Source organism: Gadus morhua, chromosome 17 (genome assembly GCF_902167405.1).
Source record: "Gadus morhua chromosome 17, gadMor3.0, whole genome shotgun sequence".
In the NCBI taxonomy this organism is placed as follows: Eukaryota; Metazoa; Chordata; class Actinopteri; order Gadiformes; family Gadidae; genus Gadus; species Gadus morhua.
The window spans coordinates 13,371,144-13,515,322 of record NC_044064.1 but is presented as its reverse complement, the minus strand read 5'-3'; the positions used below and the strand labels follow the sequence as shown (position 1 = coordinate 13,515,322).

Sequence of the window (144,179 nt, the reverse complement as noted above, 5' to 3'; positions counted from 1 at the left end):
GACAGCATAACAGAGAACAGAAGCAAGGTGGAGTGTGATATTAGATAGGGATAAGGGTGGTCATGGGTAGAAGAGGTCATAGGCTTGGGAAAAGAGGTAGGTTTTTAAACGGGATTTGGGGCCAGGTGATGGAGGGCTTTGAAAGTCAGGAGGAGGATTTTGAAATTGATACGTTGTTTGATTGGGAGCCAGTGGAGAGTGTAGAGAACGGGAATGATGTGTTCACGAGACCGGGTGTGAGTGAGGAGGCGCGCAGCAGAGTTTTGGACCACTGGAGTCTATGGAGGGAATGAGAGGTGATGCCAGTGAGGAGGGAGTTGCAATAGTCTAGACGGGACGAGATGAAGGAGTGAATAAGGGATTACGCAGCAGCTTACTGAGGGCGCCAGTCGGGGAGCTGTTTATTTGGGAGATTTTATTGTTAAAGGGGACATATTATGAAAACAGCACTTTCCCTGGGATTTGGGGTGTTATTGTGGGTAGATGGTGCTCCCACACGCATACAAACTTTGAAATAAGTCTGTTCATGATGTTTTGAGTGAGATACGCATTTCTGGAAGCAGCCCGCCTCCAGCTACCAAACGAGCGAGTCAGTTTCGGCGCCCCCTCCTACGTAGGAAGGTGGCATATTTGAATATTACCTCCCACTTCCACACTCCCCTCCAATCAGAGCATCGCTAAGATTGTGTGGACCAGCGGACGAGCAGCTCCGGCGGGGGGAACTCGGCGCTAGCCCTGCAGCTAAGCTCCGGGAGTGCAATCCCTTTCTCTGGCGCCGAGCCCACCCCGCCGGAGCTGCTGCCGAAGGGAAGTCGGGAGGAGGAGTCATGGAGTAGAAAGGGATTGTACTCCCGGAGCTGAGCTGACTGCCGCCGGACTGCAGCCGATCTACCCCAGCCGGAGCTGCTCGTCCGCCGGAGCTGCTAGTCCGCTGGAGCTGCCACCTAGCTTCGGCGCCAGTTCAGATCCTGGAGTACACCGCCCGAGCTGCCGGACTGCGGCTGGACGGCTTCGACGGCGGCCGGCAGCTCCGGCAGAAGCATGAAGATGGAGTAAAAACAGGTTTGAGAAAGAAAGAGTGAGTGAGTGAGTGAGTGAGTGAGTGAGTGAGTGAGTGAGTGAGTGAGTGAGTGAGTGAGTGACTGAGTGAGTGAGTGAGTGAGTGAGTGAGTGAGCGAGAGAGAGAGAGAGAGAGAGAGAGAGAGGAGAGGGTCCACTTACAGAAGTAGTCGTCCTCCTTAGGTGCTTCCGGTTTTTGGTAGATAACTGTGAGAACATTTCACATACACATACACAGTTACATACTATGCGTGCACAACAACGTTGTTATTGCAGGGAAGCAGTGGTGGGATCAAAGCTAACCTAATGAGACCTCCTCCTGGACTGCAGAGCCCCTCTCTGCTCCTCCTCTGGTGGGGTCGGTCTCTGGATGAGCAGGAATGGTCCTTCCAGAGACCTCCTGGTCACTCCTGCCCTGCCCTGAGAGACTCTGACAAACAGAACCTCTAGTTATGAGTACTCCCTGCTTTATGTTTCTGGGTAGGACAAACCTTACCTCCTAGCAGCAATCTGTCTAAGGTTATACATCGTGCTACTGTCATTAATACACTTAATCCATGAGTCTGCTGTCGCACGGACATGAAGCAGGTACCATAAAGAGGACAAGACATGGTAAGGCTGCTGCAGTGTTTCCCATACATAGACCATTGTGTGGCGCGGCACCACAGAATCAACATCGAGCGCTGCGAATTGATTCTGTATTTTTTTTTTTACGCGATTTGGAAATCTAAAAATCGGGCTGTTCATTCATCTCCGCATAGCACTCGTTCTCCCTGTCATTCTCGTTCACAAACACACACACACACACAGGCGGAGACGGAGACGGAGAGAGAGCGACGATACGCGAACACATGAACCCACCGATGTCACCCGTCGCTTAGCAACCGGACACGCTGGGGTTGATAAGTTAACGGACTACTGTAACTACTACGGAGTGATAATAACAAAGACGTGAATCAGGCAATAAATCCACTTTCCTTGACAGCGGTAAAGTTCGGTGTGCATTAAAGTACAGACGGAGTGGACCAATTGCGAACTACTGCAGCTGCTCTAAGTTAAACCCCAAACTAATCGGAATAAGTGTTTATAGCGGACTACACCACCTCTTCTATTCCACATAGAATTCAATTCCGAACAGATAATTGTATTCCGATTGAGGCGTATATATATGATACTTTTCTATTCCGATTGAGCTGTTCTTCCACATCTATGCGGATCAGATGTGTCCGCATGTTAACGCGGAGTTACATGCACACTCACTGACGGCTGATTCGCCCGCTCCTCCTGTCCACGCGCAATGCTTGAGGTCAATGGAAAAATATATTTGGCACAGAGAAGACGGTCAGCGACATTTGCAGTTTACCAAAGGTTTACTGTGGTCTAACACACTTCCCCACATTTTTTGTTAACTCAGAAAAGGTAATATTAGCTTTATGAACTCAACGTTATTGATATTGAACATCCCGCACCCGTCATCATAGACAACATCGTTGGTAACGCAGTGAACACTGCGATTAAGATGAAATACGGTTATAGTTTAGATAGGCCTATACGGTGCCCATATCAAAAAGATTAGAAAACATTTATTACATTCTATTCTTAATATTATTTTATTCTGACTCTTTAATCTTTAATCCAGATGAGTATTGAAAAGTTTTTTCTGCGCCAAAAAAGGCCTCTTCCAGACGAGACGGAGCAGCTTGAGGAGGTAGATAGCTTAGTCTGAAATTAAGTTGAACAGTCAAATGGCTGTGGCTAGTAAATGTTTATTAAATATATAATACATTTATTTTGAATTTTCCTAGGCATCAAACAACCCAGTGCTTCCCAGGGGCCGGGCTGTTCAGGAGAGATACTGATTAATATAGGCCAGGAGGACAGCAGACAAAATGTTGCTGAAACAACAGGTGGGGTGGAAACAGATGAGTGTAGATTTTAACTTTAAAAAAATAAGAGTAGGGAAAGTAATTTCGATCCTTCTGTTCCTGGTAGAGAAAATGTGCTGATCTGTTCATTGTAGGTCATCTAACCCTAGATTACTGGCCTGGAGACAGAACTGAAAAGGAGGTTCAAGGAGCTGGACATCCTAGGAGCCTTCCATGTCCTTAGACCTCAGTCGGCTGCCCTCCCTGACAATATGTCCATTGCACAGCTGCAGACTCTGGCAAAAAAATTCTGTCCAGACCAAGAGAAGGTGCTCCTCCAAGAGTGGTTTTCTTTCAAAAACCATATCATTACAGGGTAATTACAGGTATGTGAAAATCTCTCTCTCTTTCTCTTATGTGCTATATCTTTCATTCAAGAACAAGAGCCAGGAGGAGCTCCTGACTCTGCTGGCGAGTGAGTATGATGAGTGGTTAGACCTCTACCCCTGCCTCAGTCTCCTTGCCGCATTGCCCTGATTGTCCCAGTTTCAGCTGTGAATTGCGAGCGGGATTTCTCAGCTATGAATAGGGTAAGCACATAGAATATTCCTTAGTATATTTCTTGAAGTAATGGGCATTTTAATACTTTATTGATAATACATTTTATTTGTTTTTATCCCCAGATAAAAACAGACCTCAGGAACAGTCTTCAAGGGGAACACCTGGCAGCCTGATTATGGGTCGGGTTAGCTCAGGAGGTAGAGCAGTTGTCTTGTAACCGAAAGGTTGCTAGTTCGATACCCAGCTTCTCCTAGCTGAGTGTTGATGTGTCCCTGAGCATGACACTTAACCCTAACTGCTCCTGACGAGCTGGCTGTCCGCTTGCATGGTTGACTGCTGTCGGTGTGTCCATGTGTGTATTAACTGATGTAAGTCGCTTTGGATAAAAGCGTCTGCTAAAGGCTGAATGAGGACCCATATGATCGGGCACTTGAGTTATTTTTCAGGAACCCACGTAGAATTAAGTATTCTGATGGGGCATGCAAGCACATTAGGCTAATGCAGTTTCATTATTTTAGTTAGTTGCCTTGTTATACCTAGTAGTATATTGTAGTTCAGATATATTTATATAGACATAAATATTGGTTCAGGTAGGTCTTGAGTTTATTTGTAACTTAAATAAAAACCTCCAGCTTTAGTTGTCTGATGCAATTCATTCCTTGAATGTCATAGAATCACAAGTTCAGGTAAAAACTAAAAACTAACCCCCCCCCCCCCCCGCGCACCACACATTGGTCCTTGGTCTGTGGGTAACAGTGGAAGGTGATGTGTGCTGTTTTATACCTGCACAGAAACGGCATCTGACGTACTGGGCTGTTGTAGAGACCCCTGTCTGACTGTTGGTGGCTCCCACACTCCAGCACCTGCTGATATAACTGACTTTAGGTTAGGATGTAAGCTGTTTACTATTACCAACTGACTATATGAGTTAGGATGCGACAATTAATGATGACAAACAGAGTACACCATATGTAAGGGTGTACTCTATTAACTATGATCAACTGACTCAACGGTAGTTTAGAAGCTAATAACAACTGAGGAAGTATAAAAAAATATATATTACTGACTTACTGTAGAATTCACATGACGTGTAACCTATTAACTACAAATTGTCTATGAGTAAGGATGTATCCTACTAACTACTACTAACATTACTAAAAGGTAGTAGGCCTATAAGCTTCCAACAACCAACAAAGTATAAAACCTAGCTTACTATAAGGTTGCTTTTTACTTTTTTACTATTTCTGACTAACTGCGGGTAAGGATTGAGTCAGGGCTTTGAAAGTCTAGTAAATGTCTTTGTACCGGTCAATCCAGAGGTCCACAGCTCCTCCTCCTCAGAGTCTGTCTCTTCAGGTGAGCATACTCTCACCTGGCCTGGCTTCTTTCTCCTCTTGAAGGCTGGAGTCAAGGACAGGCCTGACACACACACACACACACGCACACGCACACACACACACACACACACCCAACCCCCCCCCCCCCCCGCCCCCCGCATAGACACACACACACACACACAAAAGAAGAAGTGATGTGTACAGCTACCACCTGTATAGCAATGTACTAAGTCAAATATGTCAAAGTATTTAATTATGTAAACAGTGGTTTACCAAGAGACTCCATAAACAAAGTTTTTTCCTCGATCTGCGTGAATCGCTTTTTCTCTGCCATACAGAGGCGGTTCCACTTTGTTGTGGACGGTTGGTCCTGATATCGGCAAAGTCCTCCTTCACCACAAACAGACAACATTATGTCCAATACTGTTTACACACAACCTTAACACATTGCAGATAAACAACCTTAACTACAACCGTAACACATTCTAGGTAATCCTGACGACGCTGAAGTTGGCACCCGATTCGCAGCATCCAATTCGGCAGTTAAGGAAAGGTTAAGGAATTCTTAACGAGCGGCATGGAGCGACTGATTCTTCATTGTTTAACCTCTTCAGTCGCGGTAAAGCCGCTTAAATTGTTCTAGATTATCTAAGAGAGTCTAAACACAGTTTACAATTTATGTAACCCTTATTTGATTAGTTAGGGGAGTTAGGGAAGATTTCACTGCTTTTTTTGCATCTGGACCATTTCTTTGAAATCTGGACTAGATTATCACAGTGAGGCTATTCATTATATAATCGGAAACTATGTTTTATATAATGTATAGCCTCACTGTGATAATCTAGTCCCGATGTAGTGGGCATAATAATGTGGAGGTCCCGGAGGTAGTGGGCATGTAGGGTTACACTACATGCCCACTGCACCGTCAGTCAACGGACGTGGGAAGGCGTGGCTGACTGATGGGGGAGTAGTCTTTGCAGAGGCATCCGTCAGCCAATCAAATCGCTTCGCTGGGTTCTTCCCGCTTCTTCCTGCTTGTTGCGATGCAAGATGACCCGCTTTCCCGCTTCCAGTATTTTTCCGCACAACCTTTTCAGCGTCCTTACATTAATTACCACACTGTGGCCCTGCGCTAAAACAGCGAGTATCTCTTTATTGTTAAACCCGATTCTGAAATACAATTTTACCAAATTATCCACACAAGCCATTGGATTCAGGGCAGGCCCTGTGGAGCGGTTGCTATCTCTCCCAACTAATTTCAACTGAATCCTCGAGTTAATGTCGACTTTAAACTTTAAAGTCGACAAATCGAGATTAAAGTCGACATCATATTTCAACTTTATTGTCGACATTTCGAGTTTAATGTCGACATGGTGATTTTAAAGTCGACGTGTCGACCTTGATCTCGTCACGGCAAAAATATTTTGTGTGGCCCTAATACTCCGTCGTAGGGATCTAACTGGTAGACCTACAGCCTGAGTCCTGGTCAATCGTCCAAAAATGCAACATAATTAGAATTCGACGGCTAACATCCCTTTGCTAAGTTAATAAGAGTTAGCCTACTTAACGTTGGTTAGTTATTTGGCGCACAAGATGATTGGAGGGATTCTGACTATAAACCACTAAGTTTACGTCCACTTGTGCTTAGTTATGTTAGCCATTAAATAACATAATAACCAGAAAAGTTGAAAACATAATACATTTCAGAGTATAATTTCGCTTACCAGGTTCACTTGAACGGCACAAAGATGGAAACACGGTGTCTGCCAATTCCTGCTACCCCATCAAATTCTGCTACCTACCTAGTGGTTCTGCGCATGCGCGTGGCGAAAGTGAGAGGATCCTGCGTGCGCACACATCAGTTTCTGCTATCTTTTAGGCTGATGATGAGTATTTTCTGTAGAAACGTGTTTTTAACTGCGCAACTATCTTACAAATATGTTCTGATGAATGTAGAAATAAGATGATATATGTGTTATCTTTACGGGTCTGGGAGCGGAGAAAGTTATCGTCGGTGTTGGAGGGGGAGGGGGGGGGCATCTTTTCTTGTTATAACAAGATATTTATCGTGTTGCATAAATTCTAAATACTTGTGTTTGTGAAGCTATGGAGGAAAGATGGAAACAATCGTTTGACCTCCTGTCTCTGGGAAAATTCCCGGATGGCTTTGATAAGTTCCAGAAAATAAACCAGGAGGTACGCTTCAAAATTCAAGTTAAAAGGTGAGTATCTGAAATACTTGCTTGTTTATAACGTCTTTATTTAAAATAGCAGGGGTAAAGTAGCCTATGTGGATAGACCAATTGCCTCTTTAAAATAATGCTCCCACTGCAGAGTCACATTATTTTAAACCAATACTAACCCTATGTACACTGTAAGAATATGGGGAGCATATTTTGATGCTTGTTTATAACGTCTTTATTTAAGATAGCAGGGGTAAAGTATGTGGATAGACCAATTGCCTCCATCAAATAATGCTCCCACTGCAGAGTCACATTATTTTAAACCAATACTAACCCTATGTACACTGTAAGAATATGGGGAGCATATTTTGATGCTTGTTTATAACGTCTTTATTTAAGATAGCAGGGGTAAAGTATGTCGATAGACCAATTGCCTCCATCAAATAATGCTCCCACTGCAGAATCACATTCTTTTAAACCACAACTCACCCTACGTACACTGTAAGAATATGGGGAGAATCTTTTGATGCTTGTTTATAACATCACCATTGAAGATTTCAGGGGTACAGTATGTAGATAGACCAATACATACAATAAAATGTGTGGATAGTGTCTTGGTAAGATAGCTCTTTAATGATGAAAGTTCTTTGATGAATGTTCACTGCAGAAGGAGAGCTCTACGTTGGGAGCAGAAGAGCCATTAAATCCAAAGAGAAGGCAAGACAACTCTTTAAAATGGACCACTGGTTATAAAACCCTCCAGCAAATGCAGATTCACTGCCTAACATCTGCACGCTGCAAAGGAGGATGCACCATGTAAAGCTGGACCCAGTGTTTCAGATGCGTGTTTCGAAAAAAATCCTCCCCACATATATCAGGCTGAGGTTTGTGGAACCAAAAACAAGTGGGAACAAGTATGACTAAGAACAACGAAAGAAAGATAAAGTAAGTGTGAACAAGAACAGCAAAGTAGAGCCAGGGGGTATCAATAAATAAAACATTTAATCATGTGCGGAACCAGAACAACAAATGTGTAAACATGTGTGCATGTATATCTCACTTGTAAAACAAGAACAAAGTGAAGGAACAGGGAGGAACATTATAAGTTATTAATAAATAAAGAAAATACTCCACATACATCAGGCTGAGGTTAAGGATAGCAAAGTGCATCAGGTCGAAAGGAAGGACAACAATCGCAGCCGTCGCCGCCGCCGCCACCAGCCACCGGCAGTCGCCACCACCAACAGCCGTCGCCAGCACAAGCCGCCCCCACTAGCAGCAGAAGGCGACACCACCATCCTTCGCCACCACCAGCCAGCTCAAGCAGCCATCGCCTCAAGCAGCAGCGACCAGCAGCAGCAGTGTTTGCCGGCACCAGCCAGGCAGCTCAAGCCACCAGCAGCAGCAGCCACCGCCATCAGCATCCACCATCAGCCGCATCCACCATCAGCCGCATCCACCATCAGCAGCACCAGCCACCGGCAACCACCACCTGCAGGAGAGTGAAAATAATCAGACAAGACCTTGAATAGCCTGTAGGTCAATGAGTTTCCCCACACATGGCCAAATTGCTGCCAAGTTGGGGAAGGGGTGGACAGAAGCTTTACATTATGAAAAAAAAGAATGACACCACTGTCTGTAATAACATTTGAAAGCTCGTCATACATGAAATAGAACCTAACTTGATTCTTCGATAATGTAGAGCCGACGCAACAGTTTGCGGCGACTGCAGTTCTGTCAGTAGACACTAGATGGTGTGCTTAGACATGCCTGATTTGTGGCAAACAAAGTTGAGGTATAAAAAGACTGAAAGTGTCTTGTTTCGATACCCAATGTCGGCAGTCTACCTGTAGGTATACCAGAGCAAGATGCCCTAACCTCATGAATCAGAATTCACAAAGGAATAAAGTAACTGCTAAACACTACGTTGTAAATGTTTACTAATACCTCGTCATAGAAAGTAGATAGTTCATTCGTAAGAAAAAATAAATACATGAAAATTAAAATAGAAATTTAAATGAAATATGTGATTCTGTGCAGTTGACACGAAGGATCAGGATTCAACCTTAGGCCTACAAGGTGTCTTCTTTTTCTCTGCTGTCATCTACTGCAAGTGATGGTAACTTGGTGTTTCATAACCTAGAAATAAACTTGGAATTGAACCGTGTACTTGAAACCAATTTGACCAATACAATAGAGACGGTGTATTTACAATCAATCTATTCTGAGCTTTTCATGTACTGAGCTGAGCTTGCTCAGCCCGTGTTCCTCGTCGGACTATTATTGACGGCGGACGGGCAACTTGAACCCCAACCCTTTGCCTTTAGCCTGCATTCACCTGCAGCTTTGCACCGTCCGTAGCCACAACTACTAACCTCAATGACAAATTGCCCGCATCTAGTCCACATTGCCCGGCGCTTGGCGATGTCCAAAACGCGTAGGATGTTGCGTTGCAGCCAGCGCCTAATGTACCATTACAGTAGTAATACTGCTCACAGTTCTACTATTCCATGCAGTACTACCCACTACTCTACCTCCAGCAAGTCCGTCCGGATAGGATGCGCCTCCGGGTTTTGGGGAGACACCTCCACATCAGGTATTGTGACAAACTAAAACACAGAGAGACACTATTTAAGTCTTAAGGTTTGCACTGTGTAGGTGATGTTTTGGGCTGTAACGGCAGGAACTGCCTGTAAAGTAAAGGAAAGTAGTCAGCTCTAGGTTTTAAGGTTTTTGTCAGCTGTCACTAAGCCCCTGGACGCGGGGTAACCTGTCATGTAGCCTTGTAGTCAAGCAGTCTAGGGATACACATGTTAGTACTGTACCGGTAGTATATGACGCTTAATCTCACATTACCTATTTCTGAGTGAATGTGTGTGTATGCACGCATGTGTGCCCCTGTGTCTGTGTGTGTAGTGCCTCAGCTCATCTATGGCGGGAAGCTGGACTTCCTGGTGTTCGACTACCTTAGTGAGATTACCATGTCCCTCCTGACCGCCGCCAAGGCAAAGACGCCTGTGAGTTCTGCGTGTGTGTGTGTGTGTGTGTGTGTGTGTGTGTGTGTGTGTGTGTGTGTGTGTGTGTGTGTGCATTATGCTTGTGCATTTGTGTTTGCAGAATGAATAAGATCATGGTATGCCTTGTTGTGATGTCTTCCTGTTCTATATTTCTACAGACCATGGGTTTATTGTCTATGTTCTGTATTTTTACAGACCATGGGTTTATTGTCTATGTTCTATATTTTTACAGACTTTGGGTTTATTGTCTATGTTCTATATTTCTACAGACCATGGGTTTATTGTCTATGTTCTATATTTCTACAGACCATGGGTTATGCTCCAGACTTTGTGCAAGCAGCCATCGCTCCATTCATCACTGACATCCACAAGAGAGGTGAGGTCATAAAACTACTGATAATACTAGTACTCTTATAGTCGCAACTCCAGCTATACTGTGTGTTTGTGTGTGTGTGTGTGTGTAGGTATCCGGGTGGTGAGCAACGCTGGGGGTGTGAACCCCTTGGCATGTGCTGGAGCTATACAGGAAGTGATTAAGAAGGCGGGGCTTGACCTGAAGGTTGCCGTGGTGACGGGCGATGACCTCATGACTCAGGTTAGAAGCAGACATCGTCTCTAGTGGTGAAGCGATGGGTACCAATACTGGTTTTAATCTCCTCTCCTCTCCTCTCCTTTCCTCTCCTCTCTTATCCTCTCCTCTCCTTTCTCCTCATCCTCCCTTCTCCTCTCCTCTATATCTTTTCCCCTTTTTACTCTCACTTCTCTCTCGTTCTTCATTCTCTTTTCTCATCCTTACTCTCTCCTCTCTTATTCCTCTCCTCCTCTCTCAGAAAGGCAGTCTGTCTGAGGTGAAGATAGCGGATGGTAGTGGTAATCAAAGGTTACCACGGACCCTTCACAGTATGAATGCATACCTGGGGTAACAACACTCACCTGTTGCAAGAACACACACTTGTTGCCGTTTATACAATGCACTGCTTGTCAATGCCTTAACATGATCAACCTACCCTCTCCTGTCCCTCATGTGTCTCCTCCTCTCCCCCCCTCTCTCCTCCCCTCTTTCCTCTCCCCCTGCCTCCTCTCTCCTCTTCCCTCTCCTCTTCCGCCACCTCTCCCTGGCCCACGCCCCTCCTTCCCTCTTCTCCTCCCCCCTCTCCCCTACCCAACAGGGCGGTGTCTATCCAGAGGAGTCTGGACCGGGGGGCTGACATCGTGGTGACGGGCCGCTGTGTGGACTCAGCGGTGGCCCTGGGACCCCTGATGCACTCGGTACCCTCCCTGGAAGAGGGGGGGGGGGGGGGGGGGGGGGAGTGAGGGAGTTGGGGGAGAGGAGAGAGGGAGTTAGGGGGAAGAGGGAGTTTGGGGAGGGGGGAGAGGAGAGAGGGAGCTGGGTGGAGAGGAGAGAGGGAGGAAGGGGAGGGGGAGAGGAGAGAGGGGGGAGGGGGAGAGGAGAGAGGGAGGAAGGGGAGGGGGAGAGGAGAGAGGGAGGAAGGGGAGGGGGAGAGGAGAGAGGGAGGAAGGGGAGGGGGAGAGGAGAGAGGGAGCTTGGGGGGAGAGGAGAGAGGGAGTTGGGGGGGGGAGGAGAGATGGATAAAGGAGAAGAGAGAAAAGGGGAAGGATAGATAGGAAGAGGAGTGGACGTAGTGGATGGACAGAGATATGGGGAGAGAGAAATGTAGAAGAGGGAGGGTAAGGGAGGTCGGGAGAAGGAGAGGGAAGGAGAGGAGTTATGTGTGTATATGTAGGAGGAGGAAGGAGTAACCCAGAGTTGCAGGTGTGTTTGTGTGTGTTGAATAAAGTGTTTTTCATTGCAGTTCGGCTGGAAGACAGAGAGCTATGACCTGCTGGCTGCCGGAAGGTGCACATGTATCCTAAACTATTAATAATCATAGTCTAGGTCTATTACTCTTTCAATGTTACGACTGTGTGTGTGTGTGTGTGTGTGTGTGTGTGTGTAGTCTTGCAGGACATCTGATAGAGTGTGGAGCCCAGAGCACTGGAGGAATATTCACCGACTGGCACACGGTCCCTGACTGGTGAGAGGCTCTCTCTCTCAATTTTTCAATTCAAAAAAGCTTTATCGGCATGAGAAATATACATTTGCATTGCTAAAGCAGGTGAACAATAAAATAAACAGCGTTATAAAATAAAAAGGTGAGGTACATATTATAATAATAATAACTGAACCATTAAATACAAAATATCTATGCATATCAAATGTTATACTATAAAAGTACTTTAAGAAGTAAAAAGTGTGATTTTATAAAAAATACAAAAATTACAGTATCTCTTATAAACAGATAAGTTAAAGATACACTCTAAATACACAGTATTTACATTACGGAGGATGAGTATTCTCTCTCTCTCTCTCTCTCTCTCTCTCTCTCTCTCTCTCTCTCTCTCTCTCTCTCTCTCTCTCTCTCTCTCTCTCTCTCTCTCTCTCTCTCTCTCTCTCTCTCTCTCTCTCTCTCTCTCTCTCTCTCTCTCTCTCTCTCTCTCTCTCTCTCTGTGTGTGTTAACTCTATGTCTCTCGTCCCAGGGACCGGATGGGTTTCCCGATAGTGGAGTGCTCCGTGGACGGCTCCTTCGTCCTCTCCAAGCCCCCCGGCACCGGGGGGCTGGTCTCCTTCGGTACGGTGGCTGAGCAGCTGGTGTACGAGATCGCAGACCCCCGCCGCTACCTCCTGCCCGACGTCACCTGTGACTTCAGCCAGGTGGTCGTCACGGAGATACCAGGTAACACACACACACACACACACACACACACACACAATCACACACACGCACACACACACACACACATCACGCACATATGCACTGTGAGGAGAATGTGACCGGGAATCGAACTGCTCACTGTTTTAATAACCTTTTAACATCCATCCATCACCCCTCCCACACGTCTGGACCTCACACAGCACAACAAATGCCTTATCTCTCTTACACACACACACACGCGCGCGTGCGGACACATACACACACACACACCTCATGTTCTCTGTCTGTTTCTGGTCTGTACATTTTTGAAGATAACTTTATCAAACTTCACTATTTCAAACACACAATCACACTTTTTTTTTTATGTATGCATTATTTTTGTAATTATCATTATGAACATATATTGTTAATTAGTATAAATGGTTGAGTAATATCTGAGTTCATGCTAAAGCTGTTAATATCATTATGGATAAAATCAGTAATAAATACTAAATAAACATTCAGCTCAGTCAGTCTGTCTAAGTCCTTAAATGGCCGTAAAATAACCCCTAAAAAACCCACTCAAAACCACTCCAAACGAACCCTCAGATGGCCCTGAAACAAGCCAAACTAACCCTTACATGAACCCTGGTCCATCAACCCTGTTCAAGAATCCTCACTGAACTCCTGACCCACGGGCGCTGTGTGTGTGTGTGTGTGTGTGTGTGTGTGTGTGTGTGTGTGTGTGTGTGTGTGTGTGTGTGTGTGTGTGTGTGTGTGTGTGTGTGTGTGTGTGTGTGTGTGTGTGTGTGTGTGTGTGTGTGTGTGTGTGGGGGTTAGTAGTTCCATTCCCTGCCTGGCTCACCAGCTCAAAGTAGCCGTGCATGTGCCTGAACCCCAGGCATGCATTCAGCTGCTCAGCGGCGGCGTGTCGGACCACGTAGATCCCCCTGCCAGCTGTAGGGTTCCATCTGCCACTCAGAGGGTTGTTGATAAGGCGGGGAGGGGACTGGGATGTCTCATTGGTCAGCAATTTGCATTCCCCAAAAGACAAACACAAAAACAGATCCACACAACGACACAAAGAACCAAAAAAAAGCAGGGAACCAGAAACCCCCCTGCGGGGACGATGAAGAGGAAGAGCACAGGTGGGCAGAAGGGGCCCTCATCGCAGGTGAACGGGCCCTAGGGGGTTCCACAGTGGGGACCCCCGATAGTGAGTGGTTGTTAGCGGGGTCCTTGAATGACTGAGGTCAGTGGTGTTGGAATGTTCCAATAAAAAAAACTTGAACTTAAGATGAACCCATTGGTACATTCCAGATCTCTTCAGCAACACACACACACACACACACACACACACACACACACACACACACACACACACACACACACACACACACACACACACACACACACACACACACACACACACACACACACACACACACACACAAAAATGCTTGGTTTGTGTGTGTTAACTGGGAACAACTGTTCCCAGGGAACGGTTTCGTCTTGGATGTCCAGATTGTCCTGAAAGCATATTAATGTCTAATTATAGATATCACATACTATACATATCCGTGTGTGTGTGTGTGGTCAGGTGTGGAGGGAGGAGCAGTCAGTGTGTCTGGTGCCAAAGGTTACGCCCCGTCATGTGACTACAAGGTAGGAAGAACAGCCATCTAGCTGTCTCTCTTAACTCTATGTCTCTCGCCCAGGGGTGTGCTACCTATATGGATGGTTTCAGCTCTCTCTCTCTCTGTGTTAACTCTATGTCTCTCGCCCCAGGTGTGTGCTACCTATATGGATTCTCTCTCTCTCTCTCTCTCTCTCTCTCTCTCTCTCTCTCTCTCTCTCTCTCTCTCTCTCTCTTTCTCTTTCTCTTTCTCTTTCTCTCTCTCTCTCTCTCTCTCTCTCTCTCTCTCTCTCTGTGTATATATCGTTAGACTTTTTCCTTGGAGGCAATTATGCTCAATTGCCTCTCAATTATGCTCAATTATTAGGACAGAAATATATGTAATAATATATGTTGGTTTGAAATGCACATTGCTGATGAAGGTTTTGTGGTAAGCTTTTGAAGAAGCTTAATGATACTGACTCTCTCTCTCTCTCTCTCTCTCTCTCTCTCTCTCTCTCTCTCTCTCTCTCTCTCTCTCTCTCTCTCTCTCTCTCTCTCTCTCTCTCTCTCTCTCTCTCTCTCTCTCTCTCTCTCTCTGTGTCTCTCTCTCTCTGTGTCTCTGTGTGTGTGTGTGTTAACTCTAAGTCTCTCGCCCCAGGTGTGTGCTACCTATATGGATGGTTTCAGGGCGACCGCCGTGTGTCCGGTGGGAGGACCTCGGTCTGTGGAGAAGGCCAGAAGAACGGCCCAGAGCCTCATTACCCGGTGTGTGTGTGTGTGTGTGTGTGTGTGTGTGTGTGCGTGGGCGTGTGTGTATGTTTGTAGATTATTCTGTGTCATAGCATTAAATTAAATCAACAATAACGTTTTGTGTGTGTGTGTGTGTGTGTGTGTGTGTGTGTGTGTGTGTGTGTGTGTGTGTGTGTGTGTGTGTTCAGGGCGAAGAGGCTGTTCACACAGTTGGGGTTCGAAGATTTCAGCTCCGTGAACATTCAGGTCCTGGGAGCTGAGGACACGTACGGAGCCAACGCTGCTGGCCCGGTAACACACACACCAAACACACACACACACACACACACACACACACACACACACACACACACACACACACACACACACACACACACACACACACACACAGGTGGACAACACACACACACACACAGGTGGACAACACACACACACACAGGTGGACAACACACACACACACACACACAGGTGGACAACACACACACACACACACACACACACACACACACACACACACACACACACACACACACACACACACACACACACACACACACACACACACACACACACACACACACAGTTATATTTATACAGACACGCATAATCTAAATGACCCGTGTGTGTGTGTCTAGGGATCCAGGGAGTCTGTGTTGTGGATGTCTGTACACCACAAACAGAAAAAGGCTCTGGAGTTCTTTGCCAGAGAGATCGCATCTGCGGGTACTGGCATGGGTAAGACTCACACTCACACCCTAGTGGAGCAGTGTGTGTGGTCAAATAGAGGGTCATAGTCAGTGGGAGAAGGATGGTTTGGAATGATGGTGATGAAGTAGATGGAGCTCAGGAAGTAAAAACTACTGAGCAGTATCAGCCGTCATCAGACAAACGGGACCCTTCATGACCTCGACATACCGAACTCCGATACCGATCTCTTTTTCTAATATGTCTTTCCCTCTCCCTCTCGCTCCCCCTCTATAAGGCTAACTCTCCCCCTCTACCTCTCCCTCCTTATCTTCATCCTCCCCTCTCTCTCTTTCTCTCCCATGCAGCCCCCGGACTGATGGGAATCGTTGGCGGACGTCCGAGAGTGTACGTATGTTTCTGATTCGCTGGCGGATAGTGTGGCTTGCATTTATGGTTCTCTGCATTGAAAAAGAGCAGATTCTAGCAAAAGTAAACAAAGAAGGTCTGTTATTTACTGACATCTGAATTCTCTCTCTCTCTCTCTCTCTCTCTCTCTCTCTCTCGGTCACTCACTCACTCACAGGTCCCCTGTTCTGAAGCCGTTCTTCTTCATGCTTCCCAAGTCCCTGCTCCAGGTGAGCTTACCTGGTCACCTCAGTAATGACCTAGCCTAGTGGTTAGGGTAACTCCGGACTCCAGGTTCAGGGTTCGATCCACACTCTCCACGCTCTACCTGTATGCATTCTAGACGCTCCCTCGACCCTACCTGCTCCGTAATGACCTTTAGCTGAATTATGTCAGGAAAAAACAAAGAATCCACTTCCCTTGACAGCGGACATTATAATTAGCAACGGTCAATTTTCGAAAAATAATTCACCGCCGGAGGTCAGTGAGCGGAGCGTTCCACGGCATTGAGGAGAGCCGTGTAATAAATTGAGATAAGTGTCTACTATATAGAGCAGCGGCCCGTAGATAAGTAGGCTACGACATGAATAAAAAAATATATATATCATGCAAAATGCATGCACACTTAATAAACTAAATTTACATTACTGTCACTCTTTGACATGCCATAAGTCTATATGCAGTTGTTAGATTGCATATAAGATGTATGCATTTTTGGCAAGGTCTTGACTTCTTTTCTTAGGCGTAACTGTCTGTCTGTCCCGTCCTCAACACGTATTGGCTTCAGCGGCTGCGCGCGCAGCCTAAGCTCACTTCACAGTAGTATCACACTATGAGCTCAGCTCAACCTGACACTCCAGGGGAGAATGACGACTGTCTTTAAACTGGCAGATAAAGTTGCTGCATTTAAAGCCAAGCTTGATTTGTGGGGACGACGAGTGGACAGGGGAGTATTCGATATGTTCCAAACATTAGTGGGGATTTTGGGAGAGACTGAGGCAGGGCCCATTCTCTCGCAGCTGGTGCGCGATCACCTTGTTGCGCTTTCAAATGAATTCAAACGTTACTTCCCATCCTCCAAAGATCCACATCGAACGAATGAGTGGATCCGCAACCCATTTGTCAATGTCCCGGATCACTTGTCAGTGCAGGAGGAAGATCAATTGATCGAAATAGCAAATGATGGTGGTCTTAAAAGTGTGTTTGAGCAAACCTCTCTGGCGGGTTTTTGGATCAAAACCAAAGCAGAATATCCCGAGATATCCGTAAAAGCGCGGAAAACGATGCTTCCATTTCCCACCACGTACCTATGCGAGGCCGGGTTTTCGGCAATGACTGCAAGTGAAACAAAATTTCGCAATTGATTGGACATGCGTGTCACTGTCTTCCATCACCCCCAGATGGAACCTTCTTGTTGCAGGGAAACAAGCACAGGGCTCCCACTGATTAAATTGAATTGTAGCCTATTCTGTGGCCTCACAAACGCGCGTTAAGTTCCCTTACTGACATATTGTGTTGTGCATGTTTACACTTGATAGATGTTACTTCAAGTTAAGTTCAATATATTATTATATTATTATATATTATTTGTTCATTTTTCACTTGTTCCAGTTCACGTTCTTTTTTAAGAGTTTGTTCCCTTCACTGTTCATTGTTCACTGTTCAACACTATATGAAAGTATCAACAAATGACATTTTTTGGAGAATCAAACCTTGGTGCTGAAAAAGTTGGGGACCCCTGATATAGGGTACTCGCAAACCATGTTTTTCTGACATGACAACAGGTGGAGTTGCACATTGGTGGAGAGCTAGTTGAGACACTGTCTCAGGGGGCGGAGCCAGAGTCAGTGCAGCAGGAAGCCCGGCCCACTCAGGAAGAGGAAACTACTGATGCTGGTATGTCATTTGAAACAAAACTACACACACGAGGGAGGGAGGGAGAGAGAGAGAGAGAGAGAGAGAGAGAGAGAGAGAGAGAGAGAGAGAGAGAGAGAGAGAGAGAGAGAGAGAGAGAGAGAGAGAGAGAGAGAGAGAGAGAGAGAGAGAGAGAGAGAGAGAGAGAGAGAGAGAGAGAGAGAGAGAGAGAGAGAGAGTTAGTTTCCACTTTAATTCTGCTGCCACATGACCTTGAATTTCCCACAAACACACACTCATGTACACGCACGCACACATGTGATTCCTGGATATATTGGGACTTTATCTTTGTCTGATTGGTTTGTGGTGAGCAGGCATAACTAATGGATTAGCAACACGCTGATGAAGATAATCATGAGTTAGTCACTATAATCCATCCCTGATGTGGGACCTCAGAACCACAGAGGCAGGGGAACGGTCAGAGGTGTATTCGTGGTACACACACACACACACACACACACACACACACACACACACACACACACACACACACACACACACACACACACAGAGATACACACTCATAAACATAAATGCTTGGTTTGTGTGTGTTTACCGCTAACAACTGTTCCCAGGAAACTGTTGGTTCAATTAGAACTAACAGTTCCCTGGGAACAACTGTTCCCAGGGAACTGTTAGTTCTTATTGTATCAATGAGATGTTATGTTATGGCTATCATTGTGGGAAGCGTGTTTTAATGCTATCTGTGTGTGTGTGTGTGTGTGTGTGTGTGTGTGTGTGTGTGTGTGTGTGTGTGTGTGTGTGTGTGTGTGTGTGTGTGTGTGTGTGTGTGTGTGTGTGTGTGTGTGTGTGTGTGTGTGTGTGTGTGTGTAGAGCTGCCCAGCGGGACCCACAGCTACAGGATAGAGGAGCTGGCATACACCCGCAGTGGAGACAAGGGAGACTCGGCCAATATAGGTCAGAACCACACACACACACACACACACACACACACACACACACACACACACACACACACACACACACACACACAGGTTGCACAGTAGGACCTCTGTTTCCTGGCCTTGGTGGTGGTGTCCACGCATGGGTGGCCCTCACACACGAACCATCTAAACTGGAAGACGCACTCGTGCACATTTTAGTCCTCGCCAAGATGTGGGAATAACACGGACACACCTCTACACACAAGTTAGGGCCTTCAATCTCTCTCTCGCTCTCGCTCTCGCTCTCGCTCTCTGTGTCTGTGTCCATGTCTCTCTCTCTCTCCCTAGGAGTGATTGCGCGTCACCCGGCCTTCTACCCCTACCTGAAGGAACACCTGACTGCTTCTGTGGTGGAGGACTACTTCTCTCACCTCATACAGCCCGGCACACCCAACGCTGTCTCCCGGTGAGTGAGTGAGTGAGTGAGTGAGCGAGCGAGCGAGCGAGAGAGAGAGAGACCTAGGACCATCCCATGATAACTATGAGCACTCTTTGGGGTCCATTTATTTGTTTGATTCAATATGACTGAATAGGATTCAACATGCCTTCGGTGGGAAGACGAGGCCACGAGTAATGTCTGCTTCCGTTTGTGCATAATGTAGTGTTAGAAGAGGTCATCTACCTGCTGAAAGGTTCTCGGTTTGATCCCCAATGCCCGCCGTCTAACCTGTAGGCATCCTTCACCATGATGGCCCCCTAACCCCCAACCTGTCTCTGAAAGCACCGTAAGTGGCTTATATCCAAGTGTCTGACCGATGACTAAATAGTACATAGGAAGCTTGTGTGAACTCGTCATTGTTACCCCACCGGCCACCAGGACTTCTGCAAAACTAGAGTACCAGTACTCCTACGAGGCTCAAGTCAGCACTTCTATGGCGCTGTCGTCAGGACCTGCCTCGTGTTGCTAGGCAACCGCTGCCGTGCGTGTTTGGGTGACGTCAGTGCGCTACGTAGGGGATGTTTCTCAGGGTACCGGGCACTCTTTAATATGCTAATCACTCACTGACAAGCCACATTGATTAGCATAACCTTTCTCCAACCTCACGTTGTATGAAAACACTGTGTGTGTGTGTGTGTGTGTGTGTGTGTGTGTGTGTGTGTGTGTGTGTGTGTGTGTGTGTGTGTGTGTGTGTGTGTGTGTGTGTGTGTGTGTGTGTGTGTGTGTGTGTGATCTTCCCGTAACTCCTCTACCTTCAATCACACACAAATACATGGACACATCTATACAAAAATGCTTGCACACGCACCGCTAACTTTAACCCCACTAGCGATTGCTTAGCGAGCAATAAAAAGACAAACTGTCACACAGCTAGTTTGAACACAATTAGTATATTTATGATACAGCTCTACCACGTTCCGATCCCCACCTACTAAAGTGGCTGTTGGATGGTTAACTGGGGGGCTAAATGGCTAGCAGCCTGCTGGAAGCTGTCCAGCAATGCTAGAAACAGAACCAAAAGCGGCCCAATTCTGGCCCTGTTCTGGCCGTTAAGCTAATGGTTGGATGTCGGTGTGGTACTCATTAGATTAATGAGAAGGTTCCCATGGTAACGCAAGTGACCTGTATCTCCTTTCACTGTATACAGACACACACACACAGCATGCAGCATGCAACTGACTGTGGGCCTAACAACCCAATAAACACATGCACGTGTCCCATAAAACACGTCCAGAAACCACAGAATGCAATATGTCTGAGTTTGTCCTGATCGGACACCTCTTTTAACACACACACACACAAATACACACACACAAACACACACACACACACACACACACACACACACACACACACACACACACACACACACACACACACACACACACACACACACACACACACACACACACACATTCCAGCTCACCCACAAACCATGTGTTATAGTTCCAGTTAAACTCAACTTTATTGGATGTGTGTGTGTGAGAGCGTGCGTGTGTGTGTGTGTGTGTGTGTGTGTGTGTGTCAGCTCACGCTATTATTGTTTGTCCATCTGAAGGCCATATGTTCTCATGTGTCAATAGTTCATGCACGTATTTTGAAAGAAACAAAACTGAGATTATCCCAAAACCAAAACTATTAGAGGACAAGAGGATTAAGTGTACGTCTATGTGTATGTAGGTACACTCTTCCCGGGATCCAGGGCCTGAACTTCGTTCTTCAGAACTGTCTGGGGGGGGGAGGGGTGGCCTCACTCCGCAGCGACCCCCAGGTAAGACACACCGATCACACACACACATACGCACTCTTAATACACAACCAAACACGTACTCCTCAGTCAACAGCCACTCTAGGTGAGTTCTACTTCCGGTTTCCTCTGTCCTGCTCAATTCCGTCACTCTCTCTTTGATAGAATACAATACATAGATATGATGTATTCAATTGAATGGTTTCATTGCATTGCATATGGCTCAGACCAGGGTTCCCGCTACATTCCTGCAGCCCTAGTTAACTAAACTTGACAGAAGTGACATCTGGATGGTTATTCTCTAATGATTATGAAACGTCAGTGTTGGAGCATTGCCTCGCGCAAAAGGGATTCAGTAATTATTATTGATCGCGTTTGCTTTGGGTCCCCATCTGGATGTAATTACCGAACCATCCACACACACTTAACACACTTGATGCACACACACACACACACACACACACACACAGACTGACCTCTGATTCTTGACCTTTGACCTGACTTGCTGTTGATGAGGTCACACACTCACTTCCTTTTTAAAATGTTGCTCTCTGTCATCTTCTTTCTTTCTCTTGCTCTCTCCCTTGGTCTCTCACTCTGTCACTCTCCATCTCTACCTCTGTCTTTTTCCCGCTCTCTTTCTGTCTCTCTCTCTATCCAAGAGGTCCATCTCCAAAATATCTCTTCTCTCCTCCTCTCACTATTAATCCCCCCCTTGGATTCAGACGGGAAGTGATGTCACCACTTTTAACAGCTTTTTTTATTACTTCTCTGGAATCTATGGGACATCAAAGAAAAACACAAACACATACACACTCCAGACACCTCTCTCTTACTTACACACACACACACACACACACACACACACACACACACACACACACACACACACACACACACACACACACACACACACACACACACACACACACACACACACACACAATACACACTCCAAAGACACAAACCTGTAAGAGTGTTCACTTGTGCCGAAATTGGACAGTTGGCCAGCCATTGACATCCATTCTATTCCAAACAAGTGTTTAGTGCTGTGTCTTTCATCTGTCCAATCCATGTAGGCGTGATTAGACCCTGGCTAGGAATCTTTTCAATAGTGCCCACAAATTAGCAAATCCAAAGCGCATGCTCAGTCTTGGAGACAGTGAGCCTTTTAAGTGCATTCATACAACTGGGCACTTCATTTTGATCAGAAGGGAATGCTTAGGCTGCGTTCAACAATCAGTACAAGTAAATAAACGATTACACTTACACTTGTAACATGTTACTTTTCATTCAGAGTTTCCGCACTGCCTAACATTTGTTCACATTGCACTAATGAACTTGTTATAAATCTGATGTTAACTCTCGCTCTCCCTCCCTCGCGCCAGGGGAAGGCCTATGGGCAGATGCTGCTGGACTTGAAGCTCACCGGACTCCCAGACCTCATGGGTCTGGTCGACTGAGAAAGAGACATAGAGACCCAGTGAGAGAGAAAGAGAGAGAACACTCATGAAATCGACAAAACAACATTTAATACAAATTCTTGCACAATTTAAATACAAGTTTGATCGCGTGAATTACCCCATAAACAAAACAAATGCTCTTTATTTATTTTTGTATGATTAGAGTTGATTAGAGACGGTTTGTTGCGTTCGTGTCACCAAGACCAAGTTAGCGTGTGTTTTGCATGCCAACCAATCAGAGCATTAGCTGGACCTTGTCTGCTGTTGTCAGAAAGCCAGTCAAGGCTTGACTCCTCGAATCCCGGCCCGGGGGCTCCACATAAGGCCCAAAAGCACACACGCTAGTTGTGCCTTTTTAAAATGTGAACATGGATACGTTGGGGGCCCCTGACGTCTACCCAGGGGCCCCGTGGAATGTGAGGGGCTCCCGTCTGGAAGTCTGTTTCCTTGTTTATCCATAATTGCGACCAGACCAAACCAAGACCGAGCCAGAATTCCTGCTCCTGGGTTTGGGTGGGTGGGGGCCACGGTCGCCCGTCGCCATGGAAACACATTAGTACAGCACTTGCCAACGCTTTATGACACACTGCATACAGCGTTTACTTGCTATTTCTCCGTAGATATATAGCATTAGTAGAAGTATTACTCATGAAATGAGGGGCTTAACTTGCTGTGTCCGGCTCGATGTAGAGCCTACGACGACTAAAAAGGTCTGGCTACCCAGTGCTAACCCTGTCTAGCTTTATTTAGAGCTAACTGGCTATGGATAACTAGCTGTAGTTCTAACTACCTCCAGCTAAATGGGTGCTTCCTATAGAGCAAACTGCCTACGGATAACTAGCTATAGCTATTTCCAGCTACATGTCAAGCTAACAGTTAGCAACCAAACGGAGACCATCCATCATGAGCTAGCATCTCCTGGTGTGTCTGCGGGGGGCGGGGGGGACATTACCTCATTGGGGTCAGTCTGGCTGATCCCTGGCCCCTATTCTGGGGGCCACAGGAAGGAAAAAATGAAATTGAGCGTCAAATTTTTAGCCGTTTAAATGTGTAGAAAAGTAAAAAAAAGTATTGGCAACGTATAATAAACGTTGTCTTTTGTAACATAACCGCATTATACGATAAGACCTTAGTAAGACAAAACTATGGTAGCAGGTTAGTAATTTAACCATTAAGCGATTGATTTAGAAACCATACTACCTGATAGTTGTATGGTATTGTGACGCCGCCAAATAACATTTTATAGTGATTTTGTAAATTCTGGATAATAAAGATATTTTCTTGGATCGAGAATTGTAGCAACCGTTTGTTGGTGGGTGTGTTGGTGTGTGTTTGTCTGCGTTATGTCCATGTAGGTCTGTGTGTGTATCTGAGAGAGAGAGAGAGAGAGAGAGAGAGAGTGTAAAAGATCATTAGGTGTCGACAGTGAAACTTCAGGCAGAATGACAGGTGTGTGTGTGTGTGCACAGGCAGAATTTAGAAACATTTGGTCGCCCTTCCCAAAATACGAAATTATGCAAAGCCAAATTCTCCAAAAGTTGGTTTGGCCCAGAGAAAACCAAATGTAGCTGACTTTTGGTTAAACATTTAACCTTCTCGAGTTCTTAAGTAGAATGTGTATTTGAACCATAGTCGGCTCAAACCTTATCATCTACAGTTGGCTGAAACCTATAATAGAATGTGAATTATCAACTTATGTCGGTTAAAACCTTCAGTACAATGTGTTTACAGTCGGTTTAAACCTTTTGTTAAATGTGTTTATGATATATAGTTGGCTAAAACCTTAAGTAAAATGTTTTTTATGAAATACAGGCCAAAAAGACGAATGGCAAGTCCTCTTAGTTTACAAATAACAAGAAAATGACCTAGAACACAAATAAACAAACATTGCCTTCACAAATAGTGGAAGGCTATTCATGGTGTGAAAAACATTAGTTACAATTAGCAATGATTAGCAAGATAAAGCGTCTGAGCAACAACACTCCCTGAACTGTGTTTGGAGGTTGGAAGCCGTGTGATTGGCTGAGGTTGTGACTAGAGTTTGGAAGATTCCAGAAAGGGGATCCGGACCCAGCTCACCCTCTCTCTGTCTTCATGGCTCCGGATTGATTAACATTCATCTCAATGTAGACAAGCCGTGCGTGAGTGTGTGTGTGTGTTTCATTAATCATTACGAAGCTCAAGTGAGGGTTTTGACCATGGCAGCTGAGTTTTTTGTCCTGTTCATAAACAGCGCATTCACAAAACACAACAAGTACACACACACCAAACACACCAAACAAAACCCACCACACACAAACACACATTACAACACGCACACACCAAACAACACACTACACATACACACACACCAAACAACACACACACCAAACCCCTGACTGAGACACACCAAACAACAAACGTTCAAGCACACATACACACCCCACGCACACACAAACTCTGCTGGAAGCGGCCAGGCAGGATAAAGGAGAGACAGATTACCCCTCAAATAACTCATCTTTCAACGCTGAGCCTGTTTCCCAGGCAGTCTCTCTCTCCCCCTCCTTCTCTATCTCCTCTATCTCAGCCCCCCGCCCGTCTTTCTCTGTCTCTCTGCCACTCTGTTTCAGTCTCACCCCCCCCCCCCTTTCACACGCTTGCAAACAACGATGAACAATCTCCCAGTTGGAGGGTGTGTGTGTGTGGGTGCGTGTGTGTGTGTGTGTGTGTGTGTGTGGGTGTGTGTGTGTGTGTCTGCCAGTGAGTGCTGGTAGTTAATCAATGTCAATGTAAAGTTTGCCGACAAAATTTCAATATTCTCACTGTTGTCACACGCACGTACACGCACACCCACTGCCTCAGCCTCTGACACACACAAACACACACACAAAAACACACACACTCCTAATATTCCACCTAATATATGCATGTGAATGTTAGCGCCATCATGCTGACAAACACACACACACACACACACACACACACACAGACAATCACACACACACACACACACACACACACACACACACACACACACACACACACACACACACATGCACACATACAAACACACTTTGAGGGGTGTAGTGGAGGATCATGGGTAATCCCCGGGCCCCCCTCCAGCTACTGGCGGCTGGGGGCCTTGGCCCCTATGCTAAGGTGTATTATCAGCCCCCCCCCCCCCCCAACACACACACACACACAGCACTATAGCTAGCTAAACCCCTTAAACAGTATTCATTCCTCACAGCAGGGCGCCAGCACAGTGTGTATGCTTTGTGTGTGTGTGTGTGTGTGTGTGTGTGTGTGTGTGTGTGTGTGTGTGTGAGAGAGAGAGAGAGCGTGTGTGTGTTCCAAATTAACTAATCCATCTTAATCCTCTCCTCTTCAATGAGGAAGGAGGAAATCTGAACCTGGAGGAGGTCGTGAGGTCAGGGGATGGCCGGTCTGATTGACAGGAATAAGGGATCAATAAACACCCTCTTCTGATCCAGAGTAATGGGACGGCTAACCCAAAAACACATTCATGCATCTACGCATTAAGGGCATTGTCTTGTATTGGTGTGCTTTTTCATTGTTTTCAGCACTTTTATCCACAGCAACAGTGAATTTGGATATCATTAAGGAGCAGGTAGGGGTTAAGGATCGTCTGTCTCTAGGAGGCAGTGGAAGACAGGGGGCATTGGGGATCAGACCCAGAGCCTTCCAGATTGGGGTCAAACCCCCTAACCACCACCACTAGCCTGACTTCATGGGGACATAGCTGTGAGGTCTGTGCACATAACCGTACGCTGTGTTTGTTAACACGTAGGTATCCTTATAATGGGGGTTTCTAAAATAGAGTTTGTGTGTGTATGTGCTGCTATATATATTAGTATTATGTAAGAGTTTGTAGATTGTGTGTGTGTGTGTGTGTATGTGTGTGCTTGTGTGTGTGTGTGTGTGTGTGTGTGTGTGTGTGTGTGTGTGTGTGTGTGTGTGTGTGTGTGTGTGTGTGTGTGTGTGTGTGTGTGTGTCTGTGTATTGAATCCATTTGGTGTCTCCTGTTGCTGAACCGCAGTGACCACAGGCGGTGTTAGCACTGGCTAGCTACAATTCTCATGGGGCAAAACTACGTGTGTGTGTGTGCGTTTTTGTGTGCTTCTGTGTATGCATGTGTGTGCATGGGGTGTGTGTGTGTGTGTGTGTGTGTGTGTGTGTGTGTGTGTGTGTGTGTGTGTGTGTGTGTGTGTGTGTGTGTGTGTGTGTGTGTGTGTGTGTGTGTGTGTGTCGTGTGACCAGCAGGATTTGTGGAAACTGTGAGCGTTCTGAATTTGCTGGTTTGGCAGCAAAGAGGGAGGCCAGACAGACATGCAGACAGACAGACAGACAGACAGACAGACAGACAGACAGACAGACAGACAGACAGACAAGACAGACAAGACAGACAGACAGACAGACAGACAGACAGACAGACAGACAGACAGACAGACAGACAGACAGACAGACAGGAAGCAGACAGACGGATAGATGGATAGATAGAAAGATAGATAGATAGATAAAACAGATATTTCAATAGATAAAAAAATACATTGATAGATTGGTAGATAGATGAAGGACAGAAATATATGTTGGTTTGAAATGCACATTGCTGATGAAGGTTTTGTGGTAAGCTTTTGAAGAAGCTTAATGGTACTGACATTCTCTCTCTCTCTCTCTCTCTCTCTCTCTCTCTCTCTCTCTCTCTCTCTCTCTCTCTCTCTCTCTCTCTCTCTCTCTCTCTCTCTCTCTCTCTCTCTCTCTCTCTCTCTCTCTCTCTCTCTCTCTCTCTCTCTCTCTCTCTCTCTCTCTCTCTCTCTCTCTCTCTCTCTCTCTCTCTCTCTCTCTCTCTCTCTCTCTCTCTCTCTCTCTCTCTCTCTGTGTATATATCGTTAGACTTTTTCCTTGGAGGCAATTATGCTCCTTGAATTCCCAGTGACGTAATTACACCCCGCCCCCAAATGTTGATCAAACCCTTCCACGGCGCGCGAGGATGCCCCACTCTCGAGGCGCCTTGGCTCGAGCTGCGGTCGTCATGCTGGACTCGCTCATGTTCCTCCTGGAGAAGCTCATACTGCTCGCGCACGTCACTATCTCCAGCCTGCTCTCCCCGCGCGGGACGGATAACGGGGACAAGCCGCACTCCAAGCACTTTGAGCGGGCTGGGATCCCGGCGGGCACCGGGGTGCCCCAGTACACCCACATCCACCACGACCAATTCAAGCCGGGCGATCTGCTGGAGGTCCCCCGAACTCTGTTCACCCACTTTGGCATCTATCTCGGAGACGAACGCGTCGCGCACCTCATCCCGGACATCCTCCCGGTGCTGAAGAGCGATGACCGCCAGATCCGCGAGATGGTGACCAACACGCGCCTGTTGCTAGGTGTGCTGTCCAAAAACGCGAGCGTGCGCGTGGACAACGTGGAGGACTTCGCGTATGGCGCCGCGATGCTGGTGAACGCGATGGACCGCGTCGCGCCTCGTCCTGCGCTCGACAACGCGGAGGTGGCGCGGCGCGCGGAGAAGCTGGTGGGTGCCGTGACGTACAGTCTGCTCTGGAACAACTGCGAACATTTTGTGACGTACTGCCGCTACGGCGCCGCCACCAGCAGCCAGACCGAGCAGGTGAGAGAAATTGGGGGACGGGCGGCGGTTTTAACGCGCCAAACGTTTTTACGCACGAACGGCTGCTTTCATCTCTCTTTCATCCTTCCTTGTGATCTCTTTCCCCTGTAGCTTGACCTCTCTCACATCTCTCTCTCTCTCCCTCTCATCTCTCTCTTTACACATCGTGATGCGCACATTATTATTGTTAGAAAGTTCCATCCTTCTTTTTGTGGTTGAAAGAGAGCAATGTGGACTTCAACAACAATACCGAAGTTGGGTCTCTTTCGTTGCACTCAAACAAGAACATTGATGTCTTTGTTTCATCCTTATAAGAGTCAGAACAAAACCCCAAAACAAGTTTGGTACACATCTGGGCCTCCGAATCTAAATAAACAAAACAAGCACAACACACTAACCCAAACAGCTTCAGACCACCAGACAAACACTCCAGAGCACTCAACACCTCACGCCAAGCTTGTTTTTTGTTTATTTCATCTCTTTCTCTCCACCAAAGTAAACCTGGAATCCGGATGGAAACACAAGTTTCCATCTCCTCATCCCTTGTGTCGTGGTCGTTTAACTAGCACTAGGTGAGGCCTGCTGCCAGGGGTTAAAACCAGGGGTAACTCCAGTTCGTTCTGTCCTGTCCAAGAACAAGGTCTCCATTCAAACTCCCCTCCAGTGTTTTGGGGGTTGGGGGAAGGAGGGATGGGGGGGGGGTTTGCAGACGACCGGCTAGGTTTAGGTTTCCAGCTCATGTGGGCTGAGCGCAAGCCAGACACTAATTGGCTGTCGGCTGCAGAGGGGGGAGCGGGTTGAGATGAGCTGTGGTCCGCATGACGAAGAACCAACCGCCATACCTGCACCGCAGGGGCGGGGGGGGAGGGGGGGGAGAGTGGGGGACAGAGGGGGGGGGTAGGGGGGGAGTGGAGGACTAAGGCAAGACAGGCAGAGGCTGGAGGGAGTGAGCTAGAGAGAGGGAGGGATACAGAGATGTAGGGGGGAGTGAGAGGGAATAGAGAGTGTGGATGGAGAGGGAGAGAGAGCACCAGACACACAGAGAGAGAGAGAGAGAGAGAGAGAGAGAGAGAGAGAGAGAGAGAGAGAGAGAGAGAGAGAGAGAGAGAGAGAGAGAGAGAGAGAGAGACAGAGAGAGAGAGAGAGAGAGAGAGAAAGAGAGAGAGAGAGAGAGAGAGAGAGAGAGAGAGAGAGAGAGAGAGAGAGAGAGAGAGAGGGGGGGAGACGGACAACCCACAGTGAATGAATCCCATCTGACCCAGAGAGGTTCCCAGATTGAACCCCGCCACACACTGTCCTCTCGGCTACCCTAAATATTGCAATTAAATCCACTTAGTCTGTAAGCGGTTGCCAGAGACGACTCACAACTGACCCCTCTTAAAGTTAGCTGTGGCGACATGCTGCTATACTTACCATGACAATTACATATTCTTATAACTTATTATAACAATTATTATAAAAATGATGATTCAACATTCAATGGGCTTTATTATATTGGCATGGAAAATGTGGAAAAATAAAATATGAAATAAATATGGAAAATGTTGCTCTCTCTCTCTCTCTCTCTCGGTCTCCCTCTACTAGTAACTGTGCTCAAGAGCTTTCTAAATAAATAGGGCTTCTCTGGCTGACCCGGTGTTTATTTACGGGACGCCGAAGAGAAGCACGTTCCAGATGTGCAGTGAGGAGCGTGCTCCACTGATGTTGCTAAGAGAGCGATGCTTGGGCCACTTCCCCTAATCCTTGAGTAACGCCCCATTGAGTTTAGCGTTGAGCTGATGGGTTAGATTCATGAACCAAGTTAAGATCTCGGTGAATTATTGTGTCGGTTTGAGTTATAAAATGTTGATGTATCTTAAGGGAAATTGTAATTAATGTTTTTCCCCCTCTCCTCTCCCCTCTCCTCCTCAGTTCTGTGAGTGGTGCAAGTCTCTGATCCGAGACCAGCGGTGTCTGCTTCTCTCCGTGCTCCTGGGAATGGCGTCCATGGTGTGTTTGGGCGTTTCCCTGGGTACCGCCCTGCCATCCCTTCTCGTCCCCTTCACCCTGTGGATGGTCAGTTAGGCCCGGTGACCGACGGTTACGAGGAAATTAGACTTGTGTGGTACAAAGATCGTCGCGTACGAATGCTGACCTGACTTTTCTGGACGGGGTCATCATCGGTAGGAGGGGAGGGAGGTGGAGATGGGGGGGGGGGGGTGTAAGGAACAAATTACATCATCCCGATTCTTGTTTTCCAACTTCACAAACGTACGTCTCTCGTATGTGTCCTCTGTTTGACTCTCCCAAAAAAAAACTCCAAAACACCCTTGTGCGATTGGCTGATTCCCAGGAAGTTGGAGTGGCCTCGGCCCAAGAGCAAGAGCCACGACTCCCGCGCCAGGACAGAGGGAGGGAAACACTCTCCTCCGTCTCCCTTTACAGTCCACCTTCTAACTGCGGAGCAGTCCATGAAATCTCTACGAGCCTCTAATGTCGACTTCACTCGCACATCTGATGTGGTATGAAGAAAAGTGACATCATTTCCATTCCTCTGTGTACATTGTTAATCCATAAATGATTTGCCTTGTCGGTCTTCGAACCTACTCACGATCAAATGCATGTAGATAGCATGTATATCATTTTTAATAAATGCTAACTGCGGCCCTCTGCCCAGGGACACGTATGGCTCCCGCACCAGAGGTTGGTTAGCCTTCCTCTAGAGGAGCGCTCTGCATCAACTCGTTCAGATCGGAACTTCTTCGAGACATAAATTTCACAAAGTGCTGTTTCTCCGGGATGGGACATTGTGTGAAAGCTTTGTATTGTGTGTAAATAGTGTTTCTGTGTTGTATACTGTTTACATGCAGTCCATATATCAGACGATATCCGACGCAGGGATGTACGAAATGCTTTTGTAAATATTTGTAACCACTCTTTGACTTTGATTGTTTTCTAACAGTCAAATTGAAGTTTGTAGATTTTTTATATATTTTTTGATATCCTAACACTTTATACTGTATTTTCATCAAAGAAAATAATAAAATGTTTTGAACAGATTTTGATCTTGTCTTTGCATCGTGTCACAATTCAAGTACTGACAACGTTTTTGTGTGTGTGTGTGTGTGTGTGTGTGTGTGTGTGTGTGTGTGTGTGTGTGTGCTTGCGTGTGTGTGAATAGCCTGTGTGGGTGTGTTAGTGAGTTTCAATAAAACATAAAGATAATTCGAACAATGATATGTTTCAGCCCATGTGTTACATGTCAACATTTTTATCTCTACTGCCCTCTTCTCCCTTCTCCCGCCCTCTTTCTTAACCTCCCTCCCTCTCTCTCTTACTTCCTCTCTCCCTTGATTTTGTGTCCTGCTCGTTCTATCACAGAGTGTTGTTAAGGAATGTGTAATCACAGCATAGCCATGCTAGTCAATCTTGTGGAAAACACATTGTATGTGTGTTTGCGCGTGTGTGTGTTTGCGCGTGTGTGTGTTTGCGCGTGTGTGTGTGTGTGTGTGTGTGTGAGAGAGAGGTTGTTTGTGTTTGTCTGCGTGCGCACATGAATGAGTTATTAGTCTAACATATGCGACGATTTTGACGCCATTAATCAGTCTGTGTTGTTAGTCTCACAGAGTTTGATGTCTGTGAAGCAACAACCATGTGAGTTAGAATTAGTCATAACTCTGAGAAGGAGGAACAGAGCCAGAAGAAAAGTTTTTCTTCATCTGGTGGGTTGTTAAGTAGCTGAGCAAGATTAGCCACTTCTGCAATACATGCCATTTCTGCAATACTTCTAATAATCTCTCTCCCCCCCTCCCTTGCGCTCTATTTCGCACTCTCTCTCTCTCTGATACTCTCTCTTTCCTTCCCCATCCCACCACCCGGGGGAATAATCCCGAGCATTAATCAACGCAGCGCTGCATTGATAGCTTCTTTGCTTCTCTTCTATTCCCACTCCGCCATCCTTCTCTTCCATTCTGTCCGACAATCAGACGCCATGTTCCCTCTGCACCTCCTCTCTCTGCTCTTCATCGCCGCCCAGAGACCCCAGGGGAAGGAGAAGGGGCGAGCGAGCGTGCAGAGGTCTGAGGAGGAGACGGAGGGCGACCTGCTCTTTCAGAGGGGAGACCTACTCGAGGTGCCTCGAACCCTCTTCACACACTTTGGGATCTACCTGGGAGGGGGATAGTAAGTGTGGACCAAAACCTACACACACACACACACACACACACACACACACACACACACACACACACACACACACACACACACACACACACACACACACACACACACACACACACACACACATACATTCACACAGGCATACACACACACACACACACAGACACACATTTCAATGTCTTTATTTGTGTCCGCATTTATAAAATACATTGCAAGGGCACAAATATTTTCAGTTGCTTTTGATGCCCTACATCCTCGAAACAACATGTTGCAGTACTTGAGTCAAACATGCACAGAATAGACAGTACGTACATGAGCTTATTCAATCAACGTTGGTTGCACACAGTCTGTTAACAGACAGAGAAAATCTATGGGTACAGAACACACCTCCTCCTCCAAATAGGTCGGCTGCCTATAATGGAGGAGATTGAGCAATATGTTGCAAGCTGCTTTGCTTTACATTTGGACAACCTCATAATTCTCAAGCCTCTGACCACCAGCCTGTGGACATGACCTAGGCTGCCGAAAATAAAAACGATGAGCTGGCATTTATAGCCTAAACGGATAATAGCTTGCACTAATGGTTGGTACTTAACTTGTTTAGTGAGGAAAGCTTCCTCTAAACTTGAGTCGAAAGTGCAACCAACTTCCCATAGGAAAACCTCTCTGCTATTCTCATCAATCACAATGACATCTGGTGTATTTGCTGTTATACCTTGAAATACATGGGGGTCATTGCATTGAAACATTTCTGGTTTCACACATGAATGTTTGTAGAACAAAACAGAGGAATCAAACATGGGTGACACATCTTTGGTGATAATGTCAACAATTCTGTCATGCCTGGCTATGTATAGTCCTTGGTAAATATAACAGCCGTTTAAAATGTGGGACATAGACTCTATGGTCTGACGCTATCCATGGTGTAGACAGTGAGAGTCATGATTATTGGGATACCAGATGGACAGATTCAGTTTAGTTGGCAGCACCTGGAGGCGAGCCTTTACTGTAATAATTAGGATATCCGCATCGATAGCTGCATTTTTTAGAATCGAGTGGGACACAGAGTGATCAGCTGACTGGAGGCAGGCCAGCTTCCCTTGAAGCCTCAGTCCTGTCCAGCGCTCCTTTCTCTCTTGCTCTCTGAGCGTTAAATAACAAACAAAACAAAAGGTAATAGGGAAAAACACACACACACACACACACACACACACACACACACACACACACACACACACACACACACGCACACAAGCACGCACGGACATACACACACATGCCCTGTAGCAATAGTGTGTACACATCTGTGCTAACATGCATATATGGTAAGTGACTGATGAACTGATGAACACTGGGAGGTCATCGCAGTATGAGGTTATCCTTCACTGATAGGGTCATCATCAGTAATTACATAACTATTTTAACCCCTTTTTTTCTGTAACAATTGACTCCATTTGTATTTTTAAATTTAACTTTGAATGATGTCAGTAAGTTTAATATCATAATGCTTTTAAAACTTTTTCGCCTCTTTTTCTATTGATACGATTCTCATTCAAGAAAGAACATGCTATCACTCATCACGGTTCATCTTTGTTACTTTCTTATTTTCTTCCATTCTCTGCTTGTCCATCTCCCCCTCCTCCCCCTCCTCCTCTTCCTCCTCCCCCTCTTATTTTCTTCCTTGTCCTGTCCTCTCCAGTGTGGCTCACCTCATCCCAGATATCCTGCCAATGTTCTCTAAGGACCAGGGGAAGATTGGGCAGATGGTCACCAACGGTCGACTCATACTGGGAGTTCTGGTTAAGGTAGGTTGCAGATCTGATATTCATATCAGTCTGAGCAGAAACTTGACTTTATATTCCCATGTACTCCTTTTCCACTGTCACTAGAGCCGATGACTGAAGTCAAAAAAGAGCCAACTTGACCTTTTCACTCGTGAGGAGGCTGCTGAATAATTTATTTTGTTCCCTGTTATACAAACTGGAACCCTCAGTCTGTCTCAGTGGTCTTGCACTTCGATATAGAATATACATAGATTGCCCGTTCCAGTGTGTGACACACATTTGTATTCCTAGTGTGCCAGTGTGAGGGTGGACTCTGTAGAGGACTTTGCCTACGGATCCCAGATCCTGGTGAACCGGATGGACAAGGTAAGTGATGAGGAGAAGGAAGAAGACGAAAGGGAGGAAGACTCTTGTCCAGACCAGGAGGACTCCCAAAGCCTTGTCTGCTTCCTTCTGCTCCAAAACCCACAACACTAACCTGTTACCTGGTCCCATATAGTTGACATGCATATGTTTTGAAATTCTGAATCAAAACCTACACCCCTGAACCGATATATTATGTTCCATCTGTATACAATTATATTTATGAATATATGTGTATTATATCTATATTTATATATATACATATTATATATATATATATAATTATTATTTATGCATACATTGTATTAGCTCCAGTAAGCTAGCAGAGTCTACCCTACAGTGTATATATTTACTGTGCTTTCCAATGGATCCAAAATGCCCCCGTTTTCTCAGCTCTCCATTCGTTCCCTGGGCCAGGTGTGCAGCCGTCCGCCATTAGGGGGAGAGGAGGTGGCGCGGCGCGCAGAGAAGCTACGCGGCTCAGTGCGCTATAGCCTGCTGTGGTACAACTGTGAGCACTATGTGATGTACTGTCGCTACGGCACCCTGGTCAGCTTCCAGACTTTTCAGGTGGGTCAGCCATTAAAGGTTATTGACAGGAACCATTTTATACACACACACACACACACACACACACACACACACACACACACACGCACACAGACAGGCACACACACAAACATGCACATACACACACGCACACTCAAACATGCACACACACACACACACACACACACACACACACACACACACACACACACACACACACACACACACACACACACACACACACACACACACACACATACAGGGTTATGTTGCATATAGCAAACCGAAAAAAATAATAGATTCAAACACACAAACACATAGTCCTTAATTAACAAAGAAAGAACACTTTTATGTGATGGATTTGTTTTCACAGATATATCCAAATACAAACACACATAGGTGCGCACACACATCCCAAACGCACAAGCACACACGGAACCATGCGTCCCCCTTGTGCCAAGGGCCCCCACCCTTCAAATCCTCGTTTTTGGGTTGCCCTGGTGGAGATTAATACCACAACCACAGAAGGTTGAGTGTTGTTTTAATTGAGCTGCTTAGTCCCTCTGGGGCGGCACAGCTCCCCATAAACACTCCATTGTGTTGGACTTGTTGTCGGTGGAGACCGCAGGCTGCCATGGCCGCTGCTGCAACCAGATGCTGTCACAACCCTGGAGTTCCCACAGCCTCCTTCCTTCAGCCTGCCTCCTGTCACTGTTGTGATGTTACCATGCATCAGCACACTGGCTTAAAGGGGAAGAGAACCCAGCTCCCTTTTGGTTTAACATGTGGTTATATGACTTTTATGATCTTCAACGTGGAATCCCATTTGATCACTGTCACTGAAATAAGAGGAAACAGGTGTCAAATCCAAGGTTTCCCATGCCACACATTTTTTCAATTTCATAGCGTTCGAAGTCAAGCTGAAATCACTTACACATTAGCCTCTTAGTCAACTTCTGATTAATGCCTTTCGTCTAGTTCATCTTCTAGCTGGCTTGGTATCTAAATTATCTTCTGACCAATATATTTACTTCTATTTCATCTTCTACTTGGCTTGGCATCCAAATTAACTCCTGACTACCTTCACTTCTAATTAATTTTAGTTCAATTATTTTAGTTTTCATCTAAGCGTTTAAATTGTTTCTTGTAGATGAACTTGAAACTCAATTAGGCATATCTTAAGCGTCAGTGTCTAACTTGCTTATCCTCAAACTCTTTTATTCAAAGCAACTTCAAAGTGAGGCTGAGAACAATAAAACCATGCATTACTATACATCAAAGTCCGCTCTCAAGTATGAAAGCGAACTTGCTATGGGGTTTGTACATCAGAAATCATTGTGAGCCTTAATAGAGTTGTAGTCATGTTAAATCCTACATAGAATGCAATATACAGCAACTCTTGGCTCATCAAAACATTGTTTTCCACGTCTAGCATGAGAAGAGCTGTGGCAGTTCAAAGCAATGTCTCCTCAAAATGACAAATAATTTCACAATCAACCAACAAATGAACATAAATCTAGATCAAATTAATAATTTAATCTGTTTCAAAGCACCAGACATTGGCAACTGTTTTCTCCATTATACAGTCTCTCTCTTGAATATAAAGGCGTCTTTCAAGTGTAATTTAACATGGGATGAAATGCTGTTTATTCCCTCCAAACAATTGCTCTATAATGACAATTCCGGTAAGATGGCACCATCTGCGGGCCAAGTGGAATACTGACACTACTTTCTCTCCCTGTGTATTGATTAAAAAAAAGGCCTACTTCTGACAGCCTTCACTACATTAAAGTGACAATTGAATGCAACTAACCTGTCTTTTGCTCTCTCCTTCCCTGTCTTCTCTCCATCCCAGTTCTGTAAAACGGTGCGGAAGATGTTGCTTAGTCGCCGCGTTGCCAAGGTGACCGCTTTGTTGTGGGCTAGTCTACTGCTCTACTTCAGGACGGTGTCCGCATGCGCTGTCCTGCCGGCCATCACCATGCCTTTCATCATCTGGATGGCCTCCTAGAAAACCCACTAGCACACACGCTGAAACAAATTAAGTTAAATGAATTATCCCATTTGCAAATGTTTCAGGATACATTTTTAATAGTGATTTATACAGATTTAAGACATATTATTGATTTTCCTATTTTCTATTTTATTTAATGGATTAACAGGTTATTGTAAACGATGTTAACTTCTGACTACTTTTTGACATATTATTGCTATTAGTACAATTCAAAGTATTGCATTGTACTAATAGCAATAATGTGTCAAAAAGTTGTACAATTCAAAGGGTTTAATTGTACTATGAGAGTTTTTAATTAAAGCTGTTTCGCACGTAAACTACAGCAAGCATCCCGCCTTAAACCCTTAAATAAAGCCCGCTGATTGGCCGCATTGCCACCAGTTCAACTAGATATGAAGCACGTGAGAAGATCCCGACACGTAGCTGTCAATCACCACAGCATCCTCGTCGACCGGAAGTTGAGAGGTGTTTTGCTTATATCTTTACTTGCATTAGTTTATTAATGAATGAGCACGCAGAGGCTCAACCAGAACCCGTCTCTCATATAAGACATTCTCTGGCTCAACGTCTGAACGTCTGACCCCAACTCCGCAGATCGAGGAGTGGGCTAAAGTTGCTGGCGCCACCTAAGGACAGTGGCGTAAAACCCACATGGTAGAATGTAGAATAACGTTATCTACATTTTATACAAGTTAGTTCCGACAAAGTATTTTTATTGGACAAGAGGCATTCCATGCGTGCTGACTCCGCTGTTTATGTTCTAGCTAGCTAGTGTGTGCCTGTGTTGCTTGGCAACAGTTCAGTCCCAGTCCAGTTGCGGATCTATTTGTTGGCGGAGCCAAATAAATCATTAAATAAACAAACAAATGTTAACTAATTAATGGTGCTTGTAGAACTGTTGTATAAAAGCATTATCACACTCGAGGTCGTGCTGTTGTAGTGCTGATATTCATTACAATGCTCTCCCTCTTATGTGATATTTACATAAAGATTATAATATAACTATTATATATATAAATTATAATATAATTCCATTGAAATACACAGGGAGAGCTGATAATTAAGTTAAATGTATTACGTTTGATCAACTCTGTCCTGGTATGTGCCAAAATGTTGTTATTTTGGGAAAACATGTTTCTTTTCGTATCTTAAATGTCAATACCAGCCTACATAATATTAATGATGATAATAATAATAATAATAAAAAAAAAAATATATATATATATATATATATATACACACACATACACACACACAGCATTTTTTTTTCAGAGTGACAATTAAAACAGTATATATAAAGACACATGTTATTTTGTACACTCAATTATTAAGCGTCTTAGAGTACCAGATTAAGCGCTATATAAATTTCATTTATTATTATTATCATTAATTATATTATCCAAGTCAAATAAACCAACAACAGAAGACTTTGCATCATTGATTCTTTATTTTTTTTACCCCAGGCCTAAACATGTTTGATCTGTAAAGAGAAAAATGATAGATGTTATAGCACACACACACACACACACACACACACACACACACACACACACACACACACACACACACACACACACACACACACACACACACACACACACACACACACACACACGCACAAAGACAACACAAGGTCAATCAAAGTATCTGTTGGGTAACAAATGGACAGAGAATGAATGAAGGAATGTATTTTTCATTACATTAATTTTGATCATTGACAACGCAGAATTCCAATAACAAAATTGAATGCACTGTGCAAAGAGTAAGGCCATGCAGTAAATGTTGATATTCAAATCCTGTTCTAATTCAAGTGAATGATTTTTTGATTACCTTCTTTATTCCACACCGACATACTAGTGTCATGATCATGTTTCCTTGTCTTGTTTTGGTGTGTTACCTGTTAGTTTGGTATCGGTCTTGTTTCTCCCCATGTCAGGTTTCCCTCCTGTGTGATTACTGCTCCCTCCCTAATGTGTCTCAGCTGTTACTCGTTGCGTGCCCTGTGTGTTTGGTATTTAAGCCCTTGTCTTTCCTTAGTTCCTTGTCGGATCATTTTAGTTTGTGGTGAGTTCGGTCCTGTGTGTTACCTGTGTTCCCCGCGTCACCCGTGTCACCCGTGTTCCTTGCCTTTTTGAGTTAATAAATTATCCTTTTACCTGAACAGTCTGCAAGTGGGTCCTACCTGACTGCCTGCCTGCCACCCGCTAACCGTGACAGAATGATCCGACCATCATTGGACCCAGCGGACGCCTTTTTTTGTTGGAGGCTGTGTTGGGGCGTACGTTAAGCGCTGTAGCTTCAAGTCGTGTCGCCTTACGGACTATCAGTGTGAGGGCGCTGAGTTTGGAGTGCCATCCGGTTCAACATTTCTCTCCAGCCCCTGAGCTGACTCCGGTCCCCGAGCCCTGTCCGGTTCCTGAACCCTACTCCTTCCCGAGGGTGCCCCTCTTCCAGACCTTCCAGAAGGGGCCCACCGTCTACCTTGCCTTCCAGAGGGGTGCCGCCTTCTAAGTCTTCCAGAAGGGGCCCGCCCTCTACCTTGCCTTCCCGAGGGGTTCCGCCTTCTAAACCTTCCAGAAGGGGCCCGCCATCTACCTCTTCTTCGCCGATGCCGCCAACCTGTGGGTCTTCGCCGTTGCAGGCCTCCAGACTCCCTCCCCCTGGCTCCCCTCCACCCACCCTATTTGGATTTGACTTTCTTTTTTTTTGCATGTCGTGGGTCGCCTGGTAGTCGACCCTTGAGGGGGGTGGGGGGGGTACTGTCATAATCTGTCTGTTTCCTTGTTTTGGTGTGTTACCTGTTTTACTTTGGTATCGGTCTTGTTTCTCCCCATGTCAGGTTTCCCTCCTGTGTGATTACTGCTCCCTCCCTAATGTGTCTCAGCTGTTACTCGTTGCGTGCCCTGTGTGTTTGGTATTTAAGCCCTTGTCTTTCCTTTGTTCCTTGTCGGATCATTTTAGTTTGGTGAGTTCTGTCGTGTGTTACCTGTCTTCCCTGTGTTACCCGCGTCATCCGTGTTCCTTGCCTTTTTAGAGTTATTAAATTATCCTTTTACCTGAACAGTCTGCAATTCGGGCCTGGCTGTCACCCGCTAACCGTGACAACTAGGGTAGAAACACACAAATATAGTGCATTGGTTAGTGTTTATATACCTGGATTTTAAATATAAGATAATATATATTTTTTGATACATTGCGGCAACTTGGCAAATCTACTTAAATTGGGAAATACACAGCCTAAATAGTATTATTCACACGACTGACATAAACATGAGGCCAATGCACGTTATGAATAGTTTAATCATCAACTAGTTGGTTTCTCGAAGTAGTTTATAATTTACACGAACAGAACGGCAACTCGCCTCTTGGTGCGCAATAAAGCGCGCAATAACCTTCTTCCTCTTCCGGGTGCTATTGGGCAGGCGGATTCAGACCAGACGTTTAGACGTTGAGCCTCTGCGTGCTGCAGCCAGGGCTTACTCGCTGTATTCGGCAGGCTTCTCACTTCCACCCAAGAGCCAGTCGGTAATCACTTTGGTGAGACACCTGGGTGATACATTAACGTGTTCTCTAGAATAAAGACGTTGTAAAACGTTCCCGATATGCGCGATAGCTTATTAGCAAGCGTAGCTAATGTTAGCACTCTTTACGATCATTTCCCGCACTTTGAAGTTACTTCTGTATTACTTCTGTACTATTTCCCGGGAAACAGGTTCACGTTAGAGATATGATACTTCATTATCAATTAAGCTTACTAAGATGTATTAATAGTAATAATGATAACCTCTGTTCTTTTGAGCCACCACATAGACTTGACCTGGCGGGTAATTCTGCGTTTTAATTATTCTACCGTCCATACGGGGTCGATTGTATTTCCCATTCATTGACAATTGTACTATTTAAAATAGTTAAATTTTTTGTTGCCATACCCCGAAAAGAATAAGCCTGAAAAAGTTGAGTGACATAATCAATCAAAAAGCAAAAAACTGTCAGTTGAACCTGAATTATATACCGTATACGTGCGCAACAGTCACACCGGAATTGCATTTTACTGTAGAGCTAGTGGGATGCACTTCCAACAGTGGAATGGGAGATGTCACTGTTTTAATGGCATTTTAGTTAAGTTAAGGGTACTTGGTAAGTCTCCCAAGGAGGCCTCCTTGGCAGGTACACACCGCTAGACAACGGCACTGATACCGTTGATGGCGACTTTAGTTCCCCGCGGCACATTGCTGTGATTTAGAGAGAGACCGGATAAACATGATCCAATATCTTAAAAACTTAAAACTACAACCACTCCATCAGCTGCCACTACAAGGATCTTCTAATGCGTTACAAACGTGACCAAAAGTGACGACTTTTAGTCAGCTTTTATACAATAACTCATCCGTGAACATGAGTCCGATTTTCACAGAGAATGATTGGGTAGACAACTACTCCCATGTTTCCACGTTACTTCCAACTGCTCTTTTGTTATTCTTTACCTTAAATAAAAAAGGTTCCTTGAATTTAGTTATCTCAACCTTAAGGTAATGTTAACTACAAAGTTAACTCTAACCTTGAAGGGCCGCTTCCTGTCCTACACCACGTCGGTGAAGCGAACGTTAATGTTAACCTAACTTTGTGCTCTTTTCGCAGAAATCGCCATAACGGAGCGGGACTGTGGTATGGATACCAACCAGGCGGTGCCCGTAGAGGTGGCGCTCCTGGAGCTCATGAAGAAGACCGGATACAGCATGATGCAGGAGAACGGCCAGCGGAAGTACGGCCCACCCCCAGGTAAGGATTTATACATATCCTGCTGTATATAAAATATGTTTATTACACAGGTCTTTTCAACGTTCCGTTCACTTGCATGGGCACTTCACAACTTCCGGCGGTCAATTATTTTTTGATAATTCATTGGCACCGGATGAATAATGACCGCTGTCAAGATAAACAAAAGGACTTTTTGCCTTTGGTATCACTCCGCACGTAGTCCGGTAACTTGTCAATGTAATAAGCGGGATACGTATCAACCCAAGCGCTATCGGTTGCTAAGCGACGACGTCAACGTCTTGGGCGGACTATTTCTCTGCTGACCAACACTATGAATGCTGGTAACAAATACATTGTAAATAAATTGTTTCGTTTTGGGAAGTAGCCGTGTAATAAGCGGGATAATGTATAGAACTTTGCCGGTCATTATCGTAAAATAAGCCCCTTCATGGCGAAGCAAGACACCTCCGCTGCGCGTCGGTGTCCTGTTCGCCCTGTCTGGGCTTATTTTCTCGATAATGACCTGCGTTCTATACATTATCCCTTACTTATTCTACTTCATTTAAGAATGCTCGATTCTGATTGGCTGGGAGGGGTGCATTAATCCGGCATATTGCCCGCTGACTTGTCGGTTCTACTTGCTGCTGACTGAGCACAGTAGATCAATACGCCGCTTGTATCGTTTTCTATCACATACATTTCAAACATGAGGTCCATTGATAGCCTACATTTATTCCAAATAAAAAATATTTGGAATAAGGAGTGCATGTTTGATCGATCGTCATTAAAGCTGACTTGATACGAATGCAGCAACTACATTATTAAACTAGTGATCAGATGCAGCCTTGTGTGGTTGCTATAGAAACGAGTTACCTACAGCTGTGCTAATGTTATTCAACGTAGTTCTAAAGGGAACTACTTTTCGAGGGAGATGAACTTAAACAGAGTATACATTTAATAAGCATGCAATACGAATAAGAAAAAGGCTAATTATTAAAGTATTATTTGTTTTATTATGTTGGCCGTAAGCCGCCCACGAGCCGGGCATATCAAACTGTTTATTGCCCTGCCTTGAGGGGATTATTCCTTACTTATAGTATAGACATATGTGTACTGCTATAATGAGTGTGTGAGTATGTGTACTACTGTGATGTGTGTGTGTATCTCTACTGCTGTAAGGATTGTTGAGTGTGTGTACTGGCGTAAAGAATGTCAGTACTGCTGTAATGAGTCTGGGAGTATGTGTCTACTGCTGTAATGAGTGTCCGAGTGTTTTTTTACTGCTACCCAATGAAATTGAGTTCATTGAATAGTCAATGCCAAACTGATGACAGACTATGAATGACTTTTAGGTACATATACCCTCCCAAATTATCTTGGATTCATTTATTTATCCTTTCACATACATGAGTTTTGGGAGTTTGCATTTCCAAATCTATTTCTAGGATCTTTTTTTAATTTTGACTGGTAATAGCATTTTAATAGAACACTGTCACAACACAAGAAAATGAATGTTTTCCTTTTAAATGTACTAACCCTAACCCAGAAGGCCAGAATTAACTTTAATTTATTAACTTAAATTAAAGCTGTGATAATTAAGCTAACCAGTCATTCGATCAAACTGCATATCATCCACTAGGATTGGTCGGTTTGAGGCTGTAGTACCCCCCCATTTGAATAGAGCATTATCCTGATTGGTTGTCAGGTTGGGACGGCCCGCCCCCGCCCAGGGGCAGCGAGGTGTTTGTTGGGAAGATTCCCAGGGACATGTATGAGGATGAGCTGGTGCCCGTGTTCGAGAAGGCCGGCTACATCTACACATTCAGACTCATGATGGAGTTCAGCGGAGAGAACCGCGGCTATGCCTTCGTAATGTACACCAAAAGGTAAGAGACACAGAGAGAGAGAGGGTTTCAGCACCAGAGAGAGAGAGCGGTACGGACCGTGGTAAGGGAAGTTTCTTTGTTTTACGGTAAAATGATCTAGTAAAATGATTAATCCGCCCAGGCTTGAAGCTCAAAGAGGTTGCTAGATTGGGGACACTGAAAGAACGCAAGCGCAAGATGAAATGTTGAGGTCGAGGAAGCCAGTATTTCCACATAGCATGTTTCTATAATAACTGTTGACAAGGGGTGGAACAGTTGACAAATTGCACTGTTCGGTTCAACACTTTTTTTGAACAAATTAACCGAACAATACATGCATTGCCCAAACCGTGGCTAGTGAACTGAAAGAAATTATGTTTTACTTGAACTGTTCCATCCGTACCGCTAACAATTTGTAACGCATTGTTCCCTTGCATTTTTTCTGTTCTCCTCTTCTCAAATCCTCTCATCTGCACTTATTCCCTCTCCTCTCCTCTCCCCTTAACCCTCTCTTCCCTCTTCACCCACCCTCTTCTAATCTTCTCTACTTTCTTCTCCTACCCCCGGCCTCTCTCCTCTCTGCTATTCTCTCCACTTCTACCCTCCCCTCTCTTATTCTCCTATCCCTGCTCCTTTTTCTCCCTTCTCTCTCCCCTATCGCTTCTCCCCTCTACCCTATTTTCCTACTCTCTAATTTCCCCTCTCTTGCTCTCCTCTCTCCTCCCGCTCTCTTCCCCTCTCTCCTCCCTCTATCTCCTCTCCTCAGAGAGATGGCGCAGAAGGCCATCCACATGCTGGATAACTATGAGATCCGACCGGGGAAGTACATCGGAGTGTGCGTGAGTCTGGACAACTGCCGTCTCTTTGTGGGCTCACTTCCCAAAGACAAGAACAAAGAGGAGATAATGGAGGAGATGAAGAAGGTACATGCACACACACACATACACACACACTCACTCACTCATGCACTCTCGCAATCTTTTATCTGTTGAGAATACTTGAATTGCTGTCAAAGCCATACTGCAGCCTCGACACTGTCCGATACTTGGTATTATATTGTACCCCTTAGCAGTTGCTTTGCTTATTTTATGAATTGTATGAACTCTAATGATTCTTGTACTTTTTGGGTTATATCTTCCTTGTTGAATGCACTTATTGTAAGGTAAAAGGTAAAAGTGTCAGCTATTTAAATGTAATGTAATGAATGGAGTCCCATCCTACTGTAGTCAGATTGACTGATTATTCTGTGATTTTTTGGGCAGGTAACAGAGGGAGTTGTGGATGTCATAGTGTATCCCAGTGCTACTGATAAGAACAGGAACAGAGGCTTCGCCTTTGTAGAGTACGAGTCCCACAAGGCTGCAGCAATGGCCCGCAGGAAACTCATACCAGGTAACACTCTAGCATACACACCAGTACACACTCGCATAGCTTTACACCGCACACGGCTCAGCTCTGACCAATCAGGGCATCTCTTTCCTGACTGGTTCGGATAATTCATCCTGCCTGTCAATCAATGGCGGAGAAACGTAACGAAGGAGGGAGCAGAGAAGGGGATGGTTTTTTGGTAGTTTAGATTGAAAGTCTGGCTATTAAATGACTTCATCATGGACTTAGATTTCGAAAATGCGAGTGTTTATATTTTATATTGTTTATATTATGTTTGAATTTGTTTTCTTTATTTCTAAGACGCAATTCGTTAAATCAAATCTGTTATCCTAAATGTGTTACTTGAACATAATTTTCCTTAGTGCGTCATCAATGTCGGTCGCCTTTTGCACCTAGAGATAAGAGAAACAAGTTGCTGCTGCACCCGAATGTGCTTTAAAACGGTTTGCATGTCAAGGTTTCCCCAGACCAAAAGCCTCAGAAGTACCGAAATACTTTAAATTAGCAGACAACCACGTGTCCGCTTTGTTCTAGGGATGGGCGATATGGCCTAAAATCCATATTGCGATATACATTGCAACCTATTGCGATAACGATATATATCACGATATATAAATCATAATAGAATCATTTCAGAACAGGTTACACAGACTCTAAGAAGAAAGAAAATTAGCATGTCGTTTTGAGAACATTTATTGTGCAAAACTGTGATCATACAACATAATGTTGTAGCTGCAGAGACTTTAACAAAGAAAAAATCTTCTGTGTAATGACTTATACTTCTCTTAATGAAATTAAAACTGGTGGTGTCTTGTTAATAAAGAAACGGATACTGTGAATTAGGGAAATACGTCCAGGCATGGCTATTTTAAATAAAGAAAAATCTTCCAAGTGTGTGCACAGATACTTGATATTAAAACATAAAAGTGCAAAATGAACGCATACAAATTTGAAATGAACATGAAATGAGCGCAATCACCAGCTCCTCCGTTTCGCTTTCAGCCATATTTACTTAGATGACGATGGTGCGTTGAAGCTGGTTGCAGCTCCTGGCTCTTTAAATTTCAGGGGTCGCGGATGATGCGTTGCAGCCGGTTGCAGCTCGTGGCTCTTTAAATTTCGCGGGTCGCGGATGATGCGATGCAGCTGGTTGCAGCTCGTGGCTCTTTTTAAATTTCGCGGGTCGCGGACGATGTGTTGCAGACGGTTGCAGCTCGTGGCTCTTTATATTTCGCGGGTCATGGATAGATCACGTCAAACATGCATTATCGGGATAGAGCAATATAACTAATATCTCTGTCGTAGGCCATTTTTTATCGTTCATATCGTATATCGTTTATATCGCGCAATCCTACTTTTTTCCCTGTGCAAAATGTAAATGACATACCCCAGCTGCATTTCTGCAATGCGCCACCACCTGGGCCCCGTTTCCCCGATATCGATGGATCTTCGCTCGTAAGATCATTCTCCCGATGGATCTTTCGAACCATCGATCATTTCTTTGTCGCGTTTCCCGAAACCCCTCTTGACATGAACGCACTGCATTCATGACGTCGTAGGATTGTAACTGTCTACTGACACGGTGCTGAAATGGGCTCCGTAGGAGGGGGAGACGCAGGAATGTCTCAGGAAAATTGTGTTAAAAAGGGTTAAAATATCTCCCCATCAAGGACAACAGCAGAGTAGCCTACGAAAAAAATAGACTGCAATTATATGAATGCTAAAGACATTAAAACACAATTGATTAGGCTTAAGCCGACATATATCAGTCCTAATCCTGAATGCACTGTGCGTTTCACGGCATTTTCCCCCCTGAAATAATTCCATATGACAAAAAATTAAAAATAGCTTGTGTGACAACTACATTTATCTTAATGGGCTGATTTCTGAAACATGCTTTGCGCAGCAAAGAGAGCCGACTTAATCTGATTCCGCATAAAGTTTCCTTGATTGATCATTTGATTGGCTATAAACTTTGATTCCAATTCTCACGCCCCACGTTGATGGCCACTTCTACATCTGTCGGAAGGGATATGCCGCTGTCAACTGCCAGGTGGTGTGCGACCATCAGGGCATCATCCTGGATGTTGTAGCGAGATGGCCTGGAAGCACTCACGACTCCTTCGTGTTCCGCGAGTCCTCCATCGGACGGCTGGCTGCAGCCCCCAGGGGAGAGTGGCGGCTCCTCGGAGACAGTGGCTATCCGCTTAGGCCTCACCTGTTCACCCCAGTGGCTAACCCGGGAGACGTCCACGAGGAACAGTACAACGAAGCCCACCGTCTGGCCCGGTCCATTGTCGAGCGCACGATCGTCAGGTGGAAATTGCGCTTCCGATGCCTCCACAAGTCCGGCGGAGGGCTCCAGTTTGCGGCAGCCAAGTCGTGCGCTGTGATCTGCGTGACGGCAATGTTGCACAACATTGCAGCCAAGGCTGGGGTGGCGTTGGGTGAACCGGACGAGGATGAGGAAGATCCGTTTCGGGACGGCCTCCCGGATTACGCTGCTGGTTTGGAATCACGCCGAAGAGTGATCGCGGCTTTTTTTTAACCCCCCCCTCCCCATGTCACTAAACATCCCCGTCAACGTGACCAATCCCCACCATATCCCAGCCTTTTGCCTGCTCCTTTTGCCTTTAATTTTTCTTTCATTCATTATTTTGTTTAATTTTTTGAGTTATTTTAGGCTATGTTTTATGAGTAGCCTATGTCACAGTCTGCACAAATCCACCCACTTTTTCTCACACATTTTGAGTGCCCTGCCTGCGCAAACATTTTCTGGACTGTCCCGTTTTATTTTGGCCATTTTAACATCTTTATTAATAAATAAATTAATAAACTAAGAACATAAAGGCGCAATGCGTTTTAATAAAACGCATCCAATACACGGAATGTCCGATGGTGACGCCACTGAGGCTATAGTAGGCTAACGATGCTCTCAGCGTCCTACGAGTACCCCTGGAGTACTCGTTAGTTATGAGCGTTTTCACAACGTTCGTTACCAACGATGCTTTCGGGAAACGCGGTGAAAACTCTACGATGCCCTTTCGACGCACTTCACGATCCACTTAGGCTAACGACGCTTTCGGGAAACGAGGCCCAGGAAAGAAGGCGTGCAGTTGCTACTCTGGAAGGATGAACGACAGAAAGGGCAAAAACACAGTGGGCATTCAATTAGCAGCCCGCTTTGCTATTAATAATAATAATAATAAGAAAAATAAATTCCTTTCATTTTTCCTATCCTACAGTGCTGAGATTTCAACTTTGGATGTAATTGTTTGATTTTTTGTTAGAAAGACATGGATATTCAACAGATATTTACTAACCTGATTGCAGTGATTGGCTCCAAGCAAAGCTGTCGGGAGAATAGACAAAAGCCTAACTAGCCACAATTAAACAGATATCTCACTATACTAACAGATATCTCACTGTTCCCAAGGGATTAAATTCACAGTTTAGATGTGTATCCCACTAGCTCTACAACATTAGAGCATTACAAGCTAAAGCCATCAAACTCAATTCTATGCATTTTTGGATGAAAATGGTTAGTTTTCGTTGAGGTTAATCGATTAATCGATATCATAATCAATATAATATTATGTTAGTGGCAGCCCTAATGTATACTGAGTGTGTTGTCTGTTAAATGTCCTTCACACCCACCAGCATCTGTAATGCTCAGCAGTACCGGTGGTTATCTGCTAGATGGCGACAGAGGATAGACTACTACGTTACATCTTTATGGGGACTTTGATGTGGAAGCGGACCATCTGTTTAAGCTTGAATTTTAAAACTTTGAGATTTAAAAAAATGCATATGGGGCTGAAAGGTCGAGGAAGGATGGGGGGGGTGCATGTTGTCCCCAAGGTTACGACCCGGGGCGAATTTATGATGCTCTTTTAGTAGCCAAACGTGGTTGTGTATATGTGTTTTAATCAGCAAAGTTGTATATGAAATACACCCCACACACCACCAATCTTTGACAAGTATGAAGCGAACATCTAAATCGGCTGACGAGAAAACATGAGCTTCACACATCCATTCACCTTTGCCTTATACAATAAGAGTCTGAAAGGCTTCACCCTCTCTCTGACGCCGTCATCAACAATGTTGGCCCAGACGGCGCAACACACATCCACGCCGACGGTGTCCCTTGGTTGTGATGTCGAGGAGTACACCAAAAGGCACTTTGATGTCACTAAAACAACACCTCCCTGTGTGCGGAGCCCAGTGGAAAGTTCACATACTGGTTGGCAGAGATTTGCAAAAACATAGGAATTTACCCCGGTTATCTCTAAGTCAGGGTCTTATTTCAGTGAACGTACTACAATGGCATACATTGCAATGTTAAAGATATCATGCATATTAAAACGTTTGAAAAAGATAAAAAAACATCCTGCGTGCAACACCCCTTTAAGTCAACCTAAAAGCGTGTGCTAAACTGCTCGGGTGCACACGTGCTCTCACTTGGAGAGAGACCATTAAATTGACTCCGCAGTACACAATCACTACAGTCTGTTGGCTCTCCCTTCTGTTGCCAGAGAGCTGATTGGTTACCTGCCGAGGGCCACATTTCACCAGCACATTAACCGAATGACGGTTGTAATCCTCCAAGCTTCTTAAACTGCCCCTCCGCCTGCCAGGGTTATGAGCAATAGGGAAATGAGTTACTGGGCGTTGATAACCACAACCTGGCAACCACACGTGCTGATGTCCCCTGGGTGTATTTGTGTGTGTGCACAACAGAATCACTACAGCTGTGGGGCCTCAACATCCAGGTGGACTGGGCGGAGCCGGAGAAGGACGTGGATGAGGAGACCATGCAGCGCGTCAGGGTCCTATACGTACGTTCCCCTTTCTCTTTCTCTGCGTTTCAATGCGCACCTGTCAACGTGTTCTACGTGGTATTGTTTCCGTGTTTAATATAAGTGTGTTTTTTTGTGAGGGTACATTGTGTGTGTGTGTGTGTGTGTGTGTGTGTGTGTGTGTGTGTGTGTGTGTGTGTGTGTGTGTGTGTGTGTGTGTGTGTGTGTGTGTGTGTGTGTGTGTGTGTGTGTGTGTGTGTGTGTGATTGTAAGGTTTCGATTTAGGCAACTAACCGGCCTGATACGACCAGTGTGTTTATTGTTTTGTTGTCCCGACGTGACTTTTTAATGGCCCGGGGCCATATTACCCCTACCACACACACACACACAGACACGCAGACAAATGTACAACCATTAAGTGTCAGTTTGAGACCACATAACTTTAAAACCAAGGGGCTTTGGATCCTGCAGTATCCAACATGGAGTCTGTCTGATGTGCTTCCTGTAAGTGCTGTTGGTGTTGTTGTTGTCATGGGGACTCACGCAGGGCTCTGAGGTCATCATTTAAGATGCCGGAAGGCCCAACGCCTGATGCATTGATACCTGATACTTTATTCTGGATGCTGCTTTATATACGCTTTCATCCAAATCCCACTTTCACTTCACTTTCTGCACACACACACACCTCTCCCCCTCTGTTTCCCTGCCTCGCTCTACCATCACGTCTCTCTCCCCGCCGCCTCAGTGCCTCACTCTTGTCTCTCTCCTTGCTGTGTCCCTGCCTCACTCTACCACCACTAGGGATCGACCGATTACCGGCGCCGATATTCGGCATTTTGACGCATATCGCCATCAGCCTTTTTTTTTGATCCAACGGCCGATAAGAGATCAATTTAAAACGGGGTTATTTTGGCTCTGATTCAGCCGCGCCTCTCTGTCTGCTGTCACTACGCTGTCTCCAGCATTGTCCAACCCACAGCACCATCTGATTGGTTACACGCTCTGGTTACACGCAGAGCCACGACAGACAAAAAAAAGCTCAAACAAACAGTGTTTTGACTATTATATTTACTTAAAAAGTGAAAACTGCAATGGTATAAACACCAAAACTGAAATTGTAAAAATTCTATAAATAACTATGTACAAATAAACAAAAATAAGTACAATAACAATGTGAAAATAAACAAAAATAACTACTTACATGATTCCCTCCCTCACTCCCTCCCTCCCCCTCCTTTCTTCTCCGGGCGTTTAGGCATCGTTCAAAATGTTTATAAAACCTGGGGAAGAGCCTGCTAGTTTACGCACACCCCATGCGCATTTGTTTTCTCAACCACACGTGAGACGGTGTTTGACATGCCGGATATCGTCAGAAAGGTATTTTCATTGGATATTAGGATATCTAAGGCCCGTCCCCGACCCTTTTGTGGACTCTTAGGAACATTTCAAGACCCAACATGAAGTATCAACTCATTGCTAAGGATCTCCACAACGACGATAAAGTTAGAATGGACCAAGGGAGGAGGAGGGTGAGGGGGGCTATTTTGTCATATTTATTCCACCGAATGGTTGACATTGGATGACATTCCTGAGATTCTAAGTTTTCAAACGGTGTATGACATGACCATATCACTCAACTGAATGATGCCGAAAATTGACTCAGCATGTTGGGGGGGAAGGGGTGGTGTAACTAAAACTTGCCTGCCGGCGGGATTTGACGATTAAGTGGTTAAAGGCATTTAAATGAAGTTAAGTGTTGGAGTTTGTATTATTCAAAATTTTGACACCAATATTTTCCCTTTTTCTGTAAATTAATATCGGCTCCAAATGTCGGTTATCGGCCCCCTTGACTACTAATAATCTGTATCGGTATCGGCCCTGAAAAAAACATATCGGTCTATCTCTAACCACCTACTCTCCCTCCGCTGTGTCCCTGCCTCGCTCTACCACCACCTCTCTCTCCTTGCTGTGTCCCTGCCTCGCTCTACCACCACCTCTCTCCTGCTGTATCCTGGCCTCTCGCTACCATCATGTCTCCCTAACCCTTTCCCCGCTGTGTCAGTGCCTCGATCTCTACCCATGCTCTTTCTCCCCCTGCTGGGAAATTGCCTCACTCTACCATCATGTCTCCGTCCTCACCCCCTGCTGTTTCCCTTTGTCGATCTCCCATCATGTCTCGCTCTCTCCATGCTGTGTCCCTGCCTCAGTCCAACATCATGTCCCTCTCCTCACTCCCTGCTGTGAACCTGCCTCGCTCTCCCATCATGTCTCACTCTCTCCCTGCTGTGTCCCTGCCTCGCACTACGAAAGCTGTCTCTCTCTTTCAATCCCTGCTGTGTCCCTGCCTCGCACTACCAAAGCTATCTCTCTCTCTCCCTGCTCTGTCCCTGGCTAGCTCTGCTAATGCTGGCTCTCTCTCCATGCAGTGTGGACGCTCGACCCATCCTGTCTTTCTCTCAACTAAGGATGGGCGTGTGGTCTAAAATCCATATTGCGATATACATTGCAGCCTCCTGCGATAACGATATATATCACAATATAAAAATCATAAATTAACCATTTCAGAACAGGTTACATAGACCCTAAGGAAAGCAAAACTGCTAAATGTATTTAAAAAAAATATAGAAATATAGTATGTCGTTTTGAGAACCTTTATTGTGTAACACTGTAATCATTCAACATAATGTTGCATATAAATTAATTTCAATTCAAGTACATTAGCTGCAGGGACTTTAACAAAGAATAAGCGTCAAGTATTGGGTTTCTTTCCTTTAGTACAAACCATTCTAAAAGGCACTACACTTAGTTTAAGTCCTTGGTTCTTAAATGTCAACCAAGCTGCAGAGAACAGGTAAAACTGGTCTCTTTTTAGATAAGTACAGACACTGAACTGACAATTAGGGTTGGGTATGATTAATTGATGATCAATCATTGATTGTTAAGAATTTTGTTGATCACGTGATATTTTTTATCGATCAAACGGAGGTTGTGTTCCATAGTGTGAAAGCGGAACAGCCAAGCCGTTGCTTGTCTATTTGATACAGATTTTGTCTGGTTGAATTGATTCCCGTGTTTAGTGCGCACTAAACCAGTTCGGTCCCTTGGTGCGGACATTCTGGGCTGTTGTGAATTAAAGCCCGACCGATATAGAACTTTTAAGGCCGATACCGATACGAATATTTTGTGATTTAAAAATCCGATATGCCGATATATCGGCCTATATATATATATATATATATATATATATAAAAATCCAGAAACGCGCAACAAAACAAACACATTTCCCTAACATTGGTTATTTGTAGTTATCCTTTAAATCCTTTTCACTCTCAGCTAACACGTAACAACAGCAAAACTGGACATGGTAGTCATGAATTAAGTCATGCTTATCGACTTTAGAGAATTGATGGGGATGTTCTTTTAATTGTTATTCAAGCAATGTATGTCTCATGACAGTTGCCAACTTACCATGAACACACTTGCACACATGAACAACACCGATGATCTCCGTCGATCTCCGTCATTCACTCTGCCAAACTCTGGCTGAATCAGCGGGTTTGGGCGTTAGAGCGCCCTCTGGTGGACCAACTTTCTTTTTTTTTTTTCTTTTTTTTTTATATTTATTTATCAGCCATTATAAATGCCGATACCGAATAGTTTGAAAAATGCCTAATATCGGCCGATAATATCGGCCTGCCGATATATCGGTCGGGCTCTATTGTGAATACAAACCATCAAACTCGGGAATGGACCAAACAGCCGGTCCGAGACCCAGCCGGAGGTGGTCTCGGTTCGCTTCAAAACAAACCCTGGTGCGAGGAGTTGGACCGGTCCGCAGATCAATGTATATCGTGCTGGATATCCATGATTGTTAGCTTTCACCGGCGCTCTCTCCCCCTTTTTTTTTTTCCTCCAACGCTTTAGCCCGCCCCAGACCTTTTTGTCCAATGATTAAATGTTTTTTGCACACATGCGGGTTTGTTGAATTGCGGGTTTGCGAAAATTAAACCAAAAATTATTTTTTTTATTTTGCCTCATCAACATGCATTATCGTGATAGAGCGATAGAATTAATATCACTAACGTAGGCAATTTTTTATCGTTCATATTAGGGCTGCAACAACGAATCGATAGAATCGATAAAAATCGATTACTGAAAGCGTTGGCAACGAATTCGGTCATCGATTCGTTGTGTCGCGCGATGAATACGTCACTCGTAGGCGCGGCACTGTTTACAGCCTGCCGCCGACAGGTTGGTTCATTCATGCACGCCCACAGCAAGCTTTGGCTGAATCTGAATACTCATCCTTGACTGAAATATAGTATGCATTTTGTAGTACGCCACAAATATAGCGCGTCCGAATGCTCAGTACGCATTGTGTAGTACGGAAAACGTTTCCGAATGCGTACTACCGCCACAGTAAACAACGGAGTTCACTATGCTATCCCACAACGCAACCGGAGTCTAGTAACGAACGAAGAAGAGATGGCTGACCCGACACCAACAGAAAGACGTCGTAGAATGCGGCGAAAAGAGACATTAAAAAGAGTAAAATAGTAAAGTAAGTAATTAAGTAAAAAGAGACATTTTTAATTCAATAGCAACGATGACAAGACGGAAAACAGGTTACTTATCAAGGTAATTTTGCCGGCATCTGAGGAGAGATACGTCATCTCCTAACTTCCGGTGGAGTTTCGGCGATGTTCGGAAGCATTTGGAGGCGTACGCATAGCTGTCAGCTGTAGACCGTACTACACTCACACTGTCAAGTGTACCTAGACCTATATAAAAGTCCGTATCCCTCTAGTCCAACCGAAAACTGTCAGCTGCTGCTGCTGCTGCAGACGGTGTGCAGACGGGCTCGGAGTTCAAAGCAGCGGTAGCAATCACAACCGTACGGTGTAGAAAGTCCCGTCAGTTAAAAATAGTAATCCAGTTTTTAAATCCATGTTAAAATCGGCAGGACAGCTAGTTAGCTTAAAAAAAAAAAGTCGCAAACAGTGTCAAATATGATCTGTTCAGATCGGCTCAGTATTATGATTGATGCGTTCAAATGCAAAAAAAAAAAAAAAATTGAGATTTTGTTTTCCCGGCAATATAAAATAGATAGTAAAGATGGAATTATGACCTGTTTAACGTCCTATCCTGAACTATGATCTTATCTTATCAGCAATTAAAGCAAAAATACAAGTAATATTTCAAGGAGTCTTGAAAATGGTAACGATCTCCTGTCATCTCAGTGAAATTAAGATGATTTAATTTATTTTTAACCGTTATTATTTACCGGTTAAAGATCTTATCGGTTGACCGGTTAACCATGGACTTCCCTTGTACACTGTATATATATATATATATATATATATATATATATATATATATATATATATATATATATATATAAATAAATGTATATCAAACATTGTCTGTTTTTTTTTTGTATTATCCCAGCTATGTTTTCTTATTTTTTTGTCATTTAACATTACTTTTAATAGTTGCGGGACATTGGAGCAATAACCTGGTGTTTTTACACTTCAGTCTGCACTGTGTATTTGAAGTAATGTTCCGTTTTTGAATAAAGATGCGGCAATTCATTCACTATTTTTTTTATCCGATTCATCGATTAATCGATAAAATAATCGACCGATTAATCGATTATTAAAATAATCGTTAGTTGCAGCCCTAGTTCATATCGTATATCGTTTAAATCGCGCATTACTACTCTCAACCCGCTGTGTCCCTGCCTCACTCTACCTATCTACTACACTACTGTACTCAGGATGTAGGAGAAGACCTTTTACTGAGCTGCTTCGGAAGCTTCACATGTTCACACACCCAAAGTGATGGTAATTATAAAATATCAATAGTAGTATATAATAGTATCAAGGCTGTATCCCTTCCCAGGTCAAAGTTGGAATTGATTGATATTGGAGTTTTTTGGATCAATCAATTTGAATGTCAGAGCGACATTCATTTTCTAACGACAGCATAGAAAACGCATCACTCAGCATTTCTCTCTTAACAGCTCATGAGCTTATTCATTACTTATTCTGATATATATTGTTGCGCACGTAGTCTCGGTCTGAACGCAGTGCTTTGCCAACGTATTACTTTTAACACTCCACCACTCCACCACCACGGCTTTGATCAATTGTGAAATAATGGGCAGGAGGCAGAGCGCAACGTTCAGACGGGCTCCGTGTGTGCTCGGTAGATGGAGTGATATCAGAACTAAGATGTCCTGAAACGTAATGTCTAAAAACGGCAACCAACTGTAAATTTAAATGTTTCTGGTGCTGCACAATGTCCACCAGCCTCGTAAATCAGCAGGAGTGACGAGTGAATTTAAGACTAGATTTCTGTCTGTTTTATATGGATCTGATGTAAGTCTACAATCATAGAGCTAGAGAAATAATAATGTATTTCATGTAGGCTACGGTGTCTCGCCTTATTTGCTAAAGTGAAGCTGCGAGGGGAGCCTGATGAATGTACCCCTGCTGGACGCAAGTCTCAGGACTCAGTGAGCTGTGAATGTGCAAAACAAAGCAGCTAAAATACATTTCTTAGAGAAAAAAAGAACATGCAAAGCGGTGAGTAAGAATCCTTAACCTCTGAACTTAACATGCATTTTTATAGAATCCAGGAAAAGAAAGCAATGCAAAGTTGGAAGGTTTCACCTGCGTGCTAGAAAACCCTAGCCGCCAACTGTGTTGAGCAGTCCTCAGCGTCCACTCCCAAAGAGAGGCAGATGGAGGATCCCGCTAGCAGGCGTAACTGACGTAGAGCAGCATAAGCCGGCTTTATCAAAAGCAAGGATGAAGCTCTAGCTTGCCGGTGAACACACCGAGTGTGCGACACTGACAACAGAAGTATGCGACGATAGATAAAGTCCACACAAGCACATGATATCACACATAACCTCCTCAATATATGCAAAGCATATAATAGAAAGGGGTTACATAACGAACAGCACATATTATCAATGGTTTGAGGACAGGGTAGTGACGACGCTGGGTAGAATCCATGAACATAGTAAGGAACAACCGGTCCCACCTAATCTCAGCCTAACCCTGGAACCCGACCACGTGACAGGAGAGATAGGCTTAAGCGAAGAGCAACGTTACGAATCGGAACAGCTCAGAGAGACAAGCCTAAAGCTAAGCTGTTGAAGGAGACCCCGACTCCAACACGGAGTGGCCGAGTGAGCCCCTGGTCATGTCCAGCATGTTAAAGCAGGCAAGGGGCCGGGGAAGACCATGACGCAGCCGTGCAAATGTCCGCCACCGATACACCCTTGGGTAAAGCCGTCGAAGCGGCCATGTCCGTGTAGAGTGAGCTCTCACACCCAATGTTTAGGCTAAGCCCTACTGATTGTAGGCTAAGCAAACACCCTCCCATATCCAGCGACATAGGCTGCTTAGGGAGGGAGCGCCCCTTGGCAGCGTCACCCCACCACACAAACAATTGTGTAGATCGGAACGCAGCCGAGAATTGCACAAACAATCACCAATGCCCTCATCGGACACAATAAATTGCATCGTCACTTCTGATTCACTAGAATGAGGCGGGGGAAGGTTATGCGTTTCTGATTCGTTCATATCAACAAAAAAATAAGGATGTTACACAGAAAAGTTCTAAGTGCAAATCGCTCAAACATAGTGCTGGACCGGACTGAACCGGGAGGGGGGGGGGGCTATTGGTGCAACACTAATGTCTAGTTATATACATGCATGCGGTTGCAAGCCTTTTGCCCTTGCCTGAGTCGCCCCACCATGTGTTCCCCGGCGTGTGTCCAGGTGCGTAACCTGATGCTGAGCACCAGCGAGGAGACCCTGCAGGAGGCGTTCTCCTGCGTGCGCCCCGGCTCAGTGGAGCGCGTGAAGAAGCTGACGGACTACGCCTTCGTCCACTACCGCAGCCGGCAGGACGCGCTGGACGCCCTGCGCCTCATGAACGGCACGCTCATCGACGGCGCCCTGGTCACCGTGTCCCTGGCCAAGCCCGCGGCGGGCAGGGACGGAGGCGGCGCCACGTGGAGGCACGGCGGCGGGGGCGGGAACCGAGGCTACGTGGGGAGGAACCCCGCCATGGCGGGGGGTGGCAGAGGAGGTGGAGACGGCCTGTTTCTGTTTCAGCGCGAGAACGGAGGAGTGGAGGGGAGGAGATGCACCACCCCGGGGCCTCCCGGGCTTCTGCCGGCATGCCTGGGAAGCCCTGTGTACCTCGGTGGAGCAGGAGGTGAGGAGATCAACCTGCACTTTTCATGTATGGCTCAGAGGAAATATAATGTAGTTGTTGCTGAAAGGTTATGGGTTTGATACCCAATGTCCACAGTCTGACTGTAGTAATCCTATAGCCAGAGGCGCCCACTCACCCCTACCTGGTACTTTATGAGATATATCTGAAATCACTGTAAGTCCCTTATTCCCGAGAGCAGTTGGCTTTAGAACGTTGAAGGTGTTTTCGAGAGGTCAGTGCCAGGGCCAAGGTTATAATTGGTTTAACTTTGAGCGCAGTTCCAAGCTCTCTGTGACTCCCAGGGTAGCGCCAACGCTGGGTTGAACTTGAACTTCAATGCTCAATGGCATCAGTGTCACTGCCAGCCAGGCGTATGACCCCCCCTTCTGACTAAACCTATTTGAAGTACAACGTCTCAAAGCGGTGCTGAGTGACAGCAATGGTTAGCGGTGTGATGTCCATGTATTGACGACGGACGATAGCAGACCTGCACTGGTTGTGAGGAGTAGCAGAATAGGTGACCGGGAAATAGCAAGGAAGGATGGGAGAGTAGAGGAGGAGGAGGGATGAGAGCAGAGGAGAAATAAGAGAGCAAAGGAGAGGGGAGAAGAGCGCAGTCGAGAGAGGAGGAGGGAGCAGGGGAGAGAGGAGGATATGGGGAGAAAGGAAAAGGAGATACCAGCGTCATGGTCGAGAGGAGTAGAGAGCTGGTTATAGATGAGGATTGAGCAGGTGAGAGAGGAGTAGAGGGCAGGGGGAAGGAGAATGAAAATAATAAACTTAAATGCACGCTCGAGGCCCACAAGGCAAACATTACATTACATACAAGAATACATTATATCAATATAAAAAGGAAAGAAGAAATAGAAATACCAGAGACGAGAGTCCGACGTGTTATGCGCCATCACACCAACAGCAGAACGGTTATCCAAATAACAAGGAAGTGTACAACACTTGCGTTACAGTCCTGGAGCTCTATATCTAAATAATATCATATAATACATAGATATCTATATCATATAACATATTGTGTGCGCCTCCAGACGATATTATGAATCACAAACGACTTTGTCGGGTTCTGCAACGTCTCTGGTTCTTCCACTTTCACATCAACTTGAAGTCGACTGAACCGCGCGCTGCCGGCTGCCCGCTGCCGGCTGCCCGCTGCCGGGCGATGGTGCCTCGCGGCAACCGGCGGCATGTCGCAGTTCATGTACTTCAGCGAGTCAAACCAAAGTTCCTTTCCCCCAATTCCTTCTCAACCATGGCTCAGATAACCCCCACGACAGTATTTTGTGGAAATACAAGACGCGTCAAAGAACCGACAAGAAACACTTGCGTTACAGTGTGTGTATTCACACACACACATGTGGCGCTCGCACGGTCGAGTCTCATTGGCGGGCCAACGTCTCTGGGCGGGCCAGGCAGAGTAAGGGGAGGAGCTGAGATTCCTGATGAGGTCATGAGCACAGACATTTCAAATCAGCGCGCTTGAGCCTCCGTTTTTTCAAAGGCGAGCAGAACAGCTAGTGCTAGTTTTACACCAAACGCAAGTTTTAGCCACTCGGGTACCATAGGCAGGCTAGGGGAACTCATATTTATGTTAGAAAACCTCCCAAAGTGAGATTTTCATGTCATGGGACCTTTAACGAAATTAACACTGGTTGTAGTCTTTTTGCTCGGTTCGCCGTATCAACAGTAGGGCTAGAACCGAGCGAAAAGACTACAACCAACCCCCCTTGCAATGAGCAATGAGTCTCCCAACCGAAATCAATGGATTTACAAAATGCCAAATAAAACACCACAGAAACTGTATTTCGCTGCCAAACAAAAAAAAAAGAAGATAAGGATGTCTGCATTGCCTTGGGTGAGTGTAGACTCTAAACTCTCCCCAGGCAATGCAGACATCCTGAATTGTAAATCCAGGGTTACGGATTATTTACTATCCTATCCATGTTAAAAAGAAGGAATAATGCCTCAGATTGCACATTTCTTAAATATTGACCATGCTTAAAGGAAGCAGGATTATTACCTAATTTTTCACTTTATTTTGTTTTGACACAGTTGAAGATTTTATTTAAAGTCACATTTGTCTTGTTATCTTTATTGTTGTCGTTGATCCGAAAAGGATCCGACCCGTGACTCAAAAACCGTGACACAATCCGAACCGTGAGCTTTGTGATCCGTTGCACCCCTAGAAAAAATCCATGAAGTGATTGCACTGATCTTCTGTGGTAAGTGGGGGGATTGTGGTTTGAGAACATGGTTGAAAGAAAAGAAGAGTTCTGAATTTCCTGGATGGTTTCTGACGGCGTCAGAGTAAAAAAGGGACCTTGCCTCTTTAAGGGACTTTGAATATTGTAGTTGGCGATCAAAGTAGTGCCCAATTGTTTCTGTGATACATAAGAACATAAGAAGCTGGAAAAGTTTTTCAGTCAAACATGTCTTTAAAGTAAACTTTTGCGTCTCTTTACCTGCGTGGACTACTATGGATTTTGGCAAGCATCACAAGCAGTGAATGGGGAACTAGATATCTTCCACGCAATGTTCGATAAATGGTGAAATAGCAGGCTGGAGACAGAGCGTTAGGTTCAGGCATCACATGTACTCTGTAGAGAGTCAATGTCAGGCCTGCTGTTTTCGTCTGTTCCCGTTAACAACTGATGTCACTTGTGAGCTATCCAACCATTACTTTCACGTTCCCAGCAAGCCTCCTACCCTAATTAGTTCAGAAGAAAAACACGTAAAAAATCTAAATAATATCAAATATATAGAGAATCACAGATTCTTGCAAAACACCGGGGGAAACCCTGGGCAAAGGACTAGAGAGATGGAGGGAAAGGAGGGGGACCAGGGAAGAGGGGCAGAGAGCTGGAGAGAAAGGAGGGGGACCAGGGAAGAGGGGCAGAGAGCTGGAGAGAAAGGAGGGGGACCAGGGAAGAGGGGCAGAGAGCTGGAGAGAAAGGAGGGGGACCAGGGAAGAGGGGCAGAGAGCTGGAGAGAAAGGAGGGGGACCAGGGAAGAGGGGCAGAGAGCTGGAGAGAGGAGCAGGGACAAGGGGGGAGAGGGGGAGAGAGAGGAGGAGGGACCAGGGGGGAGAGGGGGAGAGAGAGGAGGAGGGACCAGGGGGGAGAGGGGGAGAGAGAGGAGCAGGGACCAGGGGGGGAGGGGGGGAGAGAGAGGGAAGGAGAGAGAGGAGGAGGGACCAGGGGGGAGAGGGGGAGAGAGAGGGAAGGAGAGAGAGGAGCAGGGACCAGGGAAGAGGAGCAGAGAGTTGGAGAGAGAGGGGGAGGGGCTGGGGGGGAGAGGGGGAGAGAGAGGAGGAGGGACCAGGGGGGAGAGGGGGAGAGAGAGGAGGAGGGACCAGGGGGGAGAGCTGGAGAGAGAGGAGCAGGGACCAGGGGGGGAGGGGGGGAGAGAGGAGCAGGGACCAGGGGGGGAGAGCTGGAGAGAGGAGCAGGGACCAGCGGGGGAGGGGGGGAGAGCTGGAGAGAGTGGGGCAGGGACCAGGGGAGAGAGAGAGAGGAGCAGGGACCAAGGGAGAGAGAGAGAGAGGGGCAGGGACCAGGGGAGAGAGAGAGAGAGGGGCAGGGACCAGGGGAGAGAGAGAGAGAGGGGCCGGGACCAGGGGAGAGAGAGAGAGAGGAGCAGGGACCAAGGGATAGAGAGAGAGAGGGGCAGGGACCAAGGGAGAGAGAGAGAGGGGCAGGGACCAAGGGAGAGAGAGAGAGGGGCAGGGACCAAGGGAGAGAGAGAGAGGGGCAGGGACCAAGGGAGAGAGAGAGAGGGGCAGGGACCAAGGGGGACCAAGGGGGAGAGCTGGAGAGAGAGGAGCAGGGACCAAGGGGGAGAGCTGGAGAGGGAGGAGCAGGGACCAGGGGAGAGAGGGAGAGGAGCAGGGACCAAGGGAGAGAGGAGTAGAGAGAAGGAGGAGGAAGAGAGGTTAAGGATGGAGGAAGAGAGGGATGGGGGGACTAGAGAGAGGGAGTTAAGAGAAAAAGAAAGGTGTATGTTAGAGGTCTTCCCTTTATTGCTCCATGTCTTGCTCTCTCAGCTCTCCGCTGCCTCTCTCATTCAGTGGAGGGGCTTAAATAGTCTGCTTCTTGTATATTTCCATACCCTGCTTTTGTATGTATTTCGGTCCGTTGTCTCAAGGACAGACATGTCTTTATAACTTCTTATTCCACGGGGGTCGACTAAAGATTTGTCTTACTCTTCAACCCATGCATTATAAACCGTTACAAGGTTTCCACACAGAAAATGATAGGACAGAGAGGGAGATGGTAGTAAAGTAAGAGAGGGGAGGGAAAATATGATTAAAGAAAGTGTGTGATCCAGACGAACTGAGAGGTTGAATCGTGTGGATAGCTTTAATTTTTCACTCACTCGTGCCTGCCTCTGTGTGAACGCCCGTGTTTTACTCTGTCTATCTTACAATCGTATCATTGTCAGTATTTCGTTCTTTCTGTCTTCCTGGACTAAAGAACTCTCAATTCGTAGATACAATCCCTGATATGAGTTGTGTGGGTAGGTATGTATTAGGGATGGGCGTGAGGAATCGATTGCTCAAGTACTTCTCGTTGCAAATGAACTCGGTTGGTGGACAGGCAAACTCGAGTTTGCATATACACACACAGACAAGTTTTCTGAAGCAAATGTATCCATTTTCTATACGGCGCCACTGGTGCGTGCCGTGTGCTCAAAGCAAATGAAATGTATCAAATTTCTGTGGCGCGTGCTAAGCCGTGTGCACAACGCCAGAATTCCAAAAGTTAAGAGATTAAGGTTAGAGCAAAGCGCAGCGAAGTATTGAAATACTTTACAGAAATAGGAGATCATAAGGTGAAACGTAAAATATGTAATAACTAAGTACTATGCGGCAACATATGCACTTGAAACACAACAGTGAGTTCGGGAAAGCAGACCCGCAGAAACCAAGTGTGTCGGCTATTTTCACCGCCACAAGACGCAGCTGTAATCCCGGCCGTGTATAGAAGATCACAACGCTCGGTATCTTTTTAGTTCATTTTCTGCCGTTTTATTTGCTGCTTTAAACTATTTGCAATGGTAAGGCTACTTGTTTCGTTAATTATTTTTTTTAAACCGTTACAGGCCTTAGTTAAACGTGATTTAAATTTTGAGACGCAAATTTTCTTTTTGTAAGGAAAATGTGTTTTGAACTTTTTATATTGAGAATAAGCATTACATGTTTGGTTGGTAATATTGCCGTTCATCATTAGGCCTATTCCTGATGCAGATGCGTTGCATTCTAGAAATAGATTAGTTTTAAACCTGTACTCGATTGATCCTCGAGGAATTCATTCGATCACTCGAGTTTGGAATTTACTACTCGTGCCCATCCCGAGTATGTATGTGTGGGTGTGTTTATGTGTGTGCTTCTGTATATCAGGGCTGTACGCTTACTTTTTAAAATGGTAGCACTGGTGCTAGCAAGCAAAAAAATTAATTTTGGTAGCACACATACTATAGTCAAAAAAATAAAAATTATTCAGATATAACTATATGAACAGAATAGGACGTGTATATACAAAAGTAACACAATATGAACAAATTTAACAACAGTAAAGTGACAATGAACATATTAAATAGTAAAGTGACTATGAGAGCCTCTTTTAAAAGATCAGCAGCCAGAAGTGGTGAACACATTCAACAAAATTAAGTAATTATTACAAATTTAACAAACACTTATTTATTAACCTCTGATGTCCTTTCCCCTGCCTTGAGGCAATATTTACAAAACATAGACGTTACAAAGCCTCTTCCTCAACGTGTGAATGTTCGGGAAATGTAGTTTTTTAGTAGTTCAGCGGTACTGGCGAGCCTATAATTCAAAATACATTTCCCTACATGCATCACTCCCATCATGCTCCCACACACTCGCGCTTAGCAGTGCCATTGAAAGTCGTACAGAAAGACGTATTTTTTTTCGGCACGGGTTCTTCTCACCCTTTCGCACCGGTGCGAGTGGACTTGTGTTTATCTTCGCACGTTATATATTTTAATAGCTAATGCGATCAAAACTGTCTCACTGTACAGCCCTGTATATGGATTGGTATGTCATAATCTCTGTTTACCGGTGTGTTAGAAGGTAGGTGGGTGTGTGCTGGAAGTGTTGAGGCGTGTATTTGTGTGTGTCTATATTTGTATGTGTGTTTGTGTGTTTGAAAGTGTATGTAAAGGTATGTGTGTGTTTGTGTGTGTATTGGTAACTCGTTATCTCTGTGTGTCGGTGTGTGTGGGTGTGTGTCTGTGTTTGTGTGTCATTACGTGTTAGCCCATTCATAGAAGATAAATTCATACGAGATGAGATACACACATGAATGATATTTGAGAAGAGATTATCACAGCTTTTCCCCCAGCCAGCCCATCATAGCTGTCAACCCGGATGTTTATCCCACCATGACCTGTCTGTTGCTGTTAGAGACGTGACAAGTTAAGTCTACTTCCATGTCTGCTTGAAAAGCTTCTTTCTGCTGCACGGACCTCACTGGTCTATCCTTGCCCAAGGACACTTGGCCAGGAACTATGCTAGAATGGATCCTTGTACCTTCTAACCATTGGGTTGCCGGGCTAAGAGAATCATATCCTCTTTAGGAGGCTAGCTTGGCTTGGTGTTTTTTGCTATCAAACGAAACAGGCTTTAACACTGCATGCATGTCTGTCCAATAGGGCTGGCCCGAATTATTCGAATATTCGAATACTCGTTCGGAAAATTTGTATTCAAAGCTTAAATCAGTATTCGGAGCTTCGTTTTCTTTTTTTCTTTTTTTTTTCACGTACGTGACGTTACCAGAGCGAGGGAGCCAAACTAGAAGCGTCAGCGACACCAAGCAGAGAAGCGAGAGAGGTGGAGGAAGAATAGATATCTTGTTTCCCTTTACTTTATAACACAACATTAGCGGGATCTCTGGAAGAAAAGTAATACTTAGCGAAATGCTAACCTTAGCTTAGTTGTTTGTTTACGTTCGCTGTACAGCGCCGCGCCAATCTGCTGTGACTGGCTTGCTGCAGAGCGTGAGCGTCTTGGGAATACCCGGTCAATATAATGGATATAATATGGACACATAAGACAATCAATATTCGGTATTTGTTATGGATTTATTGTACCAATTCCCTGAAAAGATGCACGTTCCAGGATGAATTGAAAAGCTCCCGTAAGGGCTGAGATGGCAGAGAACAGCTGATTTGGAACGGAGCAACAGCTGTTCGCTTTCACGGGGAAAAACGAAGGAACTTCGACCTACTTAGCTCTACTAATAAACGTTCAAAAGCTATTAAATCTTCAAAAAAATATGCAGATGCTGTCAAAATCGGTTCCAGGGAGTATATAGGGATTATTAATGTTGTTTTTGATGGTGTTTTTTTCTGGAACAAGTATTCGAATATTCGTTCGGAAAAACGGAGTATTCGAAGCCTAAAAAATGGCATTCGGGCCAGCCCTACTGTCCTGTGTGTGTGTGTGTGTGTGTGTGTGTGTGTGTGTGTGTGTGTGTGTGTGTGTGTGTGTGTGTGTGTGTGTGTGTGTGTGTGTGTGTGTGTGTGTGTGTGTGTGTGTGTGTGTGTGTGTGTGTGTGGTCTCATGCAGCAGTGGTTTGTTGGTTTGTTATCTTGTACCTGCATGTTGTCTGTCTCAAATGTATTCAAAGATTTTGCCGGTTGTTAAGACCCCAGGTTAATGTCAACGTTGTCTATGTCTAGATGTATATCAGCTATGATTTTAGTCAACTCACCCCCTTTGTGGTTTAGCCGCATTCTGAAATTGGGAAGTGGCCATCCATTGACATCCACTTTATCTAAAACAATTGTTTAGCAGCACCCATCACTAGTCAATATTAGGTTGAGGGTTGAATGGCCTTTTCACTTGCACGATTCATATTGGATGTTCTGACCAAATTCATTTAGTTTGTCTTATTCTTTTTGTCTTTCTTTTACGTGTCGATTAATCATTAAGTGCCTGATGTAAAACAACCATAAGAACCACCAATCCCAAACTATTTTGGTTGTCAGTCATGATGCGTCTGGTCTCTCACCTGCTCTCTGAGTTGGAGGTGGCGCTCAGGCAGCGCCTCCACGTACACAAGGCTGACAGCGCCAGGGGGAGATAACATCATACTCAAGGCTAATCGATGTTTCAATAGTTTTTTAGGACAGAATAATTCCAGCCATAAAGTTGAAATCTGGGCAAGAAATCTCGCAAAAAAGAACTGTGACATTCCAATTCCAATTGGTCTTTGACAGGGTGAACGAGAATGATTAGACTGTTATCATTATATCAATGTTAGATAATGGTCCTAAAATGATAATAATATAGTTTATAGCAATTATTTCAACAAAAGTAGTTATCGTGACAAGCCTATTTGCTGTGATAATGGCTGCGTTTTAGCCATTTTAATTCTGAATTGTAACTGAAGAGCAACCTGTCAATAAGTTTAAAGGGTAAGTGTTTTCAATTGATTGAATGTACCATAGGCATTCTGTGTTCACACGCCACTTAGCATGCGAACGGGCTTAGAGACAGACTGAGCAGTGAGAATTCTTGACTGTCGTGGTTATTTTTTGTTCGAATGGCGATGTACGATATTATAACGATATTTTGAACGGATAAAGTGTGTAGTTTTAACTCAACGCCACAAGTATTGACCATCAACCATTTATTTAGGTTTATCATATTTTTTTGCTCGACGAAGCACAGTTGTGCTTTAACAACAGATATGTAAGGGTAAATGTATAGAGCGCTGGTCATTATCGGGAAAATAAGCCCCGACAGGGCAAACAGGTCACCGACGTGCAGAGGAGGTGTCTTGCTTTGCCCTGAAGGGGCTTATTTTCAATAATGACCAACGACGTTCTATACATTATCCCGCTTATTACACGGCTACTTGCCTGAATGAAAAAATAACTTCATGCTGTGTCTTTTTACAATTTATTTGTAACCAGCATTCGTAGTGTTGATCAGCAGAGAAATAGTCTGCCAAAGACGTTGACGTCGCATAGCAACCGAAGACGCTGGAGTTGACAAGTTACCGGACTATTTGCGGAGTGATACCAAAGACGTCATCGGAGACAAAAAATCCTGTTTTCCTTGACAGCCTCTTCTATAATATGAATAATTTTAGCTTGTGTGTGCCCGTGCCCGCGATAAATCACACACAAGCTAAAATCATTCAAATTAATGTGCTTTATTTTTTCTTGAACTATTGGGGCACGTACTACTTTCTTGGGCTCCGCCTCTGACTACGAGATGGTTAGTGTTACAACTTTCTGCTGTCGGCTCCCAGACTCGTTCCCTCCAGGTCCGATGATCTCTCAGGGGCAACACACCCTTCACTTTGACCGGCAGTGGGTCTGCTTATAGGTCGGAATGAAGCGGCCACCGATTCTTGCCGGGTGCTTTATTCTTTACACACATCCGGACTCGATCATTACTTCACTAAACTTACATGCACACTACCGCTCGCTCGTCCACTGCACACACACACACACACACACACACACACACACACACACACACACACACACACACACACACACACACACACACACACAAAGATGTGATACGCGCACCAGATACTTTCTCGTGCGAACGAGATACTTTCTCGCACTCAGGAGAAACGTTTTGTTGTGATGCGAAACGTCCGTGGGTGGGAGAACGCTACGATAAGATCTTTGAATTGTATTCTTTGTTTGGTTTCAGTATTACGCTAAAGTCCCTTGGAATAAAAGTGTCTAAATGCTAAGTGACTGAACTGGAAAATAATGCCCAGATCTCTAACCCGGGGCCTGTCTCTCCCCAGGGTCGGGAGATGGGGCTCAGAGGGTGTTCCCCCTCCCTCCGGGTACGCCCCTCTCTCCAAGCAGCCTGCAAGCCCTGAAGCCCTACCAGATGTCCAGTTACGTCAGCCTCCTGGAACACTTCTGCTATCAGCATTCTTGGAGCCCTCCAGACTACTACCTCTTCTCCACCCCTGGGCCCAAGATACTGCTAATATTTAAGGTTGATATATAGTATAGAGCTGGAATACTAATTGCACTGCACCTTGAGACCCAAGATACTGCTTTTATAATTATATTTTATCTATTCATAACTATAAAGGAAGAATATAGAAACAATCTCAACACACAAAAAAAGTCATGACTGCATATATACAAGGTCAGACAATAATCAATATTGTTTTAATCAAATATTGTTCATCCAACACCATTATTTAATAATAACACTATTAGGCAGAGAGAATGAGACAGAGCTAGATGTAGCATAGAAGTTGTTGCAGATCAATCAATTTCCCATTCAGCAGACCTTTCGTGTCACTTTGTAAGAGGACAGAGATGGCTTGGTTCATTTATACAATATGTTGCTTTAAATAACCTTATTTTACATACATTTTCAGCTTGATGAGGCATTTTTGTCCCTAGTGTCCCTAATAAAAACAACGCTCTTTGCAGCAAAGATCAACTACTACTCCTAAATATATCAAGATTGAGAGTATTAATCCAGAAAGATACATATATATTTTTAGTGCTGTCTATTTAACGCGTTATTAACGGCGTTAACACAAACGTTTTTTCACCTGCTGTCTAGCAACAACTAGTCACGTTAGAAAAACTACAACACCATACCGGATCTAGCTACACCGGAAACAAAACAACAAGCACGCCGCACAAACTTGTTGAGGCAAGCAAGGATACGGAGTGGATGAAAAACTCCTTAAAACTGTGTGTGTTCGTGTGTCACTCTGTTCGAGCCTGCACGTGAGTTCAATGCTGTTGCGTCTTTCCGACCAATCGCAGTTCAAGGCCGACCTGGGCTCTACCACTTCGGGAGGGGCCGCTCAGTTACTCCCCAAAATCGACTTGGTTGCGACGTTGACAGTTTGTGCGTGTTGCGTCTGTTGAGTGAGTGAGAGGTTGCGGGCGCACAGCTCAGGCTGCCGGACGGCGCTGCAAGGAACTTTTATAAATGCAATATTGTTATCCCGCAGTAATCAGCCCGTCAGCCCGAAATGTAACAGGTCATCGGGAATTCTCCCGACTCTCCCAATTAGCACTCCGCCACCGTGTGTGTGTGTGTGTGTGTGTGTGTGTGTGTGTGTGTGTGTGTGTGTGTGTGTGTGTGTGTGTGTGTGTGTGTGTGTGTGTGTGTGTGTGTGTGTGTGTGTGTGTGTGTGCGCGTTATTCGATAGCCTGGTAATGTGTATAGGCCTACGTACGGTAGGAATATTCATACTGGTTTAAATAATAAATGTAAATAATAAAAGCCTGGGCTATTGACGTTTTATGGTAGGCCTACCACTGTCATGCACCTACCCGATGTCAAGTGGACCGGGTTTAATTCATTGCGGGTCTCTCTTATATCCATCTTACCAAATATATTTTATTACTGTCCTTCTCAACACTCTTGGATCTCACTAAAAGGCTATAGCAGCGCGAAATCAAGGGATATTTAGAATAGAAAAAATATTTGAATCGCTTGACAGCACTTATATTTTTATACCATACATGTTGTAAATCTTCCACAGCAGATCATAGATCCAGCGTGAGGTTTACTGTGTCAGAGAACATGTGCCATCTATGTTGCCCTATTGTCCGCACCTTCATCACTCTACCACTGTGATGGATGACCACTCTCATATTTTATACTTGTGGCAATCCATCAACACGCACTCTCCCTCTGGTGTGTGTGTGTGTGTGTGTGTGTGTGTGTGTGTGTGTGTGTGTGTAGGTGGTGCTGGTCTCTACCCAGAACAGCTACTTGCCAGACAAGCTGTGTGCTCTGGTGGAGGATGCAAGGGAGCTGGCTGCACAGCACGCACTCTGGAGCCTAGGTACACACACACACACACACACTCTCGGGCCTAGGTACGCACACACACCCACGCTCACACTCTGGGGCCAAGGTACGCACACACCCGCACCCACTCTGGAATTGAAGTTTGTGCAAGAGCTGTCAATCATACTGTTTGATTGACCCATCCGAATTACATTCCTTGCTATTTTTGATATTCAATTTAAATTTGTAATGCTCAAATTTAGCCTATTATAAATATTTACTATACACTGTACACACATGATTATGCATTGCCAATGCCTCTATCAGAATGTGGTTGTTAAAAGTTACTAGAGAGCATTCTATCAATAAATATTTCTTTCTTGCCAAGTAAATAATAATATTTTGACATGATGATATCATACTAACGTGCTCTTGATGGCGTTAATTTAGTTAGCTGCGTTGTCCGGGATGATGGAGAGACCTGATTCATGATGCACATTGTAAGGCTCTTTTACATAGAATGCAATAGTACGCTGTGATTTTTATCATTCAAGAATAAAATAAAAACAATATCATTTAGTTGAATTGAACTGAACGCAGTTGGTTTTGGATAACATGCAGGTGTGCAGTTGTCTTTTAACAGTTTTCTTTTGGATACCAACTTTCTACCAAAGCGTGAAAGCCTATTTCAGTTTTTTTCAACAGGAAAACAACCTCAAAAACAAACGGCTCCAAAACATGCATTTATTAAAGAAAGCTCAAAATAATCCACCTCAACCGCAAACTGCCATTCCCTACACTATTAAGATTAAACAGTAAAACTCCAGTATAATTGAATCCTCTAAATACATAGGATATGTTGCTGAAAGGACGGAGAGTAAGCTTTTCTTTACTAGGCTGTATTGGAGTATTCTATCTATCCTTTCACCGGCGCAATATTATAGAAATGGGCTGCAATGTGCGAATCACGGATAATGTAAATAGTTTTTAAAGTGTGTGGAAAACTTTATTGTTCATCAGGCGTGACGTGTCAAAAGCATTTAGTTTTCACATGCGGGTAGGCCCAGGCGAGAAGGGAGAGATTTGCTTACATTAGCAAAAACATAAAATGTATCCCAAAAAAAGGAAATGCGCATATGAATAGTAATTTCAGCATTTGTTTTGTATAATTTTTGAGCCTAGTACTAACACGCACGCACGCACGCACGCACACTGAACATTAAACAAACAAGTGGTGCTTGATCACAGCAATTCATCAGGTCTTGTTTAGTAGAGCGATTGCATGACTTGAATGACAGTCGCAAATTAGTGACTGTCACTAGTTAATCACACTCCCTTCCTGTACTCTCTCGCTCTCATTCTCGCTCTTGCTCACACTCTTGCTCTCTTGCTCTCTTGCGTTATTCACTGCCTGACAGTTAAGCACGTCTCTTGATGTGACACTGCCGTATTTAATTCATTTTCTTATAATTGATTGTCTGCTATTGGAAGCCTCAATTTCCTTCGAAATCAATAAGTATTTTTTGCATAATTTTGTATTTAATCTGCAACAATAAATAAGGCTGTCTGTGTGTATGAGATCCTATTTAGTGTCAACACAGCATATTGAGATGAACATGCATAGATTGTATGCGCACTGGCGCTGAAACGTACACAAACCTGCCAGCGTAGGTGTGTGTTTGCGAGTTGTTTATGTTGTGAGCCTCTTTTAATTTGTCTTTATTGTTGGCCTTATATATTTTGCATAAAGAGTGTTTTTGATTTATTAAGATACCTCTTGCTGTTGGTGTGTGTGTGTGTGTGTGTGTGTGTGTGTGTGTGTGTGTGTGTGTGTGTGTGTGTGTGTGTGTGTGTGTGTGTGTGTGTGTGTGTGTGTGTGTGTGTGTGTGTGTGTGTGTGTGTGTATCCCGCATAGACAAAAAAGTAATAATTAGACTAAACTTAATGGGAGTGAGATTTTTGCAAACAGCAGCGGGGATGATCCTTATTCTCCCCATCGAGGGCGGTAATTGAATGGCTTTCTCGCAGAAGTCTGTGGGCAAAACTAATAACAGGAAAATCCTTAAAGTCACAATGAGTAAGATAGAGCCCCTGCCCGTTAGTAGGCAGATCATTTTCAGATTACAACCCCAAATCAAGATTCAAGATTTAAGATTCAAGGTGGTTTTATTGTCATATGCACAACAATTACAGAGCAGTCGCTGGCAATGAAATTCTTTCGTTTTGGGCTCCTCCAACAGTGCAATATAAGAGAACGTAAAGGTATATGAGAAACACAAGTACATCTCGGGTCGTAAGCTGAGACTTAAAGGCCCACTATGCAACTTTTTTAGCCAAAATTACATTAAGTATGGAGGTTGAGAGTTATGCTGATGGTTCTGCATCCATTTCTGGGTCGATTGGTGGGTGTGTCATTTACCCATGTCGCCTCTCCAGTGAAAAAGCGCATATGCAACTTGCTCTGTTCGGACCGACACAATCCGGATGTGACGCAACGGAAGTATCCTCGAAAATGTAGTCAGATTGTAGTTTCGAAAATGCTTTACGGCACAGACACACACCCAAACATGGCACCGGCTAGATATAAACAGCCAGTTGCGAGGCAATTGTTGCATTCATCATGGATCAATCGACTAATGGTACGGCCACACCAACCGCGTTACTCGCGTTCGATAACGCGAGTAACGCGCCTAACCTGACGCTTGATCATTGTGTGTCACAAAAATGGTTCAACGCGCCCAACGCGCCTGTGGCTGCGCTAGAGTCCGAGGTAGGAAACCCAAACGCCGCCGTGTTTGGGTGCATGATAGTTTAGATCGGGTTAGATTAAATAATCTCGGATATAAATAACGATCTCATCTCATCGTCATCCGTTTACCCGGGGTCGGGTCGCGGGGGGAGCAGCTCAAGCAGGGGGCTCCAGACTTCCCTTTCCCGGGCCACATTGACCAGTTCTGACGGGGGGATCCCGAGGCATTCCCAGGCCAGTGTTGAGATATAATCTATCCACCTAGTCCAGGGTCTTCCCCGAGGTCTCCACCTAGTCCAGGGTCTTCCCCGAGGTCTCTTCCCCACTGGACGTGCCTGAAACACCTCCCAATGGAGGCGCCCAGTGGGCATCCTTGCCAGATGCCCGAACCACCTCAGCTGACTCCTTTCTAAGTAAAGGAGCAGCGGCTCTAATCCGAGTTCCTCACGGATGACTGAGCTTCTCACCCTATCCCGAGACGCCAGCCACCCTTCTGAGAAAACTCATCTCGGCCGCTTGTACCCGCGATCTCGTCCTTTCGGCCATCACCCAACCCTCATGACCATAGGTAAGGATAGGAACGAAGATCGACCGGTAGATCGAGAGCTTTGCCTTGCGGCTCAGCTCTCTTTTCGTAACAACGGTGCGGTAAAGCGAACGCAATACCGCCCCCGCTGCTCTGATTCTCCGGCCAATCTCACGCTCCATAGTACCCTCACTCGCGAACAAGACCCCGATGTACTTGAACTCCTTCACTTGGGCTAACTAAACAGAGAAATAGTCCGCCAAGACGTTGAGGTTGCTTAGCAACCAGAGACTCAGTCGATGCAAGTGAACGGAGCGTTCACTCTTCGTCATAACTATCAAACCAAACATCCTTCACATTCACCGAGCGAACATTATGAAAGTAAAATGCACATTTCTCGCTAAAAATGTTTCCATAAACGCATTTAATGGCGTAACTATGTTACTAGTATTTCCACCCCCAGAATAAAGAAAGATGTCGGCCGTATGCTTCTGTGCAAGGGTCACTACTCTCTGTCGGTGATGTCGGGCCAAGCTCCACGCTGATTGGCTATCGTGGCTAAGCGTCACGCGTTGGAGCGTTGAAAGTTCTGAACTCCGGGCGTTGGTGCTTTACGGCACAGACCCCCAAACGCGGAACCGGCTCGATATAAACACAAGTAACTAAGGGATTGTTATATTCATCATAGATCAGCCGACTAAAAAGAGACAGAGAAACCCAATGTCGGAGGAACAGAAGAAGAGAAAAGGGAGACTGACCGACAGAGAGGCCAGACACGAGTAAACGTTGAGCAAGCTTTTCAGGAATAGCGTGAACTGAAAGAAAAAGACTGCAAATCAGACGCCGACTCGGCCGTGTTGCTTTTGAAATTGAAAGTACCTTTGGGTGAACTTTGTCTTCGTGGTGTTCTTGATGTTGATAGTCTCTGTACAAATGTATTTGCTCAACCGTTTTGTTGTGAGCCCTGTATGTTTCTAGCTTGCTTGGTTGCAACCATATAAACACCTTTGTTTCCATGGGTGTTTTGCTGTTCGTCCGTCTCGTCCCCCAGATACAAGCCAAACCTCTTACACTGATTGTTCTGTTCAACCTAAGATATAACAATTATAATCTAGGATATACATTCTCCGAGGTCAACTATAAAAAAGGATGGATTTATGTTTATTGCAATACAAATACACCTTTTTAAAAATGTATAACCTTGCCTACACTTTATGAACATCTACTTCGGACATGGCTCCACGCATTCGCCGGCTTCTTTGAAAACAAATGCACATGGCTCGCGTAGAACTGCATGGGGAAGGGTCGTCAACGAGTTGTTACGACAGTGTTGTGAAATATCTACTACAAAGCTGTAGGGGGCGCTGTGTAGAGAAATGTGCGTGCCAAAACCAAGAAAACAGCCAAGAAATGCCCGAAGTTGCATAGTGGGCCTTTAAATAATGATAATAATAATAGTAAAAATAATTAAAAGTAAGTGTATCAGAGGAACACAAGTAGGAGTATGAACCGTGTTCCGTGAACTTTAATTGGCTGTGCAACTCTAGGACACAAACTAGTGTAGCTCAGCATTGGTATTCAATTTGGTTTGAAGTGTTGTAAAGTTATTAGGTTGCTCTGGACGATAATTGCAATAATAACACCATGTGCGCCCACTAGACACTTGATTGAGAGACGAGTGGCACGAAGGAGCAGTATCTTGTTGTCAGAGGGCGACTAACAATTACAAGAGCCGGTCACGTGGCTCAAAAAACGATTATGCACAAGACGAGTTGTGGAAAAGACGCGCCTTCATTATGTTCAGTCACTGAGACAATTAATGCTTGTCCTGCATTTACTTAATTCCTCTTTAAAATAAGGGATGTGCATTTCTGGCAAAAATACTATTGGTTATTCGCTGAGTATTCGAATAATGTTCGGACATCGGTCAATCAAGAATTCTGCACGCACGCACACACGCACCTCGTATACACGCACACACAATGACACAGGGGGAGGCTTTTATGATCTGTTTATTCCAACAGCTGCGCCATCAACATTCAACATCAAAATTATTTCAATTTGGGCTTAGGCCCAAATTGCAGATAGGCCTACATGCGCCGAAAACAGATCGCTATTTTTTTTACTGACCACAGCCTGCATGACGGTGAACTAGACACGTCTTTAGCATATGGAAACCATGGCCAAAAAAATAAATTCACACAGTGTGTCTTTATAATTATTATTATTTTTACCAGCATTCGTAGTGTCGATTAACCGCCAAAGACGTTGACGTCGCTTAGCAACTGAGGACGCTGGGGTTGATAAGTTACCGGACTACTTCCGGAGTGAAACGAAAAAAAAAAAAAAAAAAATTCCTTGACAGCGGTCATATGCTTTGCAACTGTGAATTATCAAAAAATTATTCACCATCGGAAGTTGTGGAGGCCCATGCAAGTGACCGTAGTGTTCAACAGCATTGAGAAGAGCCGTGTAATAAATAACGGTAGTCACATTTAGGGATCGACCGATTATCGGCCGGGCCGATTATCGGCGCCGATATTCAGCATTTGACGCATATCGGCATCAGCCTTTTTTTTTTGATCCGACAGGTGATAAGAGATCAATTTAAAACTTGCTTATTTTGGCTCTGATGCAGCCGCGCCTCTCTGTCTGCTGTCACTACGCTGCCTCCAGCATTGTCCCAACCATCTGATTGGTTACACGCTCTGGTTACACGCAGAGCCACGACGGGTAACAGCCAATCAGCAGTGAAAGCTGTGCATGCACAGTGCGCACACACACGGCGGAGAGGAGAATAGGTTTTGTCTGGTTTGGTTTCGAGGTAAGTAAAGGCAGCAGACTCTCGCGAAATTGTAATAAACATCCCAGTCCTCTACATCTCACAACTACTAGTAACATTACTGTGAGCCCATTAACGTTATCGAAACATAAGCAGCAGCTCTGCTCGCTCGCAGTCTGTTAATCACTCGAAACAAGGTTGCTGATAATATCGATATGGTTAAGCGGTGGTTATACTTCTACAACTGCTTAATGCGCTATCCAACTGCGTAACCACGGAGCCCCTCGAACCCTTATTAGGCTTTAAGGTGAAGGCTGATTATTTTTTAGCGTAACGTTATCCCAGCGGTCCGCTTTCTCCTTCTCTGGCTCTAGACGCTCAGCAGACTGTAGCAAAACTCTACAACTCACGACTACTAACGTTACTGTGAGGCCCAATACGTTAGCAGCAGCTGTCTGTTCCTATGATAAACACTGATTATTAAAGTGAAGATGCTGTAGGCTATTTAGTGTTTTCAAACAGTTTAATCACTTGAAACAAGGTTGCTGATAATATTGATAGGGAAATAGTCAATGATAAAAGTAAGAAGTGCCTGTGTGTGTGAGAGAGAGAGAGTAAAATTCAGTTTGTTTTATTACAGGGAAGCACGATGAGGGGATGGCTAGAGAAGTGTATGTATGTGTGTGTCTGAGAGAAAACTGTGTCATTAATGGCTGTTTAACTAGGGAACTACTTTTTTAAATTTTCAGTTGTAATAGCCCCCTTGACTACTAATAATCGGAATCGGTATCGACCCTGAAAAATCCATATCGGTCTATCTCTAGTCACATTCATTATATGATATTCTACGTGACTCAGAGTATCCGACTATTCGACGATCGTTGCCCATCCCTACTTAAAATTGCCCGACTCTCAATAGAGGGAGGCTGTTTAAACACAAATATATATAGCCTGTTCATTGATCTGGGTTATAGGATATAACCAGCCTGCATCTCACTGGAGAACGGGCTTCATTCTCCCCACTTGTGGGTTTTATTTTGTAGATTTGCATACATAAGATATAATAACATTATTCACACATCCCCCTGGTAGTTGAATCTATTATAGTATCAATAACCCTATAGGACAAGGCTGCTCTCTGCTAATTCCTTCTGCTTTATGTGAAACGAACTGCTGGCTCCACCGCTTGGAAATTGAGCGAGAGTGATTCCCAAATTAATTATCTCTCTAAATGGCATAACCCAAGTGTTGCGTAGCTAAACGATTAGAGCCGTAGTACTGACATGTCAACATAGTTCTATGGGAATCGAAAACGAGCCTTTTTTTTTACTTATAACAGCGCTGTCCGCGGTAGCTGGACCTGCGGGCTGAGCTTGGGAGGGAAGACTTGGAACTGTTTACGCTACCTTTGCAAAATTGGGATTGAATTGTCGTTTTGGTTCAATTTATTTGTCCCACTGATCAACTTGTTTCCATGTGTGCAATGATAAATCCCAATCAACAATGAATGAAAAGTATATGCTACAGTTGTTCAATACCGTATTTTCCGCACTATAAGGCGCACTCAAAAAGCCTTTAATTTTTTTTCAAAAAACGACAAGGCGCCTTATAATCCGGAGCGCCTTATATATGGCGTAACCACGAATACTTAGGCCCCGTCCACACGGAGCCAAAACGGGCGAAAACGATCCAATTTGGATTTATGCGGTTCAGGGATATCTCCGTAAAGACGGAGTCATTTCGAAACCGCATCGAGCTGTAGAAACGCTGTAGTAAATATTCAAGGCGCTGGTTCTCTACAGAAAAAAGTGGAGCGCATCAAGCCTGCTCGCTGTATACAGACATTCAGTCACGAGGAGATTCAACCTTTTAAATTGAGCTGAAATACTTTTTAATGTAGTAATTACATTTATCAAGGCGCTTTATTTAAAGCTACAAAAAGAATAAAAAATATAGCTGCGAGCAGCAATGTGGGTGTCAAGCGTAATCGGACTCGGTAGGCTAATTCTGCCGGATGGACGCAATCGGCCAGGGGGCTACATGACGACCGGAAATCGGCAATACCGACAGTGGGATGAGTAAATGGGAAAAGGACCCCACCTAGAGGTAAGGGCGCAATGCAGTCTGCCTGACAGAACAAATGTCACAAATACATAGGGGTATTCGGAACAATATCCCTAAAAGAGACACAATGTAAAGAAGCATCCGTTCTGGAGGTTGTTCGTGAAGCATCTAATCCAGTGGGAATTGCAGTTTATAATGTAGGTGGGCGGAATGATGAATATAGTCATTGTTGCATTATACATAAGTACCGCTTGTCGCCACACGAGTGCAGTGTCTACCCATTAATGAGCGCCGTCAAGTTTGATTGGCTGTCACGGCCAAACGGTTTTGAATTTGAGAAAGCGGTTTGATACATTTGTTCAGCTTGGTCGGAAGATCATATATGCCTAGTTCTATGAAGATTGGACATTGTAGTGTTCTCGTGCAGTGTGTTGTAACTCTGACTTAACACCGAGTTAAACCGTAGCCAATGAAGACTGTCGTAGTAAGGTTGACCATTTACTGTCACAATTCCTCATTAACAGACGGTGAAAACTGCAAATAAAAGAATACAAAAATACTGAATTTACATTTGACTAAACAGCATGTTGTACATAGTTGTAAATAATAATATAAACTGTCTAACACTGTATGAAGACATTCTGATGCCAATTGCATTGATTTTAGTTTGTACACAATTGCTAACCAAAACGTTTTCGTTCGGAAGTGACATAATCGCAAACCTAAAACGGCAAAATAATCTGAATTTATACATTGGCTTATTTTAACCGTAAAGTAATTATTCACATCCGTTTTTACATATACATATTTAAGAAATCAATGTAAGAATATTAAATGAGTGCCAGGAGAGACAACACAGACATAATTTGTGGCCTGTGGACATTTTCAACTGATTTTGACAACTTTCAACATGGCGGCCAAGTTCTGATGTTGCAATGAGAAATAATTCATAAGCTACATAAGGAGGTCTGGCAGTATCCTCAGACATTAAATATAAGTTTGAAATGTACTCATGTGAAGAGAGAGAAGTTAAAACACGTTTTCATTAATTATAGCGCCCCCTATAGGTCAATGGTCACCAAATTCATTGAGTGTCCCCCTGATGATGTTATGGGTCTATGTATCAAGTTTGGTTATGATATGTCAAAGGGCTGCTGAGATATTGGCGTGTTTCCGGTTTGGCGGCTTCGCGGTCGAATATCATTGGCTGTCGCGGATATTTCTGCAAGAAATAATATACTAGCTATACGGGGAGGTCTGATAGTATCACTAGACATTGAAAATAAGTTTTAAATGTACTCATGTGAAGAGAGAGGAGTCAAAACACATCGACATTAATAACAGCGCCCCCTAGAGGTCAAATCTCACCAGATTCATTCAGTGTCACCTTTATGGGGTCATGGGTCTATGTACCAAGGTTAGTTATGATATGTCAAAGGGCTGCTGAGATATGGGCTTGCATCCGGTTTGGCGGCTATGCCGCCAAATTTGATTGGCTTTAGCGGGCAAACGGTTTTGAATTTGACAAATCTATTCGATGTTTTTTATCAAGCATGGCCAGAAGATCATGTGTGCCAAGTTTCGAGGTGATTGGACAAGATTTGCGATAGAAGTAGCACTTTGAAGGTTTTTGACATAAACCAAGATGGCGGACATATACGTCATGGCGCAATGACTTCATAGGGTGTGTTGAACTGGGCTTGGTTCAAGGAATCCAATGATACCTGGTTTGTGAAAATTGGTCAAATAGGTCGAAAGTTATGAACATGAATGCATGTGCAACTTTGACCTGTTGGTGGCGCTAGAGCTGTTGGGCTAGCAACCTGAGATTGGCTTAATGGGCTAATGGGGCTGTCCTGAACCAGTGTGCCAAATTTCACAACTTTTCGCCAAGCGGTTCTATGGGCTGCCATTGACTCCCATTGCAGCGTAATAATAATAAGAACTCATACAAAAACAATAGGTTGTCTCGCAACGTAGTTGCTTGACACCCAATTAAATAATAAATAAAAAATTCAACGCAACTCTGACGTCACAGAGCTGGTTGAGGGCTAATGACGTCATCGTTTGCGTTTCAGGCATCCACACGAATCCTAACACGAAGCCGCATAGGTCCGGATAGATTTGAAACCACCTCTGAGGGTGGTTTCAGAAATGTGCGGTTTCGGGCACCGGATTCGCCTGCTCCGTCTGGACGGTCGGCCGAAACGCACAAGACTTATGCGGTTTCACCAAAAAATCGGCCGTTTCGTGGGGACGGGGCCTTAGAAGGCGAACACACGTTCACCAAGTCGAGGAGACAGCGCCGGGCGACTTACGCCACTATTTGACAATCGATTGTGGATGCCTGGGCTGATATATCAGTCTCAACTGTGGTCCGAGCTTTCACGAAGGCAGGAATAATCACTGAACTGCCAGGCACCAGTAGCGACACTGACTCGGATAATGACGAGAGGGAGCCGGGCATGTTGGATGCCGTACTCGCCCAACTGTTCTATTCGGACACTGAAGAAAAAGAATTTGAGGGATTCGTGGACGGGGAATGAACTGAAAAAGTGAGCTTTACGTGTTATACGTAACTGAATAATGTTTAGTTATGCACTATCGTTTGAATTAGCAGTATCAGACAGTGTTTCTTTTACATGTTTACAACTGAACAAGGCTGGGAGAAATTGTTAATATGCACATTAACGTTTGAACATCATTACCATGGGAGTGAACGGAGTAGTCGGAACGCTCTATGAAGTTTGACTTTATCTGTGTGGTTGACATTCCCTTTAGCACAGCTCGTTCTAGTTGATGCATAACGCAACCCCAGTCAAACGTTTGACTGCAGTATCTTCTAGTCTCTGTGCCTTATAATCCGGCGCGCCCTATTTATGAAAAAAGTTCTAAAATAGGCCATTCATTGAAGGTGCGCCTTATAATCCGGTGCGCCTTATAGTGAGGAAAATACGGTAATTACATGGGCTGTTGTCAAAGCTGTTTTTAAGAAATAATGGGAAAAAATGGCAGTAGCTGCAGGATCCACAGCAGCAGGTCGTTAAATCATCAAGCATTTTAATAATCATTGTTTTAATGCCTTTATTTGTGCTGTCACGTTATTTGTGAGTATTGGTTAAATGCTGGACCTGTGTGGGTCCCTGGATGGTTCCCTTTCTGTTGTCTGAAGTTGCTGTGACGGTCCTTTATCAGGCACCATCATTGTTATGATTCCTTCTGTATCAGGTCAATTATTTGATTGAAAATTGTGAGAGAATCGTGACCTCAATTCTAAGCATGAAAGTAATCGCGATTCTCATGTTGTCAAGATGTGTGTGTGTGTGTGTGTGTGTGTGTTTTTGCAATTATACTTGAGTTCCAGAATGTGTGTGTGTCTGTCTGTGTGTCGTCTCTAGCCAAATCAAGGGGCATGTCCAGGCGTCTGGTTGGCTACTTCCTATTTAACACACAGGAAGTTCATTTAATTTGTCCTTTTTTTAGACTTTGAGTAAGCCAAACCCCTCCCCCTTGCCCAAAGCAAGACATTAGCTTTGTAAACACTGCAATTAAGACTACACATCAACACACATACACACTTACTGTACAAACACACACAAACAAACACACACATGGATATACAGACACGTTACACATATACAAATACATACATGTCGTATGCATCCATTATCCATATGCACAAATTTTGCAGACACGCACGCACACACACACTGAACACATAGCTTGTGTGCAGCAGTGCTGGCTCCCTGGCTGCATGTGGGAGTTTGGTTGCAATCCAGGAAGGGTTTTGCTCATTGTTGAATAAACAGCAACACTCCTCAGGGCCTGTATTTGAATAGAACATGCTACATATAATTCATGCTGTTATATAATCTTCGCACAGCCACATTGTGTATAATGTTGCGTAGATGTCATATTTGACACGTGTGTTATCGTGACATGTTAAAACAGGTCACTAAACTGGGGATTCATGTACAAATAAGCATGCATGCAGAAACAGACCAACCCAGATATAGAAACACACATCTAGAAACAAACACACACACCAACACACTGTATTTGGAGTTCAAGGTAGTTTAATATTAGTGGAGATAACCCAGAGCTCCATTAAGCCTTCTGATGAGCCAGGGAGGGGCGTGGATTATGATCACCAGGCTGTGCTGTATTCCAACACAGGGCTGAAGGTCCCGACCCCGATAAGAAATATAATCTTAATAACAGAGAGAGAGAGAGAGAGTCAAGACAAGTCGATTATATTTGTATAGCCCATAATCACAGATACAGTCCCAAAGGGCTTCACAGGCAGTAGACACCCCTTAACCAAAGCCCCCAGAGGGGAAAAACTCACTTAATTATGAAGGGAGACACCCTGAGAAGAAGCGCAGATTGGGGGAGTGCTTATTACTCCCATAATTGACATACACAGTAGTATTACAAGCAAACATTTTAAGAGCAATTTTAAACAAATTAACATTTATATTACGATCCTTCAAGTAGGATGGTGCTGATTTTGGAAGGATTTTATAGGTAAGCAGCAGAACCTTAAATCTGACATGACATTAATTGGAAGCACGCAGAATAAGGAGAGAAAAGCAATTAAGTGGTCCAATTTTCTTTTTCTAGTGAGTCTTATCAGTGGTGTTCTGCACAAGCTGGAGGCTTTCCATTGTGTAGTTCAGTAAACCGCGGAACAGAAAATGACAGTAATCTGGTCTAGACTATTTAAATGCGTGGATAAGCGTCTCTGTGGATACCGTTGGTCTAATTTTAGCATTGTTTCTAAGATGAACAAAACTCAATTCTGGTAATACTTTTTACGTGTTCATCAAAAGAAGGCATAGGGTTTAACAAAACAGCAATATTTTTGACACAGGAAGATTGCAGAGCCTTCAAAACACAGTGTCACGTCTTCAAACACTGTTTGTTGTTGCTTGTGGCCTATGATTATCAGCCCTTGTTTTCCATGTGTTAAGCCGCAAGTAGTTTTGGGACACCCGTCCTTTAATTGCAGTCAGGCAAAATTAAACCTTCTGGATCAGGGAGGAGCTCATATAGCTAATAGGAATGCAGAGTAGAAAGGCGACAGGAAAACATTTACCGTCATTTAAAAAAAAAAAAAAATACTAGTTCGGAAAATTAGTATTCGAAGCTTAAATCAGTATTTGGAGCTTGGTTGTTGTTTTTTTCACGTACGCGACGTTACAAGAGCGAGGGAGGCAAACTAAGCGTCAGCGACACCAAGCAGAGAAGCGAGAGAGGTGGAGGAAGAATAGATATCTTGTTTCCCTTTACTTTATATCACAACATTAGCGGGATCTCGGGAGGAAAAGTAATACTTAGCGAAATGTTAACTCTAGCTTAGTTGTTTTTTTTACGTTCGCTGTACAGCGCCGCACTAAGCAACTGTGACTGGCTTGCTGCAGAGCGTGAGCGTCTTGGGAATACCCGGGCAATATAATGGATATAATATTGACGCATAAGACAATCAATATTCGTTATTTGTTATGGATTTATTTTACAAATTCCCTGAAAAGATTCACGTTCCAGGATGAATTGAAAAGCTCCCGTAAGGGCCGAGATGGCAGAGGACAGCTGATTTGGAACGGAACAACAGCTGTTCGCTTTCACGGGGAAAAAAAAGGAACTTCAACCCACTTAGGCCTACTAATTAACGTTCAAAAGCTATTAAATCTTCAACAAAATATGCAGATACTGTCAAAATTGGTTCCAGGTATATAGGGATTATAAATGTTGTTTTTGATGGTGTGTTTTTCTGGAACGAGTATTCGAATATTCGCTCGGAAAAACCAACGAGTATTCGAAGCCTGAAAAATGGCATTCGGGCCAGCCCTAATGGTAATTAAACATTAAAACACCTGCGGCTTATAGTCCAGTGCGGCTTATATATGTACACATCATTCAATTTAGCTGCTGCGGCTTATACTCCGGTGCGCCTTATAGTGCGGAAAATATGGTAGTTACAGCAAAACTCCATGTAACGCCAACCAGATGCCTTGATTCTCAAGTGTAGTCCATTAAGAACCAACCGAAGGCCCTGTCTCACCCGTCTCTCTTCATGCTCCATCAGTCCATCTTCTTTGAGGAATTTTAAAGATAGGATTTTACCTTATTGATCCCAAGGGTACATGGGGTACATATGCAGTCAGAGTGAGCGGTACCTTCCTATAGTAGGGAACATTGGAGTTCTGTGCATGTGGGCAGGGAAGTTCAGGCTAGCCTGTCAGTCTGCTAATGCTAACTGACCAGAGTCAGCCTGAGGGAATGCCTGCATGCTATATGTAACTCAATAACACTAAATAATGATAAAGAAACTGTGTGTTTCCCCACATGGTTAAGTAGCGACCCAAAGCTAACCTGACGGCTCTGACTTATGCCTCGTGCCCACTGCACCGTCAGTCAAAGGACGTCAGAAGGCGTGGCTGACGGATGGGGGAGCTTTCCAGGGTCGTCAGAGCCCGAGTAGTGTCAGTGCTTAAATTTGCATACGTGATCTGATTGGATGACGGATCCGTCGCTGCCGGAAAAGTTACACGTTTTTAAACTTTTTGACGAGCCCTTCAGTGCACGGATCCACAATGCATGCGCATCCGTCCCCATTCAAAGTCAATGGGGATCAGTCAACGGACGGAGGCAGTGGGCACGAGGCGTTAGTGGTTAAATCCCGCCTGTGGGGCAAAGTCAACGGGAACTGTGTCTTTAAGAAGTTGTAAACTATACTCTTGTCCCCATCAATATACCATTGTTCCCCTAGCAGGCGTATACGTAGGTAAGTAGTGGGAAGGGAAAAGCTAGTATTCTGTGAACCAGTGTATCCCAAACATTTTTTCAGGGGACCCATTTTCTTTTTAATTACAAACCATCGCGACCCAAATCACAATAGGCCTTATGTATAAAATCGTGAGAAGAACAAATTTGTGCATTAATTAACATTCCTGAAAGTTTTCACTGCCAATTCCCAATCCCCTTATGAATGAACTTAAACCAGCCATTTCGAAGAGATGAATCTCAACTCTGTTTTATTCACTTGTTACTGAAAACATAATCCACACATTAAATACTTTATTAATGACACCAAAGAAATGCATTTAGGCAGAGTTAACATCTCCTTGTTTTGGCTATCTTATTGTTGTAATTTCCTCTCATCATTAAAACAAACACAATGTACATTAGCCTTCAACTAGATTCAATGTTATATTCAAAATTATCAGAACAATACAAACATTCAGTACTATCAAAGACATGGTTCTTGTTGAAAGTTTTTTTTCAAATGTTAATGTGAAAAAAAAAAAAATCTCCAGCAACCCATATGTGGTTCGCGACCCAGTCTTTGGGAAAGACTGCTGTAAACCATGAAAATTCAATGGGTAGTACTTTGTTAAAGGTCCCATGGCATGCTACTTTATGGATGCTTTAATATAGATATTAGTGGGCCCCTAACACAGTATTTGAAGACCTGAAATTCAGCCGTGGTGCAGAATTACAGCCACTATTCGCACATTGAGCTTTCCCCAAACACGCCATTATGGTGTCTGTAGCTTTAATGCAAATGAGGAGAGAGAGGCGGATGAAGGAGGAGGGTAGGGTTGTGGCCTTGAGCAGCTTGCGGCCACGGTACCATGCGCTCTGTTTACAGTGGATGTATCGCATTGCGAGGCGCACACAGCCTTTGGCCGTGTTCTGTAAATATTCTACAACACTCCAGGTGCTCCGACGGGAGTCCTGGAGCTCTATATCTAATTAATATCATACTATACATAGATATCTATATCATATATTATATATTATCACGGCCAAAAGATGTGTGCGGCTCCAGACGATATTATGAATCTCAAACGACTGCGTCGGGTTCTCCGACGTCTCTGGTACTTCCACTTCCACATCAATCTGGGGGGAGCATAGGTAGGTATTCATATTATATATATGTTATATCATATTAATGTTAGAAAACCTCAGAAAGTAAAATTTTCGGTCACTTTAACAATTCCATTTCTCACTCGGGTAGCATTTAGATTGCATTGAGATTGATTTGTTGTCACCATCTGAGCTTGTCTTGTTAGCACTCCGGATATCTTCACAATAAACATCAATAAAGTAATCTGAATTTAAATGTCTCTCCAATCCCCCTCTCTCTCCCTTTCTCCCTGTCACTCGCTCTCTCCCCTTCTGTCTCTCTCTTTCTCTCTCTAGACGGTTCCTGGCTGTCTGGTGATAATGGTCCTGGTTCTCCAGCCCCCCTCTCTCCCCCTCTAAGTGCTGTTGGGTTGGGCTACAGCTCTAGAGCCTTGACCCCCTGTTTTACCTCCCCGTACCCCAACTCGTCCCTCTCTCCCCCGCTGCCCTCCCTCTCCCAAATCTACGCCCCCCTGCCGTCCCCCTTCTACTGACGGTAGGAACACACACACACACACTGTTTGACACATTTACACACATACTGTACATGCGTGTATATGTACACACATATACATGGGGAATAGATTTGACCAGGTAAAACAAATTCAGGGTTACATATTTTTTCAATCAAATTCTGAAGTCTACATACAGCATGCATATACACGTAAAATGCACACTACACATTGATGTTTAAATACAGGGGCTGACACTAACGGTTGCCTGCTTGCCCGGGGCAACTAAATATAATATGTGGACAAGTTGAGATGATTTTTGGTTGCCCGAAAGGGCAAGTGCATTTTTTAGGGTTTGTTCATATAAAGCAGATGTTCTCAACCTTTTTAGAGCAAACGCCCCCCTGACCTTGCCCTGATCCTCTGGCGAAAATCCAGTATCGTGACAACACTACTGTAAACGTTATTGTGATTTAGTGATTTAGTTAGAAACGTGAAAGTTAAAAAATGCATATCTTTGCTACTACCTTGGACATTTAGTTATTTACATTTGCATAAAATCCAGATGAAAGCATGCAGGTCTAAATATAACTGGGCGAAAGCTTTAATAGTTTGCAACAGTGGACTGAAATCACTTCATGGCACGATGTGACCATTTGGTAAATAAGTAAACAAAAGCGAAGTGTGTTATTTTTTAAACACATACTATGTGGTAGCTAACATTCAGCTTCAGTCTGAGCTAGGATGAGTTTTCTGAGTTCCCCAAAATTAGGCCAGGTGCAAAAAGAGGCCCGTTCACGATTATGATTTGAATTTGGACAAGTGAACATTACATTCGGGCAAGTCGAACATGACCTGTACTTGCCCGATGGGCAAGTGCTTTTGAAACCTGAGTGTCAACCCAGAAATATATTTGTAGTTAAAAGCTCAGTGTTACATAAACTCAAATAGGGCAATTGTTGTCTACGTCTCATCCAAGTTATCGATGAGTAGTAGCCAATGAGATGCAGAGTAGGGTGGGTCATGACTTCGACTCTCTCCGCTAAACTCTCTTCTAGCTCCACTTCCAGACAGCTTGGAGAACAGTGAAAGCAGCCTGTTTTTATATAAGTAATTATTTGGGAGATAAGGTTAGCTTGTCAACTAAACCATGTTTTGGGTTGAGAGTTTAAGGAAAGAGGAGGGCATGATATCCCCATGGTTACGACCCACGAAAACGTAAGAATACTTTTTCAGCATCGTCGTCGTGTATGAGTGTTTCAATGAGCAAGGTTATATGTGAAATACGCTCCACCCTGTATAGGTGTCCAGAAATCTTAACCCTCATTCGGACAGGGACGTTACACCACCATTACACCAGCCACCCACACTGTTGGTTTATATTTAAGTGTCCAAAAAGTTCCTCTTCTTCTCGGACACCGCAGTCCACCTCTGATCCACATGTCTACACACGGTACCCCTTGATCACGAAAAGAACGCCACCTATATTCGCAGCAGAGTCGAACAGTGGGAAGAGTGGCAAAGACATATGATTCTACCCCTATTCTCTTAAAATGTAGGACTTATGTCAGTCACAGTGATAAGGGTTAATGTACGTCACTTATCTTTTATTTATTTGTCATTTCACGTAAAGAATACATAAAAAATTCTAATAGATGCAAGTTTTTCTTATTGTTTTTAGGGCTGCAGCTATCGAATATTTTAGTAATCGATTATTCTACCGATTATTCCATCGATTAATCGAGTAATCGGTTAAAACATACATTGCTTAATTGAAAAGTAATTATAAATAAACATGAGAAAATAACTCGTCAATTAATAATGAACAACCAATTTGTTTCCTTTTTTTTAAAAAATCCACATTTTTTATTTCAAAAATGCATGGAGTAGCAAACCATATTTTCTACCAAAAGTACCAATTTAGTTACTTTCCCATTGTCCGGTCTGCCGAGTAGAATGGGTGTTTTCTGTTGAGATGCTGCAGCATGGAAGTCGTGCTGCTGTGGTACGCCAGCTCGGTCTTGCAGTGGACACCACGGTCTTCTCATTAATGTTCAACGTGAATTGATCCCAAACCTTGGACATTCGCTGTCGCTTTCTCCTGCCCGTTTGGCTCTCCTCACTATTTTCGCTCATGTCTTCCATTTTAGCAAGTGCTAATGTTAGCCCCTAAACAAGTCAAAACATGCCACGTCTGTCCATTCTGTGGGTGGCGTATGCGCCGGTTGTGTCACACTAAAAATGGTCAGTGCGGAAAACTGACCTCAGCTGTAAAATTAAATAAACGATGACTCGAGGCAAGAAAAATTTATCCATCCTTTTTTGTAATCGAATTATTCGAATCAATCGATGAATCGTTTCAGCTCTAATTGTTTTTCTTATTGCTAACTTAAGTGCCAACTGAGGTAGTCTGAATATCACTGGTCTGAAAATCTCTGACTCACAGTTTGTTTAGAAAAATGTGGCGTGATTCATAGGAAGGGGCCTGCTCATTTTATTTTCTGGCCAAAAAAACTTGTCACCTTTTTTGGCCATCATCAGTTTTCACCCTTATTAAATATCTATGTATCTAATCCATGTTTGTCAGTACATCCTTCTCCCTATATATTGTCCTATCTATATAGGGGGAAGTGTGATCGTTATTGATCTATCAACCCTCTACCCTGTTCTAACAATATTGAGCTCAGACTCGCCAGTTCTCCCTCCTTTATCTATCCCTCTCCTCTATCTCCTCTCCTCTCCTTCCCTCTGACTCTTACTCTGTCTTGCTCTATCTCTCTTAACTCCCACTCTCTAATATCACCCTCTCATTTCCTCTCTTATCTCCAACCTCTCTTTACTGCATCATTGTCACTCTGTCCTTTAACTTCAACTCACTGACTCCTCAACACGGTCTCCCATGGTGTCCTCTCCCCCTCTGTCGCTCTCTTATCATGACGATCAAACCTCCACCGCTGTGCCTGTGCTGTCGGAAGGTCTTTGATTAGTATGCACAATGGCGGTAAGAGATAATGATGTCCGCTTTTTTGCTAATGAAGCGATTGTTGTTGATGAGCACTGATCCAACAGCCCTCTCCAACAAGGACCCAAAGAGCACATGTCACCACAGGGGGGCACTTGAAGGACCATAAGTATCTGGATGATTAAACCATTGTAGCCGTCTCTTTGCCTCACTGAAATACCCCTCACAATATTGTTTGTCAAAATGTCCCCATTGTGCTGACTCTGCCAAAGCGCTTTTAGAATAAGCACGATGTAAACAATAGCAGTAGCACTTTAGTCCTTGGAATCAATGTGCTTTGTGTCAGGACAAAGAAGGAGTGACCCGCCTTGCAAGTACTTAAAGGTCCCATGACATGAAAATCTCACTTTATGAGGTTTTCTAACGTAAATATGAGTTCCCCTAGCCTGCCTATGGTCCCCCAATGGCTAAAACTTGCGTTTGGTGTAAAACGAGCACTAGCTGTTCTGCTCGCCTTTGAAAAAACGGAGGCTAAAGTGCGCTGATTTGGAATGTCTGTATTCATGACGTCATCAGGAATCTCAGCTCCTCCCCTTACTCTGCCTGGCCCGCCCAGAGACGTTGGCCCGCCAATGAGACTCGACCGTGCGAGCGCCGCGTGTGTGTGTGTGTGTGTGTGTGTGTGTGTGTGTGTGTGAATACACACACTGTAACGCAAGTGTTTCTTGTCGGTTCTTTGACGTGTCTTGTATTTCCACAACGAGACTGTTGTGGGGGTTATCTGAGCCATGGTTGAGAAGGAATTGGGGGAAAGGAACTTTGGCTTTGACTGGCTGAAGTACATGAACTGCGACATGCCGCCGGTTGCCGCGAGGCACCATCGCCCGGCAGCGGGCAGCCGGCAGCAGGCAGCGCGCGGTTCAGTCGACTTCAGGTTGATGTGAAAGTGGAAGAACCAGAGACGTTGCAGAACCCGACAAAGTCGTTTGTGATTCATTATATCGTCTGGAGGCGCACACAGCTTTTGGCCGTGATAATATGTATTAAATGATATAGATTTCTATGTATTATATGATATTATTTAGATATAGAGCTCCAGGACTGTAACGCAAGTGTTGTACACTTCCTTGTTATTTGGATAACCTTTCTGTCGGACTCTCGTCTCTGGTATTTCTACAACGAGACTCGTATTGGGGGTTATCTCAGCCAAGGTTGAGAATGAATTGGGGGGAAGGAACTTTGGCTTTGACTCCCTCAAGAACATGAACCACGACATGGAGGAGAAAGGGATTGTTGGCGGCGAATGTCTCCAGCTTGAGACCCGCTGAGGGACCGCTGCCGGAGGCAGAGGTGCCTAAGCGCTGCCCGGCAACGATCCCTTTCTCCTCCTTGTCGCGGTTCAGTCTACTTCACATTGATGAGGACGTTGAAGAACCAGGAACGTCGGAGAACCCAACGCGGTCGTTTGAGATTCATAATATCGGCTCACACAGCTTTTGGCCGTTATAATATATATTATATGATATAGATATCTATGTAGGCTATATGATAATATTTAGATATAGAGCTCCAGGACTCCCGTGTGTTCTAGAATATTTACAGAAAACGGCTAAAGGCTGTGTGCGCCTCGCCATTGCGATACATCCACTGTAAACAGAGCGCATGGTACCGTGGCTGCAAGCTGCTCAGGGCCACACCCCCACCCTCCTCCTTGACCCGCCTCGCTCCTCCTCATTTGCATTATAGCTACAGACACCAAAACAGCGCATTTGGGGGAAGCTCAATGTGCGACTGGCTCGGAGTGGCTGTAACTCTGCACCACGGCTGAATTTCGGGAACGTCTTTGAATACTGTGTTAGTTGCCCACTAATACCTATATTAAAGAACACATAAAATAGCATGTCATGGGACCTTTAACAATGTCTTATCACTACTAAGTGCGGCCGTGGCGAGGCATAAAATGTTCTTTGGGAGAAGCGGCATAACAAAGTTATTCGGAAATATATTGTTAATAAATGTTATGAAACCAGGTTAACCTACCAATTAGATATGTAATGTGATAATGAAAAGAGATCACTACTATACGATTAAATACATTTTATTAATCCCAGATTGGAAATGTGTGTCACCGCAGAAAGTAAAGGACAGTAATAAGAATGATAAGAATTTGATTGAAGCAATAAAATAAATGTAAAGATGAAAAATTGGAACGGGTGGTTGGGGCATCACATGCCGACTGGCTTGTGTACTACACTGCTCTGCTTGCATAAATAAGTATATCTATTAATATAAATACATTATATATTTATATGCATAAGGATGGAAGGGTTCAAGTAAAAAAATGCGAACCGTTCAGTTCGCTCATAACGGTTCAGGGCATGTATGTATTGTTCAGTTTCTTTCAGTAAAAAAAATGTGTTGAGCAATAATAACGGTACCCAGTGAAACTTCGGTCTCCTTTGATTTGTAGTCGAATTTATTTATGAAAATTCACTCACTTGAAATAAATAGTAAAATACTTTCCTCACAAGCTAACTAATCGACCTACTTATAATAACATGTTGTTAAGGTTATATTAGTTATAGTTACAGTTACGATTTATTTTACTTATCTGGAGTGCAACAATGCAGAGTACTGTAGTACAATTAAATTTAAACTTTGCCCGACGTACAAACCACCATTTTGGTTTGTAAGCAGTGCGTCTTTATTTGAACTTACTTGAGCTTTGAAAGTTTGTTGTGTTACCATCAAGAGCTCAACCACCGGTGCAGCTAAAGAGCCGCCTTCTAAATTCCAGCACTGCTCAAAAAATGTTGCCTCACATTACAGCGGCATTACCGCTCATTAAGTGAATGCGACCCGCTTTACATTGAAGCTCTGCTGTAATCGAGTCAGACTCGGACAGAGAGTAGATCTGAAAATCATTGACTTCCTCCACACAGCTCTTGCATGATGTTGCGGATTTGCTTTTCCTAGCGTTATTCCCACACACACACACACACACACACACACACACACACACACACACACACACACACACACACACACACACACACACACACACACACACACACACACACACACAGTTGGGCCTTGGTTTCATAAAGCAATCTGTCATTCCAGGAACACCTGCGCTTGGTTGAGAGAGGAGAGAGACAGGAGGAGAACAGAGAGAGAGGAGACCAGGAGAGGGCCAGATGAAGAGAGCAAAGAGGGAGACCGGGGGAGAGACACAGGAGGAAAGCAGACGAAGAGAGAGAGAGAGAGAGAGAGAGAGGTTACAGAGAACATGAGAGAGAGAGGAGAGAAGACCCTACAGTGACCCGTGACTATTTCTCTCTCTCCCGTATTCAGACAGAACAGTAGAGAGGGGGAGAGCCAAACGTTTTTATTGTGTGCTTTTCTGTGTGTTCCATGCATGCCGTTGTTGAGGTTATTGTTTGTCTTTTGAACCTTTTTTGTTCCGCCTTGATTGTGAAAAATGAATAGTGTTTCTAACGTATTGTGTTTGGTTCTTCTTTGTCAAACATGATGAGGTTGAGGGAGGTGATGCTCTGAGAAGGAGAAAGAAGGGTGGGAGAGATGGAGTAGGAAAGGAGAAAGGAGGAGGGAGAAGATGGAAGGAGGGGAGGAGTAGGGGGGGAGTGTGAGGGGGAACAGACCTGGGGCAAGGAGGGGGGAAGGGAGAGATGTAGAGATGCTATAGAGAGAGGGAGGAAAGACCACAAGGGGACGGATTCAGAGAAGGCAAACATTAGTGGATTTACTCTGCCTTGATTCGTAGACCTCTTATCAGGTGGTGAATGTGGCGAGAGAGAGCGAGAGAGAAGGATTGCAGTGAGAGTCTTCATCATCCTCAACCCTCCCTTATCCTTTTGCTTGAGAAGAGGTTAATCTCAGACGCAGTTATGATGCCGACGGGGATTGCGCTGTCTGGGCTTGTGTTTTATCTGGCCAAAGCAGAGACACAGCAGGAATACAAAGAGATAACACCCAACAACATGCACCACAGCCGGGGAGCAGCAACATGCTTGCTCTACCTTCCTATCTATGTCTCTCTCTCTCTCTCCGTCTCTTCCTTGCTCTGGCCATGTCTCCTTTCGTCTCCTGTATTTCTCCTTATTTCCAATTCCGGTCTGTTACTTTCTCTTACTTACTTTCCTCTTGGGCTCTATCTCCCTATAGGTGTGTGTGTGTGTGTGTGTGTGTGTGTGTGTGTGTGTGTGTGTGTGTGTGTGTGTGTGTGTGTGTGTGTGTGTGTGTGTGTGTGCATCTTTATGTATGTGGATATATATATGTGGAACTTTTGCTGGCTCGGGTACACAAACACATTGAAACAAAGTTTGTCTCTTGTGTTCCAGCTGGCTTGGCGACTTTATTTAAATGAACACAGATGGCAATTGGACTGGAAATGGATAGGTCCCTAGGGATGGTCTAATTGGCCATTGTAACAAGTTTGAGGAAGGTTCTATTTAGAGATTTATGGAATAGTCTAGTAATCTTATGGAATGTTCTGGTTGTAGTAACACTGGCGGCACACTTACAATAAGGGATCAATCATCAAATAGGAATTTACATTAGTTGATAAGCAGTAATAAGCATTAAGTTACAATTAACAAAATTAAATAATGTTCTAGCGATCATTCAGTAACAGTTTTTTTTTCTTATGGTTCTTGTTAACCAAGGTAATAGTGTTAATGGTAACTGAGGTATTCATTCAACATTATTTAATAACCTCTACTCTTGAATAATGTATAAATGAATACCTTTGTTAGCATGAACACTGTTAGTAATTAGTATAATGTTAGTTATAATGCTTATGGCTGCATTTACTATTAATGAAAAATGTTCTTAACAATAGAAAAAAATTCTGGTTGTAGTTCAGTGGGATGTTCTGGTTGTAGTTCAGTGTGATGTTCTGGTTGTAGTTCAGTGGGATGTTCTGGTTGTAGTTCAGTGGACTGTTCTGGTTGTAGTTCAGTGGGATGTTCTGGTTGTAGTTCAGTGGACTGTTCTGGTTGTAGTTCAGTGTGATGCTCTGGTTGTAGTTCAGTGGACTGTTCTGGTTGTAGTTCAGTGTGATGCTCTGGTTGTAGTTAAGTGGACTGTTCTGGTTGTAGTTCAGTGTGATGCTCTGGTTGTAGTTCAGTGGACTGTTCTGGTTGTAGTTCAGTGTGATGCTCTTGTTGTAGTTCAGTGGACTGTTCTGGTTGTAGTTCAGTGTGATGCTCTGGTTGTAGTTCAGTGTGATGCTCTGGTTGTAGGTCAGTGTGATGTTCTGGTTGTAGTTCAGTGTGATGCTCTGGTTGTAGTTCAGTGTGATGTTCTGGTTGTAGTTCAGTGTGATGCTCTGGTTGTAGTTCAGTGGACTGTTCTGGTTGTAGTTGAGTGTGATGCTCTGGTTGTAGTTCAGTGGACTGTTCTGGTTGTAGTTCAGTGGAATTTTCTGGTTGTTGTTCAGTGGATTTTTCTGGTTGTAGTATTAAATAATGAATCATTGTGTTTGTAGTTCAATGTGTTTTTGTAGAATGATTGATGTCGTAGTGTTGTTGTTCAGTGAATAAGTCTTCTTGTAGTATTATGGATTTCCCAGAGTAGGGAGGAGAGGGAAGTGACAAAACAACCTTTTTCTCAACAACCTTAGATTTCCATTTTCCTTCTTTCATGTTCTTTCTCCTCCCTCATTAGAGAGAGAGAGAGAGAGAGAGAGAGAGAGAGAGAGAGAGAGAGAGAGAGAGAGAGAGAGAGAGAGAGAGAGAGAGAGAGAGAGAGAGAGAGAGAGAGAGAGAGAGAGAGAGAGAGAGAAAAGTCAGTGTCTGCACCATTCCTACTCACTTTCATTACCCACTAATCTAATGCTTCGCTGAACCCTTTCATGTTCATCCGAACCATCCACAGTCCCTAGCTCTCAGGACAAGACAGAATAGCAAAGTGGAAAGAGAGAGAGGGGAAAGAAGATTTGAGGGGGGTGAGGACAGGGGCAGAGTGAGGGAGGGAGGAGTGGTAGAGAATAGGCTGTCCGTGGACTAACCCCACACTGTACAGTCTGGGCTGGAGGACTAACCCCACACTGTACAGTCTGGGCTCTGGGACTAACCCCACACTGTACAGTCTGGGCTGGAGGACTAACCCCACACTGTACAGTCTGGGCTGGGGGACTAACCCCACACTGTACAGTCTGGGCTGTAGGACTAACCCCACACTGTAAAGTCTGGGCTGGGGGACTAACCCCACACTGTACAGTCTGGGCTGGGGGACTAACCCCACACTGTACAGTCTGGGCTGTAGGACTAACCCCACACTGTACAGTCTGGGCTGGGGGACTAACCCCACAGATTGATTTGTTTGGAGGATGCAGCAGAATGCAGCAGCTCATGTGAAGACACACACACACACACACACACACACCATCTGAAGAACAAACACACACACACAGGTTATTTGCGAGTGATAGAGAGAGAGTGACTGAGTTTTATTGGAAAGGGAATTGAAACTCATTGTGATTGGTTAAATGGGGAACAAATGTGATTGGTTTGCAACTGAAACGGTTGTGCTAGGACTTGATGGATGAATGTATGAGTGTGGTTAAATGACCGTGACTGGTGAAGAACCCAATGAGGAATGATTGGGATTGTTCCACAGCTAAGTGGTGAGTGCATCTGGTTACAAAGTGTGTGCCATGGTTATTTTGCTTTAGAAAATATGGCCAGTGGACTCAAGACTCCAGACCCCCAGGTTCTGTTGCAGGAGTCGATCGAGATGTTGTCTAGACCTTCCTCACGCCTCGCGCTGCGCTGGGCCGTAGACATAGCAAGAGGAAGAGGAGGAGGAGGAACAGAGATCAAGGTATCACCAGTCTGCCTCTGTGTCTGGAGCAATCGTAACAATGACAGTGTGCTCGGAGAGTGTCTGATGTTTCCTCAGCCCCCGACGAGGGCGATGGGGCGCACAGCAGGGGGGAGGAGGAGGAGGATGAAGACGAAGGAGGGAAACACTGAGAGCAGGTTTAGAGACTGCAGGGGCGGTGTGGTTCGGTGACGTCAGCCAGTTGTCTGTCTCTTACTATCCGTTCTGTAACTAGCTGTTCACCCCTTTCATTCTACCATCTTGGATGATTAAAACCGAGCCGGGAGGATTAATTTCATATCAAGTAATGCATCGGATGGGAAGACGATACCACAAAACTTAATACAAATAAAACAATTAACGCATGACTTATATTTGTTATGAAGAGCAGACTATGTATCAAACATGGATGGATATTAGACAATACTTTTATTAGACAATATTTATTCATGTTTATGTCAGATAACAGTAGCTTGTCCAACACAGCGTGTCTCTTAACAAGATGGATGCTCTGAAAGATCTCCTGCATGCAGTCCTTCATCCTTCCCCCACTGGTCACCTCCGACTGACGGAAGAAACCGTAATGTGTCTCATTTATTTCTGTCTTCTGTATATCTGTAAGTGGTCATTTATTTTCTTGTATATATTTACACTTGAGCGGATCTAGTTGTTTAGGAGCTATTATGTCAGTTTAAAACTCCCCTTTCCTTGTATGTTATGTGTTTTGATTTCTTCAGCAATGCCGTGGGTTTGTTTCCTGTATATATTAGGTCACTAGATTAGAGGTTGTTTAGATGGTGTTTATGTTGTGTGATTTGTTTTTCAAGCATTGTCTGGTTGAAATGAGTGACAGGTTGTTTGGGCGGTGTTATATCTGTCTTAAACTCTCCCCCTCCTAACTGGTCTGTATCTGACGTCTGTCTCGCTAGAGGGGACAGGAGACAGTTTACGGTTTTATTTACGGACGATAATAATCGACAGATCAATCATCTTTTCCACCGCCGGAGCATACATTAGTCTTTGACTAAAATGGGCGTTTGAGTGCCAAGTGAGGGAGAGAGGATGAGCACAAGCAACATAACTACCTACAGATTACCCGAGGTGAGAGTGCTGCCCGTCAGGCCGACGACGTTGGTGCCCCCGCAGAAACATGGGTTACTTGAACCGTCGATATTTAGTGCTGTTATAGTTTTCACTTCATTTTAAGTTCTGACACTTGGATCTCCACGTTTTGTCTCCGTTAATTATTGGAAAGTAGTGTATCATCTATCAATCATTTATCTATCATCACACACACAAACACACACAGTCACAATACAGACATCACACACACACACACACACACACAGAATACATACAGAGCACAAAAACACACACACCATCACCATACACACAGTAAACACCCACTACCGTCGCTTATCATTAATGTTCATTGACAATCAGGGGAAGTGCATGCTTTGCGCACACTTTGAACAACCCATTTGTAGTCGCCCACACACACACACACACACACACACACATCTCTCCCCCAAACCCCCCCCTGCTGTGCACATAGTCGCACGTCTGTCTGGGATGCTAATTACTTTGGATTAAGAACTTTTCTCTTTTAGATTTATCATCAAAGAACAAGAACGTTAGGGGTATATTGTGTGTGTGTTTTCGTGTGCGTACAGGCGGTAACGTGTCTGTGTGTGTGTGTGTGTGTGCGTGTGTGTGTGTGTGTGCGTGTGCGTGGGAGGCGGCGTTCCCACGGAGATGGAGAGGAGGAGGTGAGACGGGGGGGGGGGGGGGTTCGCCGATGGTTTAGAGGCGGGTGGATTGCTAATTATGCTACGCAGGGACTGTTCAATCAGCGCGGGAGGCTGGGGGGGGCTCCGGTGTTCCCGCTCCGCTGTTCAACCCGCCACACACCAGGAAACAACACAGCAACATGTACGGGACGGGGAGCGGCGGTCCGGGGGGGCTGACCGACATAATGCCGTCCGCCCGCCCGCCCGCGAGGCTACGGGCGCCCTGTAGCACGAGGCCCTGGTGAGCAGACGGCGATCCTTCCCCGTCACGTCTCCTCCCCTCCCTCGTTTCCCCTCTTCTTCCAATTGTAAACTTTTCATTGTGTGTGCTTCGGTCCACGGCCTCCTGAGATGGTGTAGCACGCTGTACCTTGCTGATTAAGGGGGATTTTCTTGCTCTTTTGGGGGGCTTAGGGGCGTGTCTCTGTATTTGGTCTGTTAAAGCCCTTTGAGACTGTACTGGTGATAAAGGGCTATACAAATTGAATTGAATTGAGTTGAGACCCTCATGATCACGGGACCTCACGTTCTGTTTGGCGACACGGATCGCTCCATACTTCGAACTGCCCACATTGACTTCAGGGGGCGGGAGTACTCACTTTGACAGACGCACTCCTTTAGCCAATCAGCAACAAAAACAAATGTGCCGCCGTCCCGTGAGGAAAAACGGCGAAAACATATTTCCCAAGAGAAGCTCTGCTTGCTTTTGGATAAAGAAGTCTGCTAAATAATGCATAACAAATCTCTGTTCTCCTCTTGCTCGTCCCTAGACACTCCTCAGCACACTCTCACCATCGTTGGAATCAGAGCTCAGAGTGGATTCTTATTTACTTATTTTATTTGTTTGTTTATCTATTAACACCCCAACTGTGGGTTCACCTTCCAGTCAGGCATGTCCTCAGACACCTCTCCTGGGGGTCCTTTGGTGGTTCAAAACCTTCCACACTACCCTTCCGGCCATGCCCCCGTAGCCCGCACATCAACCTAGTTTCTCCCTGCCTTCAAGGCGTCTTTAACCTGATTTCAACTCCATGTGGTCCTCATTAACACGGTTGTAAGTCGGGTTGTGACTCTCCACCTTGTTCTTAAACCCATATGAATTCAAGTCCGGCCTCAAGTTAAGCTGAGTTGATACCCGATTTAAACCTTTAGATCCCCCCCCCCCCTGCCCCTCTTAGACGGTTGAACCTGTAGGATCCTCTCATCCGTGCCGACTCAACACTTATCCCCTCAACCCCTGCTGCTGCCGTCCCCACCACTTAGACGCTCCGTCGACGCAAGCCCACCTGACTCCCTCAGTTAACCATCGCACACGATCAGAGCGCACATAACAGTCTCTCTCTCTCTCTCTCTCTCTCTCTCTCTCTCTCTCTCTCTCTCTCTCTCTCTCTCTCTCTCTCTCTCTCTCTCTCTCTCTCTCCATCTACCCCCTCTTTCTATCTCTCCCCCCCTCTCTCTGCTCTTCTCCCCCGTCTCTCCCCTCACTCTCCTCTTTCCCCCCCTCTTTCCCATCTCTCTCTCTCTCTCTCTCTCTCTCTCTCTCTCTCTCTCTCTCTCTCTCTCTCTCTCTCTCTCTCTCTCTCTCTCTCTCTCAGACCCATCAACAGCCCTCCTCCAGCATCAGCCTTGGCGGTCTACAACAGCCTGCTGAAGGGCTCTCGCCCCTGGGAGGGTCTTGCTCACTGTGGAGGAGGGCGACGTGGTGGGCGGTCTCCGCCTGCTAGCCCTTTAGCATGTGGGTTCTCATCCCTGTTAGACTCAGCGGCGTGACCTTCCTGTCGACTCTGCCTCGCGTCAGAGAGGGTCCGACCTCTCCGCTAGAGCCTCAGAGCGGGGCTTTCTGTCAAGCTGTGGGTTGTGACCTAGGAGCTGGACGCTTCTGGGACGGCAGTAGCATAGGAGGTGGAGCGGGTGGGCTGGCAACCGCAAGGTTGCTAGTTCAATCCCTGGAGCGTCGAGGTGCACCTGAGCAAGGCACCTCACCCTGACTGCTCCCGACGAGCAGGCTGTCGCCCTGCGTGGCTGACTCCGCCGTCGGTGTGTGAATGAGCGCATTAATGGGTCAATGTCAGGCAATATTGTCAAGCACTTTGGATAAAAGCGCTAGATAAATGCAGTCCATTTACCATTTTGGACGCAGCAGTGGAGCGAGACGGAAAAGGGAGGCGATCCCCCAGAAGACCACGAGGTCTTAGCGTGTCTCAGAGGACCCCTCAGACATCTGACCGGAGGTCCACGTAATATGACCGTCCACTTCCTTTAATCAAACTCAACGCAACGCAGACACAGAGCAAAATACAGTACATACAATAATACAGTACACAATACAAGTCCCTAATACCGTACATTACAAAATAAAAAAAATGCAATCCATAACACAATACATAATGCAATACCATAATAAAACACACTATTTTCATTATAGTCTCTGCACAATTATTTGCAAACTTTCCCCAGCCCCTCTGACCCTGTGCGGCCCGTGATGCACCTGAGCCTGCGTCTGCCCCATCCAGCAGGCCAGATGGCTGCTGTTAGAGCACCTGGCCGCCTCCTTCTACCAACCCCGCCTACAGGATCATCAAAACAAGCAACATTTGGTATTCAACCAAACTCAACTTTTGGTAAAGTTTTGCATGGTGTGTGTGTGTGTGTGTGTGTGTGTGTGTGTGTGTGTGTGTGTGTGTGTGTGTGTGTGTGTGTGTGTGTGTGTGTGTGTGTGTGTGTGTGTGTGTGTGTGTGTGTGTGTGTGTGTGTTGGTATTATTCAGAATTGGTTTTCCTAGCTTTCACCGTGAGGTTGTTAAATCTGTGTTCAGCCCTGTAAAAGCATCCATTATTAAACATGCCGAGGTTGTCTGCTCAGCCATCCGCCCACTTGCGTGATGCATACGTTTAGTGAAAGATTGAATTACATTTTGCATTTTACACAGAGTAGGTCAGACTTCATTCCTCATTAAAAGTGTACGCTACCCTATAATTTCTCGGGCGGAAGTAACGCGCAGGGCAATGTAGCGTAGCGTTGTGTGGTGCTGTGTAGCATTTTGTAGCCTTTGGTTCCCAGTCTGAACCGGGGATAATGACCTGATGTCTTGCCTTTCATGTATTCTTCCACTGTCAAGTCTTTATCAATGCACACATTTATTTAAATGATATAGAATGATGCTGGCCTGTTGCAAGACTTCTGTTACATTGGTGTGTTTGTGTGTGTGTGTGTGTGTGTGTGTGTGTGTGTGTCTATATCAGAGAGGGACAGAGATCCCTGAAGGTTAAAGAAACACCAATAATCCATTAATCAGAGAGAGATACAGAGAGTTGCCCTAGAGGCGAGATAAGGATCAGTTCTCATCCATTCTAAGGGAGGGAGGGTGAATCACAGAACGGCAGAAGAACCCAGATAAAGAAAGCAAAGACAGAGAGTTGGCACAGACAGACAGACGGAATGAGACAGGATTGAAAAAGAATTATGCAGGATGCGGATTAAGATACTGAAAAAACAAACCCCAGAAAAGAGGAAAGAAGGGTCCGATATGAGAAGGGAAGGATGGAGGGAGGCAGGGTTTGAGAAGAAAAAGAGAAAGAAAGAGAGAGAAAAAACAACTTAACTAGGCCATTGTGAGCATGTGGGGCTGTGTGTTTAGGAGCGTGTTGCTGGTTCAATTCCCTGGTGCACTTCCTTCCTTCAGACTGGAGAGGATGTGTGCACAACTCATTCGGGCCAATAGGCAGCTTGCATCACATTAGCCACACCCACTTGCCCATACATCACGTCTGTTGGTTCAGTCCTTGCTCTGCCTTACTAGGAAGAGCAAGGCATTAGGACTGACCGGAATAGGGTTTCCATCACCTGTTCAGATCAGAAGGCAGAGCAAGGCAATTTCATGATCTATTTCAATAATGAACTCTCTCTCTCTGTCTCTCTCTCTCACTCTTTATCTCCTCCCTCTCTCGCTCCTCTATCTCCTCACTGTTTATCTCTCTTTCTCCATCTGTCCCCTTTTTCTGTCTACGCTCTCTCTCTGTTTCCTCTCTCTCTCAATTGAAATACATTATTGGCATTGGTAACATGCCTCTTTTGCCATGTCGAAATCTCACTGTCACTCTCTTGCATTGTAAGATTCAGCAATACTTTGTCACACACACACACACACACACGCTCACACACACACAGTTGACAGTCTTTGTGTGAGTGTGTTTGCCAAAGGGCAGGTCCATGCCTAGTCGTCAGCTAGCCGGAGCCGTCAGGAGAGAGAGAGAGAGAGAGAGAGAGAGAGAGAGAGAGAGAGAGAGAGAGAGAGAGAGAGAGAGAGAGAGAGAGAGAGAGAGAGAGAGAGAGAGAGAGAGAGAGAGAGAGAGAGAGAGAGAGAGAGAGAGAGAGAGAGAGAGAGAGAGAGAGAGAGAGAGAGAGAGAGAGAGAGAGAGAGAGAGAGAGAGAGAGAGAGAGAGAGAGAGTAGAGTTGGAGAGGGGACAAGATGGAGAGGGTGAGAGATGATGATAGATGAAGAAGAGGTCGACGAAGGAGATGGAGAGAGACGAAGAGACTGAGATGAAGAGAGAAATTAAGAGTAAGATGAAGAAGAGAGACTAAGAAAAATATAAAGCAGAGAGAGGGGGGGAAGAGAGGCGAAGAAGAGTAATTAAAGAGCCGATGGATGAAGAAGAGAGAGGCGAGGATGAGAGCTAAAGGAGAGAGAATGGACGAAGAGAGATGAGGAAGATATGGATGAAGAGAGAGCTTTATGTGCAGCAAGGGTGCAGCTCAGTGGAAACGACACATGTCTTACTGGAGGATCTCACTCCAGTCATTCATTAGTCACTCATAAGAAATAGCCATTATTATTTATTACCAGGGCTGCAACTGGCAATGATCATGTTCATTATTTATTCATTCATTATTATTTACTCTAATTAATCGATTAATCATTGAGTCTCTCAGATCTCCTCAATAACAGCACATTCATCAGACGCGCGGCCAGGATACAAGTACAACTAGGATGTTGGGAATTTGTACTTGATGAATGACGTAATTTAAATGTGATTTGATATATCACTGAAAAAATACCTTCCCAGCATGCGATGTATCACCGCTATAGTAGTGTTCAATGCCTTTGTTGGACGGAACTTAGTTTGTGCCTCAAGGTTTAGGCTTGGGCAATATAATTTGGGCTGCTCCCTGCTCATTATCCTCGATGCACTCGTAACCAGGGTGGTGAACACGGCACATATCAATGTCTCATGTGTCCAGGTGGTCAATAACGTTGCCCCCTTCCCTTAACCCAGGGCGGCACATGGCTCAGGAGGTAGAGCAGGTTGGCTGGTATACAGGAGGTTGCTAGTTCGATCCCCTTCTCCTCCTTGCTTGCCTGGTCGAGGCGTCCCTGAGCAAAACCACCTCATCCTAACTGCTCCCGACGAGCTGGCTGTCGCCTTGCATGGTTGTGACCGCCGCCGGTGTTAAATGTGTGTATGCATGGGTGAATGTTAGGCAATGTTGTTAAGCGCTTTGAGTCCACGTCAAAATAATGTCAGGACCCAAAGGCGGGAAGAACAGAATCGTAATCGTGGATAAAAAAAATAACATCAACACAAGTGACGTAAAACATTTAGGTGTATGGAAATCGACTTCACAGCATTCAATACCTTAATTATGAATACTTCAATAATTCAACACACACACACACAAACACACGCAGACACATACACACAAGCATTTCATTATTCCAGTACACTGGTTTATAAATGCTCACCTCCCTCCCTCGTCTCTCAGTGTGGAGCCCGGGACGGATCGCCTCCGAGGGCGGGGCCAAAGCAAGCCCGCCCCGCCTCTCACGTGGGCTGTGGTGACGTCGGCCCACCTGAGAGGCGGGGCCAAAGCGAGCCCGCCCCGCCTCTCACGTGGGCTGTGGTGACGTCGGCCATGCTGGCTGTTGGCAGCGAGAAGTTTCTCTCATAAGGTGTGTGTGTGTGTGTGTGTGTGTGTGTGTGTGTGCGTTGAATTATTGTAAGTATTCATAATTTAGTTATTGAATGATGTGAAATAGATTTTCACACACCTAATTGCTTTAAATCACTTGTGTTGATGATCGTATTTATTTTTTGGTCTCAAATGGTAGGAATTGAGATCAATGAAGATACTATAAACTGTGCCTTCGTGTGTGGGATGCATCCCCATGCACGAAGAGTTCTCAACAGCTTGATTCTTTATTATTTGTTCATTCCTGTAACTATACAAGCCTAATTAAAAAGGGTAATGAAGGTTTGATTACAGCGCACTGCACTAATTTTAGTTTGACGATATTCTCTTGCAAGACGAAATAGGTTGTTGGAAATTAAATTAAGTATTTATTATAATTTTGTTCCACATAAATTAGCTTTTAGATATATACTGGAAAATCTGTCAAATTTGGACTAGAGCTGCATTAATAAAGTTGGTATTTAATGAATATATATATATTTTTTAATAATTCAAGTTTATTTGTAAGTGTGAACGAGTGAGCCAAGTGTGAACGTTTGTTCCTGGAAGATATTGCAACTACTAACTTGACCTCCATTAGGAAATCGTTCCTTATTTAAGTGTAAAATGCGTGTTCATGGAAGGTTGAATTAGGAATATCCACGAAGGCTTTCTGTAACAATAAGGGGGAGGATGTTTTACTGTCACACATATAACCAAGACAGAGAGCATGCTGGGTAAAACAACAGATCTATGAGAACCACCGATGGGCACTCTGACCTGATAATGGAAAAGTGTGTGTGTGTGTGTGTGTGTGCCCTGAATACGTCACTTTGACCTAAACAAACTTTATTTAAAAGAAGGCTTTTTCTTCTGATGAATTTCACCTTCAGCTTGGTGAAATGGAACAGATTTTCGGATTAGTCTTGGGTCAAAGACAATATTTCACACTACTACAATAATAGACTACACTAATAGATCGCTGCTATTGATATTGAATGAGTCTTTTTACAAATATCAAGGACATCGTGTGGCATCGTTGCCCAATGTGTAAACAAGACTAAACTAAAACTAAAAATGGGTGAAACTACTATCTTAATTTGTCATCGCGGTTATCATTGTTTGTGTTCAGTCGGTCTGAACCAACCCAAATGTATACAATGTCTCAAATCATATATCAAACTGATTATACGGTAGGATATAATCTACAACTAAAAAGGCAATTAAGTGTATATGTTGCTGTATCATCGACTCAAGGCAAGCTCGTCATCGGTGAACCACGCCTTCCGGCGGGAAGTCTGGTTTTAATGGAAATGTATAGTAGTATAATGGGAAGGGTTTTAGGTCTCTCCCTGTCCTGGTGTGCTAAGTTTCCCTCTCTGTTGGTATACTAGTTAACTCTCTCTCTTTTGGAATACTAGGTCTCTCTCTGCTGGTATACTAGTTAACTCTCTCTCCCTCTGTTGGTATAGTAGGTCTCTCTCTGTTGGTACACTAGCTCTCTCTCTGTTGGTATAGTAGGTCTCTCTCTGTTGGTATAGTAGGTCTCTCTTTCTCTCTGTTGGTATAGTAGGTCTCTCTCTGTTGGTACACTAGCTCTCTCTCTGTTGGTATAGTAGGTCTCTCTCTGTTGGTATAGTAGGTCTCTCTGTTGGTACACTCGGTCTCTCTCTGTTGGTACACTAGCTCTCTCTCTGTTGGTATAGTAGGTCTCTCTCTGTTGGTATAGTAGGTCTCTCTCTCTGTTGGTATAGTAGCTCTCTCTCTGTTGGTATAGTAGGTCTCTCTCTGTTGGTATAGTAGGTCTCTCTTTCTCTCTGTTGGTATAGTAGGTCTCTCTCTCTGTTGGTATAGTAGGTCTCTCTCTGTTGGTATAGTAGGTCTCTCTCTGTTGGTACACTAGCTCTCTCTCTGTTGGTATAGTAGCTCTCTCTCTGTTGGTACACTAGGTCTCTGGTGGTATAGTAGGTCTCTCTCTGTTGGTATAGTAGGTCTCTCTCTGTTGGTATAGTAGGTCTCTCTCTGTTGGTATAGTAGGTCTCTCTCTGTTGGTATAGTAGGTCTCTCTCTCTTTTGGAATACTAGGTCTCTCTCTGCTGGTATACTAGTTAACTCTCTCTCCCTCTGTTGGTATAGTAGGTCTCTCTCTGTTGGTATAGTAGGTCTCTCTCTCTGTTGGTACACTAGGTCTCTCTCTGTTGGTACACTAGGTCTCTCTCTGTTGGTATAGTAGCTCTCTCTCTGTTGGTATAGTAGGTCTCTCTCTGTTGGTATAGTAGCTCTCTCTCTGTTGGTATAGTAGCTCTCTCTCTGTTGGTATAGTAGGTCTCTCTCTGTTGGTATAGTAGGTCTCTCTTTATCTCTGTTGGTATAGTAGGTCTCTCTCTCTGTTGGTATAGTAGGTCTCTCTCTGTTGGTATAGTAGGTCTCTCTCTGTTGGTACACTAGCTCTCTCTCTGTTGGTACACTAGCTCTCTCTCTGTTGGTATAGTAGGTCTCTCTCTGTTGGTATAGTAGGTCTCTCTTTCTTTCTGTTGGTATAGTAGGTCTCTCTCTCTGTTGGTATAGTAGGTCTCTCTCTGTTGGTATAGTAGGTCTCTCTCTGTTGGTACACTAGCTCTCTCTCTGTTGGTATAGTACGTCTCTCTCTGTTGGTACACTAGGTCTCTCTGGTGGTATAGTAGGTCTTTCTCTGTTGGTATAGTAGGTCTCTCTCTGTTGGTATAGTAGGTCTCTCTCTGTTGGTATAGTAGGTCTCTCTGTGTTGGTATAGTAGCTCTCTCTCTGTTGGTATAGTAGGTCTCTCTGTTGGTACACTAGGTCTCTATCTGTTGGTATAGTAGGTCTCTCTCTGTTGGTATAGTAGATCTCTCTCTGTTGGTATAGTAGGTCTCTCTGTTGGTACACTAGGTCTCTCTCTGGTGGTACACTAGGTCTCTCTCTGTTGGTATGGTAGGTCTCTCTCTCTGTTGGTATAGTAGGTCTCTCTCTGTTGGTACACTAGGTCTCTCTCTGGTGGTATAGTAGGTCTCTCTCTGTCGGTATAGTAGGTCTCTCTCTGTTGGTATAGTAGGTCTCTCTGTTGGTACACTAGGTCTCTCTCTGGTGGTACACTAGGTCTCTCTCTCTGTTGGTATAGTAGGTCTCTCTCTGTTGGTAAGGTAGGTCTCTCTCTCTGTTGGTATAGTAGGTCTCTCTCTGTTGGTATAGTAGGTCTCTCTCTGTTGGTATAGTAGGTCTCTCTGTTGGTACACTAGGTCTCTCTCTGTTGGTATAGTAGGTCTCTCTCTCTGTTGGTATAGTAGGTCTCCCTCTCTGTTGGTACACTAGGTCTCTCTCTGTTGGTATAGTAGGTCTCTCTCTGTTGGTATAGTAGGTCTCTCTCTCTGTTGGTATAGTAGGTCTCTCTGTTGGTATAGTAGGTCTCTCTCTGTTGGTATACTAGGTCTCTCTCTGTTGGTATAGTAGGTCTCTCTCTCTGTTGGTATAGTAGGTCTCTCTCTGTTGGTATAGTAGGTCTCTCTGTTGATATATTAGGTCTCTCTTTCTCTCTGTTGGTATAGTAGGTCTCTCTTTGTTGTTATAGTAGGTCTCTCTCTCTGTTGGTATAGTAGGTCTCTCTCTCTGTTGGTACACTAGGTCTCTCTGTTGGTATAGTATGTCTCTCTTTCTCTCTGTTGGTATAGTAGGTCTCTCTCTGTTGGTATACTAGGTCTCTCTGTTGGTATAGTAGGTCTCTCTTTCTCTCTGTTGGTAGAGTAGGTCTCTCTTTCTCTCTGTTGGTGTAGTAGGTCTCTCTTTCTCTCTGTTGGTAGAGTAGGTCACTCTTTCTCTCTGTTGGTATAGTAGGTCTCTCTCTCTGTTGGTATAGTAGGTCTCTCTTTCTCTCTGTTGGTATAGTAGGTCTCTCTCTCTGTTGGTATAGTAGGTCTCTCTCTCTGTTGGTATACTAGGTCTCTCTCTCTCTCTCTGTTGGTTTACATGGTCCGTCTCGCTCTCTCTGTCTTTGTTGGCACACTAGAGGTCTCTCTCTCGCTCTCATTTGGTACACTAGGTCTCTTGCTCTTTCTCTGTGTTCGTATAGTACGACTCTTTCTCTTTCGGCATACGAGGTCTCTCTGTCACTCTGTCAGTGTTGTAATACTAGGTCGGTCTCTCTCTCTCTCTCTCTCTCTCTCTCTCTCTCTCTCTCTCTCTCTCTCTCTCTCTCTCTCTCTCTCTCTCTCTCTCTCTCTCTCTCTCTCTCTCTCTCTCTCTCTCTCTCTCTCTCTCTCTCTCTCTGTGTTTTGATATTTGGTCTCTCTATCTGTGCTGCAGTACCAGGTCTCCCTCTCGCTATGATGGTATACTAAGTCTTTCTCTCTTCTCTCTGTACTAGTATCGCTGGCTCTTTCCTTCTCTATGATGGTATGCTAAGTACTTCTCTCTCTTTTCTCTCTGTACCAGTACCATTGGCTCTATCTCTTTCTGTCTTGGTATGCCAGGTTTCTCTCTCTCTCTGTGTGCGTTGTTCATATATTGTATGTGATGTTGAGAGTTTTTTAAACGGTGTCTATTAGCCCCCCTGCCCTAAATGATGGTGAATTATGTTTGGGGCCCTCTCTATCACATTTTAAACAGAATGAGACAATGACTGATACCCAACCACACACAGACTCTCTCACACACACACACACCCACACCCACACACACAAGCACACACTGTAATGTAGATTCATTCGGGTGTGTCTATTGTGTAGAGAAGTTATTAGTAATACCGTTCTGGTTCAGTAGCCAAGGTTGCGCCGTCTGTGTGTTTGTGAGTGTGTGTTTGTCTGTTTCAGCCGTGTGTATGCAGGCACCCTTGTATGTGTATAATATATGAGTCTAATTTAATGTTGCTGTTGTTTTTTTCTTTGGTTGTGATTAGAATGTGTGTGTGTTTCGATGTCTTGTATGTGTGTATCTTGGTACCTGGGCAAAATTGTACTGGGGGTGTCTGTACATAATAATGTAGTGTATTTGTTTGTGTGTGTGTGTGTGTGTGTGTTTGTGTATGTGTGTGTGTGAGAGAGTTTATGCGTGTATGAGTGTGTTGAGGCTATTTTAAATAACTCAAAGGAGCCACATTTTAAACTGATGTCCCTAAAACACCTTCACCACCAAGTTTTTCCCCTTCAAAGTAAAAGTCCTCCAAAGTCTGCTGAACACCCGCACAAGACATAACTACCACAATAAAAGTCCTCTTATGATCACATACCCTTGAGTGGGCTCCGATTGTATCCTTGGATTCATTCCAACCGACCAGATCAGCGTTCCGATTGGTCGGGCATTGCGGCGACAGAACCGCAAGGGGGCTGTTTGGACGAATATTCCGGCAGCGGTTACCATAGCGATTTTAGATCGCTTCGCCACGACTTCAATCGCACGCCTTCAGGGCATTAAGGCACACGCACGCTTATTAAAAAAACCTTTCTCATCTTCTTATGTGAGCTTAAGAATGTTAATAACTTCTGGCGCTGAATTTTTTATATATCTTTTATAGGTTTTTCTTTTAAGGATAAGAGACGGATTAGAGGGCGGATTAATATTGATTTTTATCTGTGTCGGTCGGCCTTGAGAGAAGTGGAGTAATTCTACCTTCTTCAGCTTTTAGAAATGCACTGGACAATCTGTAAAACTAGGACTTGAGCTACACATAGTAGTAATTCACAGTATTGTTTTTTCATAAATGTTTGCGTTTCTTTTAATTGTGAACGTCTGGGCCAAGTCTGTTCCTGGGGGACTGAGCTAGAACAAAAACTGCAGAGTCACATTTTCGTTGATTCCTGAATTTTCGTGTGAAAAAGTGCCTCAAGTTTCTTCCTTGAAGACAGTTCTGGGTAAAGCAGCAGATCTATGAGAACCACTGAGAGCAAACTGATTGACTTAATAACCTGAATATTGTGTGTGTGTGTGTGTGTGTGTGTGTGTGTGTGTGTTTGTGCGTGTCATGAAAGCAACCCTTAGACCTATACAAACTTTCTTTAAAAGGCGGCTGTTTTTCCTTTTCTTCCGATGTCTTTCACCGTCAGTGGAAGGTGCCCTCGAAAACGAAATTGATGTCTTGTCCCAGATCCTTCCGACACATTATCTGTTATCTGAGGCGACACGGAACACCCAATCGGTTCCCCAATGCACAATCCGCAACCCACTCTATCTGTTAGCGACAACAGAATCAAACGTTTATGTGAACTTATCTGGTAGCTAAAGCAGAAACAAACGTACCCTTTAGATAAAATAGAACCAGGCACACCCCATCTGTTAACCAAAACAGAATCTTTGTTTGCCGGAGAATACACCACTTATTCTATTTGAGTACACTTAAAGAGAGCCGAAAAACACCCACAAGAGACCAACCCTCTTTATTTGTTAGCGAAAATAGATCGGAAGAAGCACAGCCCTGATTGTTCGGCGTCTGTGTTTTGTTTAAACTGTGACTTATCACAGAACGTTACGATTATGTTAAACCCAGGAACACTCAAAAATACCTTTTCCATGTCTGTGTTTGTGTCGGGGAACCTCCTAAAACCTCTGTTTAATGTTCAGAGAGACTTACAGTTAAACACTGCGCGTATCTCAACCGCCAAATCTAGCCACGGTTACCAGACATTGCTTTGGACAGGCCTTCTACGTTGTCTTCAAACGTCCAATGAAGGCTAGGTTTGTTTGGAAGGGGACAGTTTGGACTTAGGCTAGCTAACAGTTGATGATATAATCATAATATATACATATATATTTTCATAATATAAAAATGATATATACATATATAATGATATATCTTAGTGAGTATTTAGATGGATCAAGTTTGTACACATCAAGCACAACTGTAGAATTAGAATGAACAAAACAACTTAATTCTTTCAGTTTTAGAGACCATTTTATTTATTTACTTTTGCTCTTGTCGCAGAGAGGAAGTGACCTCGTACAGCTTTCTGGTGAATCAGCAATAACCTCCACAACTTTCAGAGCTAGACACCATTCTATTGAAGGTAAAAACCGAGGCAGAAACACGCACGCAAACAAACACACATTCGCTGAGACACACACATGGGCCAAACAGACACAACTCACAACTAGACAAACTCCCAAATACACACATACACAAAAAGCCATCGTTTCTGTGTGGACCATTCTTGCTTGAAAATAGACAACCTTTGAATAGTGATTTCAGGGTAACTCTTGGAGGAAACTGAACTAGTGTTTTGTTGCTGTTTGTAGGTGTGTAAGGACCCATTCGTCAGGGCTGTAAAGGTGCAAGTGCATACTGTTTCCATCAAGATTTTTTTCTGATTGTTGGCAACAGCTGGAAAACTTTAGTAGAAACTTACTTAGCCCCCCCCTCTGTCAAGTCTCCACCAATCGCGTTCACACTCAGGCACGCGCTCACAAGCAAACACACATTCCTATAAAAACACACAGACACACACACACACACACACACACACACACACACACACACACACACACACACACACACACACACACACACACACACACACACACACACACACACACACACACACACAGTGTGTATTATTTATGGTTTGCGGAGACATTTCCCTGGGTGGGTTTAATAAGGGTTGGAAATGAACAGCAGGGGGGGGGTGTCATGTGGGCTGGACTCGGCGGAGCAAAGCCTCAATTTACTTTTGGGTGCGATAGAAGCTGCAGGCAGAACGCCAGGGATGAAAGCATTCCAAGTCAATCTGACGGGAGCGGGGGGCCGGCGGGCTTTAGAGGGACGATGAGGTGTGTGATGTCGGGCTTTTAGTGGCTCCAATGGTGCCTTTAAAGAGGAGTGCATTCTGGGACGCCACCGTGGATAACCGTCGAGGCGGGGTTCAGGTTTGATTCCCACCCGCAGTAGTATTCGCCGCGGTGGGCCCCGCCTCCTCTTTCAACCCAATTTCCTGGTGGTCCCGCTGTTTGTTCATTAAAGACCCGAAAGCCTGTGAAGCATGCATGTTATTTGTGTATACATATATAATATGCATGCTACTGTATGCTGCTCAGGAGGTAGAGCGGGTTGGCTGGTATCCGGAAGGTTGCTAGTTGGATCCCCGGCTCCTCCTAGCGTAGAGGGTCGAGGTGTCCCTGAGCAAGGCACCTCAGCCTGACTGCTCCCGACGAGCTGGCTGTCGCCTTGCATGGTGTGTGAATGTGTGCATGAACGGGTGAAGGTCAGGCAATATTGTAAAACGCTTTGAAAAAAGAGGCCTACATAAATGCAGTCCATATACTGTATATGTATACTATTACAAATACTCCATTGTGTTTTCCCTTCGGAGGGTGAGAGACTAACCCTAGCCCTGGTTTTACTGGCTTGTAAGAGAGCGAGTAGAGAGGGGCTGGGAATAAATCACAATGGATACGTTGGAAACTTCCCCCATGAGCGCTACATCAGACCTCATTCAAACCAGTCCAGTCGACGACTAATCTGGAGACCAATCAAAGCTGAGATACCAACGACCCTCTAATCCCAGACCCCTGTCGGTGCAGTCCACTGACCACCATCACCAAGGACATAAAACAAATGCTACCACGCCAAAAACGCCTACACCACAAAACAATATGTCCTCGACAATAGAACTTTACGAACCACTAGGGCTGCCTAATTTACGGCATGCAGCGTTAAATCTCAGGGCTAAGAGGCTGTTCCCATGTCGATACAGTAAGACAGCCACCGGCCATGTACCTGTCACTACCTGCCTGACTCAGCAGGTTTGTTTACTGCGGCGATCGGATGGCTAGGTGGGGGTCTCAACAACAACAGCATGAGAAAGTGCGAGAAATTCACTCGACTGGAAAAAAGAGTCACATCGATGGGGAACTGTAATTCCTGGAGGGGGGAGGGGCTGCTGAGCTCAGCGAATACCCTACCAGCTTGTGGTGTATCGAGGCTTTGGTGGGCTCCAGTGCCTTCTGTTTGGCGTAACATATTTATGTCCCAAGGTCGGAACGTAGGCTGTACACTGCTCATTTTCTGTGATAAATTTCCCACCAGGATGTTGGATAGATGTCTGTGAGAATCCAACCAAATCACAGCCCCGAGAAGCTCTGGCCATCAAATAGAGATGAACCTGAGAGAGGCTGTGAGAAAGTGGCAAATGTGAACAATTTGTCAGGCAACGGTGCTGTTGTGACCTAGAAATATAACATATCCAAATTTCACTGAGCTAAAAATGTATTGGAACTCTGGTTTAACAAGTTAAACAAATGTTATTTTATAACTTTATTTTCTTGTTTAAAAGCGAAATTAGATGTATGACCTGGTATGTCGATGCGGTGGTTTTAAAGTTGACCGTGAATAAGACACGCTGTGTAAAATAATGGCCGCTTCGTAAAAACCTTTCACAATATATATGCAGTCCGAGAAGAATAAATCTGCCAAACTAAAGAAGACAGAGTCGTTCTTTCAAGGGTGCTACAGTGCCACGTCAAGACAGGAAATAGCGACAGGGAAGAGATCCGTGGCTTTGTGATGAGTGAAGTGAAGGAGATGGAGTACAGGTGGGTTTCTTGTGTACAAACCTTACTGGGTAAACACACATTCGAGAGGCAAAACCCCTTTGCAATAAAAGGTGAGGAGCTAGCTCAATGAATTTCACTCGACTTACCGGGTTTGGTTCGTTGTTGTCGATCCTGTTTATCCTCTCCTTATTCGACAATATCAGATCAGGCAAGACAATTTCCTGACATTTACGACCTACCACAATTGGTTTTGACAGCTACAGAGACACATGTGACAGCTAGTTTGGGATAGCTAGGTCCTCGTCAGGGAGGAAATGGCTGGCACTCTGCTATGGACCTGTCATCCGCTGGCCTTAAAGAGAAGTTCAAAACCAGCTGTGGCAAATTGAGATTGCAATGCATCTACTAACCGGCTGGAACATCTACAGGATGTGACTAAAGAGCAGTCAGTGCACAGGACGTACATAGAATGGGACGTATGACAGGCACTAGCTTTCACAGGGTTGTAAAATGCAAAACTCCTCAGTTGAAAGTGTTGCAGAACAGCTAAGGCAGCACAAACGCACCACTCTCACTGTTTCAGCTGTCCTGAAAAAAAGAAGAAAGAGGAGAAAATAATTTATTGAGCGCGCGCATAAAGTGCAGCAGCACGAAACTTACGCCCTTTATTTTGAGTCCAAAACACTTTGGCATGTTTGCTCTCACTGCACATCATCAACAAGTTCAATATTGAGCATAACATGGGTATTCACACTCTTAATTCTCAACAATTTGTAGTTGAGAACGGAAGCCAAAAATCTTTAGGCTCGGTCTCTGTCGGTGTGTCCATGTCTGACCTAGACTGGGTACCCCCAGCCCGTCGGCCTGGGATTTGAATTCGCTCTGCAGCAGGGACTGAAGAGGAGCAATACTTTTCTAAATGTTTCCGATCCAATTTTACTGGAGCCAATCACCAAGCTGGCTTTTCCCCCTGGCACGCTATTGGCTGGTTTAACACAATGTTTTCCCGTCACTCTCCATAGTACGTCATCCGTGATCGTTGGTCGGATTGGTTGAAGGACTATACAATTGCGTACAGAGTGGTTTGAACTAAGCCCGTTGATCACGCCTCTTATGCTGAAGAAAATGACAGCAGCCTCTCCAGACCAAGCTCAATCTATGATTGAGCTTGGTCTGGCAATAGCCAGGCTATGTCTGACCTTCATTTGAACCAAACGGAGGTGGTTCTCCCAGCCTAACCCACTCTTAAGCACAAGTGTGCTTCTTTTGACTACCTTCAACAACCACATGAAATCCTGTAAAGACTGTCAACCTCGACAATAAATTATTTTTAAATGTGCTTTAAAGAATCAAACCCGAAACTGGACTGCTTAAAGTGCTCCGTCAGTCTTTGGTTCTCGTTCTGTGTGGCCTCAGGTTCTGTTTTCACAGCTTCATAGTCATCACAGAGCTGTTTGTACTGCAGGGTGAGTTGGTCCATCTCCTGTTGAAGGCACAAACTCACCTTCATCTAAAACACAAGGAATTAGAAAAATCAATTACCTTTCATGTCCAACACATCATAAGAACCAGCCAGCTCCACACCTACACACACACACACACACACACACACACACACACACACACACACACACACACACACACACACACACACACACACACACACACACACACACACACACACACACACACACACACACACGCACAGATTATCTGTCTGTTTCTCAATCACACACACACATAGTTTGGCCCGTGGGGCTAGTAACGGGCCTTAGCTTTCATCCTGTCTTCTCTTTCTTTCATGTCTTGGACAAAAAGAAGAGCTTAAATTTGAGTTAACGAGCTGAACAATTAATAACATTGCAATAACATAAAAAAGGCCCAGAGCCCCTCTGGGGTCACAGATTAGGAAAACATATTTTTTTATTATAACATATATTAAAATATCATCATTCAAAGAACTCGACAATATATTCAAAATAACGTAAAGAAATAACAATATTTGGTTTATAATGAACAGAAATATCTACATTTGACAACATTCAAGCTATACAGCGGTATTCTCTATTCAGTCATTCATGCTGTAAATGCACAGACTAGGAAACATCTTTTTCCAGGCTGTCAGCAAGCTCAACTCTCTCTCTCTCTCTCCGTTCCCTCCCCTCTGCCCCCACAAACTCTGCATTCTGAAATCCCTCCCATTTGCCCCCAAGAAATTTGGACCATTTACTTCCTTAACTTTATTGTATGCATACTGTTTTTGTTTTGCATACCATGCACTATTCAGAGTTATTTGCACTATTTAAAATGTATTTATTGTAAATATTACTTATTTTATTCAATTTTACCTGTTTGATCCTTTTCTACTTAATGCACCGTGGGTCAGAGTCAAACACAATTTTGATACTCTTTGTCTGGCACATACTTTGGAACTGACAATAAAGCTATCTTTGAACTCTGAATCAGACAATGCTCATGCGGGGAATCCCTACTTCGTAGAACAGAACAATTCCGTGCACACGGATTGGGAAAACCGTGCGCACGAATTTACACATCAAGGTATTTTTGCTGCCATGTGACCGCAGGGGGCTTCTCTGTAAGAAGGCCAAACAAATACAGCTTTTGGCTCAGATACTTAACCAGCGGGGGGGGTTTATTTATATTACCGGTGATGACTGAAGGGCCACATGACACGACAGCACCTTTTTGTTCTACTGCCTCGGGTGCGATGAGACATCATTAACCGTGGATGGTTAAAATAAGAGTAAAGAGTAAGAGAGTACTTCTCCCATAAAGACTCGATCACCGATAAGTATGAACAGGATATATTCAAATAACGACATGGGAATATTTTGCATGGTAAATCTTTGGCATGAGCCCCGTCACTGATCCAGGATGACGTGCGGACTCGGCGTATCCTGCCAGGACTAGCAGGGGCGGAGCCTTCCCCTGGACAAGTAGACTGAGGCCGACCTGGTGGTGGTGGGGTGGATGGAGGTGCGACGAACGAAGACCTGAGCAGCAAAGACATATGTTCGACGACTCTTCATAGAGCAGGTGTAGGCAGGTGATTGGTAGCTGGTGATTGGTGATTGGCTGCCAGCCGCGCATGATTTGAGTCCTCATGGTAGAACTACCAGCAAGCTTAACATATTTGAGGCATGACTAGAGGTATGACTTACACACAGTGCTAACTAACTAATTACCTAGCTAGCTTTTGTTGGCAAACAAACACCAGACATGACGTGGGCTTGATGCAACCGTCTCGCCGCCTTCAGCCCAATGGGGTCCACAATCCGCCTTTTTGATGGCCTTGATTCATAATGGCCTTCTGTTTTTAGCCAGGACTGTGACCCCCTCCGTCCATCTTTGTTTCTGTTGTTGAAGTAAACCAAACAACAACCCCAAGGCATGTCTCCTTTGGAGCTTGGTATCCTAGGTATCCTGCCAAGACTGCTGCTGCTTTCTGCCCCTTAGATGTTTGTGAGACGGTGTCAAAGATTAAATAAGATAAACACAGAAAGTTGCAGATAAACTCGAAACATTCTTAGTGTGTGTGCGTGTGTGTGTGTGTGTGTGTGTGTGTGTGTGTGTGTGTGTGTGTGTGTGTGTGTGTGTGTGTGTGTGTGTGTGTGTGTGTGTGTGTGTGTGCGTGCGTGCGTGCGTGCGTGCGTGCGTGCGTGCGTGCGTGCGTGTGTGCGTGTGTTTGTGTGTGCGTGGGTCGGCCTACTGAGCAGACAGAATAACTGACCGGAAAAGCAAGCAACTTTATCTGCCTGACATTTCAGCTCCCCCAAAATATAAACCGAGATATTTGAGGGAGATGGACGGGGACCGGGGAGGATGAGATACATTATGATTTAGATGGAGAAAAAGGTGGTAAGAGGAGCAAAACATTTAAATAATGAGAGGAGGATGGACTGGCCAAGAGAGAGCATTGGAGAGAAAAAGAGTGAGAGGGGCAGAGAGAGGGACAGATGGGTGGTGGAGAAGGATGGAGGCTTTTTAGTGGCAGGGGTGGAGATTCAGGACAATGTGTTCATGACATTTTATATAATGGCAATCATTGCTAACCACGCACACACACAGGCACACACACACACACACACACACACACACACACACACACACACACACACACACACACACACACACATATACAAACGTAGGAAAACACACAGACATGCATGTACATTTGCAAACAAACACTTGTATGCGTATTCAAACTTGCAAACACAGACTTTCATGCAGAGAGAGCTGGAGGGGGGGGTACCTATGCCCTCCAACACATGATCACATACGTTCAACAACTCATACGTGTGTAAACATGTAAAAATCACATACATTCATAGATACACAAGCACATCTTTGTATGTGACACGCACGCACGCACACACACACACACACACACACACACAGGCTTACACACACACACACACACACACACACACACACACACACACACACACACACACACACACACACACACACAGGCTTACACAAACAACAACACTTAGATGTCAGGTGTCGGTATTCAGAATGTTCTGTCCCTTGTTTTCTGCCTTATCAGTTCCTCTGCCCTTTCTCTCTCTCTATCTCTCGATCCGAACCAATCAGACGACATAACCTTTGATGACAAATACTATTGGCTGACCAAAAATGGCATAATCATGATAGGATGGTGACTGATTGGTGTGTGGTCTGTGTGTGTTTGTGTGTGTGGGCATGGTTTTGAGGCTCCGGATGGGCCTTTAGGGGGTGAATAAGCAGTAAACACGATGGGTACCCCCCGTACAGTAAACGCAACGAGTTACCTTATGTGACCACAATCTATAATTGTTCCTGTTGTTTGGGACCATTAAATAAACGAGAATATCTAGGAATTACACAAAAATGGATGAAACCCCATTAACAACAGAAAAATGATTGTATTCGGTCACAGCCTATCCCAGAGCATGTCTGCCTTTACTTTAACCTCCCGCAAACTCTGTCAGAATGGTAATGAAAGAATCAGCTACTTCACTAGCTTAAGTGCTAACGGTGGTGGTAGTGCGTTGCTTGCGATTCTGATAAACAATGGCGTAGGGTCCTTTGGCTGGTTGAACCCCTTGACTTTTCCACAGTACTGCAGTCAGCTCCCCGTTTTATTTCCCTTCTTATGACAGATTTGCATAGGGTAGCTTTTGTTGGGTGACCTTGTTCCTGATGTTTGTGTGGCAATCTCTAGCCATTGTCCCAGACGTGTGATTAGTATTAGTTCTGGAAATACTCAGTTTGGTTCAGACGAGGGATGCCTTAGACGCAAAATTATGCTACGGTTGTAATTCAGTGTTTTTAAAGTCAAAGAATTTGGCCTCCTGCCAGTTCAACACTTTGTTTGAGAAATTGCTATTGAACACATGTAGGAAGGATTGGAAGGGCTATTGCTTCTCAATTCTAATCATATTTGCGCTGGTGGTTTTCATTTGGCACCAGCCAATAGCTTTTTGGGGGGCAGCAAACCCTTGTGGAAATCTGTGTGTTTGTGTGTGTGAGTGTGTGTGTGTGAGAGCTGTGTGTGTGCGTGTGTGAGAGAGGGAGATAATTTTCCTTTGTGTGTGTATAAGATTATTTTTCTGTGTGATTGTGGGATTGGTCTGTAGGTGTGCAAGTACAATGTCCTGTGTGTGTGTGTGTGTGTGCGCGCTCGGGTGGTCTCAAACTGTTTTCTACTGCCCGAGCATCAAGACCCCGTTGGGGGTCTCTCTCCTTGTGCCGTACCCCCCTCCCCCCGGGTCAATAAGCCCGGGCTGGTAGCACTCCATCGATCAGCATTACCTACAGGTCGCTCTCCCCCAGGACTGCAATTGACCCTCCACCTGTGTTCGGAAGCCCCCCGCGATTGATCAGCGGATCAATAAAGGCTCTTCGATCACATGAACACACAGCATGTGCTTTCCACCCCCCGGCTGGCCATCTCTTCCGGACAGATCGGCGTGTCTGTGTGTGTGCGTGCTTACGTTGAAGGAACATTATATCAGTAGACTGGGCTTCAAATAACCCCATGTGAATGTATTGACATTTTAACCGGGTTAATCTTTTAAGATCCTCTTATTGTTTGTTTCAGCAAAGTGGAAATAAAGACGATAATATTGATGAGTTTCCACGCCCACCTGTAAAAGTGCCTGAGACCCCATTTGTTATCCACTAGTTGATATTCACCAGCTGTTTTGGTCTCCTTTCTCCATTTTGTCGACGTCTCTGCTGTTGTTCAAGCCGAGTGTTATCTTATCTTATGAACTGGCCAGTGTAATCCGTAAGGAGCGGTGACGTTCAACACAGGAATAGACTGTGCTGGAGAGGCTCTCGGATTCAGGGCTGTTTTCTTTCTCAACTGACCATTTCGCACTGGGCTGACATGTATCCGTTCAGTCCTTGGAGGTCTGCTCCGGCTTGTGTATGTGAGTCCTGTCAAGGCTTAGTTCATCATGTTTTTGCCCCTCCAACAGTATGAGCTTCAGGCAGGAAAATTAATTACTTGTTCTTGCGAGGGGCTTTTCTCTGTGACTCTTTTATTTAGTAATCTGGGCGGTGAAGTGCGGTGCACCCCAAAATCATATTTTGTTGTTAGTGTCAGTATGTCTTCGAGGATCTAGGCCCTGATTTATGCTCTACTCTGCCCCTCAAGTCCAACTTTTTTGCGTGATGCGTCGCACTGCATTCTTTAACACCTCACGGGCGTTTCGAGTGTGAGCTGGAACGCTTACTTTTTAAATCTGTGTGTGGTTTTGCGATTTGGAGTAGTGCAGACCAGAGTGGATGGATGCAGTGTTTGACCCCGGGGGGCTCTTCCTCATCAAGGTGACTCACTGGCCCTGTCAGACACACTGGTGGAACTAAGCGGTGCTCGACCATAAAACCTTCTGGAGGGAGAGACAGGGAACTGCAGCAGGGAACTGTAGGAGAGGAGGAGGTGGTGGTGGAGGTTAGAGGAGGTGGGTGTGGAGGTGGCAAAAGGAGCGGGAATGGAGACGGGGAAAAAGAAGGGAGAAGAGAGGAAGAAGGGATTACATTGTGATAACCAAGTGCTTAAATACAACGCAAAGTCTTTGCTCATCAATAATACTCATTTTAATATATGTAGGTGCATCAATGATAACAATTTAAACACGCATTTGTATTAATTTGACTTGCATTCAGATTAAATTCTGTGTCCTAATTAATACTTAAAAGGGTGATAGAGGAATAGATTGAGAGAGGCAGGATAGGACTGTAAGAGTGAGGGAGAGAATTTCCAAACCTATTTCGTAGATGTCACTACTACTGAAATATAACATTCAGAATACCCAGTAGTAAAAGTACCCAAGAGAAAGTGCTCCGCACTAATAAACAATCTGAAAAACACAAAGCCAGCTCTCAGATGAAGGGATATTGAACTCTACCATATTGATCACCTATCAACCCACATTTCAAACGGTGAATAACGGAGGGAGGATGAGTGGGTGTAGAGACAGACAGAGGAGAGGAGAGGAGGGCCGAGAGGAGAGGGAGAAGAGAAGAGAAGAGTGGCTGGGAGAGAGAGAGGGTAATGGACGGAGGGATGGATGGAAGGAGGGTGGGAGGGAGAGAAACGTTAAAAGGGGGAGGATGCTGAGAGAGAGAGAGAGGGGGGGAGAGAAGTAGAGTGATAGAAGCAGGGAGAGAGAGCGATAGAGGAGGACGGGTTGGAGCACAGACTTATGAGGAGAGGGAGAGAGTGAGAGAGAAAAGATGGAGGAAAAGAAGGAATGCACTTTCAGTAGGGTGTTAAAACGTTAGCCACATGGATCGGTCGCACAGCTCTGGTAGAGCGCTCTGATACCTCAACTCAACTCAGGGTCGACACAGTCACAACACCAACACCAGCCCAGTGATGGCCATAACCATCCTCAGGCAAGCTTTACATGACAAGCAGCAAACTCCACAACAAGAACCCCACCCAGAGGTAGACCCTAAAATAAGAGCCCAACCTAGAGAGAGTTAGGCTTCAAAATAAGACCCCCACCTAGAGAGATAGACCCTTAAATAAGAGCCCCACCTAGAGTGAGATAGGCTTCAAAATAAGACCCCCACCTAGAGAGATTGACCCCAAAATAAGACCCCCACCTAGACAGAGATAGACTTCAAAATAAGAGCCCCACCCTTAAATAAGACCCCAACCTAGACAGAGATAGACCAGAGAATAAGACCCCGACTATAGAGATAGGCCACAAAATAAGACCCCAACCTAGAAAGACAAAGACCCTTCAATGAGACCCCTTCCTAGACTGAGATAAATCCCAGAATAAGACCCAAACCGAGATAGATTCATCAACAACCAGACCCCCACCGAGATAGCTTCATCAACAACCAGACCCCCACCGAGATAGATACATGAACAACAAGACTCCCTACTAGATGGATACATCCACAGCAAGACCCCCACCGGAGAGAGGCCAAACCCTGAAATAGCAACCTCTGCATACAGAAAGATAGACTTAAAAAGAGCTACATGTTGTAAGACTGCAACTTCTATCTTTCAATGTTAGGTTCCCTGTTATTTACGTCTCTAAGGAGGAGACCCTTTCAACAGCAGGGTGCACCAAACATTACTCAGAATCAACTATGTCCGTGTACAAGAATCGCTGTCCAAGGTCCTGATTTGCGTGAACCCAACACAAATGGTTCCCCTCCTATGGAGATTTACACCGAGAAAAACAATTCTATCAGCTGGCTTGTCGCGAGGCTCAGGCCACCACCACACACACCACCAGAATACAAAACCAAACTGTAAGAAAGATAGCAAGTAACTGCACTTTAGAGTAACTCAGTGAAACTCAGGTCTGGTCGTGCCTACCGCACACTAAACCGAACCCAGCTGCAATTCTCTTCACATTCAACAGCTCTTTATGGATCCCAATGGACATTGTCACCCTTGCTCTGCTCAAAGATACAAAAATAGCCTAAATTAGCAAATCTACGAACTCCTCAGATCATTCTTATTTGCACTTGAATCTAAATACGTTAATACCCTTCTTATATTGATATATTATATTGATATGTTAAGATTGATATATTCAATATATATTGATTGTTGTTTGATTTGTGTGATGATGCTGTCACAACCAAATGTCCCCACTGCGGTGAATAGAGCACCCTAAAGAATCTGTCTATCCAATAACAAACTGCCATATCTTCTCATTCAGAGGCCCAACAAGGGAAACCAAAACGTAAAGCTAAACCAACACACTGGACCATAGTACATTATTTCTACTATCCCTAAACATGTAATTGAAATGTCCACACATCATTTGTACAAAACTGAACATTGATAAACACTGTGACATTTCATACCATTTATCTTTGATTCGGTCTATGTTGTACTATTGCATGCATGTTGATTTTACGATAATATTATTCATTATTTATCTTTGGTTTTAATATTCATCTGCTATGCTGTAGAAGTTGACTTCAAATAAGAGAGAGAGAGAGAGAGAGAGAGAGAGAGAGAGAGAGAGAGAGAGGGGGGAATAGAGAACAGCTATCATTACTGTTCTGCACACATAGCCCTCCTCCTTGTGGTGGCCCGCTGTGCTTATTGAATGTGAGCATTTCATCACTGTGTGTGAGTGTGTGTATGGTGTGTGTCTACGGTATGTGGGTTTGACCCTATGTGTGCGTGTGTGTAGCTATGGTGTGTGTACGGTAGGAGTGCCCATACTTTTTCGGCTTACGAGCTTTCAAAATGAGCATCTCAAAATGATCTATATCAAAAAAAAATGCTAAACATTCAGTATCTCACAAAAGTGAGTGCACCCCTCACATTTTTGTCAATATTTTATTAAATCTGGTATTCATGGCACATCACTGAAGAATTGACACTTTGATGCAATGTAAAATAGTCAGTGTACAGCTTGCTAAAGAAGAAGCTGAGGGTAAAGGTGATGGACCTGCTGAGCATGTCTCCAGACCTAAACCCTATTGAGCATCCTAAAATCCTCTGGTGAACTCCACACCCAAGAGGGTTGAGGCAGCAACTTTGGGCCCAATTTGGACATTTTCACTTGGGGGATGTACTCACTTTTGGTGCCAGCGGTTTAGAAATTAATGGCTGTGTTCAGTTATTTTGAGGGGACGATACATTTACACTGTTATACAAGCTGTACACTGACTTCACATTGTATCAAAGTGTCATTTCTTCAGTGTTGTCAAATGAATAGATTTAATAAAATATTTATAAAAATGTGAGGGGTGTACTCACTCTTTTGAGATACTGTATATTTAAGCAATAGATCACGACAGTATGTGCTCATTATACCACTGTTAAGGGGCGTTGTCCGGCCCGACGCGCAGCGGAGGGCCGGCGACCCCCTTCACAGTGGTATAATGAGCACATACCACTGACTGAAGTGATCTATTGCTTTTATACAACGGTTACTATTATGGCAAAACGAAAGTCATAGACACAATACATTTAAAAAAAAAAACAAGAAAGTCAAAAGAGCAGTTTTTTTAAAGAATACAAAAAAGTAGTCCCTCCTGGCTGCCTTCAAAATGCATAACGGTCGCTATGCAACACACTTTGGCGTCCCTCCGAGAGACGGCTCGGCTAGAGCGGTTCGCCGGCAATTTATCCTATGGAGCAGTTCACTCACCGTGTGCCTAAGGTTTCGTTAGTCTCTCCATCGCCTTGCTCACTCCCGGAGTAACAACCTTTACACCCTCTCCGTCATTCAACATATTTTTAGGCTTCAGTGAACTGTGCTATTGCTTTTATACAACTACTTTTATACTTTGTAACCGTTTCTACTTCCAGGCGCGGAGCGATATGCAAACTTTCACAAAATGATTGGGCGTCATAGCAGTTATGTATACGCTCATTATACAACAGTTATGAACCAATCAGATCGCTGGATTTAAGCCACCCATTGTATAATTATTTATATACTGTATACTGAGTTCATACTCTGATTACTTGCACTGAATGGAGTCAGCCAGGGTTGCATAGTCCGGACAGTAGCTGCTGGTAGCTAGTCTCAAGCAGGCTTCCAAATGACCATCAGTAATGGTGGTCACTAATGGTATTTGCACTTAATAATCTTCATGTGGGAAAAGGTTAACTCACACAAATTAGTAGAGCCAAACAATTGAGTGAAGGAGGGAGCACATTTCCTGATTTTTGGATACTTTTCCTTCGTGAGTAAGTTGCAAAATTGCCCATGAGCCGTGGACATGAGCTGAATATCAGCGTGATATCAACATCACATCCTCCACTGCAGACGTGTTGAGCTGGAACAGTGATGCAATTTTTGATGCAAGTGAAGCCACCCTTACATTTTGAGGTGTGCTCTCCATTGGATCAATGGAGAGCATATAAATGTAGTGATTGGCTCAAGTGACGCAGAGTCTTGAAATCGTGGGTCAAAGTCTGGTAAATGCCGTTGGGATGATCAATTTCTTTAATTAATATAATAAATTCATAAAAAAAGAATACATATAGATGTACTCTGCGCCCGTGGTGTACGGTATGTGTTGGTGACCATGTGTGTGTGTGACCGTACGTGCGTGTGACCATATGTGTGTGTGTGTGTGTGTGTGTGCAGGTGAGTGTGTGTGTGTCTGTCACTAAGAAAATAATATGACGTGAAAGTGTTGGCGAGAGACTCCGTTATCGATTGATGAGTATATTTGAAAGTTTTTTTTGACACTTTCTGACACGTGCGTTTTGGGTCTCGGTTGGGGCCTATCAGTCTCAGTCAGTAAATAAGTAATTGCTTTATGTTGTCATCTGACCGTATTTTCGATTACACCACGGCTGACTACGACACATTTTAACCCCAGAAAAGATCACGTATACCTGGCTGAATGTTCATAATAATTTACAGTCTGCAGCAGGAGTGCAAAGTCTACCCCTAATGTGTTGTTCTTTTGGTTGGGGCAGATCAACAGCCTGCTGAACCAGAGGTCCCTGGAAAGCTCACTGAGACTCCCGTCTCAACTTTGTTTGTTCGGCCCGCAACTTAGTGAGCATTAAGTAATCTGCAGTAACACCAGCCCCTATGTATGTTGTATGTTGTACCGATGTAGAGAGACAGTTTGAGATAGGAGAGAGACGGGTTGATGTATGTTAGGAGAGAGAGACGGGCTGATATATGTTAGGAGAGAGACTCAGGCTGATACATGTTAGGAGAGAGACTCAGGTTGATACATGTTAGGAGAGAGAGACTCAGGTTTATATATGTTAGGGGAGAGACTCAAGTTGATATATGTTAGGGTTAGAGAGTTGTTTGATTTGTTTTAGGAGAGAGAGAGATCCATCAGATAACAACTTGACAGCCAGCAATCCAATGATTATTTAGCATGTGAAGGATTATCCACTTATCAGTCATTACTTCACCAACTTACCAGTAAGACAGTTCAGAGAAACTAAATGAGAAATGTGTGAAGATAAGTCACTTATTTCGAGCGGTACAACCCACACAATCGTTATCACAATAATAATACATTTTGCTTACATAGTTATTTTCTAATTACTCAAGAGACCTTGCAAAGACATCAAATACAATAAAAAAAACTGCGCACAAAAAGCAATTAAAGATCATATAGAAAATGTCAACGCAAACATGAGGCTGCAGAAGCTGGGAAAAGGAGAGGATGGAACTATGGAGTGATTTACTTTCATATTTAATTATGATATGTAATTATTATCTTGCCTGTACATTATATGAATCTAAATAGTGTGGAGAAACATTGAGTAAACACAGTACCACTCCTTCTAGTGCCACGGCCTCGGGAATTATCCCAGGCTTGAGCCTTTTAATGTGCGTTGATACCGTGTTCCATACCTGATGGGAGCTGGTACACAGCAAAGTAAATCTCAACATAAGGGCAGAGTGCATCGGATGTGGTAATGACATATGGATGATGTAAGGGCAGAATGGAGATATAGGATCGGGCCCGGGGAGTAGCTCTTCTTTTTTCTTACTTGTTCGCGAGCAATAATCAAGTCTTTATCTTTCATGCTTCGACCTTCTCAAACTCTCTTATTTTGTTGAAGCGTTAAACGACGGTTAAAGCTTAATAGACCTGCTAGGTTTTCTGCCTGCAGGTTGTTTTCCTGAGCTCAGTAATGCATCGTACTTCTACTCTCTTTGTGTTTGGAGGTCAATCTGTATTCATAGTTTAGGGAAATTACTATCACAGTTTGTTTTGGGGAAACTATCAGTAATTGAGCTGTAACCCTGAGCTGTAAGCCAGGGTTTTCCAAAAGCTGTCAGTAGTCATACATTGGAGCATGCCCACAACTTGGACGTTATAAAGGCCTATATATAGTCAAAAGAAGATCAAAGTTTTCTGGTTTGAACAGCCAAAATGGCAGGTTTGCGACCAAATTGAAAGCCTGCATCAGGCTTTGATCACTGCAGCGTGTGCAGAGTACGAGTACCTGACCCGACTCTGCCAAACTATTCAATCGTTTCCAACTCGCTTCCCAATACACCGCTTGCTGCAGTGGATCAATAATCCTTGTAGGGAGTGAAGGGTCTCCTTTCAGCGGGATTCATGTCATGAAACAAACAGTATATTGTACCCTATTGAATTCAGTAGTTTCACAGCCTGTCTGAAAAAGAAACTGTTTCAACTGTTTGATGTGAATCGGGCCCTGGAAGGTTTTTCAACACGTGCTTGACTTTCAACATCTCAACCAATATCAGTCTTAATGGAACGTCACATCACATGGAGGTGTGTGTGTGTCTTCAAAGAGCTGCTGCATGAATTGAAAGTGTTTCAGATCATGTTGTGCGGCTACAGTGTCAACGACGCTCAAGTAAGAGGAAACAAACACATTGGGAGAGAGGGAGACATCAGAGGGCCTTTCTCGTTTGTGAGGGTGTCAAAAACATTCATCCCAGTCCAGCCCTGCCACTACGAACACACACACACACACACCCGAGCACACCACTACACACTACACACAGAGGATGGAATGGCAGTGATGTTCGTTAGCAAGCAGCCCCCCCCCCTTTAACCCCACGTCCCCCATCCTGTCAGGGTTGTGACCCGATGCCATCACCACCAGGAGTAGGCCAGGACGAGGCTGCTGCAGGTCGTTAAGTCGTCAATACATCGCTATGACGACGGGCATGGATGTCAATTACAGGGACATCGCAGGGGCCTAAATGCATGCTCATGCACCAAATGGCGTGGACCCCTCGAAACCTCAGGGGACCCCCGTGCACTCTGAGAGCACTGAGCCATTCATATATTAGGCACTCACGCCTCACCACACGGGCACGCACATCCACACACACACACACACACACAAACAGGCACGCACATCCACTGTGGGTATGTGTGTGTGTGTGTGTGTGTGTGTGTGTGTGTGTGTGTGTGTGTGTGTGTGTGTGTGTGTGTGTGTGTGTGTGTGTGTGTGTGTGTGTGTGTGTGTCTGAGTGTACGTGTATGTCTGCGTACTGGCTTGCATTTTGTATCCTGCACGGCTTAATTTTTCATGGTGAATCACAAATCCTACCACTTCTTCCTCTTCCTCTTCACGTTGTTCTAGTTCTATTCCGTGGTGACTGTGTTTGCTCTCCTCTGTGACTGTCCTCACCTCCTATCCTCTCCCCTCTCCTCTCATTTTTGCTGCTGTGTGCTTTCCTTTATTTCATTATTATAATATTTAACAACACGGTATTAAAACAGGCAAAATCACTTTCACACACATTAGCACATACGCACACACACACACACACCCACACCCACACACACACACACACACACACACACACACACACACACACACACACACACACACACACACACACACACACACAAACACACACACGGCAGTATTTGCCTTAAGATGAAAAGCTGAACTGGGACTTTGATGTCATAAGCTCTGCCTCTCATCCTTCTTTTTTATCCTTTTCTCTCTCTCCCTCTCTCCCAATAGCTCTCTCTCTCCCTTCACTCACTCCCTCTCTCCCAATGTCTTTCTCCTCCTTTCGCTCTCCCTCTCCCCCAATCTCTGTCTCCCTCTTCACTCCCTCTCTCCCAATGTCTCTCTTTCTTTCCCTCTCTCCATCTCCCCGATTCTGTTAACCCTTTCCCTCTCCCAATGTCTCTCTCCTGCCGCCTTTCGCCGTCACCCCCAATCTCCGACTCCCCTTGCAATCTCTCCCAATACCTCTCTTTCACTATCTCCCTTTCTCCCTTTCCATTTCTCTCTCCGGTTGCCTCTCAATCCGTCCTGCTCTCTCTCCCGCTCCTTCTGTCTTCCCTGCCTTTCTTTATTATCCTCCTCCTCTCTCTCCATCTCTCTCTCCCCCTCTATGTCTCTCTCTCGCTCTCCCACCGTGCTCCGTATGAGCCGTTGTGATTGGTCAGTCCAGTGGCTGGATTAACACATTCTCAGCCCCCAACCTCAGATCCTATGGTTTTGAGTCCGGCACCCAACAGCAAATCTTGACGTAAAGTGTTGATAATCTTTTCCTGACACACACACACACACACACACACACACACACACACACACACACACACACACACACACACACACACACACACACACACACACACACACACACACACCAACTGTGGGGAATTAACTGTAAAGTGCTTTCGTGGCTAAAAAAGCTGCGCAGTCCACCCCTGGATTCTTCTTTGCGTATGTGTTTGTGTGTGTATGTGCGTGTGTACATGTTTGTGCGTGTGTGCTAAAGGTAGAGGATGTGCATCTGGTACCGTAACAGCGTTAAAGGTTACAGGGGGGCCGTACAGAAGCGCGGGCGTCCATCAGACTTTGGGATCAATAGACATTGTTAACTCTGTTTGTCTGAAGCCGGGTCGAGAAGATCCAACGGGTGCTCTAGCTCCCTCTCCATAACCTCCCTCTGAACAGCGTTTACCCTGTACGCTCTCTGCTTCATAGGATGATTCATACCGGTGATCAGGGGTGTATTACAAAAAAAGTATAATGTATAGGTCAATATAAAAAAATGTAGGTAGGACTATTGTTGTAATCTGTGGGGTAATGAGAAAGAAGCCTCATTATTAAAGATGTTGATTTTTTTATAACTGAGAATAGCTAAAGTTTCCATATTGGCAAGTAACAAACCTCAAACTTCTTCTGATTATGTGCGCGTGGGATTCACGTGGGATTCCTTTTTGATGACGTCATACACAGTCCCCCCACTAAACAAATCCCCACTACACTACTGCCGATGATGCTTCATGGTATCATTGGTAAGCTGAATGCCATATGAGCTTAATGTCATGTGATTGAACAATGAGTAGCCTAATCTGAAACCTTACAACGTGACAGTCAGGCACCTTATGTTGAAGCACAATGCATGACGTGGCCATCCTCAGAACTGCTACATTAGCCGGGATAGCAGACCCTGTAGTCTGGGCTGGTGTAACCACTGGGGAATCCTGTGGGACATAAAACTTCTTCAGTTCTTTGGTGATTCTTGAAGAAACTCACAGATAAAGCAGAACCAGGAATTGGAAAAAGCATAAAAACATTTTCACCTGGCAAAAATAGTAGAGTAAGTGCTTTCTTCTGTGTAGCCTCCTCGTTTCAACTGGGAAGAGATGAAAGCAGTGGTCACCAACCCTTTGAAGCCCGAGATCCCTAACCTCAGCCTTGGTGAAAGGCAAGATCTTTTTAATGAAGCGTTGAAAGACTTGAGGCCTTTAATTTGGCTAATTGTATTTGAATTAAATGCTTTGGTCCAACTTTCAAATGCATCAAATGCATCAAAGGCTATTTTCCATTTGTTCCAAATTATTTTGTTCTTAGTAGCCTACAACAACCACAAAAATCAAGATACATAATCACCCTTAGCCATCGGTCAGTGCAATTAAGCTAAGTGCAGTATAATGTCCCATCTTATGCAACATCACTTTCCACGATGCCTTCAGAAGACATGTTATTCACTCAAGTCAGTGTGATGGCTCTGACTGAATACTGTCTGAGTGCTTTGCAGTTTGGCTCATAGCTACAGACAGTCTGTCTGGGACAGTTTGTGAGGTGTCTATTAGTAAGGGGGCTCATTTACTTCACTTTGATTTGATTCTTTTCATCTGTTGAAAGGCCATTTCACAGAAGTAAGTGGATTCAAAGTAGTCCCTCAAAATCACTGTCCCTTGATCTTGCTTAAAGCTCTTTGTCCTTTTCAAATCCACCTTTTGCAAATCAATCCATGCCAACTCCCAATTGGAACAAAAAATACTGTAATTTGGCTGCTACCTGCTTTACATCCAGAGGCCGGAATGGGTTGGAGACGAATGGGGCAACATGGTCCATGACGTCTAACTCACCAGAACGCTGTTTGAACTCTGCCGCCACTTTGTCCAGGTGAGCACAGTACTGGGGGCACTCGGGGTGAAAGCATTCTTTTCTTCGAGGGGCCTGTGACATTTCCTCCAGCTGGTGAAGCGCGTCCGTCTCCCGTTCTTTAGATGTGTGGTCCAAACACCGAGCTTGGCTTTGTATGCATTCCCTGCGCTTATCGTTCGGGGCAGGTGTCTGTCTGTTACCCGGAGCTCGATGTGAAGTACCTTCAGTTTGGCCGTTAGTTCTTTCTGGAACCCCAGGTCCAGTAGCCACGCGTCATCTGACAGTTTGTCGTGCTCCTTGTTCCTCGTCAACGGAAAAATCTTTATAAGTCATGGCTATTTTGATTATTTATGATTTATTCCTGTTTTTATTGACTCGTTGCTGCACTTATTTATTCATTCATTACCCATTTACTTAATGTTTTACTTTTCAACCTAACAATTTTACAGAGGTAATATTTTGTTTTACTATTTGTTTAGTTCACTTCATGTGCCTGCATCTCTTTTGTGTGTATAAGGACTCTATAATGCAAAGAAAATCGACCTTTGGGTACAGAGTAAAATAACTTGAACTTTATCTCGGTCAGCCGAGTCAACAAACGGCTGCAGCACTTTGCAACGACCCCACCGCCGGACGTCAGCGTGGAGGGGCATGGAGCTCACTCACTGACGCCTTGACTAAGCGGAGCTGAAGTGTGCTGAGGTACCTGCTTCACCACCAGTGTCATTACATGAGAAGAGTCCACGGCCTTCCTAGCCAAGGCCTGCCGATGAATCACACAGTGGTGATTCACAAAGTCAGGGAATCAGGGTCACTGCGGCAAAAGTCCTATAAAACCAACACGCACGCCGTGGCCCTGTCAGCAGTAAATGCCACCATTTTATGAATGGGGATGCAATTATCATGGACATCTTGTGGAAACTCATTGTAAATCTCCTGACTGTCTGTAGCTATGAGCCAAATTACAAAGCACTCAGACAGTATTCACAGCCATCACACTGACTTGAGTGAGTAACAGGACTGCAGGGGGTTTTGACTTCTGAAGGCAAATATGTAAATATCCTCACCTCCAGTTCTCTCCATTAAGTGCAAAAAAAGAGTATGGAAGTCCTCCTTTGATGTAGAATATAACAAGCTGAACTGGGTCCATTGCATCCAGGGATGCATCAAACTGAAGTGAAACATATTCACAGAGTGAAGTCCTCTGACCGGGACTCAAACCCTCCTTGTCACCGTTGCAGGGCAAAGCGTTTTACCACTCCAACTCCAAACACATGGAGATTCCATCTTTGTTTTGGAAATCGCTGAAAAACAGTGTTTGCGTTAATGGCCGTGTTTCCTGGAATAGAAAACGCCATCTGTAAAAAGTCTCTTGTGTACAGCCAAAATGATGCTTCAGTGTCTGGCTTATTTTGAGCAGCAGGTTCTTGTGAAATCAGATTGCCAGGCCTTCAAACCTGATTTCAGCTCATCAACTTTCTTTTCAGGCACCGCGCTCTTTGGAGGGTAGTTCTCTTTAATTTTCCGGTGATTGGTGTACTGTTGCGGCTCCGGATTCCCTATTTTTGGGCAGAGCTTCTGTTTGGTGGCAAACCATACACACACCTGTCTTTCACCAAGGTGGAAAGAAGTTCCTCTTCCCATTCTGGGTGGAAATTGTGTGTTTTCACCAACTTACCCGGAGCCTCCGCCATGCTAGGCAGACTGCTATAATATAAAGTCATACTGACTGATTTGTGACAGTTACGTGCCGGTTCACTTCTCTTATCTCATTGGTCATTGGTTGACATGCTTAAACAAATGCAAATGCTGGATTAAGAGAGAGAGAGCTTGCAAAATGGAACATTGATTATGCATAACGTATTTGTGTTTTTCGTTTTGCATTATTTTTGAAGCACCAGGGTAAGTCTCAAAGCTCTACCAGTCGATGGTGGTCGACGAGTTGGCGACCATTGGTCTAAAGCTTCCTTTGCTTGAGAGCAAGCACAATTCAAACGCTTTTTAAACCAGTGAGCATCGGGAATCACAGATGTCCATCCCTCCATAACAGCCAGCCACATCCCAAAGCAGGATATATATATAAATGTTTGATTTTCCTGTTTCACACAGATTATAACTTGCAAATGCTGGTGAGATCTAGAAACGCTTTTGATCTCAAAAAGTCAACTTTTTTAAACAAAAACCTGTCTGTTATGTTTTGCATTATAGGGGAAATGCAAGGTAATTTGAAAGCTGTATTTTAACGAGCAAAGCTCAATCTTATTCAAGAGACAGCTTCAGATGTTCCTTGCAGACATTTGTTTTATTGATGATTTCAAAGACTCTATTTTGTAATGTTTTGATAGTGCTTGTTTGTGGATAACCCACTTTGTGAAGGATATTTGAAATGCTGTCTGAAATCAACAATGTTAACACTTCAAGATTGATAAGTAAGTATGTAAATCATACTTTATTTATGTAGCACCTTTCATACAGGACTTGCAGCTCAACGTGCTTTAAGAAAATAGGAAATAATGAAAATAAAGGACATTATGTCAAAACCTAATGATCTAAATTACATTATACAACGGGGGGCCTAAATCCAGCGATATCATTGGTTCCTAACTGTTGTATAATGAGCGTATACATAACTGCTATGACGCCCAATCATTTTGTGAAAGTATCACCTTGAAGTGGAAACCGTTACAACCGTTCTCTCGGAGGGACACTAAAGTGTGTTGCATAGCGACCGTCGTGCATTTTGAAGGCAGCCAGGAGGGAGTACTTTTTTGTATTCTTTAATAAAACGGCTACTTTGACTTTCTTGGTTTCTTTTTAAATGTAGTGTGTCTATGACTTTCGTTTTGACATAATAGTAACCGTTGTATAAAAGCAATAGATCACTTCAGTCAGTGGTATGTGCTCATTATACCACTGTGAAGGGGGTCGCCGGCCCTCCGCTGCGCGTCGGGGCCGGACAACGCCCCTTAACAGTGGTATAATGAGCACATACCACAGCCTGTCGTGATCTATTGCTTGAGTAAAATTGAAAGATGAGTAAAAAACAAGCAGAATAAAACTGTCATAATAAGCAGTTAGAGCAGTACAAGGATTAAGAAAGAAAAGATGCAGATAAAGGATACTGGTAAGATGAGATGTCATGTGATGGGTTGTGTGTGTGTGTGTGTGTTTCTGTGTGTCTGTCTGTGTGTTGTTAGTGCGGTTAAGTGTATTTGTGTGTGCATGTCTGTGTGTTTGTGTGTGTGTGTGTGCATGTGTATGTGTGAGGTTAGGTATACGTTTTGGTTGTGTGCGCCTGTGTGTGCTTTACATATGTACCACGCTACCTACTTAAGTATCACATAGCTGCAGAAATCCACAGGAGTCCGTTTCTAAGCGAAGGCCCCATGTCAAGTTTTAACTAAGAGAATAATCAGCAGCCCTGATCAACATTCAGGGCGCAGAACTCTCACTCAGACAGAGTGAGCTCCTCATAACTCCTTCGGGCTCTTCCTCTGAAAAGGCAAACGCATGAAAAGATCAAAAAGCGCCCATGCATTTGCATTTTGTCATTTCGTAGACCTTTTCCCCCCAGAGAGGATTAGGCCTGAACGTCAGACGCGTCTCATTAGTAGCAGGTCGGGGTTATGACCGTTTTGCACTACGATGCCTATACCGTTAAGCTGACACAATTGGGAGTTTTCGGCAGTTGTGTGAAGGACCAATAATCACAGCGATAGCCGCGGTCGGATTCTGAAACAAACAGGGGGTTTGAGTAAGGACCCCGCCGCAGTCAGTGGATACAGTCCCCCTGGGGGAAGGGCTGATGGAAAGCTGTGGGAAGTGTTTCCGTGCGCTGTAATCCCAGGCAGCGCTGCTCACTGCTCATGTGCTGAGCCAGCCCGCTGGCCGCGCTGGGGACGGCGAGAGGGCCGATGCAGGGTCTGACAAATAGATAAAAAAAGACAGATTGTGAGACTTTGTTAGAAAAACGCTTTGATTCTAAATCCGAACCCCACTCGCGGACACGCTGCTCCTCTGTCACTCTTTTCCCTTTCTGCCGCTCTCGGTCTCCCAGTTTCCATGTCTCCGTCTCTGTGTTTTTGGATCTTCATCCTCTCTCTCTCTTTCTTCATCTCGCCCTCTGTTTGCCACTCTTTGTCTGGGTCCTCTTTCTCTTTCGGTCCGTCTGTCTCTCTGCCTCGCACACTCTTTTGCATTGTCTCTCATTCATCCTCTCTCTCCCTGTCTCTCCACCCTTTTATAGACTCGACTGGAACAACCCGCTCCGTTCTCTCTTCGATGCCTCTATGTTCTGCCTCTCCATCTGTCACTTAACCTCTCTACCCCAACTTACAACCCCTCTCTCTCTCCTTCTTTACCTCTTTCCCTCTCTCCTCTCCCTTCACCTCTATCATTCTCATCTCCCCCTCTCTCTCTATTCCCGCTATCCTCCTTATGTCTATCGCCTTATAAATGACTCCCTCCATCCACCCCCTCTTTCCATCTCTCCTACCCTCCATCTTCCCTGCTCTCTGCCCATCTCCCCCATCTCTCCCCTCACTCTCCCCCTCTATCTCTCTCTCTCTCCCCCTCTCTCTCTCTCTCTCTTTCTCTCTCTCTCTCTCTCTCTCTCTCTCTCTCTCTCTCTCTCTCTCTCTCTCTCTCTCTCTCTCTCTCTCTCTCTCTCTCTCTCTCTCTCTCTCTCTCTTTCACTTTCCCCCTCTCTCTCTCTCTCTCTCTCTCTCTCTCTCTCTCTCTCTCTCTCTCTCTCTCTCTCTCTCTCTCTCTCTCTCTCTCCTAAGGACCCCCTATTCTCCCCCTTTAACACAACATGGGTTCTATCAACTAACAGGCTGAGCTACAGTTACACATCAAACGCTATTCATATCGCTCTGTATTCTTGTGATCTGGCCCTTCCTCCCTTAATTCCTCACTGCATATATATATATATATATGTATATATGTATACATTATTTTTTCTACAGAGTGTAAGCTGGCAACTTGTAAAAACATCCGGACGTAGACGTTCAATCAATTCCTGCTCCATTCTTGCGCATCAAGTTGCTGATCAGACTGCAAACAGTGACCAGAAAGGAAAGTCTTTGCTCGGATATCTTTCACCCGTGATCTGGCTACAACGAATCCCCAGATATATTGCCTGTTGTCCCCAGAGGTAATTCATTTTGAGACAATAAATAGCCAATGGTTTCAGAGACTGAGCCTAACCTAACCAAGCCTGTCCTAGCCATTACATGCCCTACTGGGCATGTGTAACTTAAGCCAGCCTAATCCATCCTATCCTAGCCTAACTTGCCCTGCAGGACATGTGTAGTTCAGCCAGCTTGTCATTTCCCTGTAGAAACAGTTTGTGTGTATGTGTGTGTGTGTGTGTGTGTGTGCGTGTGCGTGTGTGTGTGTGTGTGTGTGTGCGTGCATGCGTGCATGCACTTAAATGAAAATTCTTAACCTTACTCAACCTTCTGTCCTCATCCCCAGATCCCTCTCTCCCTCTTTCTCTCCCCCCCTCCCCTCTCTCTGTTTTGTCCCTTGTGCCTCTTTCTGCCTTTTTTTCCCAGCTCCCTCTCTACAAAGTGTATTCTTTACTAAGTGTTACACGTGTTTTAGGACTCGGAGGACATCAACAAAGGTTAGAAACTTTTCATTACAACCCACCTCTAACCAGTAGAGTCACCGCAGAGATCAGTGTCAAGTAAAGCAGGGCAGTGTTTTCATCCAGGCCCCCCCCCCCCCCCCCCCCCATGCGGGCCCTTAAGACTCCCCGGTGAGAGGCTCTATATCTGGGGTGCTCCTGCTGGGCCCCAGGGTCGGCCGGGTACTACGGGCTGACAGAGTACCGACTCCACTCCCCTTCAGGGTAACATTAATCCATCCTGGTGTGTGTCTGTGTGTGTTTGTGTGTGCGTGCCTGCGTGCAAGGTTTCTCTGAGTGTGTGTGTGTGTGTGTGTGTGTGTGTGTGTGTGTGTGTGTGGGTGTGGGGGTGGAGTTTTATTGGAACAGCCCCCATAGGAAACAATGCAGCTGTCCTGACACATCTGAAAAAAAGCCTTCCTCCTCTTCCTCCTCGTCCTCCTTCATCCCCCTGTCTCTCTGTCCTTGACTTCCATTCTCTTTCTTCCTCATCCTTACCCTCTGGCTCCTCTCCTCCCCCCTCCTTATCTCGACATTAAAATCCATTTAAGGAGCCTTATGATTATATACCTAAGGAAATCGATATTAACATTACCAAAGCATGTCAAAGTAAGGTGAGACACCAAAATAAGATAAATAATGTTGTCTACTACTGTCATTCTCTCTGTCCCCTGTCTTCCCTCTCTCTCTCTCTCTCTCTCGCTCTCTCTCTCTCTCTCTCTCTCTCTCTCTCTCTCTCTCTCTCTCTCTCTCTCTCTCTCTCTCTCTCTCTCTCTCTCTCTCTCTCTCTCTCTCTCTCTCTCTCCTCTCACTCTTTATTTCCTCTCTCTCTGAGTCCAATCTCTTGCTGTCTCTCTCTCTCTCTCTCTCTCTCTCTCTCTATCTCTCTCTCTGCCCCTTGTTATCTTTGTCTCTTTTCAGACTATCACAAATTAATCACCATTTTGCCGGGTGCATAATTTAACTCCCTGCAATCAAAGAGACCCAATTTATTCAGTTAAATGGCCCTTTCTATTTGTTCTCCGCACTAAAGTATTCAAAAACACACACAAACACACACACACACAAACGCACAGCCAGCCACCGGTTTGTCTTCATTGTATGTGCGTTGTCAGATAGTGTGTAAAGTTCAGGGAGACACTGGTTCAGACAGCAGGTGACATACACACACACACACACACACACACACACACACTCTGTTACACACACACACTCTGTTACATACAAACACACCTACACGCACTCACACAAACATTAATGTACAAACAAATTAACACACACACACACACACACACTGACACACACTGTGTGAGTGTGTTTGTGTGGAAGGTCTGTTGAATAATCAGCACTCTGGATCTTATTATTTATGGGATGTCGCAGCACCCATGAGAGTAGGTGACATGTTGCATCCATGCATATAAATCACACTTATCAATCATACATGTTACCACACGATATCTGTCACATGGCTCATATCATGGGTCTATCTATACGTCTCACTGCCTCTTAGGCTATGTTGCCTCTATATGTATATATGTATGCATAGATATATCTGTATATGATAGATATGAGGTGGTTTTACATGACTTAATTGCAATCTATTCTCATCATTTCTATGTTCTCATTGAGTGAGAATGGGTTCGACCCGTACAATCTGACCGGGGTCAAGCAAAAGGTAAAAAACAAGTTGTATTTCTCCGTCAAATCCCCTCCATGATTATAGAACAAATTCTGTCATTGGCAAAACAAGCTTTTTCAGAGAAGAGACACTGATGGGGAGCTTTTGCCCCAAAGGATTACATTGCAGCCTGTTTCTGCGGATTACTGCTACAGCGTTCTTGCCCAACTGAACCAATTTCTGAAATTGTTGTCCGCATCGGAATGATCCAGGCAGGAAAATCCCAAAGGTATCCTTAAAGTATAAATTAACCTTAAATAGGATGACACAAGGTTAAGTCTTGCTCTCCCGTCTTGAGGGCCTGGCTGCACCCGATAAAGTATTAAACCAGTTGAACTGCAGACAGATGTATAAATATATATATCTCTACCAGCCACCCTGGAGAACTCCATTTGGCCTATCGCCAGATCGGGAGGACAACGGACACTCTCTCCATGGCCCGACCCTTTGGTCCTCTCGCAACTTGACAACACTAACTCCTGCTTGAGAATGCTGTTCGTCCACTTCAGTTCAACATTCAGAACCATCATGCCCTCCAAACGCATCACCAGACTCAGTGACCCGGGCATCAGCATCAGTGTTTCCCCTAGAATCTTTTTTAGGCCCGGTGGTAAGAGCTGATAGTGTGATTTGTTATACATTTTTCACGGGATGCTAGAGTATTTGTTGGTTATTTCCATGTAAAACACTTGCTTAGCCATCACAAGTTGATAATGATTCAATAAACACGTTATTAACAATAAACTAATTTTATTTACAATACAATTTTTGGTGGTGCTGTCACACTAAATTTGTACCGGCTGCCAAATTTGTACCGGGCGCGTCATCCATATGTAATCCATTCCAAACCTGCCTGCAACAGATGATCGCGTCGTCCGTTGCCGGGCAGGTTTCAAAAAACATTTGCGCTCATGTTGCCAAAGACGAAATAACATAGTACAGTTAACGGATCGCTAGATAACACTTGTTTTTACTTTATATTTGTATTGTATTTCATTTTTTAATCAAATTTAACTAGTAAACTGAGTGTTTAAAGCGGGTTTCAAAAAACATTTGCGCTCATGTTGCCAAAGACGAAATAACATAATACAGAAAACGGATCACTAGATAACACTTGTTTTTACTTTATATTTGTATTGTATTTCATTGTTTAATCAAATTTAGCAAGTAAACTGAGTGTTTAAAGCAGGTCAAGGACGAAATAGCACAATACAGATAACGGATCGCTAGATAGAAGGTTCGCGAATGTTCGTGAACCTTTCACGTCATTCGAAAGGTTCTAATCATCTAATCATCTGTTGCCGGGCAGGTTTGGAATGGATTATGTATTGATGACGCGCCCGGTACAAATTTGGCAGCCGGTACAAATTTAGTGTGACAGTGCCATGCTAATGATGATATAACTTAATGCTCTCAGATTGTCCGTTATGATGGGGCATAATCTGCGCACGCGCTACACCGCATTTTTTTTTTTTTTCATTTTTTCATTTTTTGGCCTGTTGTTGGCCTGGCGGGGGCGCTCGTTGGCCTGGCGGGCCGCCAGGCCTGAACAATGGTAGGGGAAACACTGAGCATCTCCCCTTGCAGCCGGACTTCTTCACCAGACGACCCCAGCTTTAACACCGGCGTCCCGCAGGGCTCTCTGCTCAGTCCTCTTCTCTACTCCATCTTCACCTATGACTGCACACCTATTGGTGGTGCATGGTTCTAAACCCATTATCAAGTTTGTGACACAACGGTGGTGGGCCTCATCAATGACAATGAGGAGGTCCAGCCCCTTGTGGCGTGGTGCCAACAGCATGGCTCTGAACAGCAAGAAGACAAAGGAGCTCATTGTGCACCACAAACAGTCCTAAGGTGGTCCACGACACCCCCATTCATATCAAGGGGACAGAGGTTGAAGATGTTGCCTACTTTTACTTTTTAGGAAGAAAGAAGAAAAGTTCATCTCTCTCCTCAGATTCTGATAAACATGCCACACACTTTGGTACTGTGTGTTCATACTGTGTGTATCTCACATGGTGAAGCGTTGATTCTACTGTCCATACTGTACACATCTTGTCCGTTGTGTATTCAGACTCTTAATTCTGCATACCTTATTCATACCTCATAGTTTATTCTGTGTATGACATCTTTCTACTAACATTACTAGCTTTATATTACTTATTTCAGTTCACTTTCAGTGTATTTTCTTTACGTATTCTTCACTGTTGTTCTACTGTCAATACCTAATATGCATTCTACCATACAGTTGTAAATACTTTCGTACAAATCGACCGCAGTCTGTTAAAATTGGCCTCCATAGCTCCCCCAACCTCATGCCCAGTACGGGTTCTCCACAAGGCTGCGTGCTGAGCCCACTCCTGTATGCCATCTACACACATGACTGTACTCCCACCCACCCCACCAACACAATAGTCAAATTCGCGGATGATACGACTGTGGTGGGGCTCATAACTGGAGGAGACGAGTCGGCCTATAGGGATGAGGTGCAGCGACTGGTGGAGTGGTGTGCTGCAAACAACCTGACCCTTAACACAAAAAAAACAAAGGAGGTTAAAATGGATTTCAGGAGACACCGAGCCGACCCCGTCCCTCTCCACATACATGGTGACTGTGTGGAGAGAGTCTCCACCTTCAAGTTCCTGGGAACTCACATCTCTGAGGATATATCCTGGTCAGCTAACACATCAGCGGTGGTGAAGAAGGCCCAACAACGAGTCCACTTCCTGAGGGTACTCAAGAGAAACAAACTGGAGGAGAAGCTGCTGGTGACCTTTTACCACTCCACCATCGAGAGTGTGCTGGCCTTCTCCATCACTGTGTGGTATGCTGGCTGCACAGTGGCTGACAGAAAAAGGCTGCAGAGGGTGATAAGGTCAGCTGAAAAAACGATTGGCTCTCCCTTGCCCTCGTTGGATGACATCGGCAGCTCTCGATGCATCTCAAGAACAAGAAGGATCATCCGTGACCACCTCCATCCCGGCCACCACCTGCTCAGCTTACTGCCCTCTGGTAGGAGGTACAGGAGCCTGAAGAGCAGAACCAACAGACTGAACAACAGCTTCTTTCCTTAGGCAGGACACTTAACACTCTTAAAACATTCAACAGACACACATATACCTCACTTTCTATAAAGTGCAATATGCTTACGGCCTTTTATATTTTATGTTTATTATTCACCTCGCCTGTCCTTGTCTTGTTCCAAATGTTTTTCTGTTATTCGGCCTTGTTTTTTACATTTTTTACTTAGATTGCTTGTTTTGTTTTTTTGTATGTGTAATGCACCTTCAGTTGGCACTACCAATTTCGTTGTATAGGCGACTGTACAATGACAATAAAGGCTTATCTTATCTTATATATATATCTATATATATACATAGTCTATTTTCCTCCTTGGTGGTGACATCGCCAGTACCAAAGCAGATTATCCAGACCCTGCTCTATATTTAACTCAGCCGTGACAATGAAAGAGCTAACACAAACTACCTAGCTCTAGCCCCTGCCAAGGATGCCTTGCTCAATGGCAACAGGGAGAAGCAACCTACCTTTCATCCCAATTCTGTGTCTGTGTGGGTGTGCATGTGCCGTGTGTGTGTGGGTGTGTGTGTGTGTACATTTATGGGTCTGCTTTGAGGTTTGGATGAAGGAATATGTGTTTACACGTTCAGGTGTGACATTGATGTACCAATATATATGTTCATGTTTGTGTTTATATATAACAGTATGCATAAATGAAATTGTGTTTCCTGTGTGTAGCGTATGTATATTGTATGCATGTGTGTCTTCCTTTGTGCCCGTATGTGTGCATGGGTGTTTGTTTGTCTGTTTTATTGTGCCTATGATTGTTTGTATATGCGTTTATGTGTGTTTACATTTTCTGTGTTTACGTTACGGCTTATTTTTACATGTGTGTGTGTGTGTGTGTGTATGTGTGTTTGTGTGTGTGTATGTGTGTTTGACTATGTCTTTGCATGTAGTTATTTGTGCCAATTACATAGACATTGTTTTGCAGAAGAATCACTTGCGCTCCAGTCTGTGTGTGTGTGTGTGTGTGTGTGTGTGTGTGTGTGTGTGTGTGTGTGTGTGTGTGTGTGTGTGTGTGTGTGTGTGTGTGTGTGTGTGTGTGTGTGTGTGTGTGTGTGTATCTTTGTTGGTTTAACTGCTTTCATTTTCCAGTGTATAGGACTCCCTCTCTCTGTCTATCTCTCCCTCTCTCCCTCTCTACGCTTGCACTCTGTCCATCCACCTTGCTTGTACAAACTGTTGTTTGTCTTGCTGGAAGGTGCTGACTGCGGCTCAGAAAGGGAGAGAGAGAGAGAGAGAGAGAGAGAGAGAGAGAGAGAGAGAGAGGGAGAGGGGGGGGGTGGTGGGGAAGAAAGAGAGACGGGCGGAGGAAACAGGAGGGTGGAGAGATGAAGTGATAGAAGACGGATTAACAGAGCGATAGAGACGGTTGAGGCTCTGTTAAGCAGAGATGTAGGGATGATAATGGAGGGATTTAAGGAACAAACAGATAATAAAAAACAGACATGGATGAGGGGGGGGGGGGGGGGGGCCGGAAACAGCTTAACAAGAGAGATAGAGAGACAGAGAAAGTGTGTATGTGAGTGTCAGATGGAGAGAGTGATAGAGACAGATAGAAGGCACACACAAGGGTGCTTTTAAATGTTAAATTATGTTAACTTCCTGGATCTCAGATGTCAAATGACTAGCCGGGGTCAGAAGTCACTGCCTGTGCTGTAATAGCTCTAGAGATCATGTTTCCTACACTAATGAAACGCATCTCCCTGCTTGTAAACTAAAGAGAACTCCATATACCATGACCTCGGGTGGGTTCTGTTGGACAGAAGAAGTGTGTAGTGTCAGGAAAGCTGTTGGGAAGCTGGTGATTAGATTCATTCATTAATAACCCCTAACCCTATCTGTAATGACAAATATGGTATATTATCTGACACTTTTTTGTAACCAGAGGCCACCCAAAATGGCTGACAATATTGCCTAACATTAATCCATTCATGCACACATGCCCACCGACGGCGGTACCAACCACGCAAGGCGACAGCCAGCTCGTCGGGATCAGTCAGGGTGAGGAGTCTCGCTCAAGGACACCTCCACACTCAGACTAGCAACCCTTGTGGTTACCAGCCAACCCGCTCTACCTCCTGAGCTACATGCCGCCCATGCCGGTAAACACACCGCAAGATGTGTAAGCACGACGTGAGGTCCGCATTGGCGTTGGGCGGCGGTGTATGGTTCTTCATGTGTAACCCTATAGTTATTTTGGACGAAAGGACAATCTGAGTTGTTTTTCTTTCTGGCCATGAGTGGTCGACGTGTGGATGTGGTACAGAGCAGCTGAATCTCATGCACTCTCACATCCTCTCTGGTATCTCTCATGTCTGCGGCAACTTAGAGGAGGTTCACTTAATTAGTATTGTTTCCTAATGAAGGTAAATATATCCATGAATATATTAGAAACACAGAGAACCAAGCAACAGATGATAAACAGAGAGAGAGAGAGAGAGGACAGTAAACACATGCCTACAAACCCACGCCAAAGTGTTGCACACCCACGTGTAAACATGCACACACACACACACAGACACACACACACAGGCTCTCTGTTGGTGTGTGTTAACATATGCACACACACACACACACATTAAATGCATCCAGACATACAGGCTCTCTGTAAGGTGTAGATAAGCTTCATATGCAGATCGTGAAATATGGGTCAGCAATGCATAGCATGTTGGATCCACACCAGCAAATGAGCAGGGGCAGGGTGCTGAGGCTGCAGTCTTAAGCTCAACCACCACCGCTTACTTTACTGCCGTTCACCTTTAGGCAGATGAAGTCAACTCTTCGTCTTTTACTCATATTCTTGTCAGGGAGCACCCTGGTAACCCTTTCCGATGGTATCTTTCATGAAGTGCTCTAGGACCTACGTAAACAAGGGCATGTTCGTCGGTGATACCTTATCGATCTGCTAC

At 44.6% G+C, this 144,179-nt stretch overlaps 5 protein-coding genes and 1 long non-coding RNA gene across 11 annotated transcripts in view; 4 read left to right on the top strand and 2 right to left on the bottom strand.

The window, feature by feature from the left end:
- Positions 1-6,617, bottom strand: part of LOC115529071 (histone-lysine N-methyltransferase PRDM9) — a 9,505-nt gene extending 2,888 nt beyond the window's left edge. Inside the window, exons 1-6 of one of the 3 annotated variants that reach the window (XM_030337535.1) lie at positions 6,547-6,617; positions 5,096-5,212; positions 4,791-4,904; positions 4,269-4,351; positions 1,363-1,489; positions 1,222-1,266 (exon numbers count right to left, since the gene is read on the bottom strand). In XM_030337535.1, the coding sequence (XP_030193395.1) occupies positions 1,222-1,266; positions 1,363-1,489; positions 4,269-4,351; positions 4,791-4,904; positions 5,096-5,156 (430 nt within the window). In that variant the 5' untranslated portion in view covers positions 5,157-5,212; positions 6,547-6,617. The remainder of the gene's footprint in view (positions 1-1,221; positions 1,267-1,362; positions 1,490-4,268; positions 4,352-4,790; positions 4,905-5,095; positions 5,213-6,546) is intronic. The other 2 variants (XM_030337536.1, XM_030337537.1) reach the window with 2 other exon arrangements.
- Positions 6,618-9,283: 2,666 nt separating this feature from the next.
- lratb.1 (lecithin retinol acyltransferase b, tandem duplicate 1) lies at positions 9,284-23,976 on the top strand. Of its 3 annotated transcripts, XR_003973594.1 has the most exons (21): positions 9,284-9,601; positions 9,922-10,022; positions 10,329-10,398; positions 10,487-10,617; positions 10,853-10,941; positions 11,192-11,291; positions 11,837-11,880; positions 11,981-12,058; positions 12,562-12,758; positions 14,317-14,381; positions 14,993-15,099; positions 15,273-15,375; positions 15,720-15,819; positions 16,137-16,176; positions 16,355-16,406; positions 17,961-18,072; positions 18,925-19,008; positions 19,323-19,440; positions 19,708-19,759; positions 21,154-21,244; positions 22,609-23,976. XR_003973594.1 is itself a non-coding variant. In XM_030338458.1 (20 exons), exons 1-20 carry the CDS (start codon positions 9,385-9,387, stop codon positions 22,681-22,683), a joined length of 1,974 nt encoding a protein of 657 aa, XP_030194318.1. In that variant the 5' UTR covers positions 9,285-9,384; the 3' UTR covers positions 22,684-23,976. The 3 variants fall into 3 exon arrangements, 2 of the variants coding, with proteins under 2 accessions (XP_030194319.1, XP_030194318.1); XM_030338458.1 differs by lacking the exon at positions 19,708-19,759 and having other exon boundaries at positions 9,285-9,601; XM_030338459.1 differs by lacking the exons at positions 21,154-21,244; positions 22,609-23,976 and having other exon boundaries at positions 19,637-19,725.
- Positions 23,977-27,658: 3,682 nt separating this feature from the next.
- Positions 27,659-31,345, top strand: LOC115529711 (lecithin retinol acyltransferase). Its single transcript, XM_030338684.1, has 2 exons — positions 27,659-28,306; positions 30,218-31,345. The coding sequence occupies exons 1-2, from the start codon at positions 27,674-27,676 to the stop codon at positions 30,368-30,370; spliced, it is 786 nt and encodes a 261-aa protein (XP_030194544.1). The 5' UTR covers positions 27,659-27,673; the 3' UTR covers positions 30,371-31,345.
- A 675-nt stretch (positions 31,346-32,020) lies between these two features.
- Positions 32,021-37,227, top strand: LOC115529713 (lecithin retinol acyltransferase-like). Its single transcript, XM_030338685.1, has 5 exons — positions 32,021-32,467; positions 34,164-34,269; positions 34,540-34,614; positions 35,029-35,181; positions 37,016-37,227. Exons 1-5 carry the CDS (start codon positions 32,277-32,279, stop codon positions 37,169-37,171), a joined length of 681 nt encoding a protein of 226 aa, XP_030194545.1. The 5' UTR covers positions 32,021-32,276; the 3' UTR covers positions 37,172-37,227.
- Positions 35,489-37,096, bottom strand: LOC115529714 (uncharacterized). The gene is made up of 2 exons (XR_003973630.1): positions 36,974-37,096; positions 35,489-35,999 (listed from the first exon to the last, which is right to left on the bottom strand). It is a non-coding gene; the product is annotated as an uncharacterized LOC115529714 (long non-coding RNA).
- Positions 37,228-40,571: 3,344 nt separating the features above from the next.
- rbm46 (RNA binding motif protein 46) lies at positions 40,572-92,670 on the top strand. 2 transcript variants are annotated; one of them, XM_030339214.1, is made up of 11 exons: positions 40,572-40,699; positions 41,813-41,953; positions 43,638-43,818; positions 44,564-44,720; positions 45,060-45,189; positions 49,927-50,024; positions 57,779-58,220; positions 68,036-68,235; positions 69,961-70,063; positions 86,338-86,536; positions 92,578-92,670. In XM_030339214.1, the coding sequence occupies exons 2-10, from the start codon at positions 41,842-41,844 to the stop codon at positions 86,532-86,534; spliced, it is 1,620 nt and encodes a 539-aa protein (XP_030195074.1). In that variant the 5' UTR covers positions 40,572-40,699; positions 41,813-41,841; the 3' UTR covers positions 86,535-86,536; positions 92,578-92,670. The 2 variants fall into 2 exon arrangements, with proteins under 2 accessions (XP_030195074.1, XP_030195073.1); XM_030339213.1 differs by having other exon boundaries at positions 40,572-40,711.
- The last annotated feature ends 51,509 nt before the right edge of the window (positions 92,671-144,179 follow it).

Coding starts and splice junctions, on each gene's coding strand:
- LOC115529711 (XM_030338684.1), top strand. CDS start 27,674: ATGCCCCACTCTCGAGGCGCCTTGGCTCGAGCTGCGGTCGTCATGCTG. Junction 28,307..30,217: donor CCAGCAGCCAGACCGAGCAG/GTGAGAGAAATT, acceptor TCTCCTCCTCAG/TTCTGTGAGTGGTGCAAGTC.
- LOC115529713 (XM_030338685.1), top strand. CDS start 32,277: ATGTTCCCTCTGCACCTCCTCTCTCTGCTCTTCATCGCCGCCCAGAGA. Junction 34,270..34,539: donor TACTGGGAGTTCTGGTTAAG/GTAGGTTGCAGA, acceptor TTGTATTCCTAG/TGTGCCAGTGTGAGGGTGGA. Junction 34,615..35,028: donor TGGTGAACCGGATGGACAAG/GTAAGTGATGAG, acceptor TCCCTGGGCCAG/GTGTGCAGCCGTCCGCCATT.
- lratb.1 (XM_030338458.1), top strand. CDS start 9,385: ATGACAAATTGCCCGCATCTAGTCCACATTGCCCGGCGCTTGGCGATG. Junction 9,602..9,921: donor GGGAGACACCTCCACATCAG/GTATTGTGACAA, acceptor CTGTGTGTGTAG/TGCCTCAGCTCATCTATGGC. Junction 12,759..14,316: donor GGTCGTCACGGAGATACCAG/GTAACACACACA, acceptor GTGTGTGGTCAG/GTGTGGAGGGAGGAGCAGTC.
- rbm46 (XM_030339214.1), top strand. CDS start 41,842: ATGGATACCAACCAGGCGGTGCCCGTAGAGGTGGCGCTCCTGGAGCTC. Junction 43,819..44,563: donor TTCGTAATGTACACCAAAAG/GTAAGAGACACA, acceptor TCCTCTCCTCAG/AGAGATGGCGCAGAAGGCCA. Junction 68,236..69,960: donor AGATACTGCTAATATTTAAG/GTTGATATATAG, acceptor GTGTGTGTGTAG/GTGGTGCTGGTCTCTACCCA.